This window comes from Acipenser ruthenus, chromosome 54, assembly GCF_902713425.1.
Source record: "Acipenser ruthenus chromosome 54, fAciRut3.2 maternal haplotype, whole genome shotgun sequence".
Classification (NCBI taxonomy): domain Eukaryota; kingdom Metazoa; phylum Chordata; class Actinopteri; order Acipenseriformes; family Acipenseridae; genus Acipenser; species Acipenser ruthenus.
Genome location: NC_081242.1, coordinates 4,254,484 through 4,371,566, shown reverse-complemented (window position 1 = coordinate 4,371,566; position 117,083 = coordinate 4,254,484). Strand labels below are relative to the sequence as shown.

Sequence of the window (117,083 nt, the reverse complement as noted above, 5' to 3'; positions counted from 1 at the left end):
GGCAGTATTGGCATGTGTGAAAGCCAAAACGAAAATGCTTTTATGCTTTAAAATCATTTCAAACTGGTTAATAGACAAGCAAGCACTGGCAAAATCAGCTCAGTTTTATACGGTGCTAAATGTTTTAACGTTTTGTTTTGTTTCTGGACTTTGCGATACCTGCATGATGCCTGCATTAATAGTCGTATCTACAACGTATTGACAATAACAACCAATCATTTTGTTACAGACTTTCAACAAGTCTGACACAAACAACTTGGGCTGTTAATTAAACCCTTCTAAAAAAAGAACACAAAAATGCTTAAAATAAAAAAGAAAAGTCCTACTACAGTACCAGGCAGTTTACACTGCCTCTGGGTTTCGGATCGCATCATCAATTCCACATTTTTTAAATCCATTGATGGAAATGTCCAGTCTACTTTTAATGTCTTCAAGCAAATTGGCTTCGGCACTGCCATTCTCATATCCACTTCGATAGCTGACACATTATTTCTCTTGTCCAGCGCTTCTTTAATCTGTTCTGTATACCAGTCTGCCAGAGGGCAGGATCGCTACAAGTACTGTATGCAAGCCTCTGATTGGTGGAATTATAATTAGCGATCCAATCAAAATAGCCAATAAAGCCCAAATAAATTATCTGCCCATTATAAGGTATAGCCTAGGTTAAGATGTGCTCTATAATAAGAAAAAATTTAAAAAAATTAAAACCTTGTAACACCCCCCTAAGGATACAGTCCACGCCCCCCAATTTGAGAACTACTGCATTAGAGAATGATAATATGAAAAGTTTCTTTCTAGAGCAATCACACAGTGTAAATGTGCAACTATTCAGCAACAAGAACGGGAAAGCAGAAGGGTCTGAGAGATACATTGATCATCAAGACAGTCTCTAGTGATGGGAAAAGTGAAGCCTCCTGACCCACTGAACCCTCTGAATCATTCGGTTCACAAAAATATTCACTGAGCCGAAGCACATGGAGCGCGTCATGCTCTTCAGTGCCATCTCTTGGTAGATCTGCACATTTCAATACATTGAGAGAAAAGACAGCCCCCTATCTCCAGGGAAGGCATTTAGTATTGTACATTTGCACTAATGCTCAGAGAAGGCAATGTGTTATATAGTGACATTTCATACTTTTGACATACAATATCAAGCAATTTCATTTTTAATTTTCTCAGTTAATTAGGCATCTATAATTTAAACAATCATATCAGTGTAAAGGAACATTTCAGTGCTTTTTCTAAAGACAGCTCGGCCGTTGTTTTTCTCGAAATTGCCTGGAATATTTATTTTGCACATCAACCACACATGCAATTAACCAATAAAACCTTCTTAAATAATCATACTAGAAATATAAAAGTGTTGTCCAATCGAAAACAAGCTCTTGTTGCTTGAAATAAAACAGTGTAATTTGATGAGAGGCTTCAGCAAACGTACGTGTGTAAGATGGTGCAGGATATTTTGATTCATACTTACAAGCAGATTCTTTGGTGGCGCATGTAGCATAGCTCTAGCTGTAAATTAGAGAGGTGGAAAATAGTGGGATCGAATTTCTGTTTCCATTTTTAAAGCTGAAGCTGTTGTTGAAGCTGACACCCTGGGATCCTTCAAGAAGCTGCTTGATGAGATTCTGGGATCAATAAGCTACTAACAACCAAACGAGCAAGATGGGCCGAATGGCCTCCTCTCGTTTGTAAACTTTCTTATGTTCTTATGTTCTAAATTAATTGTGTACTCTGTATTCTTTATACATTTATAATAGATTGTAGGATTTTTTACCAATAATGTTCATAAAGAGCGCTGTTTGTACATACTTAATGCTTTTTTTGTTTGCTGTTAATTTGAAATATAAAATAAAAAGCAGCAACTTGATTAAAAAAAAATCATAAGGAGCTCTCCTTGTACATAGTTTATGCAATGTTTTGTTTGCTGCTAATTTGAATTATAAAGATTTGATTAATAAAAATAAAAAAATCCTCATTATATTACAAGTGTTACATCTTGAAAAAAATGTAAAGACCTCTGTTTGTCCATAGATACTCTTACGGGAAAAGAATGGGACAAAAACTCCTCCCATTATGAAACAAAAGACTTATAGTTGCTCTTAAGAGATGGGCTTGTTGTGATTCAAAAACAAGACAGACTGAACTGTGTTACTTTTTAGTCTGTTCCTTTTTTTGCTTATTAGCTCCCCAGATTTGGAAAAAATGCGTTCTCAAGGAACTGATGTTGCTTGTATGCTTAAGTATTTGTGGGTATTTGACAGAGTTAGCAGACCAGTAATTGATTGGATTTGCAGAACAGTCAAGATAAGGATCACTTCTGTACCTCTGCACTTCAACAGTGGCATCAGAAGTAACATTGTGCACTTTCTGTGATTTTTGACTTTGGAGTCAAACATTTCCCAAAGACTCGCTTGCTGTGGCTGGCATTGTTTCTGCTTCTTGTTTAGCAGTTGCAGGGGAGATACTAATTTGTGAAGCACACTCTATTGTCAGATGTCTTACAGCTTCTTGTGCATTTGTGGAATTTCCAAATGCAAGGACTTTGAAACGTGGATCAAGAAGAGTAATAACAGAAAGCATTCTGATTGTTTCCACATTAGCACACCTCCTCTGTATGCTTGCTTGTAGCTCTGCTGTCAAAACTTCTGCTGTAGGGCAGGTAACGTTTCTGTGATAACACACATTGAAGCATTCTGGCCAGTGGAATTATTTTGGATTCTGAAACACTTTTCTCTGAAGTTGCTGTGTGAAATGATTGTAAAACCCAAAGGCACTGATTAATAATGCCCCATTCAGCTGAGGTCAGGGGAACAATGTCTGACTTTAAAGTGACAAGAGCCGCAGCAATGCGTTCTTTGAAACATTTCATAAGTGCTGTTCCCTCGAGTACCTGCCTCCTGCACTCGCTTTTGCTGTTGTTTGTTAAGTTGCACTTGGACTTCTGCTAGCTTTCCTTTGGCGTTTGTACTTGATCTGAAGAATCCAACTATGTTCCTTGCCTGCACTCAGATAAGCTCCAGGTCTGGTGTATTCTGCAAGACATTCTTCACAATCAAGTTTAAAGGTAAATGGCGGATGTTCATTTGCCAAACTGCTGCTACCATGTTTGCTGCATTATCAGTGATAAAGGCAGGAACCTTTTCACGGATGTTCCAAGTGTCCATTACATTCTGTAGTGACTCTGTTATGTGGTTGGGTGTATGCGTTGTTTTAAAGTCAAGTAAAAAAACTAGTGAGTTGGAACTGGTTGGTAATGAGGTGACACATCACTGCAATACATGCGTCAGTGTTGATGGACATCCACATATCCGTCATCAGACAAACATGGTCAGCTCTCTGCACCTCTGCCATTACTCTCTGATTATGCATTACATACTGACAAGTAACCATGCTCTTCAGAGTCTTCCTGCTGGAGAGTGTATATTTGGGATCCATGAGTCTTACAAAGCTTCTGAAGACTTCATTCTTAACAATTAAAAAAGGCTGGCAATCCCTTGTAATATCAACCAGTGCATCATCCAGCTTTCTATTTCTCATGGTCCTCACTGAATACACAAAATAAAAAAACCTTCAATTCAACATCATTTACTTCTACACTAAGAAAATTAAAACCTTAAGTCAGTTCACCCAACACCATACTTTTATAGTTATCAAGTTGCTAATAGTAAACTAACTTTGATACTCCAGCCTTGTCCCTCTGTGGTGGAATGACCTGGTCACAGATATCAGAACTGCACAGTCCCTGACCACCTTCATACGTCTCCTCAAGACACACCTGTTCCATCAGCACCTGCTTTCAACCGCACTGGACTGTATTTACCCCCTCCACTGCTGTGACTCTCCCTGCTTTGCACAATAGAATGGACTTCCTACATCGCAGCCTGTGCTTCAGCACTTGTCTTGGTGAAAAAGCCCCACTGCACTTATACTGTCCTGCACATCAAATCTGCTGCCTCATGCATCCCTCTGTGGCACAACTTGTTTTGCTCTTCATGTGTACCTCTTAACTGCTCATACTTATTTATACTTTGCATTCCTATTTGTTTTTGTTGTTATGTCTTAATTATAACTGTATGCTCCTAATTATAACGTGATTTGATTTATTGTTTTTCTATGCACTGTGACTTTCGATTAATTAGTCACTTATCTGTATTGTATGACCTGCAAGTCTAGAAAATTGAAGAAATGAAGGTGCAACACTAATAGCTGATTATTTATCAAAATCTCAATTATTATAATACTTGGCAAAACAGAGTAAAAACAGCAACCTTTTGGACGAAAGACCTTCATCAGACTTCACACAGATGAAGGTCTTTTTAGTGTGGTGTGTGATATTATTGAAAATGACCCGTTGGTCTCCCTGGATAAGGGTGTCTGCTAAGCAAATAAATAAATAAATAATAATAATAATAATACATACATACATACCGACCAATCCTCAAGTCCGCCTGCAGGAAGGGGCAAAAATTGAAATTTTTTGGACTTGGGGGTGGGTGGTTATGTTTCAGAGGGGGTGGGGGAGGTGGCCTTGGAATGGCCAGTGTGCTACGCACCAGGGGGAGGGAATGTGGCAGAGCAAGTAAACAGAGTCTGGGTGTTTGTGTTTTGGTGGTGATTGCCAAAAACATGTGAGAAACAAGATACGTGGTGTCAATTGGGAACAGCCACATACTATAAAAGAGAGCTTCCAGCTACATCAGAGAGAAATCACCAGGGAGCTGGTTTATGAAGAGAAGTGCTGTTTCAACAAAGAAAGGTATTGTGTAAAGTGTTGTAAAAGTGTTTGTCATTGGTAAACGGCTTAGCAGTCCAGTCTGATAGTTAGGGACTGGTTCAAGTGCAGTTAGGCTCTACGTTTAAGCTAGGCTTTTGTTTTGTTGTGCTTTATTTTGTTTTGTAAAAATATATGCAGCCAAGACCAATTGAATTTTTTTTGTAATTTTTATATGCAGCCAAGACCAATTAAATTTTTTTTGTAATGCTCCAAAGATTTCAATTCTGTATTACTTTAGATAATTTTATATACATTTATCCACATTGTAAAACTACACGAACTGTATCAAATAACTGCATTCAGGTTTTTCATTATTTTCATTATTAATTCAAAGGGTTCAACAGATGATATCATAAATGTGTCTAATCTAAGTAATCTAAGTGGCAATATTGGGATTTCAATTGTTGTCAATTTTAACAGTTCCTAGTATATAATACTGAAACACTTAATGTATTGTATCTAACTTTTCAGTGGAAGTTCTTTTTAATAGTTTAACAATTAATTACACAAAATATGGATTTAAACAATGCCCGTTTATTTATAATCCTGGTCCGGTGACCACAACTAATAATCCCAGGCAATACACAGCAATATGTATTGCACTGTTCTAAATAATGGGTTGGAGTCCCAAATAGTAACACAGTCAATTTACACACACAAATACATAAACAATGACAAGTCCCTAGTGAGTAGTTTCAGTGCAAGTGGTGAAATACAATTGAATAAGTGAACAATGGTGCAGTGTTGTCCAGGTTTGTGCTGGCCTTAAGCAACAGCAATGTGGAGTAGTGGTTAGGGCTCTGGACCAAGTAGAGGACACTGCTGCTGTACCCTTGAGCAAGGTACTTTACCTAGATTGCTCCAGTAAAAACCCAGCTGTATAAATTGGTAATTGCATGTAAAAATAAACCTGTGATATCTTGTAACAATTGTAAGTCGCCCTGGATAAGGGCATCTGCTAAGAAATTATTATTAATAATAATAATAACTCCTGGATAATAATAATAGCTCCTGGATCATGGTTAGCCGTCTAATAATCACAAATCAAGCACAGTATTAGCAACGATAAAACAAACAATCACTCACGATATTATCACACTCCTTTCCGGTTCATCCGTAACCATAACAAAGGAACAGATCTCCTCGCTACGTCCCCTTATGTACCGTCAATCACGCCCCCTTGGTTAACGATTGCAACCGCTCCTCCAATCCGCGGCTGCCATATTGCTTACCTTCCGGGTCGATTGTTTGGTGTACCGTAGCTCCGCCCCCTTTATAGATGGCCGACTGCCACCTAACCCTGGGAATGAATTGTTTGGCCATCCAGTCCCTTTTCACAGCGCCCTCACAGGTCGGGAGTGAGATTTATCACCAAGAATCATTCTGTCTCTGTCACAACCCCCAATAAACCACTGAATCACTTGAAGCCCCAATGAAGCATGAAACACTTGAAGCCCCAGTAAACCACTGATTCGCCTGAAGCCCCAATGAAGCATGAATCACTTGAAGCCCCAGTAAACCACTGATTCACCTGAAGCCCCAATGAATCAATGAATCATCTGAAGCCACAATGAACCATTGAAGCACTTGTTTGCTTCATATAAAGCACTTGTTTGCTTCATATGAAGCACTGAAACATCCAGCTAATTGAATTGTGTGAAACCTCAATGGAACACACAACAATTTGAATGGCCTGAAGCCTTAATTTTCTCTGAAGCCCTTATAATGTTTTCATAAGGCACTGCATCATTTAAAACTGCTACATGCATACATGTAGTGTCCCAATATTGCGGTCAGTTTTTCAAAGTTTTTTAAAATTCTGTTTAAATTTTAAATTCATGAAATACAAATCATTGTTACAACAATGAAGTGGGTTGCTTGTATTTATTCATATTACAAATAATCATGATTATGAAGAAGGTTTTTGAAGTGCAGGGTTTAAATAGTTTATGGCCTTAAAAAACAAACAAACAGACCGTGATTTATGAAATAATTAAAAATATTGCAGGAAAGAATACACAGGTTTATTTCTCATATTTTATTACAGAAACTATGACAATTCACTTTTAATGCAGAAAAACAATAAAAAAGAAGAACAAGAAGATAATATATTGAGAAAATAGAGGGGATCGAACCCGGGTCGCCTTTATTGTAACTTAGGTTCTTGCCGCAGTGTATAAGCCTCACTCATAAGGAACTCATTCAATGTGTCAAGTGCACACTGCAAAATCATGACGTAAGATATCGTTGAGCTGTTCCCTTTCAATTAAAAGATGACCACCAACCAATACTTTTGGGATATGCCTGCCTTAGGTAGGTATTCACTGAGCATTTTATATCAGAGCTGCTGATAAGCCCCTCCGCGGAGCCCACTTCCTCTTTTACCTCTCACCTATGGTAAGGTACGCTTCTGTGACACTAACCCGAGTGTGTTTTTGAAAGAGCTCCTCTGAGTCGACTGTAATTCCCTTGCATTCGTGCTGAGAGCCGACTTGCCGCTCTCGTAGAATCAGCGGCACCATTTTAAGTGTCTTTTTTCCTTCTTCTTCACGGCCTGCTCGCTTGTGTCACAGGCCGTCTTTTCTCGGCTGTCCGTCGTATGAGTGTGACTGCCAGTGCAGTAATGGTGTGTGCGTGTGTTGTCTTTCAATCTACACCTTCAGGGAGAACACAGTTCATCCTCTGGGGCTCGGCTTGCCACCCCTGCCGTTGAGTGACTCTGCCAGCTGTCGTTCACGCAGCTTGGGTAAAATAAACAACAGTCAGTCGTGTGTTCCTCCACCGGGGCTGTGCTCTAGCCTGCCCTGCTGTCGAGTAGACTTCGCCAGCTGCCTCGGCCCACCCACCTCGTGCGTTGGGCCTTCAAAAAAAAAAAAAAGTTGTGTTCTCCCTTCTATTTTTTCTCAACTAACTGAGCCACGGCTTCGGCCTGTGTGTCTCCCCTGGTGCATTAGCTGCCCCCGGTGGTTCAGTACCTCAGTGCACACTCAGCCCTTGGTACTTCTGTGCCTTAGTACGCACGGTGCTCGGTGCACAAGGTACTTCTGCGCCTCGGTACACTTGGTGCACGTGGTGCTCGGTATACTCGGTGCACATGGTGCTCGGTGCACACGATACTCGGTGCACTCGGCACACACGGTGCTTGATATGCGCGGTGCCCTCTGTGCTTCGGTACCTCGGTGCACGCGGTGCTTAGGCACTCCCGTGCTTTGCATTCAGTGTAAGACGGTGTGCATTGCCCAGGGTTATACAGCTAGCTTGTCTTGGTTCCATGCTTGTATGTCCTGCAGGGCGAACATACCCCAGGAGGATGGGCATACATTGTGTGTGCGGTGCTAGGGTGTCCAGCACGCCACTTCAGACATCCGTCAGAGGCCCTAGGAGCCCCGGTCCCCCCCTCCCCCAACTGTCCCAGAGCCCTTGCAGGGTGTTCCAGGCACACAGGCTCAGCTGACACCCTCTCGCAGCCGCTCCCCTTCTCCACAGATGGCAAAGCGGGGAGATCCTGCAGTAGAGGAGATCCTGCAAGTGGCCACGCAACTCCCTCCTTGTGCTCCAGTGCGGGGCAGGTCGAGCCGCTGGCAATTTCCCCAGGCATGCACGATAACCCGAACGGCACTGATTCTCACGGCTACGCTGGGTGACATGAGGCACCACCTGCAGGCCACTGCGGCAGCAGGCAACCGGACCCTTCCACAAGGATCCGCAGGGTGTGGTGCACACATGCAGCAGCGCTCCAGAAGGCTGGTGCAGAGTATGGTCTTCTTGGGTCTCCAGCTGGATTCTCTCACCATGCAAGCCTATCTGTCGGACAACAGAGTAGCGGCTATTCAAAACTGTCCGGCCCTATTTCACCAAGGGTACACAGTGCAACTGGTGTTGTGTCAAAAACTATTGGGTCTGATGACCGCAGCCTCATCAGCTATCCAACTGGGGTTACTGCATATGCACCCCACTCAAGCGTGGCTCAATGCCTTTTCGCTACACCCCAAGCGAGACAGACACCTTCAGCTGATGGTGTCTCGCTCATGCTGGGAAGCCCTATGCTTCAGCTGTTGATCTGGGCACAAAAGCATTTATTTTCCCTCTGGGCTGTTCACTTCCTCGGAGTGGTGAAGTGGGTGGAGGACCTCCTCTCAAGGGAGGGTCCTCATCCGTCAGAATGGGGACTCCACCCTCAGGTGGTGCAGCGCATTTGGGATCGCTTCAGGGAAGTCCAGGTCAATCTCTTTGCCTAAGCAGAGATGACTCATTGCCCCCTGTGGTTCTCCCTCCACCTGTGCGGAGGTCCACTAGGCGTCGACGCCCTAGCCAACGAATGGTCCAAAGCGCTTTTGTACGCTTTCCCGCCGATACCGCTGATCCCTGCATTCCTCGAGAAGGTCAGGAGAGAGAAAGCGACAGTTCTCCTGGTGGCCCCCAAATGGCCCAGGAGAATCTGGTTTTTCAAACCTTTGTCAGCTGCTGCAGGGCCAGCCCTGGGAGATCCCGCTGCGTATGAATCTCCTCAGTCAGGCTCAAGGCACCCTCTGGCAACTAGAACCGGGCAGACTCCAGCTGTGGATCTGGCCCCTGAATGGGTCCGTCTGTCCGCCTTAGGGCTCTCAGATGCAGTCGTTAATACACTGCAGAATGAGGTATTTTCAGAAGTGGTGCATGGCCAGACGTCATGATCCCATCTACTGCCCCGTAGCGATTATTTTACAGTTTCTGCAAGATCTGCTAGAGGTGGGCAGGTCCTCCTCTATGATGAAAGTGTACTGGCAGCTGTCTGCATGCCAAGTCACTATAGACTCAGTATCCCTGGGCGCCCATATTCTGGTGACCTGTTTTCTAAAATGTGCTCAACGACTGCGGGTAACTGAGCTGCAGGCTCTGGTTATGTGGATAGGGCGAGGTGCATTATTGACTAACATCTGTAATGCAGCTAGCTGGGCTACTCCACATACATTCACCAGGTTTTACTGAATCAGTGTGGTAGATCCCTCTCTATGCCTTCATTAGGCACAAGGGTCCTTGAGGTTGCACGCGCGCACCACCAATACTAGTTGGCGGTAGCGAGGTGTCCCTCATATGCTGTCCGCTCACCCTCCCTCGCAACGGCTCTGCTATACTTTCCCAAAAGTATTGGTTGGTGATCAACTTCGACTTACAGTCTTAGACTTATAGTAACCCTGGTTCCCTGAAAGAGAAGACGACCACCAACCAATTGCAGGTTCGATGCAAAAGAGGAAGTGGGATCCGCGGAGCGACTATTTACTCCCTTGGCAGGCGGGACCGAGGACGTCACTCCACGGAGGGGCCTATCGGCAGCTCTGACATAAAATGCTCAGGCAGGCATATCCCATACGTAATGTCATTGGTTGTCGTCTTCTCTTTCAGGGAAACAGGGCTATGGTAAGTAATCTAACGTTCTTTAGTCATCTCTCAAACGAGCAGTACAAAAAATGACACAGTAGGTTTTCCTCAATTTCATGAGTTAGTTTGTACTTTCGCCCCAAAATTAACAGTATTTCTGTAGATGCCCTATCAGACTTAAAGATGTATTTTTTTTTCTTAAAGCATGATGAACTATGTTTTATTGAATGTGATAAACGCTCTTCATTTGGCCACATGGATTAAAAACTTAAAACAAAAACAATATAATACGACTCTGTTTAAGCCTACATTGTGTTTCTTTCCAAATGCAAACAAAATATCGACTTGTTATGGCCATTTTGAAATAAAAAATAGAATAGTGGAATTGTATGTTTAGGTTATTTTATTTAAAGTAAATTATTATAACCACTTTGTTTTTGTAGGATGTGTATGCGCTAACAATGTATTTGTCTCTGCATTTGTATCAGGAATATAGAACATTATTATTATTTATTTCTTAAGACACCCTTATCCAGGGCAACTTACAATTGTTATTAGATATCACATTATTTTTACATACTATTACATTATTTTTTTACACATTATTTTTACATACAATTACCCATTTATACAATTGGGTTTTTACTGAAGCAATCTAGGTAAAGTACCTTGTTCAAGGGTGCAGCAGCAGTGTCCCCCCACCTGGGATTGAACCCACGACCCTCCGGTCAAGAGTCCAGAGCCCTAACCACTACTCCACACTGCTGAACATGATGTGCTGCCATCAGTGCTGTCTCTGAAGAAGGCATTTGCCGCTGTAAAATTAGACACCAACATACTGTCGCAAGAGTGAGTATGTTAATATGACAAGGACAAAATTGCAAGCGTAATGTATATATTTAAAACATTGTAAAAAAAATAATAATAATAATAAAAACTGTTCCTTTCAGCTTGACTGAAACATCACAGTGTGAGCGCTGTTGAAAAGAGTATATATTGGGTTCCTTCCTGAATAAATACTTTAAAAATGTATATTGGTACACGATACATTTATAAATACAAAATAATCCTTGAAAAATAACTAATCAATTATAGCCAATTCACCACAAACAAAGAAGCTGAAAATACTGAAACCTTTGTATCTGCTTTTGTATCACTCAGTCAGTAATATAACACTTAAGTTAAACCTTGAATGACAAGCATTAAGAAATATCATACTATGCAGTAACTGCTGTAGAGAGTTTTGGTTCAATGTGAACTTAAAAAAACAACTGTGCTGTGACAATTAAACAAAATGTCTAAGTCAAACAATGCACAATAGGCTAAAATACCCGTCAAATTTACTATGTAACAGGCACTACTACTATTAATGATGTACTTGGTCATTTTAACCTCCATAGTATTCTCAGCAATCATCCCCATACTTTCCAGACCCTGGGTACTCACCTACAACAGGACCTGGCCATGCTACAATAATAGCCTTGGATTAGAACATAAGAACATTGAATGATCAGCTTCTTGAAGGATCCCAGGGTGTCAGCTTCAACAACATTACTGGGGAGTTGGTTCCAGACCCTCACAATTCTCTGTGTAAAAAAGTGCCTCCTATTTTCTGTTCTGAATGCCCCTTTATCTAATCTCCATTTGTGACCCCTGGTCCTTGTTTCTTTTTTCAGGTCAAAAAAGTCCCCTGGGTCGACATTGTCTATACCTATAAGAACATATATCCCTGTTTCTTGTATTTATTTTGTACTTATTACTTATCTTACAATAATATGCTCTGTGTGATTCTCTGTTGTGTTTCTGTGTAGATTAATTACTGTGATCTATTCCAGAAAAAGATTCAGGCAGAAGCAGTATAAAAGTAACTTTTATTTTATTTTATCCCTGGTATTGTGGTTTCTGCACAAGAAACAAAAGTGTCAAAAGACACACTGTCATAAAGTAATATCATTACTGTGGTTTACTTCTGCCTTTTTTTCATTTTATAAAACTAAACGAAAAAAATAAACTAAAAAGAAAAGAACAAGAAAAAGTAAAACTAAATGACCATTCCCCAATTGGCAGATCACAGTAACTGAATAAACAGCACCCTCTGGTGGTGGTCTAGTATTTCCATGCTCATTAACCGGGTTTACATGTTTAAACTCTTATACAAAATTATTTTTGGTTGCATTTTCAGCATTCAACACAAAATCAAAAGACCTTTACTGAAAACTTGGTGAGTTTCATGTTCTTTAAGTTAATTAGAAGTGAATATTCTCAGTACATAAACTTGGCATTGGCTTTACATCATGCCCATTTTGATGTATTCAGAGATATACAGCAGTGTGCACCTCAAGGTGTGTCATTTATGTATGCAATAAGGCCTGACAGGGTGTCCGTATACGCCTCGGGGGCCTTATTGCATTTTCATCCAGGTCAAACAGTGGATTTGAAGAAAAAAAAGCATGAATCATGTTTTGGGCAAAAAATTATTTTTTTTTATTATTATTAAATACGCCAATAAAGCAGTCCCATTTATAACTTTGAACTACACACCAAGTTAAGCTGAGCAAATTAATTTTATTGGAACATGCAAAAGAAAATACATCTGTATTTTTGATATTGTGGACATTGCCATTAAAAAGATACACCAGGGGGCGGAGTTGAGACGGCACTGAGTTATATTTTTCCTGTCGCTCAGTGCAGACACACTGTTTGAGGAGAACAGACGTGAGGAATAAAAATAAATGCATCTCGGATTTTAGTAATTTTTCAAGGTCTGTGTCAGAGCCGGTTGCATAATGTGCAGAAGTGTCTTTTTCTGCAGCGTTTACAAACCGCTAAAAATACATTATTTTAAGTGACAAAGTCGGGGTGACTGAGTAAGACAGCATTTATTTATTTTTTATTTATTTTTGTTTTGCTATCTTCCAGTTCATTTAACTGTTCTTTATCCAAATCAGCATGTCTACTTACTACTTTTGGTATTTTTTGCAGGTAATCAGTTTCATAGTTACTGTACATCTCTAACTGTAAAAACAAGATGGCTACCGTCCGATACTTTAAATTCTGTAAGGCAGCGCAGTGATTTCGAATATGTGACAAGGCTCCAACTGTCCGTATCCATCCAATATATGGACAGCTGGAACCTCGCTTGACCAGTCACATTGCTTATTTCATGTTCCATTGCCAGCCCTGGATTATAAATCATGTATATACCCACCTGCATGAAAACCTCTGGCTGTGAGAATTTCAATATGCGGTCAGTGACTGATATAGAAACAATATGCACTCTTTTGAATGTTTAACCACGTTGTGCTTTAATAGGCATCTTAAACAACTTCTGAAAAGTCTCATGCATTTTACCATGTGTGGCTATGTGTTCCTTTTCTCGTACTATTTTTAATGAATTGCATATGCGTCCTCCGATCCCCAAGCCAATCGGCTCTACACCCAGGAGCACCACAGCGCCCCCTGGAGGACAAAGGCCAGCCCAACAAGTGTCTGCTGTATTTCAGAATCCCTATTCAGTTGAATTTTGCAGTTGTTCTTCAGTCTGTAGAGGTTGGTTGAGTTCAGAATCTCCTTCAGTCTTTATGTTTCTTACTGGTAGCCGATCTCCCCACTCACTGTTCCGAGCACATCGGTATAGATCCCTGCAAACAAGAACCAATAAAGAAAAACAAGTCAACGAAAGTGCAGCAGAACCTCAGAGTTACAAACACAAATCTGATGATGATGAGATTTCAGTGGCAAGTTACATTTGTGCCTTTTACCATGTATAATACCGTTTTAAAGACTTTAGAAACAATCACAACAATGAGTACTGAATTACTGTGCTGTATCTTTGTATTATTCTCCAGATTGAGGGTGTAGATAGCAGGTGTACACATTTATTACAGATATTTCAAACTCATGAACAACCTCCATTCCCGAGGCTCTACTGTTTGGAGCGACAGTGACATCTCGTGGCCAGAGTGGGAAGTTCACAAAAAAAATGCCACACACACACACATTGATTAAGCAGCCCGGGTTTCATTTTGCACCTTGTATGTTTGCTGGTAGTCACGACTGCGTGCTGCAGTGTTCCGTCGGCGCTGCACAGGTGACAGTGCACATGTCTGACTCGTCGCAATACCGGTTGCACAATCCTGGGCCACTGATTCGTTTCATCTCCAGACCCCCTTTGTAGGATCACGAAAGAGAACTTCTCAAAAGACCTGTCTGCGTTCTGAAGAACAAATCAAGTCTTTTAATTCATCTCAATACAAAGGGTTTAGTGTAAAATCAAGCCTGTCAGTAACAGCCATCCCACATTGCCACGGTTGTACATTCAATATCAGACCAATTAGTGTGATGAAAAAGCGGACCATGATGTATATCAACAGTACAGAATATAGTATAGTATAGCATAGAATAAGAATTAGCCACGAAAAAGTTTATCACAACTTGATAAGCAATTCAGATACATGCCAACATATAGGTGTGACATACAGACGGATGTACAGACAGACACCCCCCATAAAACCCCAGAATCTCAATATGTTCTGCTACATAATATTCAAGTTTCATGACAATTGGATAAGCGATTCTCCAGATATATGGAGAAGTGTGGCATCTATATCCCACAGCAGTATATGACCTTTGTAAAACAGTGACATCCAGTCCAACCCGCTTCTCAATTCATTGTAACTCAGTTGGATCAATATTCTGATTTGGGATTTTTGTTTGAAGGATTTTGTGAAGAGTCTACACATTTTGCTTTTGAATAATGTGTCAATGCATCGTTTATTACCTGTCCGATACTGGGTCAGGGAATTGAAGTCTTTAAAATCATAAATGGTATAAATAAAGTTAACCCAAGATACTACTTCAAATTTAGCAGAGAGAGAAGAACAAGAAGCCATAAATGGAAGCCGAGTGAGTTTAGAACAGAAGGTAGGAAGGGGAGAATGGTGTGCTAACAAGGGCTGAGCCTTGATGGGTTGAATGCCCTTCTCTTGCTCTCAGACCGTTCCTGCGTTCCTCATGTCTCCTGGCTCTGACTCGTCCTGTACTCACCCAGCGGAGCTGCAAAGGCCGGTAGGCTTGTGGGAAGTTACAGGGCAGCTGAATCTTCTCTGACAGCTTAGGGCAAGGAGCATCATGGGGGCACTTCAACAGAGGAAACACAAAGAGCGTTGAGAGATTAAACAAGTTCCTCGTACCCAAGGCCAGATTCTCACTGTGGAATCGTTCCTTCAAATCGAACGAAAGCTCCACGCTTCCAAATGAAGCTGCTAAACAGATGTAAAGTAAAATATATAATTTGGCTTAAACAACCTTTCTGTTCCACACATCATATGTGCTGTGGTGCTTTCACTCAGGTGAATATATGCTATCCTCATATGAACTCCTGTGTTGTATCCTCAGTTTCTTCCTAGGTAACCCCTTCCTGTGCTACAACTAGAGGCAGTCCAGATCTGCAGATAACGTAATTAGTCATGGAATTTTCAGGCTCCTGCGGAATTCTCAGCCACAGATTCTCCATATTCTGCAGCTACATCGTCATCATAATGATCATAAACAGACAGACTGCTAAAGTGACCTGAAATATAGAACTTAGCTGTCCGGTTCTAGTTCAGTTAAATGAACAGATGTTTTGTCTCCTTCAAAAAGTTAATTAAAGACTGGGATTAAGGCTGGGAAAAGGTGGCCCAATAAAGAAGTCTTACTAGTTCTAATAAGAGGCAAGAAATACGATTTTAAAGATGGTGAGGACTCCTAAAGGGGGAGCGATAATGTTGCTATTGCTAATACAAGGTAAGGGCATTGATTTTAAAGACATTTAGCACTCTTTTAAAGTGATAATGTTGCTGGTACTCACCGGTGCAAAAACTGAACCTCTTCTGGGATCAATGGTCACCTTGTCTTCCCCCTGTGATTGGTCAGCAAAAAGCAATTATCAACTAACTCCTTATAACTCTATAAAATCAACTACAGCAGTGACCCAACATGGTGTCTGTATAAAACTGTAATCTATGTTTTGGGGTAAAATGAAGACCAGTTACATGCTGGCATTGCCCGCTGTGTGCTAGGCAGAGCCTGGCTGTACTATGCTGTATACAGGGCAATGCTGGCGGGACCACACTGTATAACACTAATATAAAACCCTGTACAGAACTGCAGCAGCTACCCAGCACAGTGGGGTCTGTGTAGTTGTAATCTAGTGCGCTGGCATTGCCTGTTGTGTGCTGGGCAGAGCCTCGCTGTACTGTGCTGTACACAGGGCAACCACACTATATAACACTTGATAGAACTACTGCAACAAAATGTGTAAAATTCATATTCCTATCATTCCTAGAAATTACTATTAAGATGATTTCTTACCTTCAGAATAATATCCCGGGCTTCCATTAAGATGCTATGGCCCTCCTTTGTACCATTCTCAATCAGCACCTAAACAGATAAAGTAATTCCAATACAAGTAATTGTAGTTAACAACATCATTTCATAAATCTTACCTGGTTTGCACTTCAACTGTGCAGTTTTGAAAGAAATACATGTTATAGTATTTTTATTAAAAGCACATCTGGTACTGCACTTGGTTATCTCTGTTTGCAAGCCATGCTTTCAGATAGTGTTGCACTTCCTTGGTCACCTAGAGGGTTCAACATCTTTTTCCTGTCATAAACCAGCCAGCTGCTTCCTCTATTGACCGACACACTTTGAGAAGCCACTGTTGGAAGTGTAACATACCCTGAACTAATTACATGGAGACTGTCATTAACCTAAAGTAGTAACAAATGATTTAAAATTAAAAGACAAGTTTGCTATAATGTGTGTTTCTTTCAAAACTGCCCATTGAGCGCTGTGTAGCGGAACTGCAGGACAGGGAAGGTTCCTGGAATTATTCTGAGAGCTGCAATCACTTTAATAGAGCTGGATTTTACTCATTAAAAGCACTGACCAGGAAGTTGCTGGTTTTCCTCCACAGAGTTTGAATGGAGCTGAGCCTCTCACTGGCACTGGGGAGCTCAGACAAGGAGAAGGCAGAGACGACCAGATCAAACTGCACCTGGAAACAGAGACACAACGCATCACAATGCTACAGGGATATCACATGCTGGGGAGCTGCTGCAGTTCTGTACAGGGTTTTATATGAGTGTTATATAGTGTGGTCCCACCAGCATTTCCCTGTGTACAGCACAGCACAGCACAGCGAGGCTCTGCCCGGCACACAGCAGGCAATGCCAGCGCACTAGATTACAACTTTATATAGCCACCATGTTGAGTAGCTGCTGTAGTTCTATACAGGGTTTTATATTAGTGTTATATCGTGTGGACACCATGTTGGGTAGCTACTGTAGTTGGTTCTATAGTGTTATACAGTGCTGTGGATGTGAATATTACCTTTGGTGATACTGGGAGAAACTGTCTGAAATAAACTCCTCCAATATGTGGGTCTTGGGTCTCACTGCCTCCTGAAGAAAACAGAAAGTTTGGTCCACAGTTAGGTTGGCTGGCCCCTTTACTTCTACTGTTTACACTGTGACACACACACTGACACGCACGTGCAAACATTTCTACTGTTTACACTGTGACACACACACTGACACGCACGTGCAAACATTTCTGTTTACACTGTAACACACACACACTGACACGCACGTGCAAACATTTCTGTTTACACTGTGACACACACACTGACACACACGTGCAAACATTTCTACTGTTTACACTGTGACACACACGTACTGACACGCACGTGCAAACATTTCTACTGTTTACACTGTGACACACACGTACTGACACGCACGTGCAAACATTTCTGTTTACACTGTGACACACACACACTGACACGCACGTGCAAACATTTCTGTTTACACTGTGACACACACGTACTGACACACACGTGCAAACATTTCTACTGTTTACACTGTGACAAAACTACATCAAAAAACTGGGCTCACTTTCAATTATACATAAGCATGTATTAGGCCATTTTATTAGGACCTGTACCTAATATCGGGTCAGGTCACTGTTTGCACAGCTTGACATGGCACAGACTCCACAAGGTGTTGGAAGGGGTCTTGAGGGATCCATTCACTCATTAATATTTAGGCAGGCAGAGGATGGGGGTGACGAATCGTTCAAACAGTTGGATTGAGATCCGGGCGATGGCCGTGGAAGAAGTCTCTGTCATGCTCCTCAAACCAGTTCTGCTGGACGGGTGCATTATCGTACTGAAAGTCAGGGGTCAGCATTTAGAGTCCCATTTTAGAGTATCTGACTGGAGTTCTTTATTGAAACCTCATGAAAGCTGTTAATTGTGCACTGGATTGCAGGGGCTTTGCTACTCAATGCCATCATTTTCAGTTTATTCTTTGCTTTGACTTTCCAAGCTGAGGAAAATCCAATGAAACGGGTGTCAATCATGCCTGACGCTTTCCTATTGCTGACTTTGGATATCTCCACCCCAATCAATCATAGCTGGTCAGAAACGACTGAAAGTGGTGAAACCTGTTGTAACAAGGTGTTCCAATGAGATGAGTGCATATCTTACCTCTCAGTAGCAGGTCTGCTAGCTTGTTCATTGATGCTGAGCTGTCCACACACACATACTCTCGTAAACTCTGACCCCACATTGTATGAGCTGCCCTGAGGAAAATCAGAAGAAAATAATTCATATACACACCATGCTGGGTAGCTGCTGTAGCTCTATACTGAGTTTTATATTAGTGTTATATAGTGTGGTCCTGCCAGCACTGCCCTGTGTACAGTACAGTACAGTACAGTACAGCGAGGCTCTGCCCAGCACACAACTGGCAATGCCACCGTGCAACTGTTCTTCATTTTACCCCAAAACATGTTTCTGCCAGAACGACACCACATTGAGTTTTGTACCAATCACGAGTAGCGTTCCTGACAATGGATTTGGGGGGAGCGCTGCACTTAGGAGATGCTGGATCACTAAAATCATTTTTATAAGACGATTAGCTATTCAGGGAAGATATGAAGGTCTGAGTGAGATAAAAGGAGCAATAAATGACCTCTTACCAAGATACTGTCCCAGTGCCTGATCCAAAATCCAGTAAGGTTTGAGGTGCAAAATCTGGAACACGCTTCTTAATCTGAAAGAGAAGAAATACAATGATAACTATTGAAGATCTACCAACACTGAAGTCAACTGAAAACATGTGACCATTGTGAGGTGACCTTTGCAGTGTTTATTTCTAGATGGCGCTCACATAAAAAAAAAAAAAAACACAGGATAAATGACCTTCGAATTAGCAAAATTGCACAAGCAGGCCTACATTCAATATGTAGGAGAATATGAATGTGACCATGTACACCAACTGGACTGTAAATAACTTGTGAATGGAACATTTGATTTATGTCTGTTTTGTGACATAACAGGCAAACTGCTTCTGCAAGGTACAGAGAAATGTAAAAATACATTTGTGGTTTACAAATCTGAAGAAATGTAATTGACCAAGGAAGTGCAACACTATCTTAAAAAACAACTGAGATTTATTTAACCTAGAGCAGGACCAGATGCTTTTAAATGAAACTGCTTTCAAACTGCACATTTGAGGCCCATCTCATGAATGGATGTGCCTGGCATGGGCCACTGTGACAGAAATACAATGATTCTTGGATGTAAATCTCCCTCCCGACCTGTGAGGGCGCTAAGCAGTGAGGACAGAGCTCTTTGGACTGGCTGGTCTGACAGTTCTTTCCCAGGGTCGGGACGTCAGCCAGTATGGATGAAGGCGAGACTCCGTAACAAGAACGTATTGACCCGGAAGGGAAACGACGTTGCACTCGTTTACCAAGGGGTCATGTGTGACAGCATAAAAGGGGACAGAGAATTGCAATCTATTCCTTCGTTTGGTTTCAATCTTTAAAAAGTAAGGACCTATGAGAGACCCAGTGATAAAAGTATCGTGAGTGTTTTGTTTTGTTTGTCTATAATTGTTTGTTTGTAATTATTAGACGGCTATCACGTTTCGGAGCTTTCGCCAAGGGCCAGCACAAAACCCAGAACAGCACTTCACTTTTGTCACGAATAAACTTGTATCACCCACCACGAGCACTACAGCATGCACCCAGGACTGGTGACCTTGTTTTGTACATTGTGGGAAAGATACGTGTGTTTATTGTTTGGGACTGTAGCCCGTTTATTTACTTCCAGTGCATTACACATTGCTGTGTATTGCCAGGATTATCAGTAAAACCTGTTTCCAACTGGATTACAATTCTCTGTTTGTTCATTGCACACTGCATCACTCCTGCACTGTACACAATCAGCCACTTTGCCACAGTCATTTATAGAATTATTCTGTGCGCTACAAACCCTTTAAGATTTACTGCTCACCTCATGCAATGCTCTTGACACAGCTGCATAGCCTCCATCCAGTCTGGCAGCCAGGTAGATCAAGCTCAGCTCCTCGTCATATCTAGAGAGAACACAAGAGCCTCCCACAATCAGTGAACCAGGGGACTATTGTGAAACTGCTTTACCATCCCCATTAGACCCTGCGAGTATGAGCCCCCATGCGGAGGGGACACAGTGCAACGGTCGTACGCACGCATGTCACACTGCACACATTTCACATGTATCTGGAGAACCACTTATCCCATTGTCATGAAACTTGGGATTAACATTATTTAGCTCAAGTTATTATGAATATCAGGTTCTGGAAATATAGGGGAGTGTCAAGTCTGTCTGTGCATCTTGTCACATTTTAACACATATCTGAAAATTGCTTATTAAACTGTGATGAAATGTGGTATTAGCATGATTGAGTAAATACCTATACAAATTTAACTAGACAGGTGTACAGAGAGACACCTCCACATATACCCAGAAAGTAATATTCTCAATAATTTATGCTAAATATTGTTAATACCAAGTTTCATGACTGGATAAGTGGTGCTCCAGATTTATGGAAAAATGTGAAGTGTGACATACATATTACGTTTTAAAAGTAACAAAGACATAATAAAGTATACTGTATTTGATAAAGAAGTCTGGAGGGATGTATATATCTTTAGTCATGATAACGTTTCTTATTGGGATACCATACCAAACCACACCAGGTTTCATTACAAGAGTGTACTTAATATGCAAGCATCGCAGGACGCTTTACAAAAATGAACAAAGGACGATATGCTTTGAGTTAAGATTTAAAAATACTGACAGACTCCAGATACAATCTGGAAGGGAGTTTCAAAGTGAAGGAGCTTGAGAACTAAAAGCACTCGCAGCGTAGGTTTTCAATCGAGTTCTTGGAATAACCAAGAGGCCGTCATTGCAGACCTCAAAGTATGAGTCGGTTTACATGGAGTAAGTAACTCATACAGACAGGCAGGGCCAGAACCATGAGCAGCCTGGTAAGGGAGGAGCAGCGTTTTGAAATCAATGTGCGGCTGTACGGAAAGCCAATGTAGTGACCTTAAAACTGGAGAAATATGGCAAATAGACTTATACTCATTTCCATGAGCATGGACTGACCGCCAGTGCTCATGGAAATGTATAATGCAATTCCACTCCTCCTCAACCCCCCGTGATAGTCGACCCGAGTTGAGTGATAAGACTCGAGTTTGACAGATGTTGGCGGTTCTTTCTCAGCAAGCCTTTCGGCTAAGGTTGCATTAATTTGTTTACAAAACAGAAAGGATGGACACTATTGCTTTGCTTCAGATAACCCTAACAATTATTTCGAGAATATTAAAGCACGGAGAAACCTGCTCACCCCAGATGTGGATTAAATGTTTACACCCACTCGTCACTTGATTGGTCAGTGTTGTGACATATTTCCAGCCATCCCGCTTTGGCTCGCTTTGGGAAAGGGTCTGAAAAAAATCAGGGGCACCTCGGATTGGCAGCCAATGTGGGTCGGCATGGAAACAAGGTATCAGTGTGTGTACATGTTCTTGCTGTTGCATTTTGGATCTAGCCAGTGTGCTGGTTTCTCACCTCAATGGTTTCCAATGGTATGTGGTCTTTCTCAGTTCTGATAGAACCTGCTTTCGAACCTTCTCCTCCAGTCTGGACTGTTCTAATGGGCCCTCTGCAAGTGAACCAGACACAATGTTAAACAAACAGAAACACCAAGCTTTCAAAGAGTCTCAGAGGGGAAATTAAACTCACAGTTCGTAGAAAATATTTCAGAATTTTGGGGTATATGTATGCTGCACCTCTGTCTGTCTGTCAGTCAGTCAGGCTTTTTTCATAATATGTTACATTTTACCTGGAGAACTGCTTATCCAATTCTGATGAAACTTGCAAAGGACCTCCTTTAGCTCAAGTTATTTAGTGAGTAAATCTAGGGCTGTAGAGAGGCTGTCAGTCTGTATGCCAGTTACATTTTTCAATATATCGAGAGGAACGGCAGTTCCTCTTCGAGAGGAACAGTAGTTCCTTGCGCCAAGTTACAGCGAAGCATGAGAACTGCCAGTGACTCTCTATACAGTACAGATAGTTTACGTGTTTTCAGGGTATTGGCACAGCAAAATTAAATCAGTCAAAAGCACCATTTCACAGTTAATTTGTAGTTCCCAAGAATCTTAGGTGAAATGTAGAAAAAAAGTAAATACCTGTCATACAGTAAAATAAATAAGTTGCCAAAGGAAGGTAAAAATGTCCATCTCCTCCTCCTCCTCCTTTTTCTCAGATTTAAGCAGACCCCAGGCACTTTTATCCAGCATATGTATATTACACGACATCCGAGTTTAATGACAATTAATTTATGTCAACATGGAAATATACTGGGGAACGCACATATTTTGACGTCTTTATCATGTATATTAAACAATTTATTGATATTTTAAAATGGACTAGTCGCACGCATCACAGGCAAAAAATAAATAAATAAACATTTTGAAGACCCCAGGCACTTTTATCCACTCATATGTATATTACAGGACATCCGATTTTAATGACAATTAACTTGTTCTGTCAACATGGAAATATACTAGGGAACACACTTATGACGTCTATATATTTATATTAAATTATTTATTTCTGTTTTAAAATGGAACATTTGCCTGCAAAAAAAAGGTAAATTAGAAGAAACAATTGGGGCAGCCTTGCCCAGCACAAAGCAAATAGTCACAACTGTAAAACCGATGGGGGCCAAGGTTGCCTCAATTGTTTCTACTAACTTGGCTTGTGTTTTTCATGCATTTGATCTGCTTTTATTGTGTCTGAAAAACACAAGCCAACTTAGTAGAAAAAAAAGGAAGTTTGCAAAAATTTGATTTCTTGAAAGAGAAACATGGTTGTTTTCTGAAGGCATGTCAGCCAGCCAATAGGAGAAGCAGCTGGTTGGTTGATGTCAGAAAAGAAGGTGAATGTCACTCTCCAGGTGACCTAGGAAGTGCAACACTATCTGAAAGCATGGCTTGCAAACAGATTTCTTTAAGTGTAGTACCGGATGTTTTAAATGAAGATAAGTGTTTGCTATAACAAGTGTTTCATTAGGGACCTATATATGAATGGAAGTGCACAGCAGGTATAGTTTCTGGAAGATTTTGTGTCTGTGCTGCACCTGCTCTCTGCTGCTCCCTCTCTCGAACCCTCTTCTCCAGCTCCACGGCTCGCTCCTGTATCGCCCGGTCCCCCGTCGCCCGCTTCCTGCTCCACAGGAAGTTACACAAGCTCTGAGCGCGCTCTGCAAGCTGACTGCCTGGCGCTTCTTTGAAACAAAAATAGGAAGAAAGACCCTGAGAAAGACTTCTAGTGGAAACGTATCATTGAATTGAAGACTGATGTAACTGATGTAACTATCACTATTACCTGCTGTATTATTGAATTGTGGTTTGTCAAACTTGTACTTTACTTGAACAAAAGTTATTGTATTTCTTGCTCTTATTGTATTACTTGTATTGTAACACTTGAAATGTTTTTGCTTACGATTGTAAGTCGCCCTGGATAAGGGCGTCTGCTAAGAAATAAATAATAATAATAATAATAAAGACACTGAGAAAGACAAGTGAAACTTTGTTGATAAACAGCAGTCTTTTAAAGATTTCAAAATTCCTTTTACAACCATGCAGATTTAAGTAGGGCTGGCAATAACCAATGCTGGTGTTTTTGCTTACGGTTTATGAGTATTTGTGCAGCTTGTTCTAAGTGCTGAGGAAGTTGCACAGTCTTCAGAGATGTAATACCAGGGTGTCTCCTGTGAGGGGTGCTGTTGAGGAACTCGGAAGAATTATCAACTTGAGATTCATGGGCAACAATGTAATTCTGGAGAAAAGGAGAGAGAAAAAAATACATGAGCTGGTCAAACAAATAGGGACACCTGCCATAACACTGTCAATGCACTGTAAAACAAGCCTATCCGTAACATCCATCCCCCATTTGAGGATTAAAGCTATCAGTGTAATGAAAAATGACCATAATGTATAGACAGTACAGACGAAACATAACCACGCAACGAGCAGGCAAAATAATTGTCACATGTACGAATTAGAAAATAAACATTTTGAGCAATTGCAACAGGAAAAACTAAGCAACAAAAAAATATGTATATGTTTTGCTTGACAGAAATACTACAACTTTAAAGCAACACAAAATGCAGCTAATCTAATGTCATTTAAATTCTACAGCAATTTAGTACACGCTTATGAGCGGATCACTGAAAATCGAACCAATCGCGAGTGTCTATATTAGCATAAACCCCGCCCTTCAATTCCAAGCTCTTTAAAACGCATTTGTTATCCCGTTTACGAATGTTTTTTAGCAATAACTGCTGTTCAAATACATTATTCACTCACATGAATATCATATTACAAACTGAAACAATGTATTAAAAAATAAAAATATGATTCCTTGCAAATCACCACACGTGCAAAATAGTGGTTTCATCGAAGGTATATAGCACAGAGAACCATACTACATATATCAGTGGGAGGAAGCTCACTGTAGAGGTCACATGCTGAGTGTCTTATCACTCCACCAATCACCTCGGGGAAGGTCTGAGAAATGAGCCAATTGCTGCCCTCGCAGGGCATCACCTGATACGGGTGAGTGAGTTCCCAGTAATGTTGGGTCCGGGTGAAACTCATGAGCAGGAGAAGCAGCGTGCGGAACAGGAATCGTTTCGCCCTGTGGATGCGGGTTCACTAGGATTGGAATTACTCACGGCTGGCGTTATGAGTTCAATGTGTGAGTTGAGATAACCGAGTCTTACAACCCAATTCAGACTACTCTCCTCCCACTGCCTTTTTTTTAAAAAAAAATATAAATTGTTTTTAAATTTGTATACACTGAAACTTGATTAATATCAATGTTGTATACACTGTATATTGAAATGTCCCAGACTATGGTATGGGAGTCATAGCTCCTAATAATTCGTTTCTTATCGCACCCCGGCTAATATAGCTTATATTTACAATAGTAATATCACGTTGTTAAATACAAAAACAAAATTAAAATGTTTATATGTAGGTCGCGGTACAGTATTTAACAGTTCCGACATTTTACAGTAGTATGCAAAAGTATCAGAACACCCCATTGCTTCTGTAGTTTTGATTTCTTGTGCATATGATGAAATCAAAACCACTGAAAATCTTGAAAATGTGTCAAAATAGGCAAATTAGTGATTGTCTCATTTAATTGATGACTTTAATAGGCCACACATGCAATTAATTTTAAATAGTACGAGAAAAGGAACACAGAGCCACAAATGGTAAAAAGCAGACACTTTTTAGAAGTGGTTTAAGACGCCTAATTAAAGCACCAAGTGGTCTAACACTTTTCACACAGACGTGCCCATTGTTCGTATATCACCGACTTATTTTACTGACGGAAATTCTCACACCCAGTTTTTCATGCAGCTATAAAGCATATAATGATACATCTTGTGGTGTTCTAATAAATTAACAAAACTACTGTAAGTAGCACAATAGTAACGTGTATATACAACTTTCTACGTTTATTTTAGCTAATGTGTTACTTGTACAGTTTAAATTATTATACCGTATGTATACTAAAAATACATTTAATTAATGGCCGGTGTTGAAAGCAATGCAATATACAATACCTAAACACTTCAGTGTTTTAAATGCTTCTTTTGCCAGGTTATTGCTGGTGAACCCCTGACAAAGTCAAACTTAGTTAAACTCAATGACAAACGTTTAGACTTATAGGCTCTTTCAGTCATGTCTTCTTAAAAAAAACAAAAATACCAAATGCGGTAAGCTGTCATCAAAACGACCAGTGGTTTACGTTCATGATAAAAAAAAAAAAAGACCTTTAAAAATTCATTTATTTCGGCTATAGCCGTAACAATAACATTAATAAAGATCACAGTTTTAACCATTGCTGTTTTATGTAGACACTTTTAAAATGTATTTATTTTTTAAAGATACACACAGGCGTCGGGACTTGGGTTGTATATTTTGTAGTATTGCCTTTTCCAGCTCCTCTCCATGCAACGCTACAGAATTGTTGATTGTTCTTAAAAGACTCACCCGCCTAGCACATACTCGAAGTGTAATTAGCCCCCTCCCTCGACACAAATTGCAGATCAGAAAAACCTTGCTTTGCAGGGCAGCCATGCTCTCGTTTTTCAGGTACAACTCTGCACTACTCTTTCCTCTCCCGGAAACAGGTCCGGCTGTATAAACAGTCCCTGCAGTGATATTTTTCTTCAGCAATCTTTATTAACAATGTTCTTCTTTATTTTATTTATTTTCTTGTCTGAAAATACGACATTTATCGTGTTTGTCTTTTTGGACAGTCCGAAACCGAGCCTACTTGACTATGCAGTTTGTGTATATATCCTCAAGGTATATTTTCAACATGTTACAGCTTTCTGGGATGAATTTAAAAAAAATGTTTTGTTCTTTCATTTCTTAATTAATTTTAAACAGTGGGGAACTATAAGTTACAGCTTTAAGAAATATGAAAATTGTATTTTAAACAGTGTTTTTAAAACGTGTATAGTATTAACTATCAATTTGTATCTTTACTGAATAGTCGTAGTCGTAGTAATATTATCGCGAACAAGCCCTGACGTATGTAGCGCTAGATTTATTTTAACCAATAGCGATAGGTTGTGTGAGGGCGAAAACCAATAAAAAACAACCAAAGAATGAAGCGATCCTCAGCATTGAAAAGGGCGGACCTTTTAAAAAAAAAACTTCCATCAAATCATAATGGAGAAATCTTGCAGAACGTGTCTTTTCAACCAATGAAATCGTTATTATTTAGAAGACTGACCAGCCTTCTGCTTTTAGCCAATCAGATTACCAAAAATCCGTAACTGTAGCCAATGGGAAATGAAATGAAACTGCGCGGTGTTGTCAAGCTGTTTCCTCATACGGGGAAATATTGTCAAAGGCTGCAACACAACTAAACCAGTTATTATTAAATATATACAGATTTGTATTAACGCTGCAGCAATACAGAATTGGTATAATATAGCATATCATTTATATGTTGTGTAATTGTTGAGGTACATTTTGTAGTGAAATTATGTCAAGAAGGCAAACTCGCAGTCAAAATGCGGTGTCGCAAGTTGCATGTGACATCGCCGGCATCGAACCTAAATCAGGTATGTCTGAGAGATTTTATTATTAATATATTTAATTTATACTGTGTCTGATAGATTTTGTTATTAATATATTTAATTTATATTGTTACCAAGGCATTTGAGACGAGTGGCAAATACACCAAAACAAACAATGTTGTATTTTTTTATTTATTGCTACAATACATTACACTATGCGGGTCAATTGCATCGTACCAGTGAAGTCCATTTGAAGTGGGTTAAAATGCAGACTAGAAATCCATGTAAATCTACTATTAAATCGTGGTTGTAGCATACCAAACAAATGACCCCGGTAATTGGTTTAACTGATCAGAATACGTTTGATCGTTAATGAGGACTAACCTACATCTCTGGTCAAAAGTGTTGCATCACCCTATAGAACGAACTCATTTTGTTTCATAAAGTCAAATGAAGCCTGCTGAATAATGTTACATTGATATATTAAAATTACATGCAGCTTTATAGTTTTTTATACACTTAACGAAAAAATGACGGAAATTAAAACGTGACATTTCGAAATCTAGACTTTTGCGATATCATTTTGTAATGTCTTTAATTCCATGACGTTAAAGAAAATATCAAAATTATGTCTGTCCTATAATTCTAGGTGATGCAAAACTGTTGGCCATAGCTGTATAAACCCTTCTTTACTAATCCGATATGCGGAATTCAGTGTCAGATAAAATACATAAAGGGATCCCTCTACAAAATAAGACACATTTGTACTACACCAGTGTGATTCACGCAAACATATTTAAGTACAAATAAATCGAATGTCTTTTTGTGCACATTTCAAACTTGCATTTTAAGCTGTTGACATTGCTGCATAGGATCTTGAACAGGATCATCACAGATCTGATTTGGCACGCTGCTGCAAGCAGGATCTTGTTTAGTCTGATTTAACAAGTGATCCACCCGTGATGATTAACTTCTGGTACGCTGCAATCGGGATTAGCAGGTGTACTAACTTTAGTCCATCAAGTGGACTAAACTTGCTTAATCCACTAGTTAGACACAACAAGTGGACTTAATTTTGTATGCTGCAATCGTGTCTGTCTGTGTATGCCACACTTACAATGTTAGATTTATCTAGAGAACCGCTTTCAGTTATGTTGAAACATGTTCAGGACATTCTTAGCCCAATTTATTGACATACTTGTTTGTTACTTCTGTGCAAAGCTCAGTATTTATTTGAAGTTCTGAATTAACTATCCATTAATAGATCCACTCAACAAACAAACAGGAGAAGAAAGACACTCCCAACATCTCTCTTACACACACACATCACACTGACGAAGGCACTAGCTGTTTGTCTGCTTGCATGACTGGTGTCTTTTCACAGCAGGTGATCGTAAGCGCAAGGTCAAAGATGAAGAGGAGGAGGAGGAGGTGAAGCCCGGCCCAGCGCTGCAGGAGGAAGATGACTCAGAGCCGCAACTGCGCTGGGAGTGGGAAGGGGATGAGGCAGGGGAGTGGACAGTGTACTCTGATCAGCTGAACACTGCCATCACTGAAGCCTTCCAGTGAGTCTATCTGACTACTGTCTTGACTGTGTGTAGGGATTGTAACATGCAGAATAATTTCAGTCCTTGTCACCTACATTATCAGATTGTGCTCTTATCATTAAAAACTTGTATTGCATTTTTCACATGTGATTCTACAAATAATAGGCTGCTGGGATGGAAATAAGACTTGCATTGCATAGCAGTTTGATCCATTCCTGGTTTACTGGAGTTTAAGACACACTTGAGCTTGTCTCCTAAACACAGTGACTAATCAAGCTTATATTAAAACCTGGATGGATGAAACTGCTACGCAATAGGAATCTTAATTCCGTCCCTGGGCTGAAATGGCTGCACTGTGCAGTTAATGCAACATCTAAGCCGTGTGGGGAATCGCTGCGGTGTAAGGAAAAAAATAATTGCACATTTAAATTGGGGAGAAAATCTGTAAAATAATTGGGCACTCTGAATTAAAAAATAGTGGAAGTGGGTTTTTACATTGTTTAGTTATTGAGAATATCAGATTCTGGAGATAAAGGGGTGTCTGTTTCTTACATTTTTGCATATGTCTGGAAAGTCGCTGATCAGACATTTCATGGCTAATTCTTTTTCTATACTATTCTGTACTGTTGATGTATTTCATGATCAACGTTTTCATCACACTGATAGCTCTGATTCTGAATTCTCAGTTGTGGCGATGGGATGTTACTGACAGGCTTCTTACTGTGGGATCCATGGCTTATGGAGAATGGAATAATAAATAGTAGTCAATGCAGTGTTCACATAAGTACAGCAGTGTGCAAATGTATTCAAACACCTCAAGATTTGCCATGTATATCCTTTATGTACATACCTGCATGAAAACCTCTGGGCGTGAGAATTTCAATTTCCAGTCAGTAATCAGTGATATAGAAACAATAGGCACTCACGAGTGAAAATGTTAGACCACTTTTTGCTTTAATTAGGCATCTTAAACAACCTCTAAAAAGTCTCATGCATTTTACCATGTGTGGCAGCTATGTGTTCCTTTTCTCTTACTATTTTAAATGAATTGCATGTGTGGCCTATTAAAATCATCAATTAAATTGGACAATCACTAATTTACCTATTTTGACAATTTTCCAAGATTTTCAGTGACAGTAGTTTGATTTCATATGCACAACAGATCAAAACTACAGAAGCAGTGGGTGTTCTAATATCTTTGCACATTGCTGTAAAGTAATGTAACACTGTGTCAGTATGGTTGTGTGTCACTTTCTCTCTTAAGTAAACAGCTTTGTGGATTTCCCCACTTTGCTGATTTAACAGCTGAGTAAACTACAGTGTGGACCCGTTTCAATATGACTAGTCTAATGGAGACCGAAGATAAGCTTTCACGCTGGTCTTCTTTCAGGGCTGGTAAATCGTCAGTGACAGTGTCTCCCAGCACAGAGGTCAAACTCAAAGTAGATGTGAAGAAGTCAACCCAGCAGAACACACAGACCGGCTATGAAAGAAGAGTCCGACTCGCCATACAGGACAAAAGGAAATGTAAGAGCTTTTATATTCACAAAATCAAGTTAGACTGTTAGAAAACTTTTTCAATGATTTATCAAGTTTGCGGTCCATTAAAGAGACACAGGTCTTGAATGTTCCAGTTATCTTAACTAATGTATTTGTCTATTTAATTTTCAGTTTCAGTCATCACAGCCTGAGGTAGCCAACTCGCTCCTCTGATCTGATCTCTCCTTGTCGAGCTAACCCTCTCTGCTCTCAGATTTCTTCTGGCAGTGGTGTAACTAACCCTCTCTGCTCTCAGATTTCTTCTGGCAGTGGTGTAACTAACCCTCTCTCCTCTCAGATTTCTTCTGGCAGTGGTGTAACTAACCCTCTCTCCTCTCAGATTTCTTCTGGCAGTGGTGTAACTAACCCTCTCTCCTCTCAGATCTCTCATGGCTGTGGTGTAACTAACCCTCTCTGCTCTCAGATTTCTCCTGGCAGTGGCAAGGTGATGACAGTAGCTGGACTCCCTTCTCCCCAGCCCTCTCCCTCTCTCTGGAGGAAGCCCTGCAGAGGGATGAGGAGAAGCTGCCGGTGACACTGGGCAGGACCGGCTACACTGTGGACCTAGTGAAGATGGTGCAGATCAACAACAAAACCAAATACCAGAGGAAGATCCAGAGAGAGGAGTCAGGTAATTATTAGCCCTGCTGGGGGGGGAGTTACAGTGGAGGCGGTCGTGCGTGCGCATGTCACACTTCACACATTTCAACACATAGCTGGAAAACCGCTAAACTAATTGTCATGAAACTTGGTAATAACATGATTTAGCATGTCCCTGATGATTGGCGTTTTTCTGCTTTTACTCAGTCCCCTGGGGCTATTGATGTGACCAGTGCAGATCCGGGGGGGGAAAATGTTCCCAATTGTTTTGTTTTTTTTGGTTCATTTTTTTAAGCTATTAACACTTGTGACAGTTGGTGATGTTTTTACATAAAACAAATAAAACTGAAAAAATAAGTCACAATTCCATTAAGGCGGTTGTTTTTGCATTATGTACCCCATTGCATTGGTGCTTGCAGACAGCTGTCTTGGCAAGTTGCTATTTCCTTGGTCCACAAACAAGTACAAAATTTCTGCATTTTATTCATTGGTCAGCATGCGTACCTGCGTACCAGTTCTGTGAACCCCTGATTATGGATCAAGCGGTAAGGTGACCATATGGCTCTGTGTTCAGCAGGACAGTTTGGGGCAGTTCAGGCTTTTCAACTCGCAACCCAATGCATTATGGTACCTTTTACCTGTCTCAGGTACCATTCTTACCTTTTAAGAGAAGCAGGACTACACTTACCAGAATGCATTGGATTGTGAGTTGAAAAGCCTGAACTACCCCAAACTGTCCCGCTGAACACTGAACCATATGGTCACCTTAACAAGAGGATACAAGGTGTTGGAAAGCCATATTCACTGCAGAAAACATGTAAACAGACTAAATACTTGTCGCAGTAACTACATCCTGTCGTCTGCTTTTTCTTTGCGACCTGATGTTGATGGAGACAAACATGGTGATCCGGCGAATTATAAAACGCAAACCATGTTTAACAAGTATCTTTTGAAAAACAAGACGTTGCCAGACATTTGATTCCTATAGAAGACAGAGTGAAAAATCAAGAGGTCATTTAAACTTTTTTATAACAGAATGTTAAGATTTTTTTTTTTTTTTTTTTTTTTTAAGTTGTACGTGGACCCTTTTTTTAAGTTTAAACTTTTTTTTTTTATTAAACTTACATGACATAAGCAATTAGTGTTTGTTTTTATTAGCACTATATGTTCTTGCATTTTTTTTTCCATGGTATTGAAGGGTGGTGGGCAATTCACTGACACACACGGGAGACACAACACCGTTCAGGTGCCCAGTTTTATTTTGGTAGTTTTATTTTTATTATTTGTCGCCAGATGGCGCTGGTGCTGCAACTCCTCTTATACCAACGATGGTAAGCAGGGGTTGCACTTGTATCCGTCAGCACACACAGGTGCTGTGAAATAATAATGAAAACCAAAGGCGAAATAAAAAGAGAAAATAAAACAGCCGCTAAGCCGGTCAGTTCGGGTCTCCGACCTACACTCAGCTATTTCCTATACACTGGGGTGACCAGAGTTCCCTGTATATCTACACACGTCCCTTCGGGTACATAATTATTTATTTTAATGCTTTGTTTACTTGTTTAAGGCGGGCTGTCTTCCTCAGCCGTGCTTGCCTGTTTCATTCTCTCTTCCACCGCTGGCGTTCCTGCCTGGTCTTTGTTTACACTAGCGTCTTCCGCCAGCGTCACAGGGTATCCTCTCTCTGGCCACCCGAATGCATAACCAAGCGCAGTACTTATGGGCCTCTCAACCCCCCAAGGCCCACCTCAACCACTCAGAGAGAGTGAAAGCCAACACACCTTCCTCCCAACCTCTCCGTGTCATTTCCATGATTGACAGACGGATCTTGCAAGGCTGCTGCCCTCTTCCTGCAGAACTATGCATGTGCCAGACAGTCAGCATAGATCTCCCCTGTTACACATGGTAAATGAAGCAGAAAATATCAACTTTGTGCTTAAAATAAATATTTACAATATTAAATGGTAAGTACTATATTGCAAATAGGCCCAAACGAGTGGATGATTAGCTCAAGTTCAAGAGCTTTTGTGTGGCTTCTTTTGTAGGTTCAATGTTTAGGATTATTATTATTATTATTATTATTATTATTACTATTATTATTATTATTATTATTATTAAAGCTCAAAAACAGTGGGAAAGGAAGGTGCCACAAGAAATAGAAATTAACAAGAACAATTGAAAGTGTACATAGTTCTTTTTTGACCTTTTAAAAGGGAGTGACTTTCTGATGTAAACAAGTTGCATTTGAGATAATAAGGAGCAAGAACATTAAAAGAAAAGACATGCTGTACAACATTTATTTCAGCCCTTGTGCACAGGTAAGAAATGGATTTCACTTGAAACTAAATATATATTTTATCTCAACTTTATTTGACTGGATACTTGCATCAAGTTTCACAGACCCTATTTTACCGTCCTGACTTGTGTAATAAAAACAAAAACATTTACTTAATTTTGCTTGGCAGGTGTTGTTTTGTTCATTCTCAATTATTGGCATCTCTGGGTTTGTGAATCCAGCAGTTAAAGTTCACTAATTATTTGGTATACAGTCTAATTTCAAGTGTAATCTGAATCTTAACTTCATTCAATTTCGGTTCCTGAGCAAAAAATCCAACATGGCAGTGGATCCCAGATTCCTGCCAGTTTTCAGCTTTTCTTTACTTCTCCTCACTTTCATCTCTGAGGGATTATAGGGTAAAGCCTGTGTGTCTGTCCATACATTCCTCCATGTGTTGTCACACCTATATTTTTGCATAGGTCCGCTTATTAAATTGTGATTAAACATTTAATTTCTTATGGCTTTCAAACAGACATTTCTTTAACCTAGTGTAGTACCGGGTGTTTTAAAATGAAAATACATGTTTGCTAAAAACATGTGTTTCTATCAAAACTGCACATTTGAAACGCTTATAATGAATGGGTGAAAATTCCTGAAACTATTTTGGTAGCTTACTTTAAGGATTTGATGCTGCGGATGGAAAGTTTAAAATAAATCTCCAGCATCAGCACTGTGTTCTGTGTGTGTTCTAGTGGCAGCCGTGTCTGTGAGTGGCAGTGGAGACTCGGCCACAGCGAGACCCAGCACAAAGACAGAGGAGGAGGAGGAGGAGGCTAGAGGGGGGCCTTCAGTGAAGAGACCAAAGAAGCAGACTACAGCACGAGGCAGCAGGAAGAACCAGCAACAAACCTCCTCCACTCCAGAAGATGCCACCAACAGCAAAGGTCATAGCTACTGAATCATTTTACCCCCGTTTTCCTCCCCGCAGCAACTCCCCACAACAGCTGAACTGAAGGTCAGTGGGCGACCACCGATCCCCAAGCCCCTCCTTTGTATCCTGGAGCACCACAGTACGTGTGAGCTACCGCCTCCTGCAGGACAAAGACCTGCCCTACAGACGTTTGAGCTCACCTGGCAAGTAGGGGCCGCTCTAGCACAGTGAGGAGAAACAATCCCTTTGCCTCGCCTAGTGCCAGAACCAATTCTCACTATGCATTCCCTGTGAAGAATTTTACCCAGTCAGGAACATGCGCTCCTCTGACTGCACAACTTTTTTTTTAGACACTCTGGGATCCCCTTACTCGGTATCTAGTACGTGAGGCTCTAAAAAGGCACCAGGTCCATTAATCCATCCATTAATTTAATAATCGATTCATCTCTACAATTACAAAGGTCCGTTGTCGTAATCGGGGTGGTGATTTCTGCTTTCTATGTGTTGTTTTTAAGTGAAATATTTTGCGTTTGTCAATGTGTGTTTTTTTTTGACTGACCCAGTCCCTTGTTATAGCAGGGTAATGTATGTAATGTAATGTATGTGTTTTCTCTTTTTCTTGTGCAGAGGTGGTCAGAACCGTGGTGATGAAAGGGAAAGCTCCAGTGGATCCTGAATGTAAAGCCAAGCTGGGGAAGGTGATTCAAAAATACTTCTCTTCATACATCCTGGTTACTGAAAATGAACCCTTTAACTTTTTTTTTTTTGCAAAGTTTACAAACGGGAGGAGGCCATTCAGCCCATCTTGCAAGCTCAAAACAGTGAAAGCCCCCTGCAGAGTCACCTTGGATAAAGACATCTGCTAAATAAACAAATAACAAATAATAATAATAATTGCAAAGGGGATACAGTGGAGGTAGACGTATGTCTGCATGTCATACATTTCACATATGTCTGGAGAGCCACTTTATCGGATCGTCATTAAACCTGGTATTAACATTATTTAGCACACGTTGTTGAGAATATCTGGTTCTGGGGATATTGGGGGGTGTCTGACCATGCATCCACCTCTACAGAAGTGTGCAAATTTATTAGAACACCTCAAAATGTAATTTATATCCTTTTATATATCTGCATGAAAACCTCTTGTGGGAATTTCAATTTTCGGTCAGTAATCAGCAGGGATCCTAGTTTTCTGTAATAAAAAAAACCCAGAAATTCTCAGATAAAAAAAATTTAAATCTGTGTTATTCCACAATTAACATAAATGGCTAAAATTGAGCCCCCCTCGTCACATTAGAAGATACACAAACAGTACTATTGAATAACAGTTAACACAGGAAGTATTTATTGGTACACTTTTAAAGTCTAAGACAGTTACCAGCTCACCAGTGCCATCAATCAATAATATGAACACATTTACCATTTTACTTTAAAGATTACAAATACTTCTGTGTAGTAATAATAAAATAAACAGTATTCATATTAGTTTATCTCCGAGTTAGTCTTTGTCATCTGGATGGCTATTGCCAAACTCCTTGACCCGATCTTAGGGGTGATTATTATCGTTTTCGGCATCTTTTAACAGCTTGTTCAGTAGTAACAGCGCACTGGATACTGAAGTAAACTGCAGCTACGTTTCAGCATGAATGAGACACTGACAGTGCGCCTCGTTCAACCTTGACCTCTGTACAGCAAAAGCAGTCCTATTGAACAAATATGTTTACGGAAATGTAAAGCAACATTGCCCGTGTTGCTGATTATATATGATAAGTGTATTGATTTGGTTATCAAACAAACAAAAAAGCATCAAGTGTAAAACTAGTCATTCTCTGACAACATAGAAAATCTGTGTTTTTCTGCGTTATTCTGCACCAAACGGATTCCCAAGATCCTTAGTAATCCATGATATAGAAAGTACTCATGTGTGAAAATGTTAGACCACTTTGTGCTTGAATTAGGCATCTTAAACCACTTCTAAAAAGTCTCAAGCATTTTAAAATGTGTTGCTATGTGATCCTTTTCTCTTACTATTACATGTGTGTCCTATTAGTGTCATCAATTAAATTACACAATCACAAATTTGCCTGTTTTGACATTTTTCTAAGCTTTTCCATTTCAGTGGTTTGATTTCCTATGCACAACAAATCAAAACAGAAGCAATGGGGTGTTCTTATACGTGTGCACACTGCTGTATGTATATGTCTGGGAAACCGCTTCTCAAATTACGATTTTCATTTCTTATTCTATGCTGTACATGCAGTTGATATACATCATGGTTAACTTTTTTCATGTACTGATAGCTCTAATTTGCGGCGGGAAATAGATGTCGTTAACATACCTTTTTAACAATATAATGATGCCAAGACAGTAAAAGGCTAGAGTGAGATAAAACGTGTTTGTGTCCACAGGCCCACGTCTACTGTGAGGGAGAAGATGTCTATGATGTGATGATGAACCAGGTAAGGCCATGTAAATATCATGAAACACCCCTTTTAGACTAATGCTGCCTTGATATTTTGGTAGACCCAACTTTACTAGGTATTTAAATTGCATTACTTCAATTTCTTTCCCAGACGAACCTGCAGTTCAATAATAACAAGTACTACCTTATTCAACTTCTGCAAGACGACAACAAAAAAGACTTCAGTGTGTGGATGAGGTGGGGCAGAGGTAAGAAACTGACTGCTTCACCCGTGCCACAGCGCCTCCCTTCCAGCCAGGTGAGCTCAAACACTTGCAGGGCTTGTCCTCCAGGGGGCGGTAGCTCACAGTCGATGTGGGGCTCCTGGGTGTTAACCCTTTGTGGTCTATTTATTCAGCGCGTCAGGTCCAATTTATTTTCACACGCGTAGTTTATTTTAGACGAGCTGTTTAAAAGTATTTTTTTCACAATGAAACAGGTTTAAAAGGCACTGCATATCAACAGGACACAGTACTGCATCTCCAGCCCCGCCTCACCCCTTGTTCGCTGTATTTTTCACATACTTCTACATAGTCGTGCATACCGATAAATCATCTCCTGATCACTCATTTTATCACCAAACTCCTCAATAATGCAATCCAAGTCATTATTTTATTACATAACTCAAAAATATCTCAAAAAGCTCTGCAAATGTCTGTGATATTCTTTGAGTGCTGGATGCAGAAGCAGCTATCTTGTTTGTTTATGTCCGTGTTATCTCTGTGGTGCCGGAGCTATGTGTATTGCTCAGATACACCCCTTTTTTTTTTCGGCTGTCGGCCATTGAGTGGTTTTCTCTGCTTTTTCCGGAGAAAAAATGTCTTTTTGATGATGTCGGACAATGTCCGACATTGGACCGGAAAGGGAAAATTGTAATGTTAAGAGCCAGTTGGCTTGGGGATCGGAGGACGCCCGCTGACCATCAGTTCTTCTGAGCTGTTGTGGGGAGTTGCTGTGGTGAGGGAAAATAATTGAACTTTGTTATACTCAATATCTAAACATGTTTACAATAGTTTTTTACTGCCCGATATTTAAATTAGTGTTTCTAAATTAAAATCACTAAGTCAACCAGGCAAACATTTTGGCTTGTGCCTTCTTCAGAACTAAAAGCATCTCAGACTATAAAAAGAGTCTCCAGGTGACCAAGGAAGTGCAATACTAGCACATGTTTGCTGTAACGTCTTTCAAAACTGCACATTTGAGACCTATGCAGTACTGTGCAAATTTATTGGAACACCCCATTGCTTCTGTAGTTTGGATTTGCTGTGCATATGAAATCAATCCACTGTAACAGAAAATCTTGGGAAATTGACAGAATAGGCAAATTCTTGATTTTCTCATTTACTTGATGACTTTAATAGGCCACACATGCAATTCATTTCACATAGTAAGAGAAAAGGAACACATAGCGACACATGGTAAAACACATGAGACATTTTAGAAGTTGTTTTAAGATGTCTAATCAAAGCACAAAGTGCTGTAAAATGTTCACACGTGAGTGCCTATTGTTTCTATATCACTGATTACTGACCAAAAATTGAAATTCTCACACCCAGAGGTTTTCGTGCAGGTAGGTATAGAAAGGATATACATGGCAAATCTTGAGGGGTTCATAATAAATCCTGTGCTTGTTTATGTTTTTGCCACAGTGGGTAAAGTTGGACAGAACTCTTTAACAGCCTGTGGAGGAGACCTGCTGAAAGCCAAGGACATCTTCAAAAAGAAGTAAGAACCCTACACTGACACGCACATGCGCACACACACAGCCTATACCGGCAACTCTGAGCCAGCTGCACACAGAGGAGACAGCATGAACCTTCACAGAGTGCTGGGGTTAATCCACCGAGTAGACCGGACTAGCCCTGCAGCGTCGTTCATCCTCCTGTGTGAAGTAAACATGTAGGTTTACTTCAAAGTATACTTAAACCTAAATGAAATAGTTAGCAGAATTACTTTCTGTCAAGCTCTGCTGTTGCTTAGCAGAGTAATGTCGAACAGTGCAATCGGTCATTCTGCTGTGGGATTTGAATGAATTCAAGTCTGCAAAATGAGATCCAGTACAAATATTAACTCAAGACCACCGAATATGAAAGAGTTATTCGATGCTGGATATCTTGAGATTTGTTGTATAGAACTTGTTACTTTATGAAGAGAAGGAGAAGCTCACACTGAGAATCCTTTAACGTTATTCATGGAGCTCCTTCCATGAAACCCTCTTTCTCCCCAGCGACCACCCATCAATGAGAACCCTTGTGTTAATCATACCAGCTTTCTACAAATAATTCAATTTTCAATTCATTTTCATATACAAAATACTTTAAATACTTTAAATAACTAGGAAAGCTGATTGGAGGCTGTGGCAAAGTGGCTTTACTGTGTACAGGCGCAGGAGTGATGCAGTGCGTAATGAACCAGACAGAGAGTTATTCCAAGGGAAAAACTGAGCTTTTATTTTCAAAGTCCAGCTCTGGTGACCAAAAGAAAAGTCCCTGGAATACACAACAATGTGTAAAGCGCAGTGCAAATAACACAGGTTGCAGTCCTAAATAATAATAAAAGATATCTCTCCCACAATATACAATCACGGTCACCAGTCCTGGGTGCACGTTGTAGTGCTCCAGGTGAGTGATATAGTTTATCTGGTGACAATCCGTGCAGTGTTGTTCCAGGTTTTTGCTGGCCCTCGGTGACAGCTCCGGAACTTAAGTGTCTACTAATAATAATAATAATTAGTACAAAAACAAATAATTCTCCGTCCCCTTTTATGTCGTCACACATGACCCCTTGGTTCAAAATTGATACTTCTTTCTTGCTTGTGCTTTCACCTGCACAGGTTTCTAGACAAGACAAAGAATGAATGGGATGAAAGAGCTCAGTTTGAGAAGGTGGCAGGAAAATATGATATCGTCCAGATGGACTACAGCACTAAGGTACTGTACACTGCGTAAACCACAAAGATTACAGCACTAAGTACTGTGCAAACGGGCAGAACAGCTTAAAAGAAAATGTTAGATTACTTCACTGAAAGTGATTACTTGTAATTGTCTTTCCATACAATTTCATATCACTAGCAAAGAGGTGTGATTAATCGATTTAATCAATCGCAGATCGGATGATTTATTGATCAATAGAAAACATCAAGATTAAAATCCCATGAAACATAAGTAGCTTTCAGGTTAATTGCACCTCACAGAAAGGACAGAAACAATGTAATGATGTCTTTGGTACCCACATGTCCTTTAACGTGACGCTTGTATGATGCAGGAGGATGACGAAGTGAAGAAGGAGTGTAAAGCCCAGAAGCATGAGGAATCCAAGCTGGACAAACGAGTCCAGTCTCTCATTGAACTCATCTCCAATATCCAGGCGATGGAGGAGTGCATTCTGGAGATGAAGTTCGACACCAAGAAAGCTCCTCTGGGTGAGAAATCTGTCAGAAAATACATACATTATGTTGGTGCCTCAGGGTCTGCCCTGGTAAAGGCATGGCCGCATGGTTGCAGGGTGAGTCATACAGTCGGGAGCGCAGGGGTCCCAGAGAGTCTCCCCTAGTAAAGACACAACCCTGTGGTCTGCAGAGTGGGTCACACAATAAGGGGAGCACAGGGGTCTCCGAGCTTCTGCCCTGGTAAAGGCACAACCGTGTGATGTGCAGGGTAAGTCCTAAGGCCATTGCACACTGGATCCAATCATGCATCTGATTTTAACGTGCACCTAAGAAGAAAAAAACGATCATGTGCATCCCCTATTGCACCTTGCAAACTGAGTCCGTTATTGTCATACGACGGTGATGCGTCAATTTTGAAATCGAAACAAGTTTGATTTGATCCGATTTGATGTGCGTTAAAAATTACATTGACCAATGAAAAATGATTGGGAAGACAAGTGGATTCTTGCAGTTCCCTGAACAAAATGGAAAAACTAATTGTGTGTCGCCAAAAAAAAATTACTTTATGATAAATCCAACAAAGATTACAAAGACTTTGGGGGGAAAAAAAAAGAAAACATATTTAAAGACATTGCCGTGGACTTGGGCAAGAATGATATTTATTATAAAACATGAAATTATGAACTGATAGCATACATAAGCACATGGATTTTGTGCATTATCGAGACGAACGGTAGTTCCTTGCTCCAAGTTACCGCCAAGCACGAGAACTGCCAGTGACTATCTATACAGCACGGATAGTGTACGTGTTTTCAGGGTATTGGCGCAGCAAAAGTAAGTCAGCCAAAAGCACCATTCCACTTTTCATTTGTAGTTCCCAACACTCTTAATGTAGAAAAAAAAAGTAAATACCTGTCATATAGTAAGAGAAATAAGTCACCAAAGGACGGTAAAAATGTCCATCTCCTACTCCTTCTTTTTCTCCCGACGTATTTTTTTTTGCAGATTTTTGTAGACACCAGGCACTTTTATCCACGCATATGTATGTCACAGGGCATCCGATTTTAATGAGAATTAACTTGTTTTGTCAACATGGAAATATACTAGGTAACTCACTTATTGTGACATCTATATTAAATGATTTATTTCTGTTTTAAAATGGAACAGTTGCCTGCAAAAAAATCTTTATATAAATAAAAAAAGGTCTGTGTAATGGGATTTGAACCTACAACCTTCAGTTTGCAAGCGTGTTGTATTATACTGTCAGTGCTACCAGATTAGTTGAGACGAGCGGTATTTTGAAAGATGAAGTCAGTCAGCTGAGAATTCTCCAGACTTTGTTATATTTTTGAGATTTTTCGCGCCATCTTCATCCTCATTCTGAGATTTTGAGCTTGAGTTCTGAACATTTTTGGTTTCCTGTGAGAGTTACATTCATTATGGTCCCTATTGGCACAAGCAAGTACGGTTTCCTCTCTATATACTGGTCGATGAGATAACGCTATTTGTGGTCCCCACTGGACGAAAAAGGAACATCATTTCTGAGAATTAGCTATGCTGAAGGATAGCCTATATATTTGGTAAAAGTGAAACACAAATAAATAAATACATTAATTGAAATATTGAAATAAATGAATACATAGACATTTATGTATTTATTTATTTATCTTGTTATTTATTTATTTTTCACTATCATATAAACAATGACATTTACTACTGTATAAAACGAAAATAAATATTCAACAGTTCTTGTTCAGTTGTATATTAGTGAAGATTTTTGTACATAAAGGTAGTCATGCATTCATATATTTTTACTTTCAAATTGAAAAATATATTGTAACAACCCAGACAATTGCTTTGTTGCAGGACTTGTCTGTCCAGTTTGTCTCGCCTGTCTTCGTTACATGTATTGTAAGGGGAATGGGACGGGTCACGCCGTTAGTGAATGGGGGGAATGTGTGTTGTTGTTTACGGGGGTTGCATAGCATTTGAGAATTCATCACCGTCTCCTTTTCTTTGACATGCATTAGTTGCTTATTTAGAAAAATGTACTCTTTAGTACTGATCTGTACATTCTGTAAACAATCTAAGTTGCAGTCACGTGACCCCAGCAGGCTACATAACTGTCGGTAATTTGCAACCACAGAGTATTCTTCTTATACCTTCAGCCAGAGGAATTAGAAAGATATAATTTATGGTGTTCCAGATAGTTGGAATTTGTGACCCCCTACTGTGCACCACCGGTGAGCGAGCACACTTTGACGTGATTTGACCAAGATTCTTTTTTCCTTTTAAGAAAACGTACTTACCGGTACATGTTAAGAAAAAATACATTTTCAATAGTTTGTTATAAAATACAGTACTAATATGAATCATATACAGTATTTATCTGTGTCTTTCCTGCTGATTTGCTGCCCGGTAGCTGCGAATTGAGCCTTCATTACGATTTCGCTTGGGGGGTGAATACTTTCTATAGGCACTGTGTGTGTGTGTGTGTGTGTGTGTGTATATGTATGTGTGTGTATATATATATATATATATATATATATATATATATATATATATATATATATATATATATATATATATATATATATATATATATACACACACACACACACACAACTGTCAAAGCGGAGGGGGCCAAGGTTATCCCAATTGTTGTTTCTACTAACTTGGCTTGTGTTTTTGATACAAGTTAGAAGAAACAAATGGGGCAACCTTGGCCCCCATCAGTTTTACAGTTCTGCCCATTTGCTTTGTGCTGGGCAAGGTTGCCCCAATGGTTTCTTGAAACTTGGCTTGTGTTTTTGATATCTCTAATTTAAATGGCTGGGCACTTTTGATAACTTGGCGTTTTTTCACATTTCCAATGTGTTTTTGTTTCAGATAGGATATTACAGGCATATACTTTTTATTTCAGTTGTAGTCGAGGAAGTAAAGAAACAATAGCCTAACCTGGAGACACATATCAGAGAAAGAAGTGTGACAGGGCAACCAAGAGCAGTCAGGGCTGAACAGTCAGAAAAGAGGGGCAGTGCATGAAAGTGATGGAATTTCTGGCTCCATATACAGAGTAAAGTATTTTTGGTAGCTCACTGCTAGATTCCCAACTTTTAAATATTTATTACAGGAGCAAGCGATTAGTCATATGGTTTCTGATGCTATGAGTGTGATATATATATATATATATATATATATATATATATATATATATATATATATATATATATATATATATATATATATATAATATATATATATATATATATATAATATATATATATATAATATATTTTAAATTATGTATTGCTGTGGCAAAGTGGTGAACAGTGTGCAGGTGCAAGTGATCAGTGAACAGACAGACAATTGTAATCCAGGTGAAAAGTTGTTTAATGGGTTTGTATGTCCAGTGCCTGACGGCAAAACAAACAGTAAACAATAATGATGGTAAGTAATACAGCGGCGTGTGTTACTTAGTTTGTAATCCCCGGGTTTGTCCCGAAATAATAGTCCAGTTTATCGTACACCCACACGAAGCACAAAACATATACACAAGTCCGTTAGTGTGTGAATTAGTGCTCGTGGTGCAAATACAGTTATTTGTGATACAAGTGCAGTGATGTTCCAGGTAAGTGATGGCCCCTGGCGACAGCTCCGGAATGTGTTAGCCATCTAATAATAACAAGTAACAATTACAAGTAACAAAACAAACAAACACACGATACGGATACATGGCGATTTTCTTTCTTCCCTTCTTGTGATCCTCATAGCTGTGATGCTGTAATAACTATTCACATTTCAATAGCACCTTTCATCACAAGGATCCCAAAGTGCTTCTCACACACACAAAAAATGAACATTTAAACTAACAAGTCTAATACAGAATTTGATAAAACAGAAATTTAAAAAGAGGTAAAAAATGTGGGTTTACTTGTAACATTAGAAAAACTAAGATAAAAAGCTAGTTTGTAGAAATAGAACAATTAAGGGAGTCTAAAACAAAAATGTAGTTAATATTGGAATAAAAAAAATGCAGTTTTAATTGTAAACTTGTGTGTTATTTGGGGGAGTCATGAACGAGGGCTTCTCCCCCAACTTCCTTCCTACCGATAACATCTGCTAAACCCCTATTTAAACCTCAAGCCTTGAGTTTGCTCTCTGTCTTAAGTTTTTTTTGTTTGAAAGCTATTTTGTAAAAATAAGTTTTCAATCTACAGTAAGTTCCAGCTTCCCTGACAGAAGGCATAGCATTCTGTAATTCAGGAGCTTTACAAGAAAAGTGTGATGGTATTCTTGATGTTTCCAGGTAAGCTGACAGTGGAGCAGATCAAGGCTGGCTACCAGTCTCTAAAGAAGGTTGAGGATTGTATCAACAGCAACACCATGGGCAGAGCTCTGCTGGAAGCCTGCAATGAGTTCTACACACGGGTCCCTCACGACTTTGGGTAAGAGACTGCTAAAGGATAATATAGAGGAGGATAAGTAATGTACTAACTGTCAGATTCTGGGGATATATGGCAGTGTCTGCCTGTCCTTTCATCCGTATGTGACACTTAATTTGTGCTTTAAACTTGAAACTTGGTGTTAACACTAAGTTTTTGAGAGTGTCAGATTCTGGAGATCTAGGGAGTTGTCTGTCGGTCCATCAGTATGTCACAGCTATATTTTTGCATATATCTGGAGAATCGCATATCAAATTGTGATTAAACATTTCATTCCTAATGCTTGTTCTATAGCAGTCTGTAATTGAATAGTCTGCTTGAGAAAGGTGACAATCTAATGTGTGTGTCTCCCTGTTGCAGACTGAGGACCCCTCCTCTGATCAGAACAGAACAAGAACTGAAGGACAAGATCACCTTACTGGAGGTGAGTGCAGCATAGCAATGCAGAACTGATCATCACAGCCCTGATATGCACCGCAGCAATCAATAGACTAGTATTACAATAGTTTAACAGGCACTGCTTGAAATGCATTCCGAGTAATAAAAGATTAATACATTCAATGACAAATGTTTCGAATAGAAGTTTGTCATTGAATTTATTAAGTTTATTTTAGTATTTCTAAATTTAGCGCTATTGAGTATATAATAGTCCTTGCTGAAATGTATTCTCTAGAAAGAATGTTTATTTTTAAATTGGTTCATAAAGCCAGATTTGGTTAGTAAGGATGGGAATTTTAAACATTTAAATGTATAAACTCCAAAGAAGTGGTTAAACGTTGAATAATATACTAGACGTATAACCGGTCACGTGATACATTTCACTAAAACGCATATTTTTTTAATGTATTCATTTTAGTAATTTATCATCATATACAGCAGCCCATCGCGTTTCCAACTTCAGTGATGCCACAGTAAGGGCAGATATTATAAAAAGGAAGGGGTTTGGCAATTGCCTCAAGTAGTTTTTCTAATTGGTGCAACAGAAAGATACACACTGGGGCGGATATTATTCTCAATTCACGGGGCGGAGCTATGCCAGCTGATAGTGTTTATTGACAGAGTTAGTAAACATATACACATGGAGAGAGGGGCTCCGCCTCTTCAAGGCCCTACATTTACTTGATCGATAGACACGATAAACAGGAGGGCGGCCACTGTCTTTGAGGTGACCCGACATACGAGAGGGGCACCGTCTCTGAGGTTACCCGACATACGAAGAGGCTCGCGAACCGGAAAGAAAACATGAATTAGTATTGATAACACAAAAGAGGTTCCGGCTCTTCCTGACCCAACATTTACAGTAGGGGGGTTCCGTCGCTGAGGAGACCCGACAAACAGGAGGGGGGCCACCGTCTTTGAGGTGACCCGACATACCAAGAGGGGCACCGTCTCTGAGGTTACCCGACATACCAAGAGGCTCGCGAACCGGAAAGAAAACATAAAGTTAGTATTTGTTAAAACATATAATGCGTGGTGTTCCACCTCTTTGAAGCCCAACATAATAGAAGGGGTGTTCCGTCACTGAGGAGACCCGACAAACAGGAGAGGGGCCACCGTCTTTGAGGAGACCTGACAAACACGAGGGATGCCACCGCTTGGGGACCCTCGCATAGAGGCATCAGACCTGAAAGAAGAATCCCAAAAGAAACATACATGCAGATGGAAGGGTTTGGCCGGGGGTCCCCTCTGACTCATGGAGAACCCTCCTCTATGAGGTAAATGAAGCGGAGCTTAACAAAGGGTTGGAGAAAGTGGAATCACTAACCCCCCAGAGGAGACCGATGCAAAGGCGGTTGAGATGCTAGAGGAGGAGGAAACAAAAAAAACACAAGACAGCGAGGTAGAGGTGACTAATGTTTATATAAGGTAGATTTAATTGATGACAGCAGATGATAGGTTGTTGGTGCCTAGCTCCGCCCCCTGAACCCCACATATAGGTTAACATTTTATCTGGCGCTTCATGGTACACTGTGTGTTCATACTATAGTGGGCTTGGTATGGTTCAGTCCACATGGGGTAAGTAAAGCGTTTTTTTCTGATGTTTGTTAGATATTTTTAATAAAATTGCATCTCTAAACAAAGGAACGAGGCAAAGTCACGTTTTGGAATTATTTTGAGGAACCGGAGCGTGGTATGTAAATAATTATGCCAAACAAAATTGACGTACCACTAAAACACAAATTCAATACTTCATTATTTGAAATGAAAACATTCAGAATTACTGAATGCAGTAAAAAGCAAACCTCTATAATAAACAGAACACTCTAGATGGCGACTAGGAATACGTATAACACGATTTTAAAAGGATCTTTTTTCAATATTAATTCAGAGAACACATAAGTGTAAATTAATTATGTATAGGCTTTAATTTACCAGTACACTTTTCCGCAATCATTTGTTAAAAAACAAAAAAACAAAAATGGATTTCCCGTTTGTGGCACCGATCCCTGAACAGTAGCGTTAATATAACAATGTATTGGAATATGTGCATTCGATAGATTTTGTAACATATATAAGTTTAGTTCATTCACTTTGTGCCCAGAGGGCCAGGTACATCTCAGTAGCGCAGTACAAATACAAAGAGAGACATTTACTAAAAAAATAATAAAATGAATGCTTTAAAAGCCCAAATTCCCATTACTTTTTAAAAATTTTTTTTATAAAGATTCGATTGATTTTTATAGTATTACATGCAGGACAGCCTCTCTAAGATCGCTACCTTTATTAAAAATGTGCATGGATGAATCTACCGATTTACTCTACAGGTTAATCAACGAATGCCAATAAATTAACAGATCAAAAATTTGAATCGAGTGACAGCACTAATTCTGGTGTGCACGTGTTTTTTTTGTTGTGTTGTTTTTTTTTTTTTTTTAAACTGTAGTTCAGTCTTTGTGATGTTAAAATGTTATTTGCTTCACTCGGGGTTGTTTGCATGGAAAATACTAACCAGGGCTGTCAGTATGTAACAGATGACTTCATCTTTATGAAGCAACCAGGTACAGCAATAAAGAAAACCATTTAAATTCGGTAAATGCCAGTGACAAAATTTTATTTGCTTCCTACTACAATAGTAACCCCAAAGTAACCCGTCAACTTTAACTGTAGTACATAAAAAAACGCACTATACTAATATACTGAGAAAGAAACCAGTGGTTTTAAACAATCTTTAGCTACTGTGAGAGTGTAGTCCTGGGGGGAAAAAAGGACTACATCTACCAGAAGTTCACAGGCTGAAAAGCCTTCATTGAGTTAATTGTTTAGTTTAATTTGTTTAATTGTTTGATTAGCAATTATCCCCTGCACCTGGCTATCATTGTAAATTAGAGCCAGGTGCAGGGTATTTAAGAAAGTAGCCAGTCTGTTTGGGGCTGCTGACGAAGGTCATGAACCGTAGAGAGAGGTATTTAAAAGGTAATCGCACTTTGCAAACGTAGTACCGCAAAGTGTTTCTTTGTGCATTTGTGAATTGTTTTTGTGTTTTATTTGTCAGGTAAACGGCTTAGCCGTCCTGCGTGTTAGTCAGGGACCTGTGCAAAGTTTAGTTAGTGCTCATCAGAGCTAGGTGTTTATTTTGTTTTTGTTTGTTTGCTTATTAAAAATAGCGCGTCAGCGCTTTGAAAATCCATTTCTGTGTCCTGGGTCTGTACTTTTAAAGGGGCAACGAACCAAAAGCAGTAAGGTTGTGTTACACTACTCAGATAGTATTTCATAGACCCAATGAAACAAATAGGTATATCCTTAAATTGTACTATTAAAGCTAGCAGCAGAATGAATACACTGAACGTACAGCATCACACAGCGGTTAAATAAACAAACAAAAATAAACAATGCAGTTCTGTAAAGCACGCTGAAAAATAACACAAAAAAAAGAAAAACAAGTTCAAAATAAGTGTCCAAGTCCCGAGCTTTGTCACAAAAAAACAACCACTCCAGTGTGGCTTTGGTTTTGTGCTTTGGGTCATTGTCCTGCTGAAATGTGACTTTCCTCCCCAGTTTCAGAGGGGTGACTCAAACAGGATTCGCCTGTACTTTGCACTATCCATTCTCCCCTCTATCCTGAAAAGCTTCCCAGTCCCTGCTGAAGAGAAGCATCCCCATAACGTGATGCTGCCACCACCATGCTTGACAGTTGGGATGGTGTTGACTGGGTGATGTGCAGTGTTGGGCTTGCGCCAAACGTAACGCTTGGAATTTAGACCGAAAAGTTCAATTTTTGTCTCGTCTGACCACAAAATCTTTTTCCACATGTCTGCAGTATCATCTACATGCTTTTTCGCAAACTCCATACGTGCTTTAAAATGAGGCTTTTTGAGTAATGGCCACCTTCTTGCCACCCGTCCATACAGGCCAGCTTTGTGTAAGGACCAGCTTATTGTTGATGTGTGAACACTGACTCCCATCTCAGACACAGAACTTTGCAGATCTCTCAAGGTCATTGCTGGCTTCAGAGTGACATCCCAAACCAGTTTCCTGCTTGCCCGGCTGCTCAGTTTGGGAGGGTGACCTGATCTGGGTAGTGTCTGGGTGGTATGATGCATCTTCCACTTCTTAATAATGGACTTCACTGTGCTGAGAGGGATAATCAGCGCCTTTGAAATTTTCTTGTACCCTTCTCCTGCTCTGTGCCTCTCTACCACTTTATCCCTGACTTGTTTCGAAAGCTCCTTGGTCTTCATGGTTGCTTTGTTGGATCACTATGTGAGTTGCAGCTTGAAAGTCTTTATATACCTGAGGGAAATTATCTACAAAAACCACTTTGAGTACACACAGGCTGAAACCATTTCACTGATTTTGTGACCTTTCAAACAAATCATTTGTACCTGAGCTGATTTAGGGCTGCAGTAGCAAAGGGGTTGAATACTTATGCAACCAAGATTAATCTGTTTTTCTCTGTAAATCTTACTTATTTATTTTCTTTATGCATTTTTTAACTGTAGAGTAGTTTGTGTAGATTCTAAAGTCTAATTTGAAAGCGTCGTGGAGTACACTCAGGTGCCAACAAAATGTGAAAACTTTGCAGGGGGGTGAATACTTCTGCAAACCACTGTGTAACATTAACACACCAACAATGGTATTATTTTCACATAGAGGTTTATTATTATTATTATTATTATTATTATTAGAACAGGATTGAATATAATAGGAATATAAGCATGTAGCCTGGCCAGGCATACTACCACTCAATTAAGAGGAGTAGACAGCAAACTTATTATGCTGCATGCTACAAGTATACATTAGAATGTAATACTTGAAATGTATTTGCTTACGATTGTAAGTCGCCCTGGATAAGGGCGTCTGCTAAGAAATAAATAATAATAATAATAATAATAATAATATAAAAAGAGTGTGTGCGTATGCAGATATGGGTTAAACACTGACACCTACATAGCATTTAAACGTTCATAAAAATGTACCAAAAGCACATCCCTATTGGTTAGCTGTTGGTCAGAGAATACATTTCAATAAATGATGGCATTGAGTAGTAAAGCCCCTGCAACCCAACCCATTGCACAATTAACTGGTTTCATGAGGTTCCAATAAAGAACTCGTAAATTAATATGCCACTCTGAAAGGTGAGTAATTTATTTCTGTCCCTGAGCGGTTTGGAAGTGGCTCTTGTGTGTTTGTTGCAGGCACTGAGCGATATTGAAATCGTGATCAAGATGGTGAAGTCGAGTCTGGACAGCACTGAACACCCACTGGACAAGCAGTACAGCTCCCTGCATTGTGATCTCTCACCCCTGGAGCACAGCACACAGGAGTTCCAGGTCAGACAGACAGACACACAGGCAGTACAGCTCCCTGCACTGTGAGCTCTCGCCCCTGGAGCACAGCACACAGGAGTTCCAGGTCAGACAGACAGACACACAGGCAGTACAGCTCCCTGCACTGTGAGCTCTCGCCCCTGGAGCACAGCACACAGGAGTTCCAGGTCAGACAGACAGACACACAGGCAGTACAGCTCCCTGCACTGTGAGCTCTCACCCCTGGAGCACAGCACACAGGAGTTCCAGGTCAGACAGACAGACACACAGGCAGTACAGCTCCCTGCACTGTGAGCTCTCGCCCCTGGAGCACAGCACACAGGAGTTCCAGGTCAGACAGACAGACACACAGGCAGTATAGCTCCCTGCACTGTGACCTCTTATAGTCACAATTTTTGTTTTGAAAAAAATTGAAAGGAAGCTGAGACAAGGAATAAAATGAAAGAAAAAGAAAATGGAAGAATGAGAGAATTTTTTCATACATTAAAAGTTATGATTTTTAAAGAGAAACATCCACATTTTTACTTGTATTTTTGTAAATGAAAGAAAGATCAAAGTTTATTAAGGAAAGAAACCCTAATAAAATAAATTCTCAGCGCTGCAGACAGACATGGAAAGAAGACTCCCATTGTATAGCAGTTTAATCCATTCCGGGTTTTACTATGAGTTTAATACGACACACCTGTTACCAGCTTGTTACCTGTACACACTGTGGGTAATCAAGGTCATCGTAAAACCGGGTGTGGGTGAAACTGCTATGCAATAGGTGCCTTTTATTTATATCCCTGGTGTCTTCATTATTGATGAGAGTGCTGAAACGCATGTCTTCTTCTCCTGTGTTCAGATACTAGAAAAGTACTTGCAGTCCACCCATGCCTCGACTCACAGTGAATACACCATGAGCTTACTGGATGTCTTCAGCATTGAAAAGGAGGGGGAGAGTGAAGTTTTCCGTCATGATATTAACAACAGGTAAGAAGCCATTTCTCAAGTCAGCGGTTCTCAAACTGGGGGGCGCACCTCTATCCTGGGGGGGTGTTAGAAGCTTCAGGATTTTTATTTTTTTTTTTTTAATTAAAGAAAAAAAAAATAAAACTATAGATAGATAGATTGATAGATTGATTGATTGATTGATTGTTTGTAACACAGCAGGGAGGGGGTTAATATCCTCCCTGCATGAAAACCATGTACAAATGCACATTGATTGAATTTAATTGTTTTGTTAATTGTTTGATTAGTAATTATCCTCTGCACCTGGCCATCATTGTAAATTAGAGCCAGGTGCAGGGTATTTAAACGAAGCAGCCAGTCTGTTCAGGGCTGCTGGTGTGCTTAGAAGCCCGTTTGACAGTGTGCTCAAGCATACAAAGAAAAGGTAGTGTAAAAACGTTTTTGTTTTTGTGTTTTATTTGTTTATTAAAAATAGCGCAACCGCTCTTAAAACTCCATTTCCTGTGTTATGGGTCTTCTTTTAAAGGGACAAACGAACGACTGCGAGTGCCGGCTGGTTACTATATATATATAAGAACATAAGAAAGTTTACAAACGAGAGGAGGCCATTCAGCCCATCTTTTCGTTTGGTTGTTAGTAGCTTATTGATCCCAGAATCTCATCAAGCAGCTTCTTGAAGGATCCCAGGGTGTCGGCTTCAACAACATTACTGGGGAGTTGGTTCCAGACCCTCACAATTCTCTGTGTAAAAAAGTGCCTCCTATTTTCTGTTCTGAATGCCCCTTTATCTAATCTCCATTTATGACCCCTGGTCCTTTTTTCTTTTTTCAAGTCAAAGAAGTCCCCCGGGTTGACATTGTCTATACCTTTTAGGATTTTGAATGTTTGAATCAGATCGCCGCGTAGTCTTCTTTGTTCAAGACTGAATAGATTCAATTCTTTTAGCCTGTCTGCATACGACATTAAACCTGGAATAATTCTGGTTGCTCTTCTTTGCACTCTTTCTAGAGCAGCAATATCCTTTTTGTAACAAGGTGACTATTATTATTATTATTATTTATTTCTTAGCAGACGCCCTTATCCAGGGCGACTTACAATTGTTACAAGATATCACATTCTTTTTTACATACAATTACCCATTTATACAGTTGGGTTTTTACTGGAGCAATCTAGGTAAAAAGTACCTTGCTCAAGGGTACAGCAGCAGTGTACCCCATCGGGGATTGAACCCACGAACCTCCGGTCAAGAGTCCAGAGCCCTAACCACTACTCCACACTACTGCCTAACTAGAACTGAACACAATATTCTAGGTGAGGTCTTACTAATGCATTGTAGAGTTTTAACATTACTTCCCTTGATTTAAATTCAACACTTCTCACAATATATCCAAGCATCTTGTTTCGCCTTTTTTATAGCTTCCTCACATTGTCTAGATGAATACGTTTCTGAGTCAACATAAACTCCTAGGTCTTTTTCATAGTTCCCTTCTTCAATTTCACAATCTCCCATATGATATTTATAATGCACATTTTTATTGCCCGCATGCAATACTTTACACTTTTCTCTATTAAATTTAATTTGCCATGTGTCTGCCCAGTTCTGAATGCTGTCTAGATCATTTTGAATGACCTTTGCTGCTTCAACAGTGTTTGCCACTCCTCCTATTTTTGTGTCGCCTGCAAATTTAACAAGTTTGCTTACTATACCAGAATCTAAATCATTAATGTAGATTAGGAATAGCAGAGGACCTAATACTGATCCCTGTGGTACATCACTGGTTACCTCGCTCCATTTCGAGGTTTCTCCTCTAATCAGTACTTTCTGTTTTCTACCCTCTGCCCTCTGGCAGACTGGTATACAGAACAGATTAAAGAAGCGCTCGACAAGAGAAATAATGTGTCAGCTATCGAAGTGGATATGAGAATGGCAGTGCTGAAGCCAATTTGCTTGAAGACATTAAAAGTAGACTGGACATTTCCATCAATGGATTTAAAAAATGTGGAATTGATGATGCGATCCGAAACCCAGAGGCAGTGTAAACTGCCTGGTACTGTAGTAGGACTTTTCTTTTTTATTTTAAGCATTTTTTTTTTTTTTTTTTTAGAAGGGTTTAATTAAGTAACAGCCCAAATTGTTTGTGTCAGACTTGTTGAAAGTCTGTAACAAAATCGTTGGTTGTTATTGTCGATACGTTGTAGATACGACTATTAATGCAGGCATCATGCAGGTATCGCAAAGTCCAGAAACAAAACAAAACGTTAAAACATTTAGCACCGTATAAAACTGAGCTGATTTTGCCAGTGCTTGCAGAGTTTTAAAACTGAGAGACAGCAAATGCTTATCATAAAAGTTTACTGGTTCTTAAAATTAAAGGCCATATAAGAAAGATAAATATTGTAACTGATTAGAAGGCCTTCTTTGTTGTTCTCCAAGTTGCTGCAGTTACAGTGTAGATGCTATAACGAGTTACTGTAAATGGCATACTGTTTTAGCAGACGTATTTAATTTAGTAAACATTTATTTTAAATGATTTTGGAATTAAAAGTATAAATGCAAAACTGTGACTTTTTTTGTGAACGTGCTGTGAAAAAAAAATCTCCCAAAGTATAAATCTGCCAAATTTTAATAATACCAGCCAAATTTTCCCATTATACGGTATATATTTACTTAAAAAAATCTTTATGCTGACACCTCCAGGCATGTCAAAGTTTGTAGATGGCGCTGTTCATGTGGCTGGTGCCTTTTAAGCTTGCATTTTGTAATGTATGTTGTTTATCAGCTTACTATGCGGTAAACTGTAATTTACTGTGTTACGTTTGCTCTTATTACGATGGGATCGGTGGCTTGTTCGAAAAAAACAGCAGTGACATACAGAGAAGCCGCAGGCATAGTGGATTTTTTTTTTTTTTTTTACCAGTATGTGTGTGTGTGTGTGTGTGTGTGTCTGTGTTGGCAAGAGGAAGGGGGGTGCGGCCCAAAAAGTTTGAGAACCGCTGGCTAGGTAAAGATTAGGGTGTGAAACTGTAATACCGGACTGTTTAAAAAAAGATGCAAAGAAAACAAAGCATCAAATAAATGAACAACATATATTTTAGTGTACAGATGAGTGTTACTTTCCTTTCTTCAATAGATGATGATGATTTTTTTTTTTACTGTAATAGGGTATGAATTGTACTTTTTGTTTTCCTGTTTAATCTAAAGAATATTGAAGTTTTCAGAGAGTGTCAAACATGAAAAACCCATGTACAACCCAGAGCTAAAAATGGACAATATTAAAGTGCACAGAGATAACACAATAATTTCAGTCAATCGTATCTAATATGGGTTACAATCACTTAGTAGATTGCACAGTTTTCCTATATGAAAGAGGCACACATTATGCTAAACATTTGCTTGATTTTTAATAGTATTTTTTTCTTAGCAATTGTAAGAACTTTTCCATGCTGCACTTCCTGTGTCCTCGCATAGTGTAACATTGAAGTGTCTACAGGCAGTGTTCGATGATCTTCACTAACAGCTTTAAAAGAAATCAAATTCACCTTTACCGCAATGTGTGCGTATTTCATATAGGAAAATCTGAGACCTACGAAATGATGGCAATGCAAATTAGGTGAGATGTACTAGATGACACTGTCTCCTTCAACAGTGCTGGTTTTCTGTTCCCAAAAAATCTTTCTCCTGGTGAACATTCCTGAGTAAAAGCTGCCACACACCAGGTGCGATGCGATTTTTCATTGGACGACAAGATTCTTTTGCAGCGACATGACCATACACACCAGAAGTGACACAGAGGCGATGCGACAGGTTTGAAAACTGCCAGATCTATACAACTATTAACAATTGCTGTTGGTAAAACTATGATCAAGACTGGTACATATTCATCAAGCATGATGCTAAAATTGAGTGTCTTCTCTGACGGTATTTCAACATATATGGCAATAAATCATACATACCAGGCTAATCCAGTTCCTTCGAAATGGACTCCCATGTATTGTCTTTCAAATCTGTATCTTTATAATTGCGATGACCTTTGTCATAAAGCTCTGGATATTCTTTCAACGGCAAGTATTTCATTCTGAATAGAGCTTCTCTGATTGGTTAATTCCCTAGTGTCGCAAAAGTATAGGTTCTATTCATTTTGTTGTATCGCAGCACAGTTTCACTGTCACATCGTGTCTGGTGGGTAGCAGCCTTAAGTTGAAAAAAAGTAGTTTATTGACCTATGATGAGTGATTGAAAATATAAAAACTATACATATTGAAAACAAAAAAGCTGCAATATGGACAATACGGGATACAGCGAAAGTAAAGTGATGTGTTTCATGTGACAATGCTGCCCTGTGTGTTTCTCCCAGAATGCTGCTGTGGCATGGCTCCCGGCTGTCAAATTGGGTGGGAATCCTGAACAAGGGGCTAAGAGTGGCCCCTCCAGAGGCCCCTGTAACAGGATACATGGTGAGACTGCGAGAGAGAGGAATAGACTAGTTGTGTGCTTCTCAGAGAGAGAGGGAGGGAGGAATAGACCAGCTGAGAGAATCTCTGTGTGAGAGAGGAATAGACCAGCTGAGAGCATCTGTGTGAGAGAGGAATAGACCTACTAAGAGCATCTGTCTGTGTTTGTCTGCGTCTGTGCAGTATGTGCATGCATACTGAGTGACCACTTCATTAAGATCCGTCTACCCAATTTGTTTTGGCATTGCTATGTTAATTATAACAGGTTTCACCACTTTCAGTTTGAGTTGTTTCTGACCAGCTGTGATTGAGTGGGGAGGAGATATCCAAAGTCAGCAATAGGAAAGTGTCAGGTGTGATTGACACCCGTTTCATTGGATTTTCCTCAGCTTGGAAAGTCGAAGCAAAGAATAAACTGAAGATGATGGCATTGAGTAGCAAAGCCCCTGCAATCCAGTGCACAATTTTTTATTTTTTTTTTTATTTTTTTTTTAAATTTAGTCGTCGCCAATTATTTTTACCCCGGTTTTCACCCCAGTTTAGCATGCCCAATTATTATCTGTATCCCCGGCTCACCGCTCGCAACCCCCCCCGCCGACTCAGGAAACGGAGGCTGAAACACGCGTCCTCCGAAACGTGCTCCTTCCAAGCCGTCATTTTTCGCACTGCAGATCCACAGCAATGCTACCAGACCTATAGTGCCGGAGGACAACACAGATCTGGCGGCTCCGCTGCAGAGCCACAGGCGCCCTATCGGCCACAGGGGTCGCTGATGCGCGGTGAGCCGTGGATTCCCCTGCCGACCTAAGCCCTCCCTACCCGGGCAGCGCTCAGCCAATTGTGCGCCGCCCCCTAGGAACTCTCGGTCACGGTCAGCTGTGACATAGCCTGGATTCGAACCAGCGATCTCCAGGCTATAGGGCACATCCTGCGAGGAGCGCCTTTACTGGATGCGCCACTCGGGAGCCCCATCCAGTGCACAATTAACAGCTTTCATGAAGTTTCAATAAATAACTCCAGTCAGATACTCAAAGTGGATATATTATATTGTGAGCTGAAAACTAAATGTTGAAAAGGATCAAGCCCATATATAACTCACATTACAAACTAACCCCAATGAATCTTACCTAATATACACTCCCTGGCCACTTTTATTAGGACCTGTCTGTCTCCGCGATTGGTTTTGGCCTCGCCCAGGTCTGGGACATGTTCTCCTGGTATACCCGGGGATCCTTGATTACTCTGGGACGCTGAATGAATAGTTTAAGCATCGCTGCGGACCCCCCAACAATGCTGACCCCTTGCTTTCAGTACGATAATGCACCCGTCCAGCAGAACTGGTTTGAGGAGCATGACAGAGACTTCTTCCATGGCCATCCCCCGGATCTCAATCCAACTGTTTGAACGATTCGTCACCCCCATCCTCTGCCTGCCTAAATATTAATGAGTGAATGGATCCCTCAAGACCCCTTCCAACACCTTGTGGAGTCTGAGCCATGTCAAGCTGTGATCAGGACAAATGGTGATCCTACCCGATATTAGGGACAGGTCCTAATAAAGTGGTATTAGTGTATTATTCATTTGCTTTGTTGTTCCTTTTAAGTACTGTATTGTTTTGTTGGAAGTCTTTCCAGTGTCTTCAATTAAAATGTCCCTGTCACTGTTTGCCGCCTTTCCTCATGTCTGGATTTTTAGTTTTTGTTTGTTTTTTCAATCCAGTTTGGTAAGGGAATCTACTTTGCCGACATGTCGTCAAAAAGTGCCAACTACTGCTTTGCTTCAAGACAGAAGAACGTGGGACTGCTACTTCTCAGTGAGGTAAAGCACTAAAACCTATTTGGATGTTGATAATCTGAGATAATGGCATTGCTGTGGCATGTTCCTTGGTAATAACAGAACTCCTGAGTCAATAAAGCCTGATTGATATAGGGGGTGTCTGTGTATGTCACACTCACATTTTTGCATACATCCAGAGAATTGATTATCGAATTGTGAATAAACATTCTCTTGCTAATTCTATCCTATTCTGTCTTATGATACACATCACGGACGTCACCTTTTTCATACTGACAGCTGATTTTGAATTGGCAGCCGTGGCAATGGGGATGGATGTTACTGACAGGCTTGCTGCATTGTGTTTTTGCAGGGAGCTCCAATGGGGATGGATTTACTGACAGGCTTGCTGCATTGTGTTTTTGCAGGGAGCTCCAATGGGGATGGATGTTACTGACAGGCTTGTTGCATTGTGTTTTTGCAGGGAGCTCCAATGGGGATGGATGTTACTGACAGGCTTGTTTGCATTGTGTTTTTGCAGGTAGCTCCAATGGGGATGGATGTTACTGACAGGCTTGTTGCATTGTGTTTTTGCAGGGAGCTCCAATGGGGATGGATGTTACTGACAGGCTTGTTTGCATTGTGTTTTTGCAGGGAGCTCCAATGGGGATGGATGTTACTGACAGGCTTGTTTGCATTGTGTTTTTGCAGGTAGCTCTAGGCCATTGCAATGAGTTGCTGGCTGCAGACTATGATGCTGATAAACTCCTCAATGGCAAACACAGCACCAAAGGACTGGGGAAGATGGCACCAAACCCAGCCAACTCTATCATGCTGTGAGTAGCACCTGGCTACTTTATTATACCTGTACCTAATACCACTGTTGAACATACTGTTTTTAAAACTGCTTGGATTTATTTTTCATATTCTAAAATATAATTTATATGGCAATGGATTGAAACTGCACTTTTGTCCATCTGAAACCTGCACAATCACGCAACGTGCGATAAGTCGAGTACCAGATTCTGAGGTCGACTGCCGCTTTTCTTTCTGATCAGTCAGTGTAAGTTCCGATTAACCAGTCACTGCTTTTCCAATGACTCGCGTGATCATGAGACATCTTGACGTGGACAGCAATTAAGTTATTGAGAGTGGCAGATTCTGGAGACGGGGGTGTTTGCCTGTCTATATGTACATTCCTCCATCTGTATGTCATACTTCCATTTTTGCCTATACAGTCATCTCCGGCTAAGAGAACACCCCTCGGAGAGCAAGCAAAGTGTTCTTATAGCCGATGTGTTCTCCAAGATGGCGTTAGCCACGAGACACCAACATGAATCAATTAATAAATAAATAAATAAATATGTATTACTTGTCATGACGCACGTGCATCAACATGAACTGAGTAAGTAAAAGAAAAGCAAACATTAACAAACTGTCAAACTAAATTAACACAGCACCCCTACACATGTTAAAATGCAGCATATATACAAGACACACACACAACAGAATGGTGAAGCAACTCACCAGAACGGGAAACACCAAATTGCTCGGCAGCTTGTGTCTGATTTGATTTTCTCCCCACCCCCCGCCAAGTGCTCAAACAATTTCCAATAAACCAAGTAGTGTGCCTCAAGAGATTTACTTGATGACAAGTCGCTTTTGAAAATACTGAATAAACCATTTTAATTAAATTTTGGTGATGATGATGCGTTATCAAGTTACAGAACAGTACTGTATCCATTGTGAACGAATCACTATCAGTGCCAAGAACGTGTTCCTTTAGCTGCGTTTACAATAGGAAAAATCTGTTTCACCACAAGTATGTTCCCTTAGACTAAGTGTTCTCTTAGGAGGTGTTCCTGTACGCAGAGACTAATGTACTGTCTGGAGAACCGTTTATAAAATTGTGGTTGAACATTTCATTGTCATTGCTTATTCTTTACTATTCTCTCTGTTGATTATACGTCATGGTCATCAAACTGATAGCTCTGATATTTTCCTTTCTTGCTTTACAGGGATGGAGCCTCCGTTCCAATGGGCCCTGTCTGCTCTACGGGTGTGAATAACCCTGAAGGCTACACTCTGCTTTATAATGAGTATATTGTATATAACCCAGCACAGGTCCGCATGAAATACCTGCTCAAAGTGCAGTTCAACTTTGAATCACTGTGGTGAGCATTCTACTGAAATGACCCTCAGTCAAGGACTATTACATATGTCCCTCTAAGTTTCAGTTTCTGTAGTTTTATATATTATACAGTGGCACCAAAACATAATTCGGACAGTCCCCCTACATTTTAATTTCAGTAGTTTTACATCTTTGTAGTAAACCCTGATGTTGATGTGACACAGCCATCTGAAATTCCTTTATATGCTTGAAATGGCATGTAATAATGTCACATTAAAAGTAGATATACTGTTTAATTTATTATACTTCACAAACTGTATTGTTATTATAAACGGACAGTAGACTTCTTAATTATAATAGTGTTTTGTTATCACAGTAAGACTTTTGAACTTTAACTTGCTTATGGTTATTGTTTTAAAAGTTAAAAAAAATATTTTACTGCATTTTTCTTAAATCTTATCTCATATATTTGTTACTATTATTTTGTAGGTGTCATATTTTTCTATATGAATAACACACAGACTATGCTAAAGGTGAATTTGATTTTTAATGGCAATTTTATTTGAAGCTATTATTGAAGAATATTTATCGAACGCTTCTTGCAGATACTTCAGTGCTTCGTTTCCTATCCACTTCATAAAATCACACGAAGGAATTAACATTGAAAACACGTCCATCACAGGAAAAGCAATGATTGGTGCTCAAATACCAATGCGATGAACTTCAGGGAGTTCAAAAAAAAAATATATATATATATATATATTAAATATATATAATTTTTTTTTTTTTTTTTTCCTCGAAATATACTTTTAAAAGAATTAATATACTCAGGAAATACGCTCAGGAAGAGGCATTGGCTAAAAAAAAAAAAAAAAAGACATTTTCAGACTTGTTTTCCTTCAAGGACTCAAACTCCCAGAAGCAGCTCTCCTGTGTCGGTTCCTTCAACAGGAAGTGCAGCATGGAAAAGAGTTCTTACAAGTGCTAGGAAAAATCTAACACGTGTTTAACACGTGGGTGTCTCTTTCATATAGGAAAATGTGAGATCTACAAAGTGATGGTACAGACTAGATAAGATGGGCTGGAATTATTGTGTAAGCTCTGTTTACATTAATAACCTATTGTCCATTTTTGGCGCTGGGTTGTACATGGGTTTTTCATGTTTTGAATATTCTCTCCATACTTCAATGAATATTCTTTAATTTTGGATTTGCTAGAAAACAAAAGTGTGATTCATACCATATTACAGTAAAATAAACCTGGCACCCTATCGCCTATTAAAGAAAGGAGAGCATCACTCGTCTGTACACTAGAATGTGTGTTATAAATTGCAGTTATGCATTGGTTTCCTTTTGAATCTTTTTGATAGTCAGCTATTACAGTTGCACACCCCCTATTGGTCATTTTATGAAACTTTTTTTTAGAAAGTAAAATGTCAGGCTTTGTTAGCTGCGATTACTTCAAATATTAATAAAATGTAGATGAAATATCTTGTCACTGCAATGAAATGTGTGTGTTCTGTGTAGTTTAAACTTTCTTTTTGTTAAGATACACTTTTTGAAAAATAAACGTATCCTTGTTTAAATTTTTATTTTTTGTTTTTTATGAACGTCCCTTCACTAGTTTCTTTCCGGTCAGTAACCAATCAGTTGCTTTCCTTATTGACTGACATGCTTTCAGCCAGTAACCCAGAAGACACTGCTGAGGTGACCCAAGGATTAAAAAGAAGGATCAGACAGAGTGGGTGGGTTTTAGGTGGGAGCCCACTCTGCCAAGTCTGTTGCAGAAAGAAACACTTTGGGCGTTTCGTATAATGTCTACTGGATCGGTATATTTACTGTCATTTTTAATGGTTGATTTGATTATATACTAATACAGATTATTATTTTTTTTTTTATGTTTTCGGCATCTTTAAACAGACGACACATTTGCAGACGACACAAAAATGGGAGGAGTGGCAAACACTGTTGCAGCAGCAAAGGTCATTCAAAATGATCTAGACAGCATTCAGAACTGGGCAGACACATGACAAATTAAATTTAATAGAGAAAAGTGTAAAGTATTGCATGCGGGCAATAAAAATGTGCATTATAAATATCATATGGGAGATAGTGAAATTGAAGAAGGGAACTATGAAAAAGACCTAGGAGTTTATGTTGACTCAGAAACTTATTCATCTAGACAATGTGAGGAAGCTATAAAAAAGGCGAAACAAGATGCTCGGATATATTATGAGAAGTGTTGAATTTAAATCAAAGGAAGTAATGTTAAAACTTTACAATGCATTAGTAAGACCTCACCTAGAATATTGTGTTCAGTTCTAGTCACCTCGTTACAAAAAGGGTATTGCTGCTCTAGAAAGAGTGCAAAGAAGAGCAACCAGAATTATCCCAGGTTTAAAAGGCATGTCGTATGCAGACAGGCTAAAAGAATTGAATCTATTCAGTCTTGAACAAAGAAGACTACGCGGCGATCTGATTCAAACATTCAAAATCCTAAAAGGTATAGACAATGTCAACCCGGGGGACTTCTTTGACTTGAAAAAAGGACCAGGGGTCATAAATGGAGATTCGATAAAGGGGAGAGTCAGAGAATTGTGAGGGTCAGGAACCAACGCCCCAGAAATGTTGTTGAAGCTGACACCCTGGGATCCTTCAAGAAGCTGCTTGATGAGATTCTGGGATCAATAAGCTACTAACAACCAAACAAGCAAGATGGGCTGAATAGCCTCCTCTCGTTTGTAAACTTTCTTGTGTTCTTATGTTCTAAACAGCTTGTTCAGTGGTAACAATGCACTGGATACTGAAGTAAACTGCAGCTACGTTCCAGCATGAATGTGACAGCGCGCCTCATTCAACATTGACCTCTGTACAGCAGAAGCAGTTTTAAAGTATATTTATGTAAATTTAAAGCAACATTGTCTGTGTTGATGATTATATACGATAAGTGTATTGGTTTGGTTATCAAACAAACAAAAAAAAAAAAAGCCTTGCATGTTTTTTGCCTCGCCCCAAGTGTAAAATGAAAAATTCTCCGACAGCATGTAGACAATCTGTGTTTTTGACAGCAAAATTCCTCAGGTCCCTGTTCACAATGAGAAAGATTTTTACTGAGTGCGTCCTTTCGATATGTTTGAATGCTCTCGCAGCAGTATGGGTGAAAATACACTGAATGGCCTTGCCCTGCTATATGTCCACAGATACATGTCCCAGGAAGAAGTGTTACAGCGTTTTGGTAGTTAAGGCCATAGGAGGATTGGCAAACTCTATTTAATGTAAAGCCTTCTAAATCAGTGTTCTTAATTGTGGCATCATAGTCTCAGCAGTCCAGTCTTAGCAGTAGTATCAGCAATCTTCCCAGCAGTGTTGGCACCACTTACCAGTTCCAGCAGTGGCAGCACCAGTCTTTGCCAGTTCCAGCAGTGTCGGCACCAGTCTTAATAACATAAGAAAGTTTACAAACGAGAGGCGGCCATTCAGCCCATCTTGCTCATTTGATTGTTAGTAGCTTATTGATCCCAGTATCTCATCAAGCAGCATCTTGAAGGATCCCAGGGTGTCAGCTTCAACAACATTACTGGGGAGTTAGTTCCAGACCCTCACAATTCTCTGTGTAAAAAAGTGCCCTTTATATCCCTTTATCTAATCTCCACTTGTGACCCCTCGTCCTTGTTTCTTTTTTCAGGTCGAAAAAGTCCCTTGGGTCGACATTGTCAATACCTTTTATAATTTTGAATACACATTTGTATTGCCTGTGTGCAGTACCTTACACTTTTCTCTATTAAATGCTGTCTAGATCATTTTGAATGACCTTTGCTGCTGCAACAATGTTTGCCACTCGTATTTTTGTGTTGACTGCAAATTTAACAAGTTTGCTTACTATACCAGAATCTAAATCATTAATGTAGATTAGGAATAGAAAAGGACCTAAGACCCTGTGGTACACCACTGGTTACCTCGCTCCATTTTGAGGTTTCTCCTCTAATCAGTACTTTCTGTTTTCTACATGTTAACCACTCCCTAATCAATGTGCATGCATTTCCTTGAATCCCTACTGCATTCAATTTGAGAATTAATCTTTTATGCTAGACAAAAGCTTTCTGGAAATCTAAATAAACCATGCAGTTATCCATTGTTGATGGTGTATCCTCAAAAAAGTCAAACAGGTTAGTTATACACGATCTCCCTTTCCTAAAACCATTTTATCCATTTTGGATCTTATAGCTTCCATAAGTTTACATATAATAGAAGTCAGGCTTATTGGCCTGTAGTTACCTGGTAAGGTTTTGTCTCCCTTTTTGTGGATCAGTATTATGTTTGCAATTCTCCAGTCTGTCGGTACAACCCCTGTTTCAAGAGACTGTTGCATGATCTTGGTTAGCAGTTTGTAAATAACTTCTTTCATTTCTTTGAGTACTATTGGGAGGATCTCATCCAGCCCAGGGGATTTGTTTATTTTAAGAGCTCCTAGTCACTTTTAACACTTCTTCCTCTGTTATGCTAAAGTTATTTAAAACTGGATAGGAACAGGTCGACATGATGGGCATGTTGCCAGTATCCTCCTTTGTAAAAACTTGTGAAAAGTAATAAGAACATAAGAAAGTTTACAAACGAGAGGAGGCCATTCAGCCCATCTTGCTCGTTTGGTTGTTAGTAGCTTATTGATCCCAGAATCTCATCAAGCAGCTTCTTGAAGGATCCCAGGATGTCCGCTTCAATTCCATCTATGATTTTGCCATTTGTGTCTCTTAGACATTTTACCTCCTATTTGAACATTCTCTTGCTGTTATAATATTGGAAAAACTTTTTGGAATTGGTTTTAGCCCCCTTAGCAATGCTCATCTCTCTCTTGGCCTTTCTAACTTCCTTTTTGACTTGTGTTTCAAGTGTACTTTGTTCTTGGACCTGGCTTTTTGATATATATGGTTTACAAAGGGCAGGACAAAGAAAGTTATTTAGCTATTGCACATGACCATTATAACTGTAACAGAAATAGGAGAGGCATACTATGAAGAGAACCAGTGAGTTTCTTCTTAAATCAAATGTTTTGGCAGTAATAAAATCTTGAAATCCACTTCTCCGATTGTCATGAAACATTGGTATTAACATTATTTAGCAGAAGATTTTGAGAATATCAGGTTCTGGAGATATAGGGGAGTGTCTCTGTCAGGTCATCCGTCTGTATGTCACACTTGCATTTTTGCATATGTAGGAAAATATTACTGTGACCTGTACACCAACTTGACTGTATAAGAGAGTGTATTTGTACTGTGAACTATAATTTCTGCTCAGTAACCTGTTGGTGATAAAGTGTTTCAGAGTGTTGAAACACAGCTGCTGCAAAACTTTAGAGAGTGCAAAGAAATCATGTAGGAAAATTGCTAAATCTTGAGACAAAGCAGGAAAGGGTATATCAGGTGGTAAGAGTGTGATGAAAGTAATATTCTGTGGAAACAACTATGCCGGGAAAATAACGTAGACATAGGAGGTCATTTTAGCACAACACGCAAATTGGTTTATCTGTCTATATAAATTGGGGGTCACATAAGCACTCGGAGAGACACAGTCCTGAAAGTTTCGATTCTCCTCTCTGAACATTGTGCTGAGGTATGCCCAGCTGTTCATTATAGTTTATTATTCTCATAAACCATGTGATTTCTCAGAAAGGGCGTTCAGCAAAGCTCAGGTTACTAGATCACCAGAGTGAAAAACCGGTTATGTTTGTTTTTTTCTTAAATTTAACTCACTGATACAACAGAAACATACTTTAAAAGTTCAACAAAAAGGGTGATTTATTGCAGGTCAACATGTTAAATGTTCAAAAAGCCAGGTTAGAAAAATTAGATAATATATAATAACTATAATATTCTGTAAACCAATTGAGAGAAAGTATGTGTTCACACAGATAAATTCACCTCATATTTAAAACCAGTTCCATTTACTCTAAAAGTAAAGTGTGTGTGTGGGTGTATGTATATACAGCTCTGGAAAAAATTAAGAGACCACTGCAAAATTATCAGTTTTTATCAGACCCCAGACCAATTCTCTCATATTACTGAATTACAAATGAAATTGAAATTTCATTCTGTTTGATATTTTATTTTAAAACACTGAAACTCAAAATCAATTATTGTAAGGTGACGTTGGTTTTATGTTGGGAAATATTTTTAAGAAAAATAAAAAAAACTGAAATATCTTGCTTGCATAAATATTCAACCCCTGTGCTGTGGAAGCTCCCAGTTTACACCGATGAAAGAAATTGCCCTAACGAGGACACAATTACCTTACCATTGGCCTCCACCTGTGAACCAAGTTGCTGTCACATTTTCTGGATAAAAACCCTACTGTTGAAGGATCATTGGTCAGGCTGTGAATCTGAAGGAAAATGAAGACCAAAGAGCATTCTACAGAAGTTAGAGATAAAGTAATACAAATGCACAGATTAGGGAAAGGGTACAAAATAATATACAAAAGTGTTAGGATATCCCAGTGAGCACAGTTCGACCAATAATCAGGAAGTGGAAGTTGCATCACACCACCCAGGCACTGCCAGGAAAAGGCTGTCCCTCAAAACTCAGCGCTCAAACAAGAAGGAGACTTGTGAGAGAAGCCACTGAGAGGCCAACAATCATTTTGAAGGAGTGTGATGGGGTGCAGCCTATTTTGTGGTGGTTTTATGGTTTTTGTATTGTTTTTTGGAATTGGTTTTAGCCCCCTTAGCAATGCTCATCTCTCTCTTGGCCTTTCTAACTTCCTTTTTGACTTGTGTTTCAAGTGTACTTTGTTCTTGGACCCTTTTTAAAATGCTCTGTAAAGTGCCTTTTTTCTCTGAATATTTTTTTTTAATTGATCTATTAAATCATTTTAGCAATTTTGTTTTAGATTTAGATTTGTCTACTTTTGGGATGTAATTGTTTTGCGCCTCTAGTACTACATTTAAAAACAAAAACAGCCATTCTTTTTCCGTGGATGTTTTCTCTATTTTACTCCAATCTACTTCTGTTAGTCTCTGTCATTCCTTCATAGTTTGCATTCCTAAAATTGTAAACCTTAGCTTTAGTCATTACTTTTAGGGTTTTAAAAAAGCACTTAAATTGAGACCATTTTGTGGTCTGAGTTTGTCAGTGGTTCTCTGACTTCTGTTTTAGTTATTCTGTCTTCGTTATTTGAAAATACTAAATCAAGGCATGCCTCCCCTCTAGTCTGTTTCTTGATAATTTCAGCTGTCGTGCTCCCCACTGGGTTTTCCCATTTTATTAAGTTTAAATCCCCTATTAATATGGCTTCTCCTTTACTGAATGCATTTCTAATGTCATTGTATAACAGATTATTTTGCTTTGTGCCTGAATTTGGCGGTCTATAGCATACCCCTATTATTATGCCCTTTGAATTTTTGTCCATTATTCTGACCCATATTGATTCTGCATTGTTTTTTTTCTTCCAGATTTAACAGCTGAGCTCCGCCTCTTTTGTCCTGCCTGTCTTTCCTATACAGTGTATATCCACTAATATTGCATTTGTCTCCTTCACTCTCGGATAACTAAGTTTCTGTAACACCTATCACATCGTTGTTACTTGTTAGTGCAGTAGCTTCCAAGTTCTGATATTTTGTTTCTGAGACAGCATTTAGGTAAATACATTTAATGGCTGTCTTACCTGAGTTTTGATGTTGTCTCCCTTCTGTTTTTTTGTTGATTTCTCCCCTCTTCCTTTCTAGTTTTAAATGCTTCTGAACCTCCTCGAGGATCCTTTCTCTGAGTAGATTGGTTCCTTTTTTGTTTGTGCAGTCCGTCCAGCCTATATAGATAGTCCTTGTTGTAGAATGTGGTCCAGTGTTCAAGAAAGGTGAAGCCTTCCCGTGTGCACCACGATTTCAGCCATGCATTTAGGTGAATTATTTCCAGCTGTCCGTATGCTCCTTTGAAAGGTGCCGGCAGTATCCCAGAAAATACCGCAGTTTTGGTCTTGTCTTTTAATTTACTTCCTAGCTCTCTGAATTTGTTTTGCAGGGATTGTGGCCCGTCTCTTCCAATGTTGTTTGTACCAATGGGGACAACTAGTACCGGGTCGTAGCCTGTTCGTTCTAGGTCCACGTTCTCAGTGAGGCTCCTGGAAGGCAGCACACTGTTGTAGTACTGTTGGGTCCAGACTGCGCACTGAACTTACTGTGTTTCTCAATATAGAGTCCCCAACAATCATGACTTCGATTTTACCAGACAGCAAAAATGTTTACCTGTATTGTCTGTGGATGAGACATGCCAGTGTTTTTCAAAATGAGACTGAGATATATTGCGGGAAGCCATTCAACTTTTACAAGTATATATATATATATATATATATATATATATATATATATATATATATATATATATATATATATATATAGTGTTTTCAATTATTATTTTTTGTTTTATTATTAGTTTTACTTCTTTAGTTGTAGTTTATATAGTTTTTAGGGAAAGCTAAACATGGCAACTTACGCGGTAGTGAAGTTGGTTCGGAGGATTTCGATACCAGCGACTTATCACTCAGCGATGATGATGAAGAGTATGTGGATCCAAGAACAGTATAAACTGTACAAACAGAAAAGCATGCAGCTACTTTACAGGTAAGCCAGCTGCAAATGGGAAGCTGTTTGGTTTGAAATGGCAGTGCTGTGACAAAATACTATCAATACACAGCACTGGGTACAGGCAATGCTGCAGCCAGATCCATCACAATGTCCGCGCAAAGTAGCTGTGTACATGCATTTGTGACTATCCCTCCAACACAAGCGAAGCAGAGACTGGAAAAAAGGTGCAGGGTCTGCTACGAAAATGAAAACAAAAGAAAAGACACAAGAAAAATGTGCAGTGGTTGCTAAGGCAACCCCGGGTTCTGTTGGATTGAACATTTCAATAAATGGCACAGAGCAAGTCGATAATGGCACACGTTTTAATGTTTGATTTTTATTTGATAATTACTGTTTACTGATTATTATTGTTATTATTGTTATTAGCGGCGTTTTTGTTTTCATTGTTCAAAAAAAAAAAAACGTGTTTTTATCTGTATTGAATATGGGTATGTAGTACACAGGAGCATAAAGGGTTAATGAAAAACACAGTTTAGGTCATTTGTTTTGTGTTTTATTCATCATATGTTAACATTTTATAGCAATTACAGGTTTGAAAACATTAATAATATTTTCAAAATCTGGTACCTGGGAAGGTGTTTTATTTTTACATCTGGAGTTGAAGTGGTTAAACTGACTATATGAAAGGCCTCTTTTCAGAGGCACAGTATGATGGCTAGAGGCATGCAAAAGACAGTTTTGTCAGTTGGTTTAGTGTAAAGGATAGTTAAAATTACACCCTGGGAATACTTAACTAGTGTCTAAAAAATGAATTTCTCTCGAGTCACTTTCTAAACTAAACTTAATAGAATTAACAAGACCATTAATGTAATCCCAAAAACCTCCCAATTATATATGTGTCCCCTGCCAAATCATAAAGAGGTCATCTATGTATCATCTTCAAAATAAAATATGTTCTATATGAGGGTTATGAGAGTAAATGTAATTGTTCCAAAAAAAACATAAACAAATTAGCATAATCAGGAGCAAAAGTTGCACCCATAGCAGTGCCCTGTATTTGTAAACAAAAATCTTTTTTCATATATTAAATAATTATTAGTAAGTACCATCTGTCCTATTTCAACTAAATAATTGGTTGAGTGGTTTTGTGTGCCTTCTCGTTGATTTAGAAAAAAAACGTAAAGATGCCAAGCCTTCATTGTGAGGGATGTTTGTATATAGGCTAACCACATCTAACTTAGTTAGGAGTATATTATCTCCTTCTAGTTGTAACTTAGACAATTGATCAATCAAATCTCCAGTGTCCTTACGGTAAGAAGGTCATTTGACCACTGATGATCTTAAATGAAAATCTACATGACTTTCAGACTCTGAGTGTAAGAATGTGTGAAATGATTATCCAGTCGACCTCTATTATATGTTTTACTGAAGGTACACTTTCGATTTTCTCAGTCACTTTCGATTTTCTCAGTCACTTTCAATTCTCTCAGTCACTTTCGATTCCAGCGGTTCGCGTCATGCAACCACTGACGCTGCTCTCACTCGGGATCTGTAATCCAAGGGAACCGTGAGACCCGCCCTCCAGTAAACTCCCATACCATAATGCATACAAAACGGCGTCTCGAACAAAAACATACAGGTAGCGTAGCGTATCAGACCTCTTCGTTATACTTGTCAGAGGACGAAGGCAAGAAGATCGTTGAATAAGGTGAGCCAGTGTTTAAATACTGTAAATTCTAAATACAAACTAATTGTATTTTCTTTACACATTTATCAATCACCTTATTAATGACATTTCGTTCCGTTTTATCACCCTCGAAACCGAAGTGAAGGTTCATGGATATTGATATAAATATATATTTATAATTGAGCTACCCAAAGTTATTGTATTGTTTTACCGGGACTTTCGCTTGTATGTATCTGTTATTGTTGACTCGGTTTTTCATTTTAGTTTAGTCATCGAGGCAGGTAAAAAATTACTTTTTTTTTTTTTTTTTAAATAAACAAAAGTGTATCAAATTACTATGTCTTGTATTACGTTTCATTTAATATTATTAATATTAACCTGAAACAAAAGATTATAAAAATAATTGTAATTATTAATTACTAACAATTAATTTTATAATATTTTGTTTCACATTGCCATTCTTTTTTGTATCACGTTATTGTTAATAAACTTCCAGCCATATATTATTATTATTATTATTATTATTATTATTATTATTATTATTATTATTATTATTATTATTATTCTCTGTTATACAACATTATCAACCCTAGAGAGATAGGGATTCAAAAGAGCTTGAGATGATTTCACGCAGTTGAGAGCAAGAGAGTGCTTTGCTTTGTAAGGTGTGTGCTTTTCTTCATTTAAAAATGGTTTCTGTGAAGTGGTATTGTTTCTATATTGGTTATGCTGCTTTAGTAGTGATATCATTCATACTGTATGTTTTGTAGGTTTGAAAGTGTTGTTGAAAAAAGTTATTTAAGTTTTATTCAGCTTTGTTGAAAGAAAAGCAACCCACTGTACACTGTTTACTTTTCTTTCTGTATTTACAGGGTGATTAGAAAGTAAGATATGGTGCATTGATGTGGCAAACTTACTTTCTAATCACTAATATATATATATATATATATATATATATATATATATATATATATATATATATATATATATGGTTTACAAAGGGCAGGACAAAGAAAGTTATTTAGCTATTGCACATGACCATTATAACTGTAACAGAAATAGGAGAGGCATACTATGAAGAGAACCAGTGAGTTTCTTCTTAAATCAAATGTTTTGGCAGTAATAAAATCTTGAAATCCACTTCTCCGATTGTCATGAAACATTGGTATTAACATTATTTAGCAGAAGTTTTTGAGAATATCAGGTTCTGGAGATATAGGGGAGTGTCTCTGTCAGGTCATCCGTCTGTATGTCACACTTACATTTTTGCATATGTAGGAAAATATTACTGTGACCTGTACACCAACTTGACTGTATAAGAGAGTGTATTTGTACTGTGAACTATAATTTCTGCTCAGTAACCTGTTGGTGCTAAAGTGTTTCAGAGTGTCGAAACACAACTGCTGCAAAACTTTAGAGAGTGCAAAGGAATCATGTAGGAAAATTGCTAAATCTTGAGACAAAGCAGGAAAGGGTATATCAGGTGGTAAGAGTGTGATGAAAGTAATATTCTGTGGAAACAACTATGCCGGGAAAATAACGTAGACATAGGAGGTCATTTTAGCACAACACGCAAATTGGTTTATCTGCCTATATAAATTGGGGGTCACATAAGCACTCCGAGAGACACAGTCCTGAAAGTTTCGATTCTCCTCCCTGAACATTGTGCTGAGGTATGCCCAGCTGTTCATTATAGTTTATTATTCTCATAAACCATGTGATTTCTCAGAAAGGGCGTTCAGCAAAGCTCAGGTTACTAGATCACCAGAGTGAAAAACCGGTTATGTTTGTTTTTTTCTTAAATTTAATTCACTGATACAACAGAAACATACTTTAAAAGTTCAACAAAAAGGGTAATTTATTGCAGGTCAACGTGTTAAATGTTCAAAAAGCCAGGTTAGAAAAATTACATAATATATAATAACTATAATATTCTGTAAACCAATTGAGAGAAAGTATGTGTTCAGACTTATGAAAACCACAAATACACGTGATTAAACTGTATCTAGAGAACCACTTACACTGTACAAATTAAGAATTAAACATAAAATGAAATGCCTACAGGCAACAGATAATAAACATGTCTTGATGTTTATTTTCTAAACACACATTAAACTATATAGTGGTTGTAATTTATTGTAATTTGATGTCTGTGGTTGCTTGTGTTGCCTTGCCCCTTCCACTGCTTGTAAGGGGTTGGGATGGAATGCAGAGTTAGGGTTAAAAACCCTAACAGCGCATTTCCCTACTTTTGTCGTTTTAATATCAACCCTAGCTGATGCATTGTGGCAAGGTGTGTTGCAGTGCGCAGGTATAGAGGTGATGCAGTGTTCAAGATAACGACAGACAACAAAGTACTGGTAAAATGGTGGTTTTAATTTGTAATCCAATAGTCTAATGACAACAGTAAACAATAAGTGGAGGACTGGCAATACACAACGATGTGTACTGCTCAGCTAAATAAACACAGGGTTTAGTCCCAAAATAATAAGCACAGTATTTAAATACACACACACAAGTTCAAGTCCAGGGTAAGTGCTATTAGTGCTAGTGGTGCAAATACAATTTATCCGTGTACAATGGTGCAGTGTTGTCCGGGTTTGTGTTGGCCTTAAGCGACAGCTCCGGATCGTGTTAGCCGTCTAATAAATAACAAATAGTACAATCAGAACCGACAAAACAAACAAACACTAAACACGGTAATATTTCGCTCATCCTTTAGCGTTCTCTTAACCATAAACAAAGGAACAGATCACCTAGCCATGTCCCTTTTTTGTACCTTCAGTCATGCTCCCTTGGTTAGCGAGTGCAGCCGTTTCTCCTCCAATCCGCAGTTGCCACATCGCTTTCCCTCTGGGGCGATCATTTAATGCACCGCAGCTGTGCCCCCTTTCTAGATGGCCGACTTCCACCTAACCCATCCAGTCCAGGACACTCTGTTCGCTTTACAATGTGTCCTCACAGGTCGGGAGGGAGATTTATCAGCAAGAATCTTTATGTCTCTGTCACATGCATTAATAAAGTTTTTTGCAAAGAATACATATATAAATGTTAGAAAATAGGTATAAATGCAGTGTACAAATATGAAAAGTTTAGTTTTGGATGTACATAAAAGGTTAAACTGAATAAAAAAAAAAAAAGTATTTCAGGAAGTATCGGACAAAAGCCCTTCAGCTTTGTAGAAAGAAAAATAACCTAGTGTGCACTGTTTACTTTTCTTTCTGTATTTACAGAGTGATTAGAAAGTATATGTAGGAAAATATTACTGTGACCTGTGCACCAACTGGACTGTATAAGAGTGTGTATTTGTACTGTGAACTATAACCATAACATTTTAGCACAGCACGCAAATTTGTTTATCTGTCTATATAAATTGGGGGTCTGTGACAGAAATACAAAGATTCTTGGTTGTAAATCTCCCTCCCGACCTGTGAGGGCGCTAACAGCGAGAACAGAGTTCCCTGGATGGGCTGGCCTGACAGTTCTTTCTCAGGGTTCAAGGGAAGTCGGACAGCTAGAAACTCCGTTGCAATAACGCATTGACCCGGAAGGCAAACAACGTGGCAGCCACAGATTGGAGAAGCAGTTGCACTCGTTTACCAAGGGGTCATGTGTGACAGCATAAAAGAGGACGGAGAATTGTAATCTGTTCCTTCGCATTGTTTTGTGTTTATGAACCGAGAAGGACTGTAAGACCCCGGAAATACAGAAACAGTATCGTGAGTGTTTTGTTTGTTTGTCTTTGTGTAATTTGTCTTTTTTGTAAATTACTAGATGGCTAACACAATTCCGGAGCTGTCACCAAGGGCCAGCACTAAGCCAGAACAGCACTGCACTACTGTCACAAAATAAACTGTATCACCCACCACGAGCACTACTGCACGCACCCAGGACTGGTGACCGTGTTGGTGTTATTGTGGGGCGGATACTTATTGTTTATTCTTTGGGCCTGCAAGCCCGTTATTGTCTACCCCGTGCAGTACTCATTTTTGTGTAGTGCTGGGGGATTATTGTTTCTGGTCACCAGACCTGGATAAAAATAAAATCCACTCTCCAAACAAGGCTCTGTCTGTTTCATTACCACACTGCATCACTCATGCACCTGTTTCCAGTCAGCCACTTTGCCACAGGGTCACATGAGCACTCGGAGACACAGTCCCGAGAGCTTCCATTCTCCTCCCTGAACATTGTGCTGAGTTATGCCCAACGTGACTCCCAATAGGAAGTTAACATAACTGTTGACCATTTGAACAGGTATAAAGTTCTTATGCATGTGTGCTTTGGGACTTGGAATCAATAAATGTAAAACTATTTAAGTTCAATCATGAGTCATTCAATATTATAAATGTAAGAAGTTAAATCAATCTTACACATATATGAAGAAACGCTTAAACAATTGTGATTAAACTTTTAATTTCTTATTTTATACTATTCGTTCTGTTGCTATACGTCATGGTCTTCACCTTTTTCATAATACTGATAGCTCCGATTCAGATTTTTTGGGGGATGGGTGTTACTGACTGTGCACCCTATTATTGTACTTTTTTGTTTGGTTTTCAGGTTAAAAAATGGAAGAAGAGCTGACCTGCGCTATCTGTTTGGAGATATTTCAGGATCCTCACATCCTGAGATGTGGGCACACCTTCTGCCTCCCCTGCATTGACCAGATGTTGGAAAATTACAGTGCTGACTGTCCTTTGTGCAGGGAGACCATTCATTCTCAACATGGTCTGATTAAGAATTTCCCCCTCTGCAACATTGTGGATCGGTTGAGGACAGAAAGGGTAAAAACACAAAACTAACGCTATTGAAACTGCTCTGCTGAACTGATTGTAGCTTCCATTAGCTACATAGGTCTGAAATGTGTAGTTTTGAAATGGTTTATTTCCATTTTAAAACATCTGGTACTACACTAGGTTAAAGAAAGTGTTCTCTTGCCTTACAGGAAGTCTGTTACTGCTTCACTTCCTAGGTCACCCCTGGCTGCAAAGCATGCCAGTCAGTAGAGGAAGCAGCTGGTTGGTTAATGACAGGAAAGATTGAAGGGGCAGGAACCATTTCACCCTCCACATGACCAAGGAAGAACAACACTAAATGAGATCATGGCTTGTGCAAACAGAGGTTCTGTAACCTATTGGAGTACCAGATGTTTTATCTGGTTTGCCAAAGCCCGCCGCACACAGCCCGACTCAAGACGTCCCGACTCATCTCATCTCAACTGGCCGTACAGAGTTTGGATGAATCGTATCAGTGTGCGTGCACTTAAAACCAAGATTATGCAGATTTCAGTTGGGATGTCTTCAGATTTGAAAATTGAACATTTTGAATCTTTTTCAGACGCAGTTTCGTTCAGATGTGATCAGTCTGTCTGTGTGCGGCAGTTGCCGACCATGACTGACTGAGACCGATTAGTCATAAGGTTGTCAACCAATGGTGAATCAGGTTTAAGTGACGTACCTTGTCATCTAACTTGTCATACAAGATGGTGGAATATTGACAGCTTTAGTTCCACAGGTAAAAATACATTAGTCTTTAATTGCTCCGAGTGTCCCAAATTAAAAAAATACCACATATGTGCACATTTGAATCGTTTTTTAGGCGTTTACTAATCAAAGGTAAATGATCAATTTACCTTTTTATTATCAATCTACTGGCAGCCTATATTTTCTTACTGCGCAAAACAGAAGTAACCGGTGCGTCGATCTCCAATAGGTCACAAAGCCCCTAGATCCACACGCTGAGAAAAAAACGCCAAAGTCAAATAAAAAATCAACAGTTTGGATTTTATTTACCATAGGCTAAAGTGTAGTAGACAAACTATACAAAAAGTCAAACACTACCTGAAACGTTTGCACGGTGTAAATGGTCAATAGCTAAATTAATAGGCTAAGCGCTTCTTTTGGTTGCTCCGGGGCGCTGTCTGCACTGTCTAATCAGCATACGATGCCATGCATAATATGAGGGTCGCTATGTTGGGCTATGTTAATAGAAAAAGGTGTACAGGGCAGTATTAATTAAATTTGCATAAATAATAATCACCAGTATCTAGTTGTGGTCAGTAATTCAGTCTTAGCAGTGTGTGACACCCAGTTGTAAAAAACTGAACTGTGACGTCAAACCAAAACTGAGCAAAACTGATCGCAAAATCTGTGCAAACTCAGATGAGATGAGTCGGAACGGCTTGAGTCTGGCTGTGTGCAGCGGGCTTAAAACATGCACAAAACTGCACACTTGAGACCTATATAGTGAATTAAAAAATGCATACACTAAACAAACAAACAGGAGAAGAAACAAACACTTTCCAGTATCTCTCACAGACACATTACACTCATGAAGTTTTAGTTTTTAGTTTAGTTTATACTATATATTTATAAAATTGATTGGATAAATTAAACACTGTAATTGACTGAACAAAATTACACGACCAGGGCTAATCACAACTGAAGATCAAAGCACATCTGGGTCAACATCTTAAACATCTCGCCGCCATACTAGCAGTTAAGGACTTCGGTCCCCATAGATATTCAGTGCTTCTATATTTCTTTTACAGTCAAACACAAATAGAAATTAAGTAGAATTGTACTAATGTTTAATGATAATCAATTTCCATGGATTTTTTTCCCTTTAAAATCTCAAAACCTCGATCTCTTTGGCCACGGCGATTAGTTCCCATAAAGCCTCGAGCTGAAGTACCAAATTCCTGGGGACTGCAGGATCTGAAATTGGGTGGAGATTGGTTGCATAGGACTTTAACAATGAAGGGTTTATGACACAAAAAACTCCCTAGGTTCATATTTTCAAATATATGGAATATAAAGGTATAAAATACCTTTTGCTTAATTTGTATCTTCTAATTAACTGTTAGTGATAGCGATCGTTAGACCCAGCCTCTGCCTCTTTGCACATGTCTCTATTTTCTAAAATAATGCATAACTGCACTAGGTCCTTGCCAAATATGAACTACAACCTTCTAAAAGTAATCAGGAAATTATTCCAGGAAATTGCCTTCCATGTACTTTTGTTCCAAAGAAGGGGCACTTTTTGAGTAAAATGTTTAGTAAATTGGAACAGAACGTTAGTTTCTGGTAACTATAGCTATCTTGGACCGGAACTCATAGGAAAGAAACTGTGAATGATAACTTAAGTTTTTCTACAGAAAATAATTATTAATTGACAAAACTGTGGCTTGAACTATGGTTTTTAAAACAATCATTTTAAGAACTAAGCCACAGTTTTCCACCAGAGTTTATTTAGGAAACTACAGTTTCAAGTATAGTTTAGTGAAATTCAAACTGTAGACAATCAACTTAAGTTTCTTACCAAGAACACATTATCACTCATTATTCAGTTTGACTTTGAAAGTTGTCTGTGCAAATATATGGTAAAATACAATAGCAGTTGCAAGCATAATCAAACCTTGGTTTTAAAATCCTATTTGTGATTCATTCAAACACAATCATCTGAAGTATTGTAGTTTACATTATAGTCTTTAACAGTAACAACAATGCAGCAACAACATAGCATTGGTACAACGTGCTCAGTCTTGGACACTATATACTCTTCAGGGAGAGTAGTCTCTCAGCCCTGTTTTTAGAACCTGCTGACTGGCTTAATTTTGTACTACAGTCCAGGGATTCACAGGCCCTCTGGTTACGTGTCTCAGCTCCAGTTTCTATTTGTATTTAACAGTTTTGTTTGTGTAAAAATGTGACAAGTGAGACAAGTCTGGAGGACTGTGGTGAGCAGTGATGCAGGGAAAATAAAATTAGAAGACCACCAAGTTTCACGATTAAGACGATTTCTCGCAAGTTTCTAAATTGTATTGAATGTGTTTTTGTGTTGTGTTTATATTAGTCGCTGGATGCTCCTGAGCCCATGGACTATGAGGAACAAGGGGATGTGTGAAACACTCACTCACAAGGTAAAAGAAAATTATTAACAAAATGACAAACATTTACAAGAAGTTTCTGTGTGCACAGATAGGATCATTATTAAGATTGCGCAAACATTAAAAAATGGATGCAAAATTGAACAAGTGGACCTACATAGGATTCGATACACGTGGGAACAATAAAAATACAGCAATAGACAGATTCTGTAAATATACCACTATGCTAGGTCCACTAAAGGAAAAATACCCATGTATAGTAGAGGTAGCACCGAATAGCAAAGTGACAGTCGACCTCAGAAACTGGCAGTCGAGTAATCGCATGCCATGTGATTGTGAAGGGACAAAAGTGCTGTTGCGTCATTAACAAATGACATTTCAGAACAATTAAAAATTCAAGCAGTTTTAAAATATAACGCACACACTGCAGAGTTACAAAACAGTGCATTCACAAATAGCGCTAGCCGCGGCCAAACACAGGACTTATTAATGTTTCTTTTTTAAGTGGCGACTAGTCGAGTATTTTTACATCAACTATTCAGCTCTGTCAAATGATTAGCCCTTCTACACATAATAAATTATATTAAAGTGATTTTCTTTTTGTTTCAGGTTTTTCTCACTCATGCTCTGTTCAGAGATTTATCTGAAATACTACTAAACCCACTGTGGGTATAACTGCCATCTCATATCTTGGGTATGAGAGTTGCTCTGTGGTAAGTATAAGCCGTGGGAATGAGAGTTCCCCCATGAACCTCCTAACACTTGAGTTGAACCTCAAAACAAATGAGTTGAATCTCAAAACAAATGAGAACCTCTGTGAGAATGGGTGTGTTGGGAGTGAATGCTTGTGAGATCAGAGAAGACGCCAGCACAAATCAATATCAAGCCAACATAACACATCATTTAGAAATACTAAAAGAAACGTTTCCACTAGAAGACTTTCTCAGTGTCTTCAATTCAACGACAAATGTTTCCACTAGAAGTCTTTTGTCTTCAGCATGGTTTATTTTAGTATTTCTAACTGTTTCTGCCAGCGTGTGTTTTATAGCTATGGAAAAATATATACACAATAAATTAATCTTGAAATATTAATTTTGTTCTTGGCTCATTTATTGCTGTTACTTCAGTTTTTGTTCTATAGACTGGCGTTCAAAAGTGTAAACATTTTATTTAGATACATTCTTCAATAACAGTGTCCATCCGCTGTTACAAAATAAACGACATCTATAAAAGCAAAGGAGTAAGTACAGTAGTTATAGGTACGGCAGGTCGTTGAGGACATCAAAAACAAAATCTGCGTCATCTCATGATCATGGGATCATTTATCTCATGATCATGAGAATTTTGGTCATTACTTCTGTTTCCCTGAGATAATGGAATTGTAATGTTGAGGTCCTGGGATAAATGATGATCTCATGATCACAAGATAACAAATTTTTATTTTCCGATGGCCTCAACGACCGCCGTTAATGGGTCAAGACAAGAAGGAAATAATTTGATGTAGGACTTGCAGTATTTCCGCACTTTAAAAGAAGACTGGAAATTATAAACCGGTTAAAATTATAATACCAATATTACAGGAAACCTTTATCAAAAGTTTTCTGCTTTTGGAAATAAAATAGTTTCTTCAAGCTGAACTTGAAACAAAACCAATTTTAAGAAGGCTAGGTGTTTGAGAATGTTGGTAACTTTTCCTACCTTGTCAGTATTAGTAGCATGATAGAAAAGACCGCAAGCTTTTCCAGTACTGGGGTGGAGTGGCGTAGTGTTAGTGATACCAGCACAGGTAATGAAGGCCTTTTCAAACAGGAGCAGCTACACCGTTGAAATGCAGGGCTGTTATGTATGTATGTATATATGCAGGTATTTATTCATTATTTGTGTTTACCGTTGTATAGATTGTGTGTCCGTGTTTCCGTTTAAGACAAAAATAATGACACTAAATAGTTTGCACTGTATTTAGTGGTCAAACTACCTCATGGGATGGTTTATTTGTACATATTTAAACGTTTCTGTGTTTGTGTCGTCCGTGTCTGTCGGTGTCGAGTGGTATTTATTACACATGAAGTTAGTTTGCTAAACTTATTACACGATGAGGCAGCTGTAGACTCATAATGGCGTTTGTATGCATGAATGTATGTGTAAGTTTGAAGTGTGAATGTGTGTGTGAATGTCTTTTTCCAGTGGCATTGCTAGCTGCTAAAAATCATAGAAATTTGAATATATATATATACACACACACAGTAATGTGCACATTTATTCGAACACCCCACTGCTTCTGTTTTGATTTGTTGTGCGTATTTAACCACTGTAACTGAATTGTCAAAATAGGCAAATTAATGACTGTCTAATTTAATTAAATGACTTTAATAGTTCACACATGCAATTAATTTAAAATGGTAAAAGAACATAAAAACATAAGAACATAAGAAAGTTTACAAACGAGAGGAGGCCATTCGGCCCATCTTGCTCGTTTGGTTGTTAGTAGCTTATTGATCCCAGAATCTCATCAAGCAGCTTCTTGAAGGATCCCAGGGTGTCAGCTTCAACAACATTACTGGGGAGTTGGTTCCAGACCCAGACACAAAAGTAACACATAGCCACAATGGTAAACTGCATGTCTTTAGAAGTTGTTTCAAATGCCTAATTAAAGCACAAAGCGGTACATGTACTAGGATGGGCCAGTGCAAACATACCGCATTTGCATTTTCGTTACGACAATTCGCAAGTGCGCATTTTGTCGTATGTACTAAAAAATATATGTTAATGAAGAGAGCCGCAGTATACAAATTTAAATATTATTTGCGTCATCTTAGCGAGAGTTGTGCGACATTTTTTCAAATAAAATAACAGTAGTAAAATCAAATGAATACCTAGCGCACTTTTTTGTACTTTAGTCTACTGGTAACACAAAATAAATCATGCTGCTGCGTTATACACATTGGTGTACAATGCAAATAAAAGTAAATGATTTTAGGGTTTTCTATTTTATTTTAATTATTTTTAACTTGGTCTACTTAGTAGCCTAGACAATTAACACACAATAGATCATGGTCTTACACAGATGCTCAGAATGAGCTGGAGGGGTTAGTGGCACATGTGTGCAGTCTATTGCTCCCAACACGATGGGAAAACCAGAAATGGCATAGAAATTTGTTTTCAAGGCTTGTAAGTACACCCTGACTTTAGTGAAAATTAGGTACTTGGGTGTTCGTCTCAAACATACATTGAGCACAACTGGCAACACACGAGAAAAATGTCCCACACTGGGAAATGCCAGCAACAATTGCGACTGTTTAAAACATGCTTTCAAAAGTTCTTAACAGATTGATGCAATTGTAAGTGTCGCAATTGCCCACAGCTGTAGTACATCTCATTACAATATTTTTTATCCCTCATTTGAACGATCTCCACCCTGTTTTTGTGAATTTCTGCAGGAACGCCCAGGATTACATATTCATTTAAGGCTAAAGCGCAAATAAGGACTGCGGCTGCAAAGCATTCGTTAAAATGATGCTAACAGCGTTTGTCTAGTACATTTCACGCTAGACTTCCAACTGGTTTGCATGTGGTTTCCAATGATTGCTACAGATGCAACACTTTAGTACATCTACCCCAATGTGTCTAACATTTCACACAAATGCATATTGTTTCTATATCACTGATTACTGACTGAAAATTGAAATGACAAATCTTGAGGTGTTCTAATGAATGTGCATGTTACTGTAACATTATATATAAGCACAGAAGGCATATAGGGTGTGAACCCCTATTCTGGCAATGCCACAGTCAGATGTGAAAGGTGTGTGAATGGCCCCCTATGTACTCGCTGGTCACCTTTACGTGGTATAGGGGATGAGACACATTCAACTGTGTCTTCCAAGAACCAGCTATTGAGTGTGTGTGTCACAGGTAAACTGAAGGGTTGATTACTGTAATTCCTTTTCAACATTTATTTTGGAGTATTTCCTGGGGTTTCTCATTGGAACACCTTGTGAATCACACAACAGGTTTCACCACTTTCAGTTTCTGACCAGCTGTGATTGAGTGGGGCGGAGATAAGAACATAAGAAGAACATAAGAAAGTTTCCAAACGAGAGGAGGCCATTCAGCCCATCTTGCTCGTTTGGTTGTTAGTAGCGTATTGATCCCAGAATCTCATCAAGCAGCTTCTTGAAGGATTCCAAGGTGTCGGCTTCAACAACATTACTGGGGAGTTGGTTCCAGACCCTCACAATTCTCCGTGTAAAAAAGTGCCTCCTATTTTCTGTTCTGAATGCCCCTTTATCTAATCTCCATTTGTGACCTCTGGTCCTTGTTTCTTTTTTCAGCTCGAAAAAGTCCCCTGGGTCGACATTGTCTATACCTTTTAGGATTTTGAATGCTTGAATCAGATCACTGCGTAGTCTTCTTTGTTCAAGACTGAATAGATTCAATTATTTTAGCCTGTCTGCATACGACATGCCCTTTAAACCCAGGATAATTCTGGTTGCTGTTCTTTGCACTTTTTCTAGAGCAGCAATATCCTTTTTGGATATCCAAAGTCAGCAATAGGAAAGCATCAGGTATCGTTGACGCCCATTTCATTAGATTTTCCTCAGCTTGGAAATCTCTGGTCAGAAGCAAGGAATAAACTGAAAATGATGGCGTTGAGTAGCAAAGCCCCTGCAACCCGGTGCACAATGAACAGCTTTCATGAGGTTTCAATAACCCTAAGTTTATTTTTTGTCATACACACCCAGCCTCCTATTTGATCTGCCTAACTCTGTAAGGGAAGCACCAACTGTCACTGTTTTTAAAACAAGATTACAAACACACTCTTATAATGTAGTGTTTTTATGCTAAAATGAGGTTCCTTTTATTCTCTGCTTTGTTTTACTGTTCTATGTGTTTTTTCTTTAGTTTTTATTGCTTGTCTTGCTTTCATTTATTAATATTTGTCAATGGTTTTTAGTCCTGTGAAGCGCTTTGCGGAAATTTTTACTGTGAAAGGTGCTATATTAAAAAAACAAAGGTTATTATTATTATTATTATTATTATTATTATTATTATTATCATTATTATTATTATTATTTTCAAATTGTATTTGGCTGTAATAAACGCTCATTTTTATACGAAATGTTTTTAGATGTTTCCACAGGGAGTGACTTAAAGCCGGGCACTAAGATTTTTACTCCCTGTGACATGATACCTGAAATAAATCCCTGCACTGAAAAGTTCACCTTCCACCAGCACCGGGAACAGCAAGAACCTGTCCACCCAGCAAGCTCTGGCCTGCTATGAGGCTGGTGGAGGGGTACACCTGGTTCCAAGCCCAGGTAATTGGGTAAGGGGCAGAGCCAAGGTGTACAAAAGGGGTAGCCTCACCACTGGCCAGGACAGTGTTCCTGGGACAGGGGAAGCGAGAGTAACACATGTATTACGTTAAAGACAAACTGTTTTATCCTCTGCAGAGTAACGATTGCTTCAGAAGATATTCAAGATGATGTCTTACTAATGCATTGTAAAGTTAAAACTTGTGTTCATTTCTGGTCACCTGTGGCAATGTGGTTTGTAGTGCTCCGGTGTACAGGTGATTCCAGGTGCTCCAACAAAGGACAAACACAAAGTTCACAGGTCAGGTTTCTTTAATGTTCCTTGACGAGGATTTAAATAATAAAGCTGGCTCTACCCAGCAATGGGTATTGCCAGCGAAAACTGGACTCAAATAATAAAGCTGGCTCTACCCAGCAATGGGTATTGCCAGCGACAAAACAAAAGGGGGTTGCAGTCCCGAAATAATAATTCCAACACAAAACAAGAAATACAATCACAACCACACGTCTCCAGACTGTGTGCTCTGGTGCAGGTGCGGTGCTCTGAGTGCTGGTGCTCGTGTGCGTTCAGGTCCGGGCTGGCTTTTCCCTGCAGCTCCGGCTTCGAATCAGCCGTCTGGCAAAACAAACACAACAGTTTATCAATGGAACCACACTTCATTCAAGGTTCCGTCCTTGTCTCCTCCCATTAACCACAACAAAGGAGACGATTACGGCGTCACGTCCCCCTAAAGTACCCTAAGCCCCGCCCCCTCCGATAGCTAGTTCAATCACGTCTCCTCCAATTCATGACTGAAACTTCGCTCACCGTACTAGGGCGATGACTCCAGGTACCGTAACGCCGCCTTCTTCCTGAATGGCCGGCTTCCGACTGTCCCCGGAATGAACTGCCCAACCATTCAGTACGAAGCCCACAGTTCCTGTTGTACAGTGCCCTCACCGGTCGAGAGGGAGATTGTTGATTCAGATTCATTCGCTCTCCGTCACATATCCCACCGCTCAGAGTGGAGCCGAAGGAACTCTCGGCTGAATCTACCTTACCCATTACACCCCCCTCCCGGGAAAAGTAATCCGCATTTTGATGATCTTTCCCTGCACGGTGTGTCATGAAATACATGAAGGGTTGCAGCGCCAGATACCACCGAGTTATCCGGGCGTTGCTATCCTTCATCGTGCTTAACCATCTGAGTGGGGCGTGGTCAGTGACGAGATTGAATGAATGCCCCAAGAGGTAATAGCGTAAGGTCTGAGTGGCCCATTTAATGGCCAGACATTCCTTTTCTATGACGGAGTAGTTGCGCTCCCGAGGGAGCATTTTCTTGCTTATGTAGAGGATGGGGTGTTCTACTCCGTCGACCTGCTGGGACAAGACCGCCCCCAGACCAACATCCGAAGCGTCGGTGTGGAGGAGGAATTCTTTATCAAAATCTGGTGTGATCAGGGCGGGGGCTCGGCAGAGTCGTTGCTTGATGGTATCAAAGGCCCCCTGACATTCCCCTGTCCATTTAATTAAATTTGGTGCACTCTTTTTAGTGAGGTTCACGAGAGGGTTTACCACTGTGGCGTACTCGGGGATGAATCGACGGTAATAACCGGCCAACCCCAAGAGAGACCTCACCTGGGACTTGGTTTTCGGGATTGCCGCGTCCATCAAAGCCTGGACTTTGGTGGCGACGTGTTTCACCTGCCCATGTCCCATAATAAATCCCAAATATTGAGTTTCTTCTTTGGCAAATGCACATTTACCCAAGTTAGCTGTCAGCCGGGCTACCCTCAGAGACTGCAAGACGGCTGTGACCCTAGCCAAATGCTCCCGCCAGGTGGAGCTGTAAATCACCACATCATCAATATACGCTGCTGCATATTCATGATGTGGGCGTAAAACCTGGTCCATTAGTCTAAGAAAGGCAGCGGGCGCACCATGTAACCCAAACGGCATGGTTGTGAAATGAAACAGACCATCAGGGGTAGAAAATGCAGTTTTCTCACGTGATCTGTGGGTTAATGGGATCTGCCAGTATCCCTTCGTCAGGTCCAAAGTCGAAATGAACCTCGCCGTTCCCAGTCTGTCTAGAAGCTCGTCGACCCGAGGCATGGGATATGCATCGAACTTGGCAATAGCGTTGACCTTGCGGAAATCAACGCAGAAGCGGTTGGTGCCGTCCTTTTTGGCGACTATCACAATCGGACCGCACCACTCGCTCCTGGAAGGCTCAATCATCCCAAGTTCGAGCATCGCCCGCACCTCTTTGCGAACGCCACTTCGTCGACTTTCTGGGATCCGGTAAGGTCTCTCCCGAACTGTGACCCCTGGGGGAGAGATAATGTCATATTCAACGAGATTAGTTCTGCCGGGCACATCAGAAAAAACATCCCTGAACTCCTCAATTAACCTGCGCAGATCTCTCTGCTGATCTGGGAGTAACTGTTCCCCCATCGGAATGTTCTGTATGCTAGGAGCCTCTATACAGGGTCCAAAATCATCCTCTACCTCGCCTGGGGCTATAAATAAGGCCTCCCTTGCCTGCCAGGGCTTTAATAAATTGATATGATAAATTTCACGTTCATTACGGCGATCGGGCTGCCAAATTTCATAATTAACTTTCCCTATAGCCCGAATCACCTCATATGGCCCCTGCCATTTAGCATATAGCTTGGATTCCGACGTGGGAAGAAGCAGCATTACCTTGTCTCCTGGCCGAAAGGTCAGAATCCGTGCATTTTTGTTGTAATGCTGCTGTTGCCGGTGCTGAGCTGATTTTAGATTGTCCTGGGCCAAACGACCGACCAAATCCAGGCGATCACGGAGTAGGAGCACATGCTGCACTACGTTTTTGGACGAGCCTTTATGCTCTTCCCACCCCTCTCTCAACAGATCGAGGATACCGCGAGGTTGTCGGCCGTACAAGAGCTCAAAGGGGGAGAACCCTGTTGAACTCTGCGGCACCTCTCTCACTGCAAAAAGGAGGTAGGGGAGAAGCGATGCCCAATGTTTTTGCTCTTGATTCACAAATCGTCTCAGCATCTGCTTTAATGTTTGATTAAAACGTTCCACCAAACCGTCCGACTGTGGATGATAAACAGATGTCCGGATGGGACGTATTTTTAACATTTTATATACCTGCTGTAGCGTTCGAGACAGGAAGTTAGTTCCATGATCAGTCAGTATCTCTTTGGGGATCGCTACTCTCGACATAATCTGCACTAGTTCCTTGGCAATTGCAGCGGCACTAGTGGACCTCAATGGAACTGCCTCCGGGTATCGCGTTGCATAATCCACCACTACTAATATGTGCGTATACCCGGAGTCAGAAGGTAGCAAACCGACTATGTCCATTGCAATGCGCTCAAAGGGAGTGGAAATAATTGGCAGTGGGACCAAAGGAGCGGGGCGCACTCGACCCGGCGCTACTCGCTGGCAGTCTGGGCATGTGGCTACATATTTCGACACTTCATTATGAAGCCCTACCCAATAAAATCGAGCCAATATGCGTTCCCTCGTCTTGTCGGCTCCCAAGTGTCCTGCAAAGGGGATGTCATGTGCCAGCCTCATGACCTCGGGCCGACACAACGGGGGAACCATCAATTGCGTTACAGGCTGTCCTGTGCCCGTGGCAGGGTTTACCCTATAAAGAAATTGCCCCTTGATAATGAAGTGTGGATATACCAGCGCCCCAGTGCCTTCAACATCCTTACCTTCAATAGACCGGACCTGTCCCCAAGCGTGCACCAGCGTGGGGTCGTTTTTCTGGTCCCACGCTAGGTCCGCGCTTGAGCCCCACATGTCCGGTACATTGAGAGGGGCTGGAGTAGCATCTGCTCTGGATGGCCCAGTAACCTCGTCCTCTCGGTCACACTGCGTACCGACTCCCCTTGAGTGGCGGTTGATACCATCCGCGCTCTCTCCCACCAGTCCCCAGCCTCGTTTCAGAGATGCACCTTCCCATTTTTCGATCCGTCTCTCTTTCTTTGTTTTCCTAGGACGAAAAAGAGAATTAAACAGGTCGGCTTGCAGGGGAAAAATATCACCAATCGTTTCCCCTGCTCTGTCTGCCACGTTTACGTGTGTGGTCGGGACTGCCTTTTTGAGCAATTGCCGATACTGTGGCCAGTCCCGGCCCAGAATTACGGGGTGCGGCAGCCTTTCCACCACCCCCACTGTGAGGTGGCGTTGTGTCGGACCTATCGACACGTATGCTTTTAGGGTGAGATATGTCGCCGTGTCTCCATGGATACAGGAGATCGCCACCTTGCCTTGTGGCTGCCACGACATACCGCCTAAGAGAGATGTTTGAATTAAGGTCTGTGCACACCCTGAGTCCACTAAAGCATGGGTACTCACATTACCAACCACTACATCAATAATACAAGGCCCCTCCCGACCCTTTCCCCGTTCCTTACCTGCTTCAGATGCCAGATAACATGTCGCCACGTTGCACTCCATTGCCGCGGGGCACAAGCGGGCGATGTGTCCAGGCTCATGGCACCTAAAACAGACAATCGGGGCAGAAGGCACGGGGGTTAGCTGTCTGTCCCGCTGTTGATACTGCAGCGGGTCGGGGGCAGTAAATCTACCCCAGCTGGGGGCCAACCGCTGTCTCCATGGTAAGGAGGTGGGCCGGCCCATTGAGGTTGGTGATCTGGGAGGTCTGGTTCCCAACTGGAGAGACGAGGGCACTGATCCGCGGGTGATTGGTGCGACGAGAGGGGTCAGTAGTCCTGTCTTTACGGAGACCAGGGAGTCCTCATAATCCTCCGCAAGTCTGACAGCGGCCTCCAAGGTGGTCGGATTGTGGCGCCGTATCCATCCCTGGGTCTCGGCGCCGACCACATGGCAGAACTGCTCCAGGACGATGGCTTCTCCCATTTGCTGACCCGTCTTTTCTGCCGGGTTGAGCCAGTGCACCATGTGGTCACAAAGTTTTTGCGCGACCACCCTGGGGCGGGTCTCCCGTGGCCTCCGATACTCCCGGAACCGCACCCGGTGTGTCTCCCCCGTGATATTCAGGCGTCGGAGGATGGCCTGTTTGACAAGGTCGTACTGGCTAGCCTCCTCGTTGGTCATAGCCTGATACGCTGCCTGGGCTTCCCCTATCAGACAGGGACCCAGTTGGCTGGCCCAGTACTCCTTTGGCCATAACGCAGTGGTGGCCAACCGCTCGAAGGCAACCAAGTACGCCTCCGGGTCATCCTCTGCAGTCATCTTTTGCGCCCGCGCTTTAGGAGGCGCCATCACGGGTATTGCTGGTGTTTGGGGTGCGTTTCCGAGACCGACCCTCTCGATCAGCGCCGTGTATCTCTCCTCCCTCTGTCTATCCTCCGTCTCCCGTCTGTGCTCCAGTGCCTGTAGCAGCGTGGTTAGTGCAGCTATGTCCATGATCCCACTTCTGAAACCACTTGTGGCAATGTGGTTTGTAGTGCTCCGGTGTACAGGTGATTCCAGGTGCTCCAACAAAGGACAAACACAAAGTTCACAGGTCAGGTTTCTTTAATGTTCCTTGACGAGGATTTAAATAATAAAGCTGGCTCTACCCAGCAATGGGTATTGCCAGCGAAAACTGGACTCAAATAATAAAGCTGGCTCTACCCAGCAATGGGTATTGCCAGCGACAAAACAAAAGGGGGTTGCAGTCCCGAAATAATAATTCCAACACAAAACAAGAAATACAATCACAACCACACGTCTCCAGACTGTGTGCTCTGGTGCAGGTGCGGTGCTCTGAGTGCTGGTGCTCGTGTGCGTTCAGGTCCGGGCTGGCTTTTCCCTGCAGCTCCGGCTTCGAATCAGCCGTCTGGCAAAACAAACACAACAGTTTATCAATGGAACCACACTTCATTCAAGGTTCCGTCCTTGTCTCCTCCCATTAACCACAACAAAGGAGACGATTACGGCGTCACGTCCCCCTAAAGTACCCTCAGCCCCGCCCCCTCCGATAGCTAGTTCAATCACGTCTCCTCCAATTCATGACTGAAACTTCGCTCACCGTACTAGGGCGATGACTCCAGGTACCGTAACGCCGCCTTCTTCCTGAATGGCCGGCTTCCGACTGTCCCTGGAATGAACTGCCCAACCATTCAGTATGAAGCCCGCAGTTCCTGTTGTACAGTACCCTCACCGGTCGAGAGGGAGATTGTTGATTCAGATTCATTCGCTCTCCGTCACATAACCTCATTACAAAAAGGATATTGCTGGTCTAGAAACAGTGCAAAGAAGAGCGACCAGAATTATCCCGGGTTTTAAAGGCATGTCGTATGCAGACAGGCTAAAATAATTTAATCTATTCAGTCTTGAACAAAGAAGACTACGTGGTGATCTGATTTCAAGCATTCATAATTCTAAAAGGTATTGACAATGTCGACCCAGGGGACTTTTTTGACCTGAAAAAAGAAACAAGGACCAGGGGTCACAAATGGAGATTAGATAAAGGGGCATTCAGAACAGAAATAGGAGGCACTTTTTTTACACAGAGAATTGTGAGGGTCTGGAACCAACTCCCCAGTAATGTTGTTGAAGCTGACACCCTGGGATTCCTTCAAGAAGCTGCTTGATGAGATTCTGGGATCAATAAGCTACTAACAACCAAAATACAAAATAAATAAAAGAAACAGGGATATACAGTGCCTTGAAAAAGTCTTCACACCCTTGAACATTTTTCACATTCTACTGCCTAAAAAATACAATTAAAAATGCATTAAAGTAGGAGTTTGTTTCACTGATCTACACAACATCATCTACACTTTCAACCTGAAAGAACAATTATAGAAATATTCAAAAAGTAATTAAAAATAAAAAAAACAAAAAGTCTTGATTGCATAAGTCTTCACACCCTTTGTCATAGCAAACCCAAATTAGCTCAGGTACAACAAATTGCCTTAACAAGGCACATAATAAGTTAAATAGAGTCCACTTGTGTCCAATCACAGTAGTTCAACTGATTCGAATACTCCCGGATGAAGAATCAAGCTGTTTCTGTTGTATGAATTGAATTTGAAGCAAATGGCAAAACATGCCGAACAATGAGCTGCCAAAAGAACTCCGGGATTAAGTTATTGAAAGGTACAGATTTGGGGAATGCTATAAGAAACTTTCAATGTCTTTGAATATCCCTTGGGGCACTGTCAGGTCCATCATTGTAAAGTGGAAACAGTTTGGCACCACCAAGACACTGCCTCGATCAGGCCATCCCTCCAAAGTCAGTAGCCGTGGCTTAAGGAAACTGCTGAGGGAGGTCACTGTGAGGCCTAAGATTACTTTAAAAGAACTACAGAGCTCTTTGGCTGAGATTGGGGAAAATGTTGACTGTTCAACAATTTCAAGAGTACTCCACAAACATGGCCTGTATGGGAGGGTGGCAAGAAGGAAGCCACTGCTGAAAAAAAGCCATATGATGTGGAGCTTTTGCAAAGAAACACTTAGGGGTCACTGCACACATGTGGGAGAAGGTTTTGTGGTCTGATGAGACCAAAGTGGAACTTTTTGGTCTCAATGCTAAGCGATATGTGTGGCGTAAACCAAACACGGCACATCACCCTGCTAACACCATCCCTACAGTAAAGCATGGTGGTGGCAGCATTATGTTTTGGGGATGCTTGTGAAGATCGAGGGAAAGATGGATGGTGCAAAGTACAGGCAGATCCTGGAGGAAAACCTGTTCCAGTCTGCCAGAGACCTGGGACTGGGGGGATGATTTACCTTTCAGCAGGACAATGATCCTAAGCACAAAGCAAAAGCAACAATGGAGTGGCTCAGCAAGAAGAAAGTGAATGTCCTCGACTGGCCTATTCAAAGCCCAGACCTGAATCCTAAAGAAAATCTGTGGCAAGGCTTGAAGACTGCAGTCCACAGACGATCCCCAGCCAACTTGAAAGAGTTTGAGCTATTCTGCCAAGAAGAATGGGCAAAAACTGCACCATCCCGCTGTGCTAAGTTGGTAGACAATTATCCAAAACGAATCATGGCTGTTATTGCTGCAAAAGGGGCTTGCACCAAGTATTGACTCAAGGGGTGTGAAGACTTATGCAATCAAGACTTTTTGGTTTTTTATTTTTAATTACTTTTTGAATATTTCTATAATTGTTCTTTCATGTTGAAAGTGTAGATGATGTTGTGCAGATCAGTGAAACAAACTCCTACTTTAATGCATTTTGAATTGTATTTTTTAGGCAGTAGAATGTGAAAAATGTTCAAGGGTGTGAAGACTTTTTCAAGGCACTGTATATCCCTGTTTCTTTTATTTATTTTGTACTTATTACTTATCTTACAATAATATGCTCTGCGTGCTTCTCTGTTGTGTTTCTGTGTAGATTAATTACCGTGATCTATTCCAGAGAAAGATTCAGGCAGAAGCAGTATAAAAGTAACTTTTATTTTATTTTATCCCTGGTATTGTGGTTTCTGCTCAAGAAACAAAAGTGTCAAAAGACATATTTTCATACAGGAATATCATTACTGTGGTTTACTTCTGCCTTTTCTTTCTTTTTTTAGATGTGCACACAAGTGAAAACACACATTTAACTTAAATAAACTCTTCAAAATGTTTTAGAAAAGGGTATGTACACCAAAAAAAACACCTCACCATTTTGGTTTTCGCTTGTTACAGTCCTCATAACAGAAACTATTAGGATCACAACACAACAAAACTTTGATCACTATGCTTAACATGTACCTTTGCAAGTTGGGCCAGTGTTTGAAAAGCATCAAGCACACCTACACTTTGATCCTGTTTTTTTTATGTTATTGTTAATCTCTACTGTCCCACACATCACTTGCCATTTTAGAAAATTTTGCACAAATTCTGGCAATGTGGTAAATCGGTGCAAGGCAAAACGCATTATGATAATTATTTCTAATATTTATCAACTAAGTAATTTATGGTGAACACTGATGTGGATTTTTGCCTTCAAGTTCATGTGCAGCAATGTTCGTAAAGAAAATAATTATTACTTCATAATAATGATAACTACTCCATACCGCCGTTTTCACGTTGCACTGCGTTGCAGTTTTCTCTCGTTGATCAACGAATGAGTATTGACACAAAGTGAAATGGGTGGAGATTTGTGAAATGAAATCTGAGCAGAATGAAAGCTCGGCCAATCAACATGCAGTGCTTATACTGATGTTAATGGTGGCCAATAGCAGCAAACGACCACCAATGACATTGCGTATGGGATATGCCTGTCCATTGGGTAGGTATCACTGAGCTCTCTATACCAGAGCTGTTGATAGGCCCCTTCCTGGGATGATGCACTCAGTCCCGCCCACCGAGGGAATAAAACTGTCATCCCAAGGAAGCCATTTCTCTTTTTCCTTCTCAAGACGGTACGGTAAGACCTCTGTGTTTGAGCTTCTCGAGTCGAATTGAGTTGATTGTATTTCCCTTGTATTCATGCTGAAAGCTGGCTCGCCGCTTTCCCAGAATCAACGACTTTGAAAAGACAGAGCCTTTTGCCTTTCTGTCTTTCAGTGGCCTCCTCGCTTGCATGGTAGGCCACTCTTTGTTATCTGTCTGTCGTGTGTGAGCGACTGCCTGTGCAGTCACCCGCGAGTGGTTGTCTATTTCTTTCTGAGAGTACACAGTTCATCCACAGGGCTAGGCCTTGCCGTATCCCCGCTGTTGAGTGACTCTTCCAGCCGTGCTCTCCTCCACGGGGATATGCTTGGTACTTAGGTATCTCAGTGCATATGGCACACATTGCCCAGCGCTACAGCGTCAGTGCACAGTCACAGCGCTGCACACGGTGCTTGGTACCCACTGCTACAGCGCTAGTGCACTCAGTACACACGGTGCACACGGTGCTTGGTCACTGCCACAGAACTCGCGCAAGAGCACACGGTACACGGTGCAGTTAGTGCTTACGGTACTCTGTGTGCACAGTGCTTGGTAGACAGGTATCTAGTACTTCAGTGCGCATAGCGCCCTGGGGTGTTATTGCAGTTTAACAAAAAAAAAAAAAAAAAAACGTGATCGTCCACCGGACCCCGGCTCTGCCTCACCCCGCTGTGGAGCTGACTCCACTGGATTGTCTTGGCCCGCCCTTTCGGTGCGCTTAAAAATTCTGTTTTATTACCCTCACAGCTTTGCTGTTGTGTGCGTGTATGTGTGGTTTTATTTCACTGTTTTGCAGCTGAAAATATATATATATATATATATATATATATATATATATATATATATATATATATATATATATATATACACAAGCGCGATTCCTCCACCGGGACCCAGCTCGGCTGCGCCCCGCTGTTGAGTTGCATACGCCGGCTTGTTACAGCCCGCCTACTCGGTGGGCTCGTAAAAACAAAACAAAATTAGTTACCCGCGTTGCCATGGTGACTGTTATTTTTACCCATACAGCTTGCTGTGGTGTGTGTGTATATGTGTTTTTTCTTTACTGCCTTGCAGTTTAAAAAGAAAAAGTAGTAGCAGCGTGATTCCTCCACCGCTGTGTCCCGCTGTTGAGTTGAATCAGCCGCAAGCCTCAGCAAGATGGGAGTGATACACAACCGTCAATTGGTAATGACAGACGTACCCAACTCTGGTTGGGAGGCGGTCTGGGCAGGCAGAGGAGTTCACAGACCCTGGTCAGATCGCTGGACATCCCCGCACATAAATGCGTTTGAGCTGAGAGCAGCCCACGAGTGGCCCAATGCGTTTTGCACGCATTCTCGCCAATACCGGTGCTGCAGAATGCTAGGGCCTCCTCCACAGGGGCATTACACGCCATATTTGGAAGTATTTTCAAAATTGGTGCATGGCCAGAGGTCATGACCCCAATTATTGCCCTATAGCAACTAATTAGCAGTTTCTGCTGTTAGAGGCGGGTCGATCCACCTCTACATTGAAGCAGCCATATCTGCATGCCATGTCCCCATTGACTCAGTGTCCCAGGCGCTTATATACTAGCGACCCATTTTTTGAATGGGTGCTCAGTAGTTAAGCCCACCTAGGAGGGCCTTTCTCCCAGAATGGAGCCTTAATATTGTACTGGAGGCTCTCACAAAGGCCCCGTTTGAGCCTATACACTCCATAGACTTGAAACATCTGTCTGAAGACAGCGTTCCTCTTGGCTATCACCTCCGCTAAGCGGGTCAGTGAGCTGCAGGTGCTGTCTGTGCACAGCTCCTGCATGCATATTTGGGAGGATGGCAGCAGGGTGTCTCTGCGCACCAACCCTGCTTTCCTCCCCAAGATGATCACAGCCTTAAACATTAATCAGTCTGTGGAACTGGAGTCCTTCCATCCACCTCCATTTGCTTCAACAGAGGATGAGAGATTGAATTTCCTCTGCCCAGTGCGGGCACTGAGATGCTACATGCATAGGACAAGAGCTCTGCATCAATCTGACCAGCTCTTCGTCTGTCACAGGACACAGACCCTAGACAGCCCCTCTCTAAGCAGTCTGTCACAGTGGATTGTGGACACAGTCTATACTGCGTATACTGGTGTTGGCTTGCCCCCACCTGGTAGGGTAGCCGCACATTCCACTAGAGGGTTGGCTACATCTTGGGCCCTACAGAGGGGACTCAATGTCTGATATTTGTACTGTGGCTAGCTGGGCTATGCCACATACTTTTGCCAGGTTCTTCCGCATTCATTAGGCACAAGGGTCCTTGAGGGTGTAAGTTCACACCGCTAACCTCTGGGTTAGACAGCGCTTGTGTGTCCCTCATATGCTGCCGTTCCTTCTCCCTTGCGACGGCTCTGGTATACATTATCCCATACGTAATGTCATTGGTGGTCATCTTCAAATTGAAAGGGAACGTTAGGTTACCTACTGTAACCCTGGTTCCCTGAAAGAGAAGATGACCACCAACCATGAGGTTGCATCGGTCGCCCTCATGGGTTTGATGGAGAAAGAGAAATGGCTACTATTATGGCTACTATTATACCCTCGGTGGGCGGGACCGAGTGCGTCATCCCAGGAAGGGGCCTATCGGCAGCTCTGGTATAGCGAGCTCAGTGATACCTACCCAGTGGGCAGGCATATCCCATACATAATGTCATTGGTGGTCGTCTTCTCTTTCAGGGAACCAGGGTTATGGTAGGTAACCTAACGTTCATTTAAATACGGCGTTTCGGCTGTGCAGATGTTTGATATGATGTTCTTAAATAAAACTTTTGAGTTGAGATAGTATTGATGACGTTTAAAATGTACCGTGATAATGACTGCTGTCGGCAGTTCTAGTGTTTAAGTAGTCCATACATGTACAGTGTGTGTATTTGTTTTTGGGGGGATGTCTATGTTTTGTACAGCCTTTCTGCTGGAGATTACGTGATGTTAAGTCAGAAGAAGTGGATCTTGACTGCTGAAACCTCGTGAGCCACAAGCACGATTCCTGCTCAGGTGTACATGGGTTTTAACAGCTGTTTTTATCATGAGAAAGCGATTGACCCTGCCCTTAAAGTCGCGCTAACAAAAGGACATCCTTTTGCTGTTTCACGATGTATGACAACATCACACAGTCATGACTGAAGAGTCGATTTACAATTGCATGTAAACCAAGACAATGTCTCCTGGTAGTTTGAGTAAACTGATAACTAATAATGATAATTAAAATCCAACAAAATTCAATAAAAGTGTCAAATTGGACTTTAATAAAGACTGGAATGAAACAAACAGTCTTGAATTGGTAATTGAATATACCTGAAATTGAGGTACAATTTTGGTTTAAAATTAATTGTAAGAATAATACTGAAAGTTAAATAATTGAAACTGCACCTACTTGATCATGAGCTATGAGGGACAATGGGACAGCACAGACAGTTTGGTGGAATATATGTGTGACATTAGTTTAAACATTAGCCTGAGTAATTCAAGAACAACAGTTTGGAGTGTATTAATAATTAAGTCAAGTCTCTCTCTGTACATGATGAGGAAAACAGTGTAGTTAGCTTGCATGCAGGAAACACGTTTCTGGGCATTGAGCCAAGAGGAAATGTGGTTAAAGGCTTAGCAACTGCACCCAAGCTGAAACAAGAAGGTAATGTGATGACAAAACCACAGAAAGAGGACGATTCAGTTTAAAGTTTAAATGTTTAGTGGATTCATCTACTAGACACTGATGATTTAAAATGTTTTTCAAAATTATTTTGAATAATATAAACATGGTATTGACGTATGCTATGTATAATATATAATGCCTTAACTGTTATTTATAATATAGTTCAACATTGCATACAGTATATTAATATTAAACAATGGCTGAAAGGGGAAATGAATAATCTAATAAGGGATTATAAAGAAAAAAATCTCTGAGCAAGTGATGAAGGTAAAAAATATACGTAAAAACAACTTGGAAGGTGATCTGATTCAAGCATTCAAAATTCTAAAAGGTACAGACAATGTCGACCCAGGGGACTTTTTTGACCTGAAAAAAGAAACAAGGACCAGGGGTCACAAATGGAGATTAGATAAAGGGGCATTCAGAACAGAAAATAGGAGGCACTTTTTTACACAGAGAATTGTGAGGGTCTGGAAACTCCCCAGTAATGTTGTTGAAGCTGACACCCTGGGATCCTTCAAGAAGCTGCTTGACGAGATTCTGGGATCAATAAGCTACTAACAACCAAATGAGCAAGATGGGCTGAATGGCCTCCTCTCGTTTGTAAACTTTCTTATGTTCTTGTGTTCTTAATATGGCAATTGGAAATGAACCAGCAGGTGAGACAGTTAACAAGATACAGTATATGGGTGCCAGAGTTTAACAGAATGCCTTGCTACCGCTTCTTTTTTAACGATAGACTTTCTTAATTGATTAGTTTATGTCTGTATATAGTTAAGGATGGCAAAGGGGTTCCTCGGTAAGCTCTGAGATATCGTATCCAGACCCTAGAGAGCGTCTATTACCGCCAACCCACCACCGCGTGACCCAGTACAGCGCAACCCCACCACCGCGTGACCCAGTACAGCGCAACCCCACGACCGCGTGACCCAGTACAGCGCAACCCCACCACCGCGTGACCCAGTACAGCGCAACCCCACCACCGCGTGACCCAGTACAGCGCAACCCCACGACCGCGTGACCCAGTACAGCGCGACCCCACCACCGCGTGACCCAGTACAGCGCGACCCCACCACCGCGTGACCCAGTACAGCGCAACCCCACGACCGCGTGACCCAGTACAGCGCAACCCCACCACCGCGTGACCCCGTACAGCGCAACCCCACCACCGCGTGACCCCACCACCGCGTGACCCAGTACAGCGCAACCCCACGACCGCGTGACCCAGTACAGCGCAACCCCACGACCGCGTGACCCAGTACAGCGCAACCCCACGACCGCGTGACCCAGTACAGCGCAACCCCACGACCGCGTGACCCAGTACAGCGCAACCCCACCACCGCGTGACCCAGTACAGCGCGACCCCACCACCGCGTGACCCAGTACAGCGCAACCCCACGACCGCGTGACCCAGTACAGCGCAACCCCACCACCGCGTGACCCAGTACAGCGCAACCCCACCACCGCGTGACCCAGTACAGCGCGACCCCACGACCGCGTGACCCAGTACAGCGCAACCCCACCACCGCGTGACCCCGTACAGCGCGACCCCACCACCGCGTGACCCAGTACAGCGCAACCCCACCACCGCGTGACCCAGTACAGCGCAACCCCACCACCGCGTGACCCAGTACAGCGCAACCCCACCACCGCGTGACCCAGTACAGCGCAACCCCACCACCGCGTGACCCAGTACAGCACAACCCCACCACCGCGTGACCCCGCACAGCGCGACCCCACCACCGCGTGACCCAGTACAGCGCGACCCCACCACCGCGTGACCCAATACAGCGCAACCCCACGACCGCGTGACCCAGTACAGCGCAACCCCACGACCGCGTGACCCAGTACAGCACAACCCCACCACCGCGTGACCCCGTACAGCGCGACCCCACCACCGCGTGACCCCGTACAGCGCGACCCCACCACCGCGTGACCCAATACAGCGCAACCCCACGACCGCGTGACCCAGTACAGCGCAACCCCACCACCGCGTGACCCAGTACAGCGCAACCCCATCACCGCGGGACACCTTTACAGCGACAGCCCGAGATGCATTCAGGGTCTTAAGTTATTGTGAAGTAGCTGCATGGTTTGTTTCAAGTTATTATTATTATTATTATTATTTTTTACACATTACCTTAACAAGTTGCTGTTCTTCAGTAAAGACGTATTTTCCATGCAGTTCCGATAAAGGACACTTCAGTAGCAATTCATGTTCAAAGCACTTTTTTATTATCATTTGGCAAACAGTACCAAAACAAATAAATAAATTCAAAACAACGTAAAACGACATTCTGCTTCCCTCTCTAACAAAAATAGTTCCAGTGTCACACTAATATCTGCTTGGTTAGAAAATAAAACTTTCAAAAATGCATTAATACATTATTATTATTATTATTATTATTATTATTATTAATAATAATAATAATAATAATAATAATAATAATAATAATAATAATAATAATAATAATAATAATAATAATCCTGGCTTCTTTTCAAATAAACATGGTTCCTCTTTTTCTGCTACTTTACGATATGGTATGGTAAATTAAGATTAGGCATTGAACAAACCATTTTTTTTTTTTGTCCTTGCTTCTCCACCACTACTTTTAAGCCTGGTCAACCCATACTGTTGTTTGCTGCTAAAACAGAATTGTCCCGTGTGCTCTTTGAAACTAAAAGGGTGTCGTAGTCAGGTCATTTACCTTTATTGTAATTCCCTAACCCACCTGTTGTGTGTTGCAAGTCTTTACCTCTTTTAAAAGATTTAAGGTTGTACACTCCAAGCTAATCCATGTTGTAATGTAACCCCCTTGCCACCTGCTACATTATTTAAATATTAAAGATTTTCTGAATTGGCTATGGAGCAAAATTGTTCCATTCAAGTTTGATGACTGTATAGTGCTGCAGAATATAATAAGCTATTAAAGGCCAGCAATGCTTATCTATGTTTATGCTGAAATATTCTCCCTTTTGATTAACTCACAGACAGTTTCATGCATTAACATTATTCTTCACCTCTAATATTAATTAATAATAAGTATTATTAGTAGCAATTCGGGGCTCCCGAGTGGTGCATCCAGTAAAGGCGCTCCTCGCAGGATGTGCCCTATAGCCTGGAGATCGCAGGTTCGAATCCAGGCTATGTCACAGCTGACCGTGACCGAGAGTTCCTAGGGGGCGGCGCACAATTGGCTGAGCGCTGCCCGGGTAGGGAGGGCTTAGGTCGGCAGGGGAATCCACGGCTCACCGCGCATCAGCGACCCCTGTGGCCGATAGGGCGCCTGTGGCTCTGCAGCGGAGCCGCCAGATCTGTGTTGTCCTCCGGCACTATAGGTCTGGTGGCATTGCTGTGGATCTGCAGTGCGAAAAATGACGGCTTGGAAGGAGCACGTTTCGGAGGACGCGTGTTCCAGCCTCCGTTTCCCGAGTCGGCGGGGGGGTTGCGAGCGGTGAGCCGGGGATACAGATAATAATTGGGCATGCTAAATTGGGGTGAAAACCGGGGTAAAAATAATTGGCAACGACTAAATTTAAAAAAATTAATAAATAAATAATAGTAGCAATTCTAGCAATAATAATAATTTGCAGCTAACTGCATTCCTTGGACCTGGTGCAAGGCCATATCATAATAATAATCATGTGGTCTGTCACTGTAAAGGTGTCCCGCGGTGGTGGGGTTGGGCTGTACTGGGTCACGCGGTGATGGACGCGCGGTAGTGGGTTTGCGGTAATAGACGCGCAGTTATAACCCCGAGATATAGTTCAAATTGTACTCGTGTTCTTTTCGCCCAAAAGTACAAAATGGGGGAATTGTAGGGATGATAGTCTGCATAAAATATTAATTATGTATTTGATTATTAGTTTCTTTACTTATTTGTTAAAGTATTCATATGTGTATGAGTTTTTATATTTTCATATTTTGATACAGCTTAAAGCACATAACTAGCTAAGTAAAACGTTGCGTTCTTCCTGTCTCTCTCTCTGCAAAAACTAGACATATGCAGCTTCTTATATCTTGGCGTCTGGGCAAAGAGCCAAAGTTAGCAGGTTTCTAGCTAAGATGCGTAGAGGAAAGGCAAATAAGTATATATATGTAGCACAGTGTGAAAAGAGATTACCGCAAACAACAAACTAGTTTGAACCAGTTTTAATAGCAATAAAAAAAGGTTTCTGCCTTTAGCACTGATAATGCAGCAAGCAGCAGTTTGGCAAATGAACATCCGCCATTTACCTTTAAACTTGATTGTGAAGAATGCCTTGCAGAATACACCAGACCTGGAGCTTATCCAAGTGCAGGCAAGGAACATAGTTGGATTCTTCAGATCAAGTACAAACGCCAAAGGAAAGCTAGCAGAAGTCCAAGTGCAACTTAACAAACAACAGCAAAAGCGAGTGCAGGAGGCAGATACTCGATGGAACAGCACTTATGAAATGTTTCAAAGAACGCATTGCTGCGGCTCTTGTCACTTTAAGTCATTGTTCTCCTGACCTCAGCTGAATGGGGCATTATTAATCAGTGCCTTTGGGTTTTACAATCATTTCACACAGCAACTTCAGAAAAAAAGTGTTTCAGAATCCAAAATAATTCCACTGGCCAGAATGCTTCAATGTGTGTTATCACAGAAACGTTACCTGCCCTACAGCAGAAGTTTTGACAGCAGAGCTACAAGCAAGCATACTATCAGGTGTGCTAATGTGGAAACAATCAGAATGCTTTCTTTGGAAAATTCCACAAATGCACAAGAAGCTGTAAGACATCTGACAATAGAGTGTGCTTCACAAGTTAGTATCGCCCCTGCAACTACTAAACAAGAAGCAGAAACAATGCCAGCCACAGCAAGCGAGTCTTTGGGAAATGTTTGACTCCAAAGTCAAACAAACACAGAAAGTGCACAACGTTACTTCTGATGCCACTGTTGAAGTGCAGAGGTACAGAAGTGATCCTTATCTTGACTGTTCTGCAAATCCAATCAATTACTGGTCTGCTAACTCTGTCAAATACCCACAAATACTTAAGTGTACAAGCAACATCAGTTCCTTGAGAATGCATTTTTTCCAAATCTGGGGAGCTAATAAGCAAAAAAAGGAACAGACTAAAAAGTAACACAGTTCAGCCTGTCTTGTTTTTGAATCACAACAAGCCCATCTCTTAAGAGCAACTATAAGTCTTTTGTTTCATAATGGAGGAGTTTTTGTCCCATTCTTTTCCCGTAAGAGTATCTATGGACAAACAGAGGTCTTTACATTTTTTTCAAGACGTAACATTTGTAATATAATGAAGATTTGCATAAACTATGTACAAGTAGAGCTTTTTTTTAAATTAAGATGCTGCTTTTTGTTTTATAGTTCATAAACATTTACATATTTTTTCAAATTAACAAAAAAGCATTATGTACAAACAGAGCTCATTAAGAACATTATTATAGTACACAATTTCTTTAAAAATGGAAACAGCAGGGATTCGATCAGCTAGAGCTATACTACATGTGCTCCCGAAGAATCTGCTTGTAAGTACGAATCAAAATATCCTACACCATCTTACACACTGAGTACGGTTGTTGAAGCCTCTCATCTTTTATTTCAAGAAACAAGAGCTTGTTTTCGATTGGACAACACTTTTATATTTCTAGTATGATTATTTAAGAAGGTTTTATTGGCTAACCGCATGTGTGGTTGATGTGCAAAATAAATATTCCAGGCAATTTAAAAAAAAGCAACGGCTGAGCTCTGTCTTCAGAAAAAGCACTGAAATGTTCCTTTACACTGAAACGATTGTTTAAATGATAGATGTCCATTTAACGGAGAAAATTAACAATGAAATTGCTTGATATTGTATGACATGTCACTATATAACATTCTCTGAGCATTAGTGGAAATGTCCAATACTAAATGTCTTCCCTGGAGATAGGGGGCTGTCTTCACTCTCAATGTATTGAGTTGTGCAGATCTACCAAGAGATGGCACTGAAGAGCATGACGCGCTCCATGTGTTTCGGCTCAGTGAATATTTTTGCGAACCGAATGATTCAGAGGGTTCAGTGATTCAGGAGGCTTCACTTTTTCTATCACTATGGTAAGGTCAGTGGGTGTGCTCTGATCCCCAAGCCAATCACCTCTTTACACCCAGCTCCACAGGAGATGTGAGCTACTGCCCCCTGGAGGACAAAAGCCAGCCTTGCAGGTGTTTTTGCTCACCGGGCCAGTAGGGGCTGCTGTAGTGTGGTGAGGAGAAACAGTCCCTTTACCTCAACTAGCGCCAGAGCCAATGCTCCATGTGGAATCCCTTGGGACAGCCAGGAACCTGCGCTCCTCTGACATTCTCACATTGTTCTGTATGAACCATGCATGCACACACTATGGTAAATACTGGTTCTAACAGCCATCAAATAAACACTAAGGATGCAAAGGCGAGCCCCAGTGCACTCAGACACTGCCTGTGGCCATTACAGTAAATGGAACTAACAAAATAGTTCCATAAATTGTCAGGCACATCCATTCACTATATGGGTCTCAAACACGTCTTTTCATTTTAAAACAGAAGTCTGGTACTACACTAGGTTAAAGAACATAAGCACATAAGAACGTTACAAACGAGAGGAGGCCATTTGGCCCATCTTGCTTGTTTGGTTGTTAGTAAACGTTTTGCTTTACTTCCTTGGTCATTTCACCTCAGCAGCTGTTTGGTTAATGACAGGAAATAATCCACCTAGGAAGTGCAAGACAGTATGAAAGCATGGCTTGCAAACAGATATTTGCAGTCATGTAGCATGGTACCTGATGTTGTAAAATAAAAATACATGTTTGCTAAAACATGTGTTTCTTAACAAACTGCACATTTGAGACCCGTCTAATGATTGGATGCACATGTCAGAGAGAATGTATGGAACTATTTTGTAATCTAGAAGTACTTTAACGAAGGGGTATTAGCAGGTCTTTAGCATGTTTACGTCACACAGTCCAAATTGTCCCTGCCACATTGGAACCCAGGCCTCAAGAGGAAGGAGAGAGGTAGGAATGAGAGGCTAATGAATTAGCCCACTGTCTCTCTGTCTGTCTGTCTGTGCCACCTAGCACCCTTAAACAATGCTTTTTTTGAAAACAACAACAAAAAAAATTTAGTTCTGTGTGGTAACTTTGAATTGGGTCAACAGGAACAGCTGTTATACATAGAGTTGGCCACAAGATGGGGCTAGTGCTCTGTAAGATAAACCATATTCAGTGTCATTGTATTAAATCAGATGTATTGGTCCCAGTAATTACTGTCTCTATCAACACTGCTGTAGGAAGAATTTAAAAGTAAAATTGACACTACCCAATCAAGAGTAACTAGCTGATATGTGTAATGGTTTTAATTAATGAATTAAGTAATGTTGTTGAAGCTAACACCCTGGGATCCTTCAAGAAGCTGCTTGATGAGATTCTGGGATCAATAAGCTACTAACATCCAAACGAGCAAGATGGGCCGAATGGCCTCCTCTCGTTTGTAAACCTTCTTATGTTCTTATGTTCTTCTTAGGTTCTAATTAACACTCTTAATTATCAATTACATCCAACCAAGCTCAAGATCCATAAAATGAAACAATAACAACAATAGTCTATACATCTTATCAATGTGAGTTCAGTAATACGAATATATATTTTTGACTCCATAGTCGATGCAGGGTATTAAGTCGTCGATGGCTCCAGTTACATCAGAGGCTGACTTGCTGTAAGATTGCCTGTGCTCCTGGTTAGACAGCCCAGTCTCACTCAGTATATTGGAAATCTTGCTCTAAATTTGACCAGTGCCAGCAGGCCAAATCAGTTCATCAGTTTATTGGTTCAAAGTTTGTTGACCTTTCCTCTTTCTTCGATGGTGATCCAATTGGTCCAGTTCTCTTTACATCATTTTTGAGTCCTGCAATGCCAAGAGCAGAGCCCAGAGAAGAGTCCCCTCAGCCAGCTGGTCCTGAAGCTCACTGCACTGAGCCACACTAATACCAACCAGCTTCAGGACAGCACCACTCCAACACACACAACACAAACAAGAATCCCTCACCCATTGGGACACACACACGAAAACACAAAGCAAATTGGAATGATATAGGGCCCTAAAAAGACATTACACCCTGGCTGAATACCTGACCAGGGTGAAAGACAGTAAACAGACATGGCTGTCCAAAGCATCTCTGTCTCGATCAAGTCGAGACAGAGATGCACTTTTTATTGCAGTGCACAAAAACCTTCCCAAAAATATAACATCTCTACACAGAATTCCCAGACCTGCCCCATCCTCCTCAGAGAGCAGACAAGCACACAAGCGCCTGTCACAGCCTGAGGGACAGAGAGGGAGGGGAGAATAGTATACAGTATTATCATTATCATTATCATTATCATTGTTGTTTGAAACTGTTACTTATAATACTGGCTATGCTAATAAATCACTTTGAGTTGAATAGAGAGAGAGAGAGTGAGAGACTAAGAGAGCGAGAAAGAGAGAGTGAGAGGAGAGGAGAGAGAGAGAGAGAGAGAGAGAGAGAGAGAGAGAGAGAGAGAGAGAGAGAGAGAGAGAGAGAGAGAGAGAGAGAGAGAGAGAGAGAGAGAGAGAGAGAGAGAGAGAGAGAGAGAGAGAGAGTGAGTGAGTTTCCCGGATTATCTTATCTTGTCCTGTCCTGCATTCGTTTTGCGAACAGATACAATGTACCACTGAGCTGGATGTATCGAAAACTGCAATCTGGTGAGTTTTTTTTTTATTTTATTCCAATTATAAAACACTGATGTAACATAATAACTCAATAACTGTGGGCTTTCTGAGTGGTAGGTTAAGTGTTATTATTATTATTATTATTATTATTATTATTATTATTATTATTATTATTATTATTATTATTATTGCTAACTAAACAAGTATATGTTAAATTTAGCATAGAATTGGAATAATGAAAAACAAAGTAGAATTTTCGTTTTTATTGTTTTATTGATACAAACTAGTGTTTTTACAATTTCAAATCACTTTTTCAATCTCTTTGTAAATTGTTGTTTTCAACATATTCTTTATTAAGACTATTTTTTATTTAATTTAATTTTGTTTTGTTTTGTGACACGCCTTGGGATCCTTATACAAATGTGTTTTATTGTGATTTTCTTTGCTTTGAGATTCCTTTTGTATGAAAGGCGCTATAATAATAATAATAATAATAATAATAATAATGTGCACTGGTAATAAGAAACCTCAAAACAGTGCTAATATTGCATTTTGAAGAAAATCTGTTTTAGAAATGAATAATTTGAGATAAATAAAGAATGAGCTTTAACTATTGAGATAAATATTCAGAATTTAGAGAAGCGTGTGGAATAGCCTCCTCTTATTTTAGGGATATTGATTTTGGTTATAATATTATACCTGAGCAACCCAAATGGATTTTGTTTCACATTGTTATTTATTTATTTATTTATTTATTTATTAACTCTCAAACTACGAAAAATTGTTTGAAACAGTGTAGCAACAATAGTGTATTTTGTGAACTGAACCTGTACTGTAAAGATTTCTCCTATTTTGTGGGCTTGTCGGTTCTCAATGTCGCCTCGCCGGGTAACCTTATTAAGAAAGGAACTCGCGAGCTGTCCAGCGGGTTTGTGGGTGTATTAAAACAGCAGGGCAGTGATAACGCCAGATGGCCTCTTTCTGTGAGTTCACAGTTATGCCACAGGTCTATGTAAGCGCATCACCTTCCCTGCGTGTTGACGTGGTACCTGTGTGTATAATCCGAGTAAATCCGGATCCATATGGTTCACCATGAGTCCATGACATCATCTGCTTTGATTTGGAATTTATTGTGTTCAAAATTAGGTTGATTCGGGATATGGGAATATTTCAGATCCATCGCTGTAGATAAATGGTTGCTTCCTGTGCTGTAGGTCACACGGTCTGATTGCAGCTTGACCTACAGCTCAATGAAGTGATTAGGAAGTAGGAACAGCAGCAACTTGTCATCATGAAGGTCTTCCAAATTGCTCAAATATAAACATAGAATCAAAAGATCTGAAACTGAAGGAAAAAAGTACATGTGATAATAATATTGCTCATGCTAATCAGAGGTAAGGAAATAGATTTTAAAACATTGGTTAGCACTCCTTTAAAGGGGGACTAGAGATAATGTTCCTGATGCTAATAATTATATTTTAGCTTATACTTGTGATATCATTGCCCCTTATTATAATACAGGACCAATATTGCAGTGCCACTGTCTGCCAGCAAAGTTAATTTGGGAAGGCTATGGTTGGCATACTGCTGGATCACCTCAGATCCCAGATCCGGTACCTTTTTGTCTGACAGGTGACAATTATATTATAGTTTATAAAAGATGAACTGTATACTCGTGCTACCATTAATATAATACATAACTATCTGTCTGCATTACCATTAAAGATCATTTAATGATAACAAGAAGACAGATATTTTTACAGAATTGTCTTAGTTTAGCTTATGGGAGTACAGTGTGAAGAAACCGGTTTGGGTGTCTAATTAATAATTATCACCTAAATCTATGATTCGAAAATGTCACACTCTTATTAAAAGGGACATTTGCAGCCAGTTTTGTCTGCCAAATGGCCCATATATATTGTAAAGGAGCAGCCATCTTTAAATACAGAGGGAAGGAATCCCCTACCAACCAAGCACAACATCTATCAAATCTCATCTGACCTGCTGAGGTCCTGGGGACTTTTTAAAAAACACCCCTGACTCAATAGAGCTCTCAGAATTGTGTCTAACCTATAGTACACCACAGCGTGCCCACTAACCTGCTCCACTGCAACACTCTGCTAGTGAATGAAAGTAATACCATATTTGTTCTATGTGGTATTTCTTACTGATTTCTCACTTCCAGGGCAGTGTTCAGGGGGTCAGGTTAATGGTTGCACTCTGGTGTACCACAGGGGGTAGGTTAAAGGTTACACTCTCAACCCTACCACACCGCCTGCAGTCCCCGTTTCCCCATACACTCAACAGAACCGCAGTTTATCACTAGTAGTTACAGTATTTGAAAGGGCTAACAAGAATACCAATTGATTACAAATTCAGACAATCAACACCAGCGACCCCTGAAGACTGGCCGGGAGCCTGCTGGCTTGCCTGTAAGCTGCCCAGAGCTGTGTTGTCCTCCGACGCTGTAGTTCTGGGTTGGCTGCATGGTGGGCCTGCAGCGTCGGCTGATGGCACACACTTCGGAGGACAGCGTGTGTTCATCTTCGCCTCTCCCGAGTCAGCGCAAGGGTGGTAGCAGTGAGCTGAGCCTAAAATACAATTGGACATTTCAAACTGTGAGAACAAACTGGGTAAAATCAATTGGCGACTACTAAATTTATATATGTAATGTGTAATGTTGTTGAAGCTGACACCCTGGGATCCTTTAAGAAGCTGCTTCATGAGATTCTGGGATCAATAAGCTACTAACAACCAAACGACCAAGATGGGCTGAATGGCCTCCTCTCGTTTGAAAACTTTCTTATGTTCTTATGTTCTTATATACATATAAAAATATATATATAATTCTGACAATCCGGTACTGAGGTATTATTGTAAAGCAACTAGACTTACAGCTATTTATATTAAACATACATAAATAAACAAATACTGTACATATTTTCACAACCAGTTTCATACACTAATACACACATGATTAAAACGCCATCATTATTATTATTAATCCAATGCGTAACACTCCTCGACTCCCCCTTCTCCCCCTTCTCGTATATTGAATGGTTTGGTCCAAAATCAGCTTGTCTCACTGTCCTATTGCAGCTGTTTAAGAGCCAATGAGACTGAGGATTTGAAACAGAAGTGCATCCGATTGCAAAAAAAGATGTGTAAGGCCACAGGTACCCCTTATTTGTTTGTTTCGATGTTTAGCTTATTTGATCTACTTGATTTCTGATATATGGGTCTAAAAATAAGAACTGTTCCAATTATTACATCTTATTGTAAAACGCTGACACCTCAGCACAGCGTTAATACAGATTCCCTTCACCTCTCTACATTATTCACACCTGTCGTTCCAGACCAGGGCACACTATATTCAAACCTTTTACATTATTTATATCTCAAGGGTTTCTTACTGCTATTGTATTCTTTGCTTATTTGTATGGATTATACACATGCATATCTCCATATATTAATAGGAGCAAAACAGTTCAATATTTTACACGTGAAGTATGGAAGCGGTGCTCTCCTTGCCCAAGAGAAGTGGGGGAGCGGCGCCCCCTACCGACCTCACAGCACTACACACCCGTTTATATCAGTAAGCAAAAGTGCCGTCTAGTGCACAGCTAATGTATTTTGCCAGCTCCTGAACTCACAATCAAGGATTAATAGGAATTATTATAGAATAGATGCAATGCTTTAATAATACACTCCCTAGTCCAGGGGTTCTCAAACACTGGGCCTTTGTGAAAACAGAAACAAACTGTAGTCACGTATGCTCTGAGCCTACTAAAGTATAAATAGCAGGCATTGCGGCGACACAGATAGAGAAGCTTTCAATACCTCTGGAATCATCATGGAACATTGGTGTAGCATCTGAGGGCTCTCTCCAGGGGTTCAGGTAATCTGATCAATTGCCTATCTCTGTTAATACTAGCGACACATGTTGTTTAATGTAGAATGTAATGTGGGTATTTAGAACTAATAGCATTGCTGAGATTCAAAACACGGTCTGGTCTCATTCTTATAATGTAACAAAGTAGTTTTTCTGCATTGTACACTACTGAATTGTACCAGGGCCACTGCCAACTGATTTGACAGTCCCACCCAGTTTGTGAAATGCAGAAATGCAGGAAATGAGTCAGAAGTATACTAACATGTTACATAGACATATTACCAGAGTTAATAGAAGCCCATAGTAATAACAGACCATGTAAATAACTCTGATAATAAATGCTGTGATTCCATTTCCAAATGCTTAGTGAGTTCATTATTTTTGGATTGTATTTTCTGATGTCTGTATGCAGAGAGCTGTATCTTTCTCAAAACTAGAGGTGTCAGGGACAGGCACTGTGCCTCCCCTGGTACAGTCGCGCTCTCCACACAGTTTGAGAACCGCTGCCCTATCTGTTGATAACCATGTCTTATTCTTTCTTTCTTTTCACCAATGGAACTAGGAAGCCATTTGTTTCATCAAGAAACATCTCAAACAGCATCTTGGTGGACGTCCATAATTTGGTGCAGCATCCCAGTTTTGGAAACAGCATTATAAGTAAAAGAGGACCATCTTTTATCTTCTGGTTTGGAGTAGGATCATAATACTTGAAGATCTGTTGAGAGCTTTATTTGACTATTGACTATTTGATAATTTGGTTAAATGGTTCAATTCTAGAGTCTAAAAGGACTACCCTTTGATGGTCAGATATCTTACTGGTCTGTTTAGGAGTTCCTACTATACTTTGCACGGTGGTGGACTTCCATAATTTGGTTGAACAACCTCACTTCTGGGTGCAAAATATATGCAAAAAATGACTTCCTGGTATCTTGGTCTACGTTAGAGTTGCTGAAGATCAAACTTCCATAGTTTGGTAAAGATCTCAGTTGCTGGGGACAAAATATAAGTAAGAAAGAACTAACCATTCATAATCTGGTATCTTCTTGGTCTATTTTGGAGTTCCTGAAGATCAAACTACTTGAAAATACTTTTATCCAGAACTTCCTATCTTGATGGACTTGGTGAAAGATCTCAATTCTGGGGTCAAAATAGTCAGAGGGGACTACCCATTCAAAATCTGGTGTCTTCGTGGTCTAGCTGGTAATAAATCTCAGTTATAGAGGTAAACATGAAGTTGGTTAAGTTCTTAATAGTTTTCATTCTGAGTTTGGAGTTCACCTCAGTCCTCTCTCAGAATGACACAGATCCCATTGTCCTGGAGGGGAAGTGTCTGGTGGTCTGTGATTCTACTCCCACTTCAGAGCCGGCTGGGACGGCGTTGGGAATGTCGGTGCGCTCTGGAACTGGGAAAGTGGCTTTTTCTGCAATTCGGAATACCAACCATGAACCGTCGGAAATGAGCAACCGTACAATGACGATCTACTTTGATCAGGTAGGGCAATAAGGACAATTGGTAGCCTTTGGTACATAACAGTTTACCTGGTAAATTAGCCATTGTAATGTTGCTGTTTTCCCCATGATTTTTCCATGTTTATACTAAGGATTTACCGTAGTTTATCGTTGTTTGTTAATTAATATGCTTTACAATGCTTACCTGTGCTTACCATCACTGTGCTTTATTACCCTTTGTTGTGCTTTTGCTTTTGCTACAAAAGATTTTTCCTATAATTATTTGTTTTTGAGAAATTTCTAGAAATTATACATTTCCATTGGTGTATGTAAACTTTTGAGTACATCTGTAGATTAATACATCACATTTATAAATAATTGTGTTTTGATATATAGTAAACAACACTCATGCCTTTAAATGTGACACATGCGCATGTACTGCAGTAAGGACTGCCATGTCGTTCTTGCCAGCCTGCCCTCAGTGACAGGTGTGTTTTTGGGAGGCTTGCTTGTACACATCATGCTTGGAATTTTTTTTTTGGGGGAGGGGGTAAAGTGTGGATCTTTTTGTATACTGTATATATTTTATTTTTCAAATTATGAAGGCTCAAAGGTCAGTAGAGGGTATAATTCAAATCTAAGATTGCAGAAAAAGTAGCTGGATTTTTTTTTACACTTTGCTGTGCTTTTACTTTGGGAACTTTTTAAGGGTTAATTTACTATGGTTTGTTTTTTTAAATGCTTTACTGTGCTTTACAATGCTTACCTATGCTTTACCAGACCTGTGCTTTACAATGCTTCCCTATGCTTTACCAGACCTGTGCTTTACAATGCTTCCCTATGCTTTACCAGACCTCTCTGTGCTTTACAATGCTTCCCTAAGCTTTACCATACCTCACTGTGCTTTACAATGCTTACCTGTGCTTTACCAGACCTCTCTGTGCTTTACAATGCTTCCCTAAGCTTTACCATACCTCACTGTGCTTTACAATGCTTACCTATGCTTTACCAGACCTCTCTGTGCTTTACAATGCTTCCCTATGCTTTACCAGACCTCTCTGTGCTTTACAATGCTTCCCTATGCTTTACCAGACCTCTCTGTGCTTTACAATGCTTCCCTATGCTTTACCAGACCCCTCTGTGCTTTACAATGCTTCCCTATGCTTTACCAGACCTCTCTGTGCTTTACAATGCTTCCCTATGCTTTACCAGACCTCTCTGTGCTTTGCAATGCTTCCCTATGCTTTACCAGACTTCTCTGTGCTTTACAATGCTTCCCTATGCTTTACCAGACCTCTCTGTGCTTTACAATGCTTCCCTATGCTTTACCAGACCTCTCTGCGCTTTACAATGCTTCCCTATGCTTTACCAGACCTCTCTGCGCTTTACAATGCTTCCCTATGCTTTACCACACCTCTCTGTGCTTTACAATGCTTCCCTATGCTTTACCAGACCTCTCTGCGCTTTACAATGCTTCCCTATGCTTTACCAGACCTCTCTGCGCTTTACAATGCTTCCCTATGCTTTACCATGCTTTTGCTGTGCTTTATTGCATTTTGCTGTGCTTTTACAATGGAAAGGGTTATCATGGTAATTGAAAGAAGTGTTGGTTACGTATTTATATCCACCCTGGTTTTCTCCACAGATCCTGGTTAATGTCGGGAATCATTTTGATCCAGCCAGAAGCATGTTCATCGCCCCCAGGAAAGGAGTATACAGCTTCTGCTTCCACGTGGTCAAAGTGTACAACAGACAGACCATACAGGTAAGAGGCGAACCCCCTATAATCAATTCAATGACACATGTTTCCAATAGAAGTCTTTCTCAGTGTCTTCAATTTAATGACAAACGTTTCCACTGGAAGTTAATTGTCTAAAAAAAACTAGACATTCAGACTTGTTTTCCTTCAAGGACTCAAACTCTCAGAAGCAGCTCTCCTGTGTCGGTTCCTTCAACAGGAAGTGCAGCATGGAAATAGTGTGTAAGAGACGCTTGGAACAAAATACCATTAAAAATCAAACACACGTTTAATGTGTGTCTCTTTCACATAGGAAAATATGAGATCTACAAAATGATGGTAATACATATTTAAAGTAATTATATAGCTAACAAAACAATTCCATAAATCTTAGCCAGTTTGCACTTCTATTAGCTACATAGGTCTCAATTGTGTAGATTTGAAAGTAACACATGTTATGGCACACATGGATTTACATTTTAAAGCATCTAGTAGTACATTAGATTAAAGGAAGTTCTCAGTTTCTATGCCTTATTCTTGGGCTTGCTTGCACTTCCTAGGTCACCTCAGTAGTGTCCTCTGGGTCACTGGCTGAAAGCATGCCAATCAATAGGGGAAGCAGCTGATTGGTTATTGACGGGAAAGAAGCCAGTGAATGGGTGGGAGCAATTTCACATCCAGGTGACCGAGGAGGTGCAACACAAACCGAATGCAGGGTTTGTAAACAGATTTCTTTATAGTGTAGTACCAGATGTTTTAGATTTATTGCCTAAAATGAGCTTATTTCAATTATTATGCCTGTGTATACCAGTACACTTATCAGAGATCGGCCATTAAGTCAGCTTAATAGTTTCACTTTCGATTATTCATTCATAATGTAGGAAAGGTCTCAAAGACAAGCAATTAGATAAGCAATTAGATAAGTATTAAGATGAGGCAACACAAAGCAACTTGAATGTGGTTTCAGGGCTTTGATATAGCAAAGTTGCCTCAAACTAGGTCTCCTGGAACCAGGTTTCAAGCCAGTGTACCTGAAAAAGTGACTGTGTGTTCCCTCAGCTTAAGAAAGAATTAAAGATTCTCACCAAAGTTTTCTGGGAACGAGACGACAAAGACAACACCCCAACAGGCAGCTTCGACATTAATGCAGTGCTACATTATATACACAACACCCCAACAGGCAGCTGGCTCTAATATATATATATATATATATATATATATATATATATATATATATATATATATATATATATATATAAGAAAAAAGAGAAAAGGATATTTTCAGGTGCTTAAAAAGGTGGAATAATTCATTACAAATCAATTATCAGGACGTTTCAGTCCTTCATCAGCTGAATACAAAAAAACAGTGCTTTAGAAGTTGATAAAAAACAAACAAGTAGTCTTTTAAACACACCAATATATATATATATATATATATATATATATATATATATATATATATATATATATTGAGAGAGAGAGAGAGAGAGAGAGAGAGAGAGATGACGTTAGTCATCTCACACCTTACAAACCATTCCTAGAAATAACATCAATTCAGAATTACAGAGGATGTTCATCACACAATAAAAACCACAAAATGTTGCAAACAAGACTTGCTGATAAGTGCAGCCTCCTCAAATACTGCAAGCAAGACTGCAGAGATGTGATGTCAGAGCTAGATGAACTGTGATCGCCGAACTCAGCGAGGTCCAGCAGGGGACAGTAACTTCACACGGGGCCATTTTATCTACCATCACCTCAGAAACACAAACAAGCAAATAATTATTATTCGCCATTTTTAAAAGTCACTCAACGCTCTCGTGGAGCAGAGCGTTAAGTCATTTAAATCTGCTCAGTGTGCTTTCTGAGCGTTCTCACTCTGAGCGGTTCACTTAACGCGCCCTGTGATGCTGGTTCAGTGATGTCAGAGTCAGATGAACTGTGATGCCGGTTCAGTGATTTCAGAGCTAGATGAACTGTGATGCCGGTTCAGTGATGTCAGAGCTAGATGAACTGTGATGCTGGTTCAGTGATGTCAGAGCTAGATGAACTGTGATGCTGGTTCAGTGATGTCAGAGCTAGATGAACTGTGATGCTGGTTCAGTGATGTCAGAGCTAGATGAACTGTGATGCTGGTTCAGTTATGTCAGAGCTAGATGAATTGTGATGCTGGTTCAGTGATGTCAGTCATATGAACTATGATCCTGATTGCTCTCTATTTCCTCTTGTGTTCCAGGTGTCTCTGGTGTTGAACAGCTGGCCTGTGATCACTGCCTTCGCTGGGGACCAGGATGTCACAAGAGAGGCCGCCACTAACGCAGGGCTCATGACCATGGAGAAGGGAGACAAGGCCTACCTGAAACTGGAGAGGGGAAACCTGATGGGGGGCTGGAAATATTCCACCTTCTCCGGCTTCCTGGTCTTTCCACTGTAATCCCAGAATTAAGAACAGTTAAGATTAGTTAGGAAGTATGAAACAACACCACCAACAACAACAACAATTTCACATTTCTGTAGCGCCTTTCATCACAAGGATCACACTCAATTCAACCACTCAGTTAAAAACAGTGTAATACAGAATTTGATAAAACAGAAATTAAGACAAGATATCAAAAAATGTGGTTTTAATCATAAAATTTGAAAGACTAAGATAAAGAAAAAAGCTATTTTGTAAAAATAGGTTTTCAATCTTGATTTAAAAACAGTAAGTCCCAGCTTCCCTGACAGAAGAAGGCAGAGCATTCCATAGTTTAGGAGCTTTACAAGAAAGGCCCTCCCTCCCGTGTTATTTTTATTCACCCTGGAATAACCAGCAGCCCTGCATCCTATGATCTCAGAGTGTGGTTATTAGGAGTATACAGGGGCAGACATTCCCCTGATAAAGGTTTCCCATAGAAAAGGCAAAGCAAGCCTGTCAGTAACACTAATCCCCCATTGACATGGCTGTCAATCAGATTCAGAGCTGAAACAGTATATATATTGTTTTATTTCCCTTATCTTTTGATGGTGTTTGCAATCAGTCTGAGTGGTTCTGGGTTCTGTTGATCCACTATTAAGTTACCATCATTTTAAATATGCCTTTACCTGGCTTTGTGCTTACCTGGAGAATCCTAATTGGCGGGCACTGAACAGTCATGTGGCAAGGAGAGCAAGGAGAGCAGCTCCTGAACTCATATTTAACACAGACTTATAAAACAGTGTGTGGTTTATAAGAAGCACTCAGAATGATTGCAAACATCACAAGACGTTAGGGGGGCAGCAGAAGAAAATGAAATCTGAAACTAATATAAAGCAGAATTGACAGGATTTCAAAAATCCACTTTTCCTTTAAGAAGAAATTGTAGTATATAATTCATCTTCATTGATTGCAAATTATCTTAAAGCATGCATTGATGTCAATGGTCTTAGAATATTAGATTTTTTCAGGTAAGACATTAAAGTTATTGTAGATAATAAAAATAATTTTGCACTTATGTTAGCTGTTAAACAAACATCTGTTTTTATTTAAAAAAAATGATCTATGGTACTGTTATAGATTAAAGAAAGTTTTCAATTTCTATGCCTTATTTTCAGGTCATCTCTTACACTTTCTAGATCACCTTAGCAGTGTCTTCTGGATCACTGATTGAAAGCCTGTCAGTCAGTAGGGGAAGCAAGCAGCTGATTGGTTACTGACAGGAAAGAAGCTACTTGAAGGGGTGGGGACAGTTCCACCCTCCAGGTGACCAAGGAAGTGTAGCACTAACTGAAAGCAGGGCATGCAGAAGTGTAGAACCATATGTTTTAAAATGAAAATACAGTAGTGTGCAAATATATTAGAACACCTCATTGCTTCTGTTTTGATTTGTTGTGCATATGAACTCAAACCTGAAAATCTTGGAAAATGGTCAAAATAGGCAAATTTGTGATTGTCTAATTTATTGATGACTTTAATGGCCACACATGCAATTCATTTAAAATAGTACGAAAAAGGAACACAACGCCACAAATGGTAAAATGAGACTTTTTAGATGTTGTTAAATTAAAGCACAAAGTGATCTAACATTTTCACACGTGCCTATTGTTTCTATATCACTGATATGACAAATCTTGATGTGTTCTAATAGATGCACACACTGCTGTTATGTTTACAATAACTGCACCTATATCAACCTATATAGCAAATGGAAGTGCAGAGCAGGTAAGATTCATCTAAATATTTTGTTAGTGTAACCATTCTTCCACATATGAACTGTCATATCCCTGTATTAATGGCTTAATAAAAAATCTCTAAATAAAAACAATACATTATTCCAACAAAATATGTTTTTTATTATTGTTTAACATTTTTAAGAGGAAAATAGAAAATAAGATGTTGATCAGGGGCTACTAGTAAGGAGATCACATTTCCTTACCTCTTATTAGGACTAAGAACATTAACACTGCCCCCGCCCCCTCCCCCTACCTTCCATATGTGGTTTGTATGGTAATGCATGATAATGTATTTAAATATGGCATTCCACTCTGAATAATGAGGTGAGGTTTATTCAAACTGTATTTACTAAAGTGTGATAATTGTAGTGTGCACCAAGTATTTGTGAGCGGAGTGGGGCGATCATAAACGCCACTCCTCGCTCTCTTCCTTTTTGAAACCGCTCGCTCCAAGGCTTTTACTTCCCCAGTCCGCTCCGCTCCGGTTCGTCTAATTCTGCAGCCAGCTCCACTCACACTCCTCTCCACTGCTAGTGTAAATCACTTCCGAAATGTATATCTCGCTATCCCACACTTTTTCACAATTCCCTCTTCAATTACTATTTTTTTTATTTTATTTATGGATAATGAACCATTTTGTATGTGCCACTGAGGGGTATGTTGGTAACTAAATGTCATAAATTAGTAACAGACTCACTCGCTCTATTTACTGATAGTGTCACAAAGAGAGCTAGTCTCTTATGATCAGCCTACTGAAATTTATG

At 40.4% G+C, this 117,083-nt stretch overlaps 3 protein-coding genes and 1 long non-coding RNA gene across 9 annotated transcripts; 3 read left to right on the top strand and 1 right to left on the bottom strand.

The window, feature by feature from the left end:
• Positions 1-13,417: 13,417 nt before the first annotated feature.
• On the bottom strand, positions 13,418-26,746 carry mettl17 (methyltransferase like 17). Of its 2 annotated transcripts, none has more exons than XM_059016806.1 (14): positions 26,606-26,746; positions 24,215-24,362; positions 23,662-23,808; positions 22,089-22,182; positions 20,484-20,565; positions 19,163-19,236; positions 18,669-18,763; positions 17,516-17,586; positions 17,073-17,180; positions 16,493-16,561; positions 15,990-16,040; positions 15,185-15,277; positions 14,170-14,354; positions 13,418-13,779 (listed from the first exon to the last, which is right to left on the bottom strand). In XM_059016806.1, the coding sequence occupies exons 1-14, from the start codon at positions 26,675-26,677 to the stop codon at positions 13,647-13,649; spliced, it is 1,422 nt and encodes a 473-aa protein (XP_058872789.1). In that variant the 5' UTR covers positions 26,678-26,746; the 3' UTR covers positions 13,418-13,646. The 2 variants fall into 2 exon arrangements, with proteins under 2 accessions (XP_058872789.1, XP_033853011.3); XM_033997120.3 differs by having other exon boundaries at positions 26,591-26,742.
• Positions 26,747-27,294: 548 nt separating this feature from the next.
• Positions 27,295-61,482, top strand: parp2 (poly (ADP-ribose) polymerase 2). 4 transcript variants are annotated; one of them, XM_033997115.3, is made up of 19 exons: positions 27,300-27,675; positions 29,018-29,195; positions 30,568-30,704; positions 31,141-31,347; positions 34,347-34,538; positions 35,153-35,223; positions 36,937-36,987; positions 37,102-37,198; positions 38,639-38,714; positions 39,823-39,919; positions 40,254-40,410; positions 44,687-44,825; positions 45,183-45,246; positions 50,459-50,593; positions 51,435-51,562; positions 55,897-55,996; positions 57,713-57,811; positions 58,478-58,602; positions 59,785-61,482. In XM_033997115.3, exons 1-19 carry the CDS (start codon positions 27,597-27,599, stop codon positions 59,942-59,944), a joined length of 2,292 nt encoding a protein of 763 aa, XP_033853006.3. In that variant the 5' UTR covers positions 27,300-27,596; the 3' UTR covers positions 59,945-61,482. The 4 variants fall into 4 exon arrangements, with proteins under 4 accessions (XP_033853010.3, XP_033853009.3, XP_033853006.3 ...); XM_033997114.3 differs by having other exon boundaries at positions 27,301-27,675; positions 29,015-29,195; XM_033997118.3 differs by lacking the exons at positions 55,897-55,996; positions 59,785-61,482 and having other exon boundaries at positions 27,297-27,675; positions 29,015-29,195.
• Positions 61,483-70,075: 8,593 nt separating this feature from the next.
• On the top strand, positions 70,076-81,845 carry LOC117398133 (uncharacterized). Its single transcript, XR_004543855.3, has 4 exons — positions 70,076-70,176; positions 74,716-74,939; positions 78,010-78,076; positions 78,653-81,845. It is a non-coding gene; the product is annotated as an uncharacterized LOC117398133 (long non-coding RNA).
• A 23,109-nt stretch (positions 81,846-104,954) lies between these two features.
• Positions 104,955-114,735, top strand: LOC117398132 (cerebellin-1-like). Of its 2 annotated transcripts, XM_059016807.1 has the most exons (5): positions 104,984-105,082; positions 108,149-108,225; positions 109,504-110,433; positions 112,036-112,155; positions 114,365-114,735. In XM_059016807.1, the coding sequence occupies exons 3-5, from the start codon at positions 110,170-110,172 to the stop codon at positions 114,560-114,562; spliced, it is 582 nt and encodes a 193-aa protein (XP_058872790.1). In that variant the 5' UTR covers positions 104,984-105,082; positions 108,149-108,225; positions 109,504-110,169; the 3' UTR covers positions 114,563-114,735. The 2 variants fall into 2 exon arrangements, with proteins under 2 accessions (XP_033853012.1, XP_058872790.1); XM_033997121.3 differs by lacking the exon at positions 108,149-108,225 and having other exon boundaries at positions 104,955-105,082.
• The last annotated feature ends 2,348 nt before the right edge of the window (positions 114,736-117,083 follow it).

Coding starts and splice junctions, on each gene's coding strand:
- mettl17 (XM_033997120.3), bottom strand. CDS start 26,677: ATGGCTGCCCTGCAAAGCAAGGTTTTTCTGATCTGCAATTTGTGTCGA. Junction 20,566..22,088: donor TACCATTGGAAACCATTGAG/GTGAGAAACCAG, acceptor TGTTCTCTCTAG/ATATGACGAGGAGCTGAGCT. Junction 13,780..14,169: donor ACTACCAGCAAACATACAAG/GTGCAAAATGAA, acceptor TCTTGTTTGCAG/GGATCTATACCGATGTGCTC.
- parp2 (XM_033997114.3), top strand. CDS start 27,597: ATGTCAAGAAGGCAAACTCGCAGTCAAAATGCGGTGTCGCAAGTTGCA. Junction 29,196..30,567: donor GCCATCACTGAAGCCTTCCA/GTGAGTCTATCT, acceptor GTCTTCTTTCAG/GGCTGGTAAATCGTCAGTGA. Junction 39,920..40,253: donor AGATGGACTACAGCACTAAG/GTACTGTACACT, acceptor TGTATGATGCAG/GAGGATGACGAAGTGAAGAA.
- LOC117398132 (XM_033997121.3), top strand. CDS start 110,170: ATGAAGTTGGTTAAGTTCTTAATAGTTTTCATTCTGAGTTTGGAGTTC. Junction 110,434..112,035: donor TGACGATCTACTTTGATCAG/GTAGGGCAATAA, acceptor TTTTCTCCACAG/ATCCTGGTTAATGTCGGGAA. Junction 112,156..114,364: donor ACAACAGACAGACCATACAG/GTAAGAGGCGAA, acceptor CTTGTGTTCCAG/GTGTCTCTGGTGTTGAACAG.